Source organism: Drosophila novamexicana, unplaced genomic scaffold (genome assembly GCF_003285875.2).
Source record: "Drosophila novamexicana strain 15010-1031.04,08,12 unplaced genomic scaffold, DnovRS2.1 tig00000193-arrow-pilon, whole genome shotgun sequence".
In the NCBI taxonomy this organism is placed as follows: Eukaryota; Metazoa; Arthropoda; class Insecta; order Diptera; family Drosophilidae; genus Drosophila; species Drosophila novamexicana.
This window is the reverse complement of record NW_020824787.1, coordinates 9,511,104-9,643,574: the sequence shown is the minus strand read 5'-3', so window position 1 is coordinate 9,643,574 and position 132,471 is coordinate 9,511,104. Positions and strand designations below refer to the sequence as shown.

Here is a 132,471-nt window from a genome sequence, read left to right as displayed (position 1 = left end):
TCCCCCTGCAGAGCCCTTAACATGTTTCCCAGTGAAAATGGAAGGCACTCCGCCTAATCGTTGGCTGCCATGTGATGTCGGCTGCCACTGGGCCATGGAGATCATCATCAACATTAGCAGCGAGTTTTTTGGGGTTGGGGAATTTGGAGAGGCAATGGGATTCCCCCCACGCGCCATCCAATGTCGATGATAAATCGGTTTGAAAATGTTTGTTTCATAAACAATTTTTTAATAGGCCCTCGCGCATGTCTCAGCTTAACATGACTGCATTCAGTTCGGGTTTGGGGTCAAAACGATTGTGGGCGGGGTTAAAGAGTTAAATCGCTTCGAGTGTATCTATTCGGTTGCTGGGCTTAATGCGGATGACTTTGATGACACGTGAGTTGTAGCGCTTGTGCTGTGAAAGATGGTTCCATGTTTGGAATTTAAAAAGAGTTGATAAATCAAATGTTTTTGGGAAAACATTACGACGCCCCCGGGCCAATTGGTGTGCCAGACAAATACGCATAGTTTGTGGGCAACTGTTAGGTGATAATTGTCAACAATTTGAATGGGCTTTCTTTTTCAGGCTCTATCGGCACATTTATTCTAGATATTCATAATTCTCGCTGCGTGAGACTGGGATGAAAAGCAGTTCAGTGAACGCAAATAGAACTAAAAATAAAAAAATATAACAGATAGGCGAGAACAAATTTTTTAAATGTAAGGGGCGACTTTTCCGCCACTGACAGTGACACTGAAGTGGCACGTGGCACGACAACAAAATTTATGAAATTTTCTGCTCCTCGACATGATGTTTAACTATACATAAAAAATGCTCTGAACAGGTGAAAAAACAATTTTACAGCCGAACCACATTGAAAATGTTTTTTCCGTTTTTTTTAAGACATAGATATATGTTTATACATATACAAATACATTTCGGTATTTACGTACTCATTTTATGGTAAATAAATAGCTGCCTAAAAAGCGGCAAGCAAATTCCCATCATCATCGCTTCCATAAGTCATTAGCTAAGCAGATCTGTTCAAACATGGTCGACCATAAAAAACTGGAAAACTATCTATGGTACAGACCATAAAAAACTGGCAAACAATCTATGGAACAGGTAAATTGTCCACATAATATTCAAGGACAACACAGTATTGTCCTTTAAGCAGTGTGATTATCTTTATGAATATGAAGCAATTATATATTTATGATGATCATAACGAAACGATTTATGAGGTCATTTCTTTTCTTCGAGTATGCACTCATTCCTGGCGGGACATTGCTTTTGTGTTGTTGGAGTGGGACTTCACGATGGTTCGTATTCTTTCAATTGTTCTGAGCACTCAGAATGTGGCCATTGCCAAAAACCTGTTTTATCAGCAACAGGAACGAAAACAAATGTAAGACAGCTGTGTGCCACACGGAACCCACAGGTGGAAAATATGGAAAATTTCTTTAAGATTATAATGTTAGAACTTCGAATTTAATAGAAAACAGCATATGATTTAAGCTGAATAATTAATTACGTTGCTCGGCTGATTAATTGTTTTATATCAGATTGGAATACATCTCAAGAATATTTTATAAATATTTATAAAATTAAACATACAAAAAAATCAAGCAGCCAGTGCATACGATGTCAATTTGTCACAATTTTGTGAGTTGTTTTTTTGGCAAAATTAATAATCTCATTCGACTTCAAACTTTCTAGTAGGAAACATCTGGTTTAAGAAAATTACAAAATCATTTTTAAAAAATAAAAATTTTGTAAAATTTTTCTTTTGGGTTTGTAAAAATTGTGATGGATTACGGCAACAGTGGTGCAGAATTCAATTGGAACTACGTAGGAGGCGTTGGCCAAAGCGGCCAAGGCGGCCAAGGCATGTCTGGCTATAATCCACAGGTAGTTGTGTAGGGTTGTGGCTATTGCGAAATATATATAGTATGTTGTTGTTATTGATGTGTAATTGGATCAATAGGTGAGTCAGATGAGTCAGGGCGGCTATAGTAGCGGACTTGGTGGCGGACAGTGGCTACACTCAAATCAAGCCAATCCGCACTCAAACTACCAACAGGGTATGGCCTCTAATTCGACTCCACCGGCTGCCTATGAGGCATACAATCAGTCAATGATGCGTTATGCAAATCTGCCCAAATCTGAAGGTGGCGGCATGGGTCAAATGGGTATGAGTGCCATGGGCGGCAATTACGGCGCCTATGCCGCCGGAATGAACCGCAATGGTAAGCCAAAGCATATTCAAAAATATACATGTATTTAAATCATTTGCTGTCCTTTTTGCAGGACTCGGTCATGCTGGCGCTGGTATGGGTCAAGGCGCTAATAGCGGGTACACTAGCTGGTAACAGATTGCCCAAAGCCGCATTCACGTATTTTTCTTATCCTTATTCCGAAGCCGAAATTTCTCTGACCACTTATGTTAAATTTATATAAAAAAATTAACGAAAGCATGCTTTTACAGTTGTCTATTTCGCACAAGGCAGCCGATCGTAATCGATATTTAAATGCTGATCTGCATATGCTTGGGTCAGGCGGCTATTAACCTACGATTTGACGGGTGTTGTGACCTCATGTCAGCGCGGATTGCATGTTTCAAGGGTGGGCAGGGTTTGCAGGGGCATAAATTACGCAAGCAATGTATTTGTATACGCATGTATAAATTATGAAGCTACTATTAGTTGGCAGCGCTGCTATAAATTACAGAGAAGCAACAACTGTGAGTGCCACTTCCCGGGGCATATGCAACTAGAATGGAATTATGCAATGGGGTGTTGGATGTACAGACACGTATACCGTGCATCGCTCAACATCCACTTTTGTTTTTTCTATTTTTTTGGGTAAATTTTTATTAATAAATTTACATAGACTTTTTTTGGGACTGGTGCGCGCGCGTGTGTAATGATCTGTCGCTCTGGATCATGGTTGTGGATTAATGGTAAACCGAACGCATTTTTCATCGAACGTACATAGCATTTCCCGGCAGTTCGGTTTTTTATTTAGCGTTCCAGTAGTTTGGTGAAAATTTATGTCGACGCCATTTGCCATGCGCCGAGTTCAGTCAACTATCTGGCGACGGCTGCTCCAATTATGAGACCATTCCAGTTGTGCTCCAAATATTTGGACACCGTTGCCTACCAGTTGTTTCCGCAAAACGTGCCTCACACCACGAGTCCCCAGCGGACAAATGCCAGTCACGTTCACGGCAATTACATTGCTCAGATATGCAAAAGAATAGAGCGGCTTAACTCGTTACCCCAAACCGAAAAAGTATTTAGTATATCTATCAGTATTTTCTATATAACATATTTTTCCAGAATACAGTTTGATAAAGTCATACATAAGAGAATATAAAGATTCATTCGGATTGTTTCGATTTTTCGACAAGTTTTTCGGCGAGGAAACCGAATCGTGCGCGTGTTGCCCAGTTCACGTTGGGCACTTGAAATTGTTTGGTGTTATTTTAATTTGTGTTTTTATTTCCGTCTGTTATGTGTGTGTGTGTGTGTGTTTCTTTTTACGAATTTGTTTTCCATGCACTTATTTAATAGTGTTTTTATATTTATTATGTGCCTTTCTCAAGCTGCCTTTAAAGTGCCACATTTACCTTAAAAATGTATTTTTAATTTATTTTGTAGCTGCTTTATCGAGCTCATCAGGTTCAGAGGCGGCACCGGCGATAAGCACGCACCATTTTTGGTGGTTTTTGACTTTTGAATTTAAATAGAGTTTTTATATTCGGTTTTAGTTTTAGTTGTCTTCACTGCGTTCGTCTTAGTGCCGTGTAATGAAGTTTTTTATTGTTCGATACATTAACATTTCGTGTAAGTCAGCTATTACTCTACATTGTGCTCTTTATACCCATTCTGTGGGTATTGCCGCATTTAGGCATGCATATATATAACTCTTTGGATGTGTATATGGGCTTGAAAAACTTTTAGACGTGGATTGGGTATTTTGTAAAGTACTCCCCTATCAGGTATATTCATAGTGTCTTTTAAATACTATATGATCCCATTACACTTGACCGGTTGGCTGTGATTCCATGGCACAAAAAAACAGCGGTCGGCCATAAAATCAACACTTTGGTTAGCAAAACAAACCGTTTAATGCAAAACAAACAGTCAACAACTAGATACACCTGGTCAGCACCAGGAGCTACAACAACAACTACACTAACACCAAAAGCAACTACACAACCAGTGCATTCGTGTAGAGATAGCGTTGAAAAGGGCGTGGCACTTGTATTAGCATCAATGGTTGCAAAGTGAACGGCAAAAAATGTGCACAATTTGTACAACATTTTTGTTAAAAACCGCAAAAATCAATTGACAATTTAAGCACCACCTAAATATGCGTGTGTGTGTCTGAAATTAATATGCAACACTTTATAGTGACTTTTCTATTGAACTTAATTGAATCATAAAACACTCGATGCTGCCAATCGTGTGGCATTTTGTTGTTTTTTTTTTATGTGTATTTTTAGCTGTCATGAAATAAACCGACAATTGAACTTTTTTGACAACTCTTCACTGCAGCGAATTGACAACTCTATACGTTGGTCACCCGTCGCTTTTCCACTGCATTTATCACTCGCTTCAAGGGCGGGTTCAGTCTAATCCAGCTGATATCAGCGGGTGGTGCTCTGGTGGCCGGGCTAGCGATTAACCTACGACCGCTAGCGGGATGGTGTCATTTTAAAGTAGCCATTACCACGCCATTGTTTGGCTTTAATGGACAGTCCCACACTCCGCTCGACCCCCGGTCCGATCCAATTTCTAAGCGTCTGATTGATATGTCCGGTGGCGTTTCCCAAACTAGAGCCTACGTTGCGTATATCAGAGGGTTAGCGCTAGTCACAAATAATGGACACTGTTTGTCGTTCGTTGAAAATAAATGAGGTGAATTCGCAGCAACTGCTCCTTGTAGCCGGCATACAATAATTGTAAGTTATCAAATGCAGTTTTTTGATTATAAGTATAACCATTCAAAATGAATGAATGCAACGGTTAAAATAATTTTTACTTTAAATACCCATTTAAAGAATTTTATTGAAATATTCAATCCTTTTGATCCCGTTCCAGATTTTCTGCCAGATCACCAACAACTACTTAACGGGGTTCAAAAAGCACCCCGACAATGCACTAAAAACGAAGTCATTAAATCCAGTATATAATATATATTAATTAAAATCAACATTCTTTTAATATCTATGAAATGCATCGTGGACACGCGAATTCGGAGAAAATAATCAAGAAATATTTTCAATCATTTGTAACGGAGCATCCACAACCGAAAATAGACAGACAGACAGACAGACAGACAGGACAGACTGACGGCAAAGGGCATCAATTTTATTTGTATTTTATATTGTTTTCTTTTTGCTTTATTTCAGTTTTAACTCGAATGTATAAAAGAAAAAAGGGAGCAATGCCAACAATTGCGCTAATTTCGAAATAAATTTTTAATCTCAACCAATGGACAATTGCAATCAGCACACGCACATCCACCCACATGGGTTTGTCTTGACGTGGTGACACTCTGTCTGCGGGCCAGTGATCAGGGGTCAGCTGACCGTTGGTCAGCAACCAAGTGTCCACCCTCTGTAGCATCAGTCGCACAACAAAGAGAAACGTCAAAATTAACGAATGATTTTGGCGATTTAACGCTCAAAAATTCGAACGGAAGATGAAATTCGATGCTTTCCAGTTCAGAAATTGGAATCGTGTGTGTATGTGTGCATGTGTGTATGTGCATGTGTGTGAGTGGTGAGGAAAAGCAAGTCGAGGTCGAGTCGTAAGCGGATTTGTAACGCCCACAACAATTTGTAACGGGCCAGACAATGCACACGGACCCAGCGCGTGTGTCAGATTCCCCTCAGAGAGTTTTAGGCGTCAGGGCGAGGGACCAAACACCTACTACAACGGCAACAGTAGCAGCAGGCGGTCAGCGAAGGGTTCGGTCTGTCAATTCATGTTCCCAGTTCGAAGCGCGCCACTTTTGAGTCTTTTTCCCAGTTTTTCACTTTGTTACCCACTTTTATTGGTGGCTGCTTTGACACCCAAATCCCGTCAAAGTCATCAGCCGGTCAGCCAGTCCAGTCCTGCAAGGTGTTGTCTTTGTGCCAATTCATTAGTTGAGCCGGGCACCTATGCTACGTCCAGGGATCACGGACCAAAGATCAGCGTCGGGGACACGGGTTTGATGGTTCCATTTGAACAATTGGCCATTGTGTCGGTTTTACAGTCTGCATCAATTGTGAATTGTTTTAATTACTCTTGATTGAGTTTTATGTTGGTATAGACGGGTTTCGTAGTCCTCGGGCACACAGTGAAAAATGACGCTGAATCGAACAAGAATTAAATGGGCCAACACCAAGGGAACTATACAAATAAATTGGGTTTAGGGTAAAGCACTTTCTTAGGGATTCTTAAAAATGTCTAAGTGAGAATGTTTAATAGAAATATGATTATAACTGGTTCCTCTTTAGCTCAATTCAAACTCGAAAAATATATAAATATGTTTGCCTAACATCTGTGGGCTCTAACATGAGTCGTAAGGATGAAATTGACATCGAAAAGTGAATCCCTCAAATGGCAACATATTCGATTGAAAAGGCAAACTACCACAAATTGTTAATATTTGAGACCCGCTGATGGGCTCCCGTCCAAGCAACCGTTTGCCAACCCTTTTGGCCATAAACCAGAAAAGTGCATAAAAACGTCAGGCAATCTCATAAACAGAAAATAAAATCGAATTGAAAATATCTCGACTGGCGATATCTATGCATAAATTGTGCCAAGTGGCAAGGGAACTGGAAGTGAGACTGGGACACGGACTGGCTTGGAATATCTTATTTCATAAGCAAATAAGACATAAAGTAAACTCCAAACTGAACCCTCCAAGCACGCACACATATATTCCCCCAAAAAGCAAATATAAATAGTCATACATATAAGTGAACGTAAATATACGGTACGCTATACAGACGTGCAAGCAAAGTTTACGCAGATTTTGCCACAACATCCTTTGGCAGCGAAAAGCCGAACCCAGACTCCATCAAAATTCTGGCCACAGAGCAAGCCGCACAGAGCCCCTCCGCCTTAAACACACGTACAGAGCCCCGGGGGAGTTGCCGCAGCAAAAGGGTTGCGGCTGCACCTTTACAAGGGGGTAGCTGGGACAGGACATAGGCTGGGCTGGGCTGGGCTGGTTAGGGGCGCGAGTTGACAAAAGATTTTGACTTTCGCCTTGGCGCAAGTCGCGATAAACTTTGACCAAAAATATTTCAACGGCGAGCCGCCAAAAGGGAATAAGTGCGTGACGCCCTCAAGGATTTTGGTTTCGGTTTCGTTGTAATAAGTACACTGAGCAAAATATATGCCAAACAAAAGTACATGCCAATTAAATAATCAAATAAAATGTACTTTTAATAAAATAAGGAACCATACTTTAAAATTATGACAAAATTCTAAAAAGTGGAAAAAGTATTAATCTGATGGTTGGCTAACTTCGTATATGTTAATATTAGAATTTATAAATGTCAGTGTATGCAGTAGTGGGGTTTTGGGTGGGCTGCTCCTTAGGTCTGTCTGTACTATACAAGTTAATAAACTTGTCAAAATTCACGAGGTCATGAGGCAACGAAGCGTGAGGCGGTCGATTGGAACTGCTGTGCAAGTATTCTGGCTACTTATCTTTGTTGTCCTGGACAGGGGGGCTTTGTACTTTTTGACCTGGCACGACTGTTAATCGATTTCCATGACCAGCGGCTGTCACCTGCGCAGTCAACAAAGGATTATACAGACGCAGGCGATTGTCGACGTGCATCTGCGCAAAGGGGAACTGACCTTTGCTGGAGGCGTTGGCTGTGACGCCTGCGCAGAGGAGAGTCGCATAAAATTCAAATAAATAATCAACTCGTTCACCGGCATTGTGCGAGTTCCATTTTTCATTTGTTACTTGGACATGGGTTTAGGTTTTTGATAGAGTAGGGTGAGTGAGCATAGTCACATTTACAGTCGTATTCACTCTTTGTAGTTGCAGCCGTGGGCTGCTCGACGCTCATTTCTTCCTCATTCCCATTTCCATTCGCTGTGCAATTCACAATTTTATTTTCATTTTATTACACGAAACAAAGACAAATTACATAAAATTTATGCCCCGCTCTGTTGCAGCAACGGTTTAGCTGTATCTGTACATCGGCTTATACACAAGTATGTGTCTGGGATACTCACTCATTGGGCCCACACCTTGAGCACCTTGAGCTGCATCTGCATTTTTATGTAAATTGTGCCGCCAGCGAACCAGGCAAACACCCATCAACCAAAACACAGCAAAGTTGAGTTCATCGCGCTTGAAATTGCTAAGGGAAGTTGTTACTTTGTAATTAAAATTTGAGATTGATTAACTTATTGTTCGTGTGAGTTTTACAACCCGAAACTATTACTGACAATTTGATGGTTTGATTTGGCTTTACCATTCATGACTCCTCAGCGCCATTACTCCTACTTTTGACGACTCGTCCCTATTTCACGAATACTTAATGTCTTCTGTTTGGGTTATTGAACTCCTTTTAATGAGACCAGAAATCTCAATCGGTCCGTCCGTCATTCTCGTTGTTTAGGTGTTGCTTTAATTGTGCACAATTTTATTACTCGACATTTTAATTTGAATTTGAATTTGGTCTGCTCTCACGGAAAGGGCATTTTATCACCTGGCCAGAAGAAGAAGTACTAGCATTGCTTAACTATCGACAGCAAATGACTTTCCTTCCCATTTAGCTGTATGCATAAGGAGACGTATCGTATCCAATTGGGTTAGGATTATTACACATGAAGAAGCTAAGATGTGATTTTTTTATTTAGTGGATTTTAATCCCAAGATCATTATATATGAGATACATTGGTATAGACAATTTATAACGTTAGCTTAGCTAACAAAACTTTGGCCTTTAGAAGTTACGATATTCCTTCAATATTTTCGGAAAACTTTAAAGATTTTTGGGCATTTAAATTATTAGCCTCATTTGCTGATACGTGGTGTTTTCAAAAACATAAAATCACTTAACTTAAAAGCTGAAAGTGTGCCCAGGTAACAGCGCATAAATCTCACGATTTATTATTCATATGGAGTCATTTTCGGGATATGTATGTATTATGTATACATGCTCGTTTGATGCTGCCCGACCGCATCAGGAGAAGCATTCAAGCTAAAATTGAATTTCAAATCAATATTTCTTCACAACGACTAGGTTGAGCAGCCAGAGGGTCACGTACTAGCCATATTTTCTCAAATACATGTAGTCAAGAATAAACACGACTCGCTGCCATTGCGGGGATTATTGCAGAAAGTTTAAAAATTGATTTTCATCTGGCGAATGCTGCATTGGCAAGGCATAAAAGGATTTTTCATATGCTACTGCACAGGCCAACGATTTCAATTGGAATTGATTTTTCTACGTAAACATAAATAAAATATGAACACAGCACACTCGCACAGCACTAGGGTGCATATATACTATACACGATTGGCAATGGTCCGACCTGTTTGCACGGCAAATATTTTCAAAGTGTTCCTTGTGGCCCGGCCTGTCGCCCCGTATCTATGCCTGTCCTCATCAGCAGTCCAGTGGCGAGCTGGTCAAATAAAGCCGTTAGTAAGTATTTCATAAGTCGCTGACCAAAGGAGCGACCAGCAAGGAAGCAAGAGGTGGCGGCGGACGTTCATTCTGGCAGATAAGCAATAAGCCCTGAGCTGATGGACATCGCAACTTTCGTCTCGAGGCTGTGGCAGCCAGTGCCACATTCATTGGCACACGTACGCCTAATACAAACAAGGACATGAGCTCGGTTCGTGACTGAAAAGTTTTCTGCACTCGATCCGGATGAACTCCTCGTACTTTTCGTATTTTATTTCCATCATTTTTATTTTAACTCTGCGCTCGAGCGAACAGCATTCGAAACTTTGCCGCTTGCGAATGTTTCAGATAAAAATTTCTTATTTATGGCTTAAGGATTTTAAGTGAAGAACTCTTGCTAAATTTGTTACTTTTTAGCGTTAAAGTTAAATAAGAAAGTAAAAATGTAATAAAGATCTTTAAATCCTATTATTTTTAAGCAAAACTCAAAGCTTTCGTCATATATAGTTGAGTTCTTTCAGTTAGAATTATCATTTGGTATACTTGCATGTATGTACTGAATGTACTTGCGATTGTATTGTAACGTTGTTGTGTAATATTTTTGAAAACGACTATAAAATGGTTTCTTATAATTGCTTTTCGATTGCGCTATATTGAATAAATTCTTCAGCTCTTTTTTAAGTTTTATTATAATTGAAATTCCCGAGCATCGATTAATGCCAACAAAAATAATTCAGATAAATTAAAATGCAATTAAATAAATCGAACGAATTGAAACGCAACGAATTGAAACGAAAGGGTGAAATCACAAAATTGTAGACGTGCAATATTTTTTATGTGCTGATTAAAAAAAATTCCTTGGATATTGGCCAAAATATGCAACAGCAGCCGCCGCCAGTACGAGTCATTTCATTTGCATTTGCAATGCATTTTTTGGTTTTTTATAGCCGCATACAGCAGCTGCGTATCTGTATCTGTGACTGTATGCCCGTATTCGTATCTGTATCTGTATCTGTATCTGTATCATCGATGCGGATTGATGGCTCGGCAATTGTTCTTGTTTTTCTGTTTTTATTTAATGACAGCTCATTGGTCTCTTTGAAAATCAGCAGTGACACAGTCGAAGTCTGGGCTGTGGCGGTTGGAGGGGTCTGCTAGTGAGTCCGCAATTAAGAGTTAAAAATATAATTATTGCAACTGCAGAATCCAACAAAACTGAACACAAATACTTACAACAAAGCCTGCTGTAAGCAGTTGAAAGGAATTGAACAGTTTTGGATTTGCGACGCATTTCCCAAATGATTAAACGGCAAATTTTTGAGTTCGTAAATTACTGAAAAGTGGGAATGGAACAATTGTCAAGCGGCACACAGCTTTATCCTTACAAAAATGTTGACCCGCCTCTCTCTTGCCGTCCTCCGTTCTTTGACTCAGCCACGAATGGCATAAAGTACTTAGCATTTGATTTCTATTTATTGCTTTCCCTTAAATGCCAAGCAACAACAGCAAATACAAGTTCTATGTACAGCGATTATATCGATTTGTTTATTTTATATCTGTCTAGTTTTTTTTTAAACACGTCAATTCAAGTCACACATTCTTTTTGGCACCGAGTTGACAATTCGACATTTCGATTTTCGACAAGGTTTGTCTTTCATTGGAATATTTTGTAATCAATTAAAATATACAATTTTTTTCGTTTAAAACTAACAAACGAAATCGTTTTCCCTTAAGTCGCATGTCCTAATAAGATCATTTTTGTAGACTTGTACTACTTAAAATGCCATAAATTAATTACATAGTATATATAAATGAATTTTCATTCGGTTTTTGTTTTATTAACTTGTCGGTGTTGAAAGAAATTTTGCAAAACTGTGGGAAATTAACATAAGCATGCACGCAAGTTAATAGTCGTATGACGGATTGTAGTTGGCATCGGTACTGGGGCCACACGTGGCTTACCAATTGCATATGTATAGGTACATGTGTGTGTTACTCTTTAGAGAAGGGTAGCGGTGGTTCGTGCGTGAGTGTTTTGAAAGCCATTTGTTTCAGAGCTTAACTAAGTTGCGACGTATCGAGGCGGCTTTTAGGTTTTTATTATATGCATGCATATGTATATGGGCAGACACATACATATTTTAATTTTGTTTTTTATTTCATTTTAGTTGGCAATAATCAACGAAGGCGCGTTTTGCATAACAATTACGGCCAGCAATGAAGCCGTCGTACGCCCCGTCCCCTTTGCCATGCCCCGTTCCCTGCCATAATTCTAATTCTGACTTTGCCCCACACACACGCATACACAGACACACACACACACACACACACAAACATTAGTATACAAATGCCAGACGCACGTTCGAATTAGCCCAATTTCGTGCGGGCAGCGGTATCAAAATATGTAAAAATGTTCATAAACGAAATGTGCGACAAGTTCGCTGTGACCGGGTCTGGGTCTGTCCATGTGGGAATGGTGGCAACCGGCCCGATTAGCTACTCGAATTCGCGCACACGTATCGGCCATAAAAAGGCGTTTCTAATCTCCTATCAAATTTTGACGAAATTTTAATTAATCGCCATTTGCTTAGCTCACGCTGCCGTCAACCCAAGCTCATATCTTTAAGCAAATATCGTGTGAAAAAACTTAAGAGCACTCGAAGTGGCCTCGTGATTACGACTGATCCCATTGAGACAAACACTTTCAATTCGATAGTGCATGCAGTGTATCTTAAAAAGAAATTTAAACTCTGACGGCGAACCATTTCCGCTTACGATTCGACTCAAATGAGGGCTGCCTGGGTAACCTGCAATTTTTCAAGGTATATAAAGCTTCAGCTCTGACTCGTATATTAAACATATGCGTAATGTAAAAGAATTAAGGCGTTGACCACAGGGCTGTAAAATAGCTCGACACAGACACCATTTAGCCCCTTGCCGTAACTAATGCATTGCAACTTCTACAATATTCAATGTAACGATATATAAGAATAAAAGTTTGTCAAGTTTTTACTGCATATTACTGCTGGCTAAATCGCATAATTATCACACCTTGGAACAAAGATCCGCACCACTTAGAGGTAGCGGGTACCAAGTCGTAGGAATGGACAAGAGTGGACCTGGCCAAGCAGAAGGCGCAAATATTGTCGGTAGTCTCCAAAAAGTGGAGCTAATTGCTGGCAAGGTGGCTAACCCGATTCACATAAACAGCAAAAACATTGACGACCACTAAAACTGCCCAGCAGGCAGTTAACCGATTTTAAAATATGTTTGGTTCTTTTTACGGGCTTTGAACAGCTGCCCAGGACAAGGACAGTGAGCTATTAACTCCAGCCTAGGGCTTTTGCGAGCCCAGTGAATGCAATTCATTTCGATTATGGTCATTTGCTGATTTGGAACTAATTAGGTGCCACGTCCAGTAAGGGGTATATTTATGGTTTATGTTCTGACTAGCGAAACGCAAAAACTTTTAAAAGCTTTTACATGTTAATATTGTATTTGTTCCACTTACTGTTAATAATAGGAATAACTCACCTGTATATGAATATGCATTTCCTGCTGCACATATGTGTATCTATTTTATTTGCCCGTGTAAGCTTTTGAAGCATTTTGCAAAAAGCAATCATTCCATCTGTAAATAATAAATGTGAATTACTTAATATTTTAATAATTTAAAACACGGTTAAGATATTTGAATAAATCTTAATCGTATTATTATTTCAAAGGCAGTGCGCCCTTACATCTTATGAATAGCTGAGTATTGTATTTATTATTATTAGAACGCGCATGGCAAATGTGCATTTGAAATGTTAACGATAGACAACAGAATCGATGGAAATATACACATTTATACGGATTGTCATAACTCTCGTTGTCGGGGCCACACTCACTGCATGGTTATAGTGCCGGTGGGGGCTATGTGGATAGTTTCAAGGCGTTCTCACATGCACATGGTTTGCCAATTTATTGGCAAACTGCATCGATTGCCGCTCGATAAAAACGAAACTCGGAGCGGGTATTCGATGAATAGCGACAAGTTATGAATATAAAATATGCACAAATATGCAACGTGAACGCGAACAAAAACACGAATAAAGCATGTCAATGTAATAACAAAATATAATAAAGCAAATTATTAAACAAATGCAAAATGCAAATGCGTTTCTATACACAGACATGCATACGTGGCACATACATACATATGTACAAATAACGAACGATCGCTGACCGTGGACTTATCTACAATCAAAGACTAGAAGTAAACGCTCTAAAAGCTCCCGTCCCAGTCCCAGTCCCAGTGCCAGTCCCTCACTAAAAACAAAAACAACAACAAGAACAACAACAAATACTACTGAAGCAGCAGCCCACATAAGCATTTTGTCGTCGCATGCGATACGATTTCAATTTCCATTCCAGTCTGACGCCGATGCGGTGTATCGACGAAGTTTTTGCCTGGACCGCCGCTTAATTTGTTTTTTCTACAAATCGTTGATGCTTGAGTTCCGATAGACTCGCCTGCTTGAGCGCTGTGTTTGTGTGCGTTTGCTGGGGACTTGTTCAGTTTGGAGTTTTTATAGCCCTCAATATGCCACATATAAGAGTGGGTGGAGCCAACAGCCAATATTCGACGTTTTCTGGACTTAATAATTGTCAACCAGTCAAAAATATAGATTTTTGTTGTTGTTTCAACCACCATATAAGGTAGTTTTCTTTTGAGTACCTCAAACATTTTGGCATGTTGTCAAGCTGAAATTACCTTTTCCAATTTTAACTCATTTCTTTTCCATGCTCAACGAAAATCATATTTGAAATTTCGCATTTTTAATTCGGACACAGAATTCCATTGATGAACTTTTGTGGCTCTTGTCGACTTGTTGGGGCGCCTTTTTTGTTGGTCTTGAAAATGGTTTGGCTGGCGCCTCAACTTACGTCCGCCTGATGTGGAAAGCAACTGACTTTCAAGTCTGTTTTTTGTTGTTTGTGCGCATTCCGCAAAGTTTTGCTTCCAAATTGATGGCGCCAAAATTCAGAAGCCAGCTATGCGCTGCGTTCTTCATTGGGAACTCGATTTGTTGGTCATTCATACACATACTTAAGGAGTGGAGCATTTGTCCCATAAATGTCATTGGCGACGCATTCGCATACGCATTCTGTCTGAGTTTTTCACGTCGCCGTCGGACCTGGGGGCCTTGAGTGCCAGCCTTAATTTATTCTAAACACAGCCATGGCCATAATATGAATTTTGAATATTTTATTGAAAAAGTGTCGCAAAAAATAAAATTTTGCAATGCACAGAATTGCTCGTGTTCTGGGCCTACGCGCGCCCACTCTCGGTCACTGGGCTCGAGATCAAGACATTGCCAGCCGTTATTTGCGTGGCCCATCTATATCTGGTGTTCATTTATAAAAATGATGTCACAATAATCACGCCACCATAACTCTACTAATTCGTGATAAATGAACCGTCTCCAGGGTGTAGTCAAACCCTTCCCCAGGCAGCAGCGACCGGCAACGACTAGCGGATACTTAATTACTCGCACATGTGCAAATGCTTGGCTAGGTAACAGTCCTAGAAGTTGCTCAGTGCCAGGCTCAGACATTTGAATGTCATCATTAGACGCCTCCCCTCGGTTCCAGCGACACTGATCCAAATCCGATTGTAACTCCGTTGCCCGTGAAAGATCATTAATTATTTTATTACGGAAATCAAAATGTCAGTTGCCTTTCAACGCGTTGTATTCAAAATGTTTACTCTGTTACTTCCCAGATGTCTGCCCGTGTTTACATAATGTGAGAATTAATGATGAATTTGTCGCCTATGTGACGGCGATATAAAATTGTTTTCGCAACGGCCAAGCAAAAACTAAAAAAATGAAAAATGATTTCAATAGTTTTCGCGACACGTAGGACTTAATTAAGCTGCTTTTATAATACATTGAATAGTACCAATAAGCCAAAGGGTTGAGGGCTTCAAAGTCAATGTGGGAAATTCATCTGAAAGCAAATCAAAACTACCTTGAAAATGCATGCTCTTGCCTTTTGTACACTTTGCTTTCTGAACGAATCATCTTAATTTGCATAAGCGCCGCGCACAAGTCCGCGCTCCAAATTCAACACGCGACGTTGCCCAACTGGCAAGTGGCTGAAGAGGGGCCTGGAGACCTGAAACTCGACCTGTTCGATTCTGTGTTGAAGTGTCAGCTTGGAAGATATCGTGTCGGCGACATTCAATGTGCAGGCATAACAAATGAATTATTGACGTTTTTAAGCAATATTCACCAATATTCGGCGGGGCCAGAGATATGAAAATTGTCAATGTGGGCTTTTATTTGCTTAATTTAATTTCGCATCTCGTTCATCGCCTTTTTTTTTTATATTTCGAGTCTCTCTCATTTGTTTTAACGAGGATGAATCCAGGTGGGACCTCCACACAGCGGATCCAGCTGATCTTGGTCGTTGTTCATTTTCGTGACGCTGTCTTTGGGACATGGGTCCAGGGGTCCATTGGGTCTGGGTCTGAATGACGAGCGTAGCGCTCGTAAAGCGGCTCTCAGGTAAGCACTGAAGCATCTTCCATATGTAAATTTTAGCCCATTGTTGTTGTTGTCATTGCTGTTTGATGGGCCAAAAGAGTATGGCTCATTAATGAATTTAAATGGTCTCCTTAATAATATTTAACGGCTTCTTTGCAGCGCTTTATGATGACAATATTTTTTGGGTCCCGGTCACCGGTACCCCGTTCCTCGTATGGGTTTCTCCTTCTTAATGGCTCCGCATCAGCATTTGACAGTTGACAAGTTCTTTTTGTGTTAGGTCAGACAGGCTGCGGCTGGTATGCTCCAGGAGCTTTGCAGCGGGCGTCCCGGGACCATGCACTAAAGCATTAAACTTATGACGAACACATCCTGTTCTGTATACACGCACTATTAATAATTCTCTTTCAAACGGCTGCTCCGAAGCTTGGTCAATTGGCCGCCATAAGCAGGCAAATCTGTTTGGCAATTTATCTCATAAATTCCATTTGATGTTCAGTATTCCCCCCATTCCTGATGAGTACCATTGCGCCGTCTTTCTTGTTGTACAAATCGATTTTTGATTGAGTTCATTAGAGGCCTAGTCACAGAGCGGCAGGCAGTAGATATTATCACCATGTGCCATATCGACTATCGACTGCCAAATGGTATCTAACATACACATACGGTAATGCCTCCCAGGAGTATTTGCGGCAGGAGATGGCTGGGCACTTGGTAAAATCATTTTTGTTATTCGCGAAAATTGCGCTGAGTGATTTACTTTTACTTTTGTTTTACGTGCCGGACATTTTGCGAATGTGCTTTGATTTGTGCACATGTCTTGCAGCTCTATAGATTCGGGGAGGGACAGGATGGTAAGTTATCTTGTCTGGTCCAGGCATTGGCATCCAAGTGCCAAGCATTTGAGCAAATCCTAATTGGATTTATGTGTAGAAATGGATTACAGCTTATGTTTTCCGAGCTGCCCGGCATTTTCGCTATTAATTGGAACTGAAGCCGCTTTGAGGGGTGAAGCTTAATGTCGGAAGAGCACTAGACACTTTTGCCATATTTCTTAAATCAGATATCGCAACAAAGTACAATGATATGTTGCATTATAAATGAAGATAGACAGAAAAGAAATAAAGTAGTTATCGTTAAACTTCTTTGTTCTTTAACATTTTCTATATTAAACATGAAATTTTTTTTGGTTTAATTCCATTTTAGACCGTATGAAAAATAAAACTTGCTTAAGTTTATTCTACAAATAAAAAACGTAGAATACTTCCACATAAACAACATTCATGTTACATTTTCTATCGCTTTACAAAACTTCTGCGGGTTTCCAAAATGTGAAGATTATTAGTATGTATCGATGAAAATAACCGAAAACCATCTAATAGGACCGTTCAGATATTTATGACATGATATCATCTAAGACCATTCAAGTTAGAGTTTAGTGCGTTTCCCAGAGACTAAATGTCTGCCTCAGAAGAGACAAGCGATCGTGTATTGAAGGAAAAAAATGCGACCCTATTAAGAGAAGAGATTCTGGTACCAGAACCAAGAACAGCCAAGAGTTATGCCATGCAAGAAATGAGAATATAAATATTTTATCAGTGGGCAGAAATCAGATATCTCTTTGATTCATAGAGCTTATTTATGGCTTCCTTTTGTTTTTCTTACCCAACTAGTCAAACGCGCCCAGACCAACAGACACCAGCCCCAGCCACCGCCACCAGCAGTATCCCTTGTCGAAGCCCCTACAACGTGCCAGCGCTCATTATGAACACACAAAAATCAATAAAAATATGTGCTACAAAATTTGACTGGCCGAGACCAAAAGGCAAGTCCACAACGAAACACATTCCTTCTCAAACGCAACGTAAACAACACATCCCAGAATGATCAGATGATCTACAGATTGGCGTGTATGAGTGTATTTCTATTAATGAGTTAGTCAGAAGTGAATATTATGCATCGAGTCATGACATTCATTCAGCTATATTAAGTGGCAATCAATATCTATAGAATAGTAGTAACAAGATGCCCAGATGAAGTATATCCAGAACATCTGTGTTAATAAAGACCGGATGGTGCACATTATTGAATGAAATCAACAGCCAACTGAAGATGGCAAAACTAAACGCAAATATTCAAATTAGCCACAAAAGTATCCAACTTTCTGGTCATCTTTCTATGATGCAAAAGCAGCGCGCATATCATTGATTTGTTATTCTCATGCGCAGTATAAATTTAACATGTGAAATCCGATAGTCGGGCTAAGTTTCAAGGTTCATCTTGGCTGTGACTTTGGTGGTTACCGTTCAGCATTCAACGGGCAGCGGGTGGGACTCTGGATGATCATTTGCACCTCGCTTTCCTGCAACAAGTCTTAACTTTATTCAATGTGTCCATGCGTAGGTCGGCCGCACATTTGCATACGGCTGTTGCCAGTCGCGTTGCGGCTTTACCACATTTATGAATCAACGCCAGGTTCGCCATTTCATTCAATAAAACACATTGCCCCGCGCCCTGCGACTCCTTTTTGAGCAATGTTCAATGCACGACAGCGACAACTCGTCGTTGCCGTTGTTGTTGTTGTTGCTAATTCTCAGAGGAACATAAATATTTCGACACTTTTGCATGCGCGACAAACATGTGCAAAAATGGAATAAAAATATGGCAGCTCTGGAGTCGCGGACTTGGATCCGCGATTTGTGGCTGATGGCCATTTAGTGGCCATCCACTGCTGGCGGATCCAGCCTACAGCGAAGCCTGAGCAACGGGCGTTGGGAATTTGTCGCTGGAATAAGCTCATAATTCATGCAACAAACAAATGGACAACCTGGAGCGACCCTAACCCGGCCAACCATCGGCCCACGTAAATGCACCAACCGGATACGCAACCAATTCTATATATTTTTGTGTGGCATTTGCTGTCCTGTTTCGATTTGAATGTGTTGATTTTTAAGTGCGACAAAATTTGCATCCCTTTTAGCTTCAGGTGTGCTTATCGCATAATGATCGAATATTGTCGTCGAGCCAAACGAATCAGTACCAACTGTTTGAAAGCAATGTTGCCAAGAACTCTTAAAAAATGTATATACTTAAGTTAAGCCTAAATTTGTTGTAAGTTCAATTAGAACCTACCTACCATTTATCTTTGCATGCTAGCCTTGGCGCTACCCATCTCAGAGCTACTTAACTTTTCAACTGTCCAACCGGTAGCAACAGTCTGCCACCACAGGTTGTCTCAACAAACAAATGTAATAACTGATTAAAACATCTTTAAGCGAGTGATTATCACAGCAGGCGGTACTAAAACCGTGCCCTTACCGGAGCAACAGAACCGGATTCAGTGGCCGCAGCATCAGAACTCATCCGGTAGCGCTAGTCGGCGCTTCTGGGAGTTTACACCTCTAACTTAACCTCCAGCATCCAGCATCTACCTTTGCTGTGCGCCACATGCGGTCCCGCCGTTGTAGCTCCAGAGCCAGTCCCGGTCGTCAGGTTCGCTTTGGCGATTATTTCATAATTCACTCGAGCGGCACAGGTTTATAAATCTCTTTAATATTATTTTGATAGGCCACCTAATTGGTGTAAATATTTTTGCTAGAGCGTCTTAATGTGCTTTTAAAAATGGGCAAGCACCTTGAAATTATACGTATTTATAGGCAACGGATGGCGCCCGCAATTGATTGTTTATTGTTCAAGCTGTTGCCTTGTTTATTTGAAAAGCAATTAGAAATATTATGAACAGTATATTTATTGCACTTTGCCGCCGTTCGAGCGACTGCCCAACTACTCTGTTGTTTTTCTACCAAAATAAAACGACCGCAAGCAAAAGAGAAACTGACACATTAAAAATTAAACGATAAACAGGCACCACACTGTCAGGGATTCGACAAACCGTTCAGCCGGGCAGAAGTTACTTAAATTCTCTCCAACTGGCTGTCAAATATGAAGATCCAGATCTCGTCTCCCGGCTTCAAGCTCACTACTAACGAAGCCAAAGTCGCAAAATCTTAAATTGCAGGTGGCTCTACCCAATATAATTTCCCGGTTCGTCTTCTTTTGTGATCCCAGTCAAGACGTAGCAAACAGAGGAGTGTGATTTTCTGTTCCCATAATTTAAATGTCAAGTTTTGTCTATATTAAAAATTTTTGTTGCAGTCTTTAGTTATTGGTCATTTCGCCTTCGCTTTAGTCTTCCCAGTCACACGGCCTGTCTGGTCGCTAAAGCTGTTCGGCCTTTAGTTCGGATTGGCTTAATAGTATGAACAGAAAATTGGCCTCTTTCTTTTGACATGCATATTTTTCAGACTGACAGCTTCTTGAGCATTCAGTTGAATTCCACGATAGTGTTTTTGCTAATGCCATACCACAAACTTTATAAAAACTTGATTCGCATATAAAAGGGTTTTTCGTGAAGGCTAACAACTAAAATCAAAATAGACTTCATACAAAATAGTCGTATTTTAGAGACAAGCTATGCTATTGGTCACTTTTAAAATGGGAAAATTTGTAAGGCATCGGATCAAAACTTCGTGCCTCTAGTAATTTGCAAATCCAATTGGTTTCCGAACCGCCAAAGTCGGCCCCAACCCACGACATCAACTGCAACTGCAACTACGGCGACCCTGTACTGTGTACAAGTCGGTTATTACTGATATTCGCGCGCTCTGAACCATTGTAATTTTCATGTTGCTGTAACTGCTCCGTGCAGTAAAAATGGCTGGGCAGCAAAATTGAGTGAGGGGAAGGCTGACATGACCGGCACATGGACACGAATTGTTCGCCAGACCGCGATGATAATGGCAAATCAAACGATGACACATAAAACGATCGTGTTGGAAAATTGGCGACGGGCCGGCGAGCGGCCGGATGATTGGCCATTTGGATGAAACGGATGGCAAGAGCAAGACAACGACACGATCATCATCATCATGCTAGGGGCAACAAGCCTGGGCGCCGAGGGGGTGGGCATGTGCATTGCTCAAAAGGAAGTGCAACATTTGTTTGAATTACAGAAATGCCAAAAAATATTTCGACTCAAGTCGCTGTCTCGAGGGTGCCCTCAGTTGTTGGCCAAATAATTATTTGTTATTTGTAGTTATAAGTTGTTGAGGCTTACGAAGTTTAGCTTTCTGCTGCATCGTTTGCAGAAAAGATCGCCGAGCTTTGGCCGACTGGGGCAGTAACATTGCAGGAACTTCAACAACTGCTGGACAACTGTTGAACCGAGCAGAGCCTGGGAACTATGTTCATATCGCTCATCATCTACAACAGAACATTCCATTTTGCGACATTTTCCACTGCTGCCCTTAAGGATCGAGGATCGAGAGTTGCGGAGCAGTCTGGTGCCTCACGCTTAACGATATTCAAAATTCATTACAATTGATATTGTTTCGAATGCATAAATACAAACAAATGGGCAGACTGTTGCCCACAGCCAGAATCCATTGAATTCGCTCTGTTGGCTCCCAGCTCCAGCGGTATCAACGACGAAGCATCTGTGAGCTTTACAAGAAATAACAATCTTACTAATTGGGCGACTTTAGCATAAACAAATGTATTTTAGCTCTAACTAAAGCCCAGCACAACAAAAGAGCTGCAGACCAGCCAAACAGTGGGGCCCAATCGTTTTGTACTCCTTTAACGTTTTGCATACGAAGTTGAGTTTTGCAGTCAGTTTTGTGTCCCCAGCATTTGTTCCCAATAATGGTAAATGGGTATACATCTAACAGAACTGAATGATTCTTTGGTGGTAAGGCACCTTGCATGAGATCTTTTATTATGGAAATAATACAAGTTATAAAACATCTAGTAGAAAATCTAAAGAACTATTAGAGCACATGATTTTCATCTCTCCATATAAAAAGCCCTTAAAAGTGTGACCATTCATAATGCATTGGAGATCTATTGGATTCTTCTGTATGGCTAGAACTAGAATTAGTAATGAACTCTTCTATTTTCGCTCATAAATATTTATAGGGCATGTAAATGCAGCCATAGACGCGGTAGCGCCACAACTTGTGGGGCCAGATGAATTACGAATTCCAAAAGAGCCCAACTAAGATGTACAAAAAAGCCAATCTCCGCATTTGGTAAGCCACCAGCTAGGCGCGCACCAATGCTGCACCGCACAAATCACAAACACGATCATGTCAGTCACTTCGGGTGGGACAGAGGGCAGAGGGAAGGGAAATTGGGAGCGGCAGCGGCTAGCTGGCAGTTTATGACGGCTTCAAACGGCAGCCGAACGCAAAAGCGTCGCATAAATTGCAAAACGCTTTAATAATTCACCTCTGGTCGCCAATATGGGCAATACGGCGGCTCCATTGGTGGGACCAGGCCGTAACCACATCAACAAAGTCATACAAATCACAGTTATGATTATTGCCACGATTAAAAACTATCGCCCGCATCGTCGTCAACATTGTCCGGTTGTAAACGGCGGCAGCTGTAGCTGCAACAAAAGTTGAACCGCTGGTGGCCACTGCGCGTGCGGCACTCAATCGGAGACACGACTGTGGGGCACTGGCAATGAGTCTATCCGACATTGATGTCGCCGCTGTCAAAGTTGCCATAAATATCATCTTTTTCGCAAATCTCCAGCTGAGCACTTGCAGTTGCAATTGCTCAGTTTTTGTTGACCAAGCGTTCGCAATGCCCCAGCGGTGATTAATTAAACAGTTGCAGCTCATGATTTATAATGATGAATTTATTTAGGCCTTGTTTCAGACTCGAAACGGTCCGATTTCGCTTATTGCCAGCACCGTCGGTGCCTTTTACTGGACTTATTCAGTTTTAATTCAATCAGAGCTGCCAACCACAGCGTATGCCAGTCGGGAACAGCATCTGTTGCCTGTTATGTAATTGAAATTAAAAGTCCAAGATCTGTGTTAGCTAAACTGGACTAGGCATGATACCTCTAAACAAAAGAGTCAATTTAGAAGAGGATTTCAATAGTTTTTTTTTAAACAATTGCCTTCATAATGTAACTTGTTCTAATTGCTTCTAGTCAAACTGAGTTAGAACCAATGCCGAAATCTTACACACATGCGTTCAACAAAGTTGGAGGCATAATAGGGTAATGTGGGATATGTATGTCATATTGAGTGCACACGAACAAAGAGCGGCAAATAAATTTAGTTTAATGGCTCAACAACAAATTGCATAGCCACTCAGACATTTGAACTAAACTTTAACTGACATCTTACATAAGTAAAATTATACTACATAAGACTCGAAATGGGTACACACACATACATTAAACTCTATTTTCATGCGATCAAGTTGCCTGAAATGGGGGTAAAGGCAGTCTGGAGGGTAGGCATCCCGCTGAGCAGCCGTTCAAAGGCCCCGAAAAGAGTTAATTTGCATAATTACGTTGGAACAGGACGGGCGGACCGAAGTGGAGGCCAGGGGCTGAACCCATGGTGCATAGCCAGTCAGTGCTGAGGTGTCGGTGTCTCTGTCTCTCACTCTCTGAGTGTGCGTGAGTGTGTGGGAGTAGAAAAGCTAGTGTGCGAGCAGGGGACTCTGGAGGGGGTACAAAATGTGCAAGGCACGAAACGAGCCACGAAATAAAAAAATGAAGTCGCTTTATCATTTTTAGCTCGCGGCGCTGTTTGCCCAAAGTGTGGAAAATAAATGTATGGAAATTTGCATACGAATTTCGAATTTCAAATGGCGTTGTCCCCCCTTTCCCGCCCATCCCCTCTGCCACGCAACGTACCCTATCCAATAGCGGATGGTGCTCCGTTAGGTGGTGCTCGCGGTACCATGGCTGGCCGTAGCCACTTAAATGCCGGCCACGCCCCTTCATTCACATCACATTTGGGCCAGACTGCGAGCCATTGACGTCATTAAATTATTTATTATTGTTATTATTCGCAAAGGAATGAAGATGAATTGGAATTGGGAGTGGAATGGACATGCACTTGGGAAGGGAATTGGAATGGGAATATCCATTTATTGTTGCTGGTGTTGGATTATTGCGGTCTTTGTTGATTTAATTAATTAAATCGCAGTTGTATTTTTAATTGATTGACAGATTAAAAACAAAACCAATTAACAATTTTAATACAAAATGACAACCGCATAATATGCTGTAATAAAAACGGATGGCAACCATATAAGAAAGGGGCGAGTGGCACGTAAACACATGTGTATTTATGTACGAGATGTATGCAAACCCAATGGGATGTCATAATCCGTAATACGCATTAAAAACAATTTTAATTACTGAACTTACTTAAGGGAATGACTAACGGTGGTCAGCAACTGTCTAGCTTTAATTATTCAATATTTACACCCAACACAATTCAGCTTTTTACCGAGGACATAAATGTATATATATAAATCCAGCAGAATCTATAATAAATATATTTGTTGTAATTCACTAAACGAATCAAATGTAGATATTTATTGCTATTATATTTGGCACGGCCATCGGGGACTCTAAAACAGTAAAATGAATCGAATCTGATATTTTCAAATTGGCAGCGATTTAGAATTTGCAATTTGAAATTCTCACAACAGCTGCAAAAGCCATTTCAATAAATATGGGCTAACTGACTTTCGGTTAATTAAAGTCGATACATTATTTTTAAAATGACATGGGAAGCATTATTGCAGAAATAAGACAACTTAAGATTCAGCTTGGGTCAAATTCATATTGATTTTAACATATAAATAACTATTTTCAATTAATAGAAACAAAAGCGAATCGCCGCGAATCGAAACCGCGAACAAAAGAGTTATGCATAACAAATGTTTGAACAGATTTGAATAAACTAATTCCCACGAAGAGTGGAACACAACAGGTTGAAATCGTCGTTATTGGCTGAACACTTCATTTGGGATTCATAATTTCTAGTTAGATTGACGATTGGCGATTACGATGTGATTTAGAAACTGAAAGGTGAGATGTGAGAAGAGTGAGTCACGACGAGAACCAAGACTGAAGCAAGTTCCGTGTGATCTATCTTCTACACGCAGACACTCAGTCAGAAATGTCGTTCGATTTCGAGCGTTTCGATAACTCAGATGCGCTCTGATACATTCTCATGGATATTTAGTGGTATCTTTCAGCCATTCGGGCAGTTGTTCTTGGCATTTCATATGCAAAGCAGCGGCAGCAGTGGTATCATCCACTGCAGTAGCATCAGAAGCTAAAAAGACGAGTACGAGAGCAACCAACGAAGATGTCAATAAATCTGCCGCTTTGGCCTTGTTTTGCATTTCCGCTAACAGAAACCAAAACGCAGGCAGCTCCAGTGTCAGTGCCAGAATAGCACGCAAGCCAGTGAACTGGTAAACCTGACTAACAGCCGATACAGTAGCCCCACGTCAAAATGAGGTGATTTAGAATTGTCGAATTTTATTTAAATTGGATGCAAACATGCGAAATTTGTTGTAGAAAATCAATAAATAAGAAAATCACAAGCGAACGACTGCTGAAGAAACTGGATCGCCATTGGGATCTGCACCCAACAAACACAACACAACTGGGACACAACTGGTAACCGGCAACCGGCAACGCATGTGCGTACTATGCTCTTATGACCACCACTGTCTGTGCCTTTCGACTGTTTCCTTGGCATTCACAATTTGCATGCACGGCTCGAGGGACTGATCGTAGGGGGGTGCAGGCCGCGGCAGGGCGATACCTGAGCACGAACTTTGTTTTGATAATTTTGTGTGCCGGGCTGGTCTCGTCTCATTGCCTCTTCATTATTTTATTTCTTCTCCTTGCATTTTATTTTTATATCGATTTTATTTTATTGAATCTTTTTAGTTCATTAAAATTTCGTTTTCGGCTAATAAATATTTCGTGGGTATTCAAAAAGTTTTGTTTCCATGCTCTTTGCTTCTTTAGGTATATGGGCTAAGTGGCAACTCTTGTAGATAAAGGGCTTATAAGCAAAGCTAAAAAAAAGGCACATTACTTTCTGCTAGAGTATATGTTGTTCGGCGATTGGAATATAGTTTTTGTTTTAAAATTCGTTTTATTGGCAAAGAATACTCGACATACTCAAAATCGATGGAACCGATAGGATAAACCAGTACTAGTTGTTTCTTTAAAACTTGGCTTCGTGACTTGTATCTGATTATTATTTACTTTTAAAGTTCCCTGTTAATTAATTCCAATTCGAATTTGTATATGCATTTTTGCAAAACAAAAAAGTAGAACATATTTAGTTATTAATGCACATTTATAACTAATTTGAATAAAATAAAGTAGGACGAATGTTAGATGCCATTTAATAAGTAAAGTCGAGGGCAATGACAAGAGGTAATCAAAAATATTTTCAAAAAATACCAGCTTGATGACTTTTACCCTTTTTGCTTTGTGTCCCAAAAATACATATACACTATATACCTATATCTACATATATATTGGCATTAGCATTTGCTATTATCTTATTGGGGACATGGGCATGGGCATTAGCGTGAGCGTTACCTTCACAGCTGGAGTTTCATTTCTTAAGGGAGTCTAGTTGCTCGGGATTGTTGGGAGGGTTGCGTTTCTAATTAATGTGCGCAACTTAAAAGGTGTTAAATGACAAACAAACCATATAACTCTGATAACAGTTGACACTATAACAATACCTTAGAGATATGTGTATGCATTTAAAATATGCCGAAATAACACCGCTAAAACAGCAGGCCAAAACCAGGAGGCATAGCCCTGAAAATGATATACGAGGCAGTATGGTGCGGTGCGGCTTCGGTGTCGTCGAACTCACCCACGAGGAAATACGAAACAGGTGCATGATGACGAGGGATCGCACTGGCGATCAGTAGAAACGCGCAATGTGCGTTGATGTGTGCTTATCGAGTTGTCATTGTCCTGGCGAGACGATCCCTTGCGGACGCGCCAATTAATACAAAGGGATAAGGTCGAAAGCAAGCATGAGAAATGCGCAAACATGCACTTAATTAATATGAGCCTTCGGCGCGGCGCATTCAGCTCGAGCTGCCCTCGCGATGTCCTTTTAATGCATGGACGCAGGCGCAGCCGTTAATGCAACTACAACTTCCGCTTGAAGCTGCGGGCGTTAGTTTAGCCAAGGATCACAGCCAGGCCCATGCGCATGGCCAGTAGATGTTTATCGCAGGCTTTTACAATTCGCGCGCTTGTTTCGCTCGGCAGAAACACGTGGTGAAGGTGCTTGGCGCAGCTATTGCTACCGGCATTTAAGCCGTTTAAGCTCGCAGTATGCCAACCGTCTGATTTATGGCTCAATACTGCTAGGAACAAACAGGTGCTTCGATCTGCAAGTAACCTTTTCTGTGTTGCCAAGTTGAATCCAGCCAGTACTTGACCAGCCTACGCCACCAACTCCGAGCGACAAATGACTCCTTGGTGTTACACGCTGGTGGCATTAAACCTTATGGCAACTACATGGTGCAAGCTGGTCAGTTGAGTTCGGTCCAACTGCATATTTTAGCCAGACTATCGAAATCAGCGCATTCATAAATCAAGCGCCTAATTAATGGAAATGCGACGACTGATAAAGCGCCAGAATTAGAACTCATTCGTGTTTATCAATTATATTTTCTCTACTTCATTTGTGTGCCATTTTATTTGTCGGCCGCTTTGCTCTCAACTACCATCATTCAGCTAATCTACTTGAGTTATTCCCGCAAATATTTCCATATCTGCATCGCTCCATTGCTTCATTGCACTTACAAGTTTCTCTCGTGTTGGTTGCTCTATGGGCCGTCTGAAATTCCTTGCTTGTTGCAGTAAAGTTTTACAAGCAGGTCAAGAATGAACAATATGAATGTAAATGCAATGCTTGAGCTAAAATATTGAAGAGACTTGTATTTAAGCATTTCATAAATCAATGATAAGTTCATTAAGTAGCATTTACTTAAAATAGGAAATGGAAAGAAATTGCATTTGTTTTTTTAGTGGATTTCTATTATTGTGCGGCAGTCTCATCGCATTCATAAAACATCTATACTCGATAAAATAGAGCTTAGGATCGTGAACAAGTACGGAACGCGATCAGAGCCTGGTTTCCCAAGCAACTCGCTCGAGATAGTCGTCCAATAATCACTTGATTTGTAATGAGACCTTTTAGGTATTACATAAGATACGCAAGTAAAGTCGCACAATATTAAAAATGTTCACCAGTCCTTTATTATTCAGCAGAATGCCGGAACGGATCTTTTCTACGGGCTGATACTTCACAGTTTGAATACACGAATATTCCAATACCCGAAGTACACCATTATAACAGGCAGCAACTAATTAACGTGCAAGACGTGATTCGTTCAAAGGCGTTGCCATAATTTGTCAACACCCCAATACTTTACGAGCACTCATTGCGATATAATTGGGCCCCTACAAACGTACCCGAAGTCTTTTGTTAGCGTTTCATTTCACATTTCGCATTATTGCGCATCATAATGGCCGCCATATGTCTGTCGCGTCTTACGGCTTTGGGTCCAAGCCCCCTCGTCAATCCCACATTGGCCCAGCTTATGTTTAATGTATCGAAGCAGGCGACTGTCAAAGTGCTCTGAGCTAAGCCATGTGTAGGTAAAAGATACTGATATGTATGTAAAAGATATAAATGTATGTATATTTTAACACGCAGTCAGTCAACTCATTGTGTCAAATATAAATCAGATCATTTTTTCCGCATGAAAACCAAAAGCAAAAAACAATAAAACGAGGGCCGTGGTTTTGTATCACAGAATTGGCATAAATTTATAGGCGGAGGCAAAGCCGCTTTAAAATTTTTGACAACAAATTTGGTGTGCTATAATACTCGAACATTTATATCGGGATAGTGAGTTTTTTGAAAGTGTTTTGATTTCGTGGCTGTTGCTATTGCTGGCTGGCTGAGGGCTAAATTAAAATTCAATGCACATTAAAATGACAAAAGCGAATCAAAAACAGAGTCGAGTACATTAAAAAGTCATGCCGTATTCGAGTATCTGACAAAATGCCCGGCGCAGAAATTAAATCGACAAATAAACCGAAAAAAGGCAACACATCAAAATGTAGATCATACGTCATTGAAGGTATCAAAGCCCATAGTTTCGATGGCAATAAATAAATTTAACAAGCTGTCACCATATCAACACACGAGTTCTGAAAAGTAAGACCAAGCTTAGGGTTTACGTTTCGTGTTGCTGGGAATGTGAGAGAGTAAAATATCTAACTAGTAGCGGTTAGGTTTGTGCTAAAAACGATATATCAGACAATTTTTAAGAAATATTGTTATTTTTTAAATGATAATTTTTAATTATGGTAACATTTTATACTCATTACGATATAAGTTTGAGTTTAAATATTCTTTAGATGTTACAAAAATTTGATTCAACTACGCTACAACTTGGGACTGCATTAAGTTACATCAAATTTATTCACCTTAAATTTTCGACACATTGATTAATTTTGTACCAATGAAAAAGTGCAAATGCGAATCCTTTACCTCACAAAGGGCATACAAAATACGAGAAGCTTTTTCAGAAATGTATTTGCAACAGACAGAGTCAGAGATAGTGATAGAGACAGAGGCCAGCCCAGGGACAGCCGTGTTTTAAGTCATACCCGTAGTCTGAGCCCATTGACTATAGTTGGGCGGTGCGGCGGATCCTTTGACCAAATGACCGGCGCGGACTACGGCGAGTCGACTGTGGGGAAGTGGCATTTTCCACGTAGCCTTTTTGTATTGCGCAAAAGCAGAATCAATGCTTTGCCCGTGGGATACGTAATCCGGATTTTACCATTCAGAAAGTGTAAATGAAAAATCTGTTTTTGGAAGCATTTTAGCGTGAAAATGCAATATTGAATTCATTTAAATTCAACAGTGCCTGATGGGCAGCGGTGGTGGCTGGCAACGCAAAAAGCAATTACATGACAGGCGGATCCAGCTCCAGCCCCAGTCCCGACCCCACCATGCCCGGTACTGAAATATGTACTCGTTGCTTATTGGATCGGGTGATGTCATGGAAAGGATGCGATATAAAAATTGGCACAATTTTTGTATCTTCTTTTTTATGCAAAAGAGGCGAGAGAAGTTCAAACAAGCGACGTCACATCGAGGGGACATTAATAATAAACCGAAATGAAATGTAAATACGGGCAGGAAATCTCAGCAGCGACGACTCATAAATTTTGTCCACAAATCGCCGGCGAGTGCACAAAATCTGTCACCTATCAAAAATACCCTAAAAGGGCATAAGTCTGCAGCACCCCACGCTTCCCCATCCCATAGCTATCCACAGCTTCCAGTCGTTGGCTGGATTGTTGCGCGTGCGCAGCCGTTCCAGCAGCCACCGTCGCTGACAATCGATGACAATCAATGTTTGCATTGCATTATTATTATTGGAATAAATGAATAAAGTATCGTCGCTCAGTGGCATGCAGTGACAATGGCTCTGAGTCCGACCTGGTCCCCAAGTCCGACACATTCTGTTCCTGTTCCCCATGTTTTCGTTTTTGTCGTTGTCCCTGCGTCCATGTCGCGTTTATGGGATTTATGTATGCCTCTGTCTCGGTGTCCAAAGCAGCAGTTCAAGGGAATTGTCAACGCGTCGCGTAGCAGTCAAAATCGGCATCAAAAATCGAGATCGGTAACAAGATCAGCAAAAGCCGCATTCGAATACGGTACAAAAGATGCGTTTTAACCAGACAAAACCAAATCGTTCGAAATTCCGTTTCGTGTCCCATAGTCACAACAAGGAGATGATTCCCTCTTCTCTTTCCCAAGTAAAGCAACAATCATATTTTGTGGCTTTCCACTAGATGCATTGGTCAAAAACAGTGTAAGAGATTTAAATATTGCCTCTAGTTATTATTATTATTGATTATTATTTTTTTTATTATTGTTATTACTATTATTAGTATTATTATTATTATTATTATTATTATTTTTATTATTATGATTATTATTATTATTATTATTATTATTATTAGTATTAATATTATTATTATTATTAGTAGTAGTAGTATTATTATTATTATTATTATTATTATTATTATTATTATTATTATTATTATTATTATTATTATTATTATTATTATTATTATTATTATTATTATTATTATTATTATTATTATTATTATTATTTTTATTATTATTATTATTATTATCATTTCTATTATTAGTACTATTATTATAATTAGTATTATTATTATTATTATTATTAATAATATTATTATATTTTGTTATTAATTGGGTTTCTTTAGTAACCTGTGCTCCAATATCACATTGCGCTCGCCCACCACTGTGCTTTAAAAATTTATGTTAAAAAATTTAATCTGTAAGTCCCAGACAAACAAACTGCATATGATTGTGATTCTTCACGCTGAATCGCAATAAGAAGAAACGGCCATCGGTAGTAATGCCATTTTCAGTCGTCGTCCCAATCCCAGAGATTCCTATCATATTTTGCATAGAATGGTAAGATTAGACAGTATTCGAGCACTTCCCGGTTTGGAAAGATTCTGCCCTCTGTATGAGTATGCGTGTGTGAATGTGTCAATGTCATACATATGTAGACACACGAATAGATGCATAACACGCTTGGAGCTCAGATGGCATCTGAGCAGTATCGGGTGGCGAACTATTTTAATATTTCACTCCGCAGCAGTTGGAGCTGAAATTCAAATCGCGGCTGCTGTTTTAACAAACACGTAAGCTAATAATGTGCTCGAAGACAATGCGACGCCTTCCGATCTCTGCTGAGACTGTCTTCTCGGCAGATACCAGTAGCCCCCAGGCAACGCTCTACACAGGGCTCCCCAGACGATGCGGCCTTTGTCTTTGCCAGGGCGACAGTCCAGCCGCATTGCCAGACAGCGTGTCTGTGGCAGTGCCAGAAAGCCAGCACGTCGACGAGGACGTGAACGGAGCTAAAGCTGAGGCCAATGCCGCTTCATTTATGCAGCAGGCAGCTCTTTTTGCGCTCCGGCTGGCTTTGTTGTTGAACAATTTCTTCGACACCTTTTTGCCGTCATTTGAAGAGATTGAGAAAAGCAGAGTCGGCTACAGAGACAGAAGTGAACCCTGGCTACATCTGAGACCGCATTGCGCATATGCATCTGTGTGAAAAATGGAAATCCCTTTTTGGCAATTTTTGTCGCTTTTAGGAAGCGCTAAGACCAGTTCGCCGACAATCTCCAGGGTACTCTGATGAAGAGCCCGCCAAACCGCCAAACCGCCAGATCGCCTTGCATATTTTCACTTACAAGCTATGTCCACGTTCCTGGTGCTCTTCAAGCTTGTAGAACGGCTAGCAGACATCAAAACTGAGTAATATTTATGATCATTGCGATATTTTTGTTTTGTTGCTCCGTCCATCTGTCAGTTGAATTGAAGCTGTTCTTCTCGAGCTCCTTTGTAGCTTGTTGACTTCGGCTTTCGGTTCTTTTGCAGTTGGTTAATGTCCATTGGAATGTGGTTTCTGGCCTGTCGTACTGATTTACAGATATGTCATTGAGCGATTCAATGCAGTTCACACATGCGAATATGCAAGCGTTTTTAGTATGAATTCGGCTCGATAGTTTTCAAAGTCTGGAATTTGAATGATTTCGAGTTTTCAAGAAAACTATATACCTAAATTTATCAATATAAAATAACTCATACCATTCATGGAATATAACAACGTTTACATTAAAACAAAGATAAGTATATCTATTTAATACCCCTCAAAATAAATGAATTCCAGTAGGATATTTAATCGGATATTAAATCGCTCTAAAATGTTTTATATTTTTTGATATATTTATAGGCACATGCAGAGATGAGAAAAAAACAGTTTTATAGAAATACATCAACATTATCTTGTTTTTCAAATTACGCCCGCAGTTATTCAATTGACTTTTCTGAGACTAAAATGTCATTCACAGCAGCAAACTTCGCCTGAGGCTAAATGATGTAATTTTAAAAAGCACTCCCACTAAACACTCTCACTCTCATACGCAGCAGTGCATGCCACGCCCTCATTCTATTATTTTCAGTAAACGAATGGGGGTAAAAGGCATCGTCTGCTGTTTTTTGCCAGCACGGCGAGAACGACTGTCAAAAACAATAAAGTCGACAAACGCGAGGGAAAAATTTTTATTGAAAATTTATAATTGAATGGCACAACACACCTGAGGCCTCAGGCTCTGTACCTCACTGCGCCGACACACCCATAGCCCCCTTATGCCACAGCAGGTTTGGCATTGTAATTGAATTTGACGTTCGATTGTGCCATAAAATGGCGAAATGACAAAAACGGAGGCTGTGTGGTGCCCATAGTCGTCGCAGCAAAGACAAATGTATGTGTATATATCTTAATATATAGATTTTCAAGATATCAGACGACACGAAGACGAATATTTAACAGAAAAATGTCTGAACTAGAGTACAATAGAACAACAACAGCATAAAAAAAAAAACATCATTTGAGGCATTGAGAAGAAAATGTTGAGGAGGAGGAACTAGGCACAGTCTCAGGCCATAAGTAACAAAATAATTGAACAATTATGTCCAAATGTCCGCCTGCCACTCATTATGATAGACAAAAGACGGCGTCCGGCCGATGGGGCTTAGCTGAGCGTAGAAGGACATTTATAATTACCTCGGGGTATTTGGGGAATAATTTGCTCGTCCATCTGTCCATTCACTCCCCTATTCTGTCTGCTTCCCACAATTTTTGGCTAATGGCTGCACAGGCACAGAACAAAAGCAAAAAGAGAAAGACGATTTCTGGCAAAGTGTCGTCGCGGCCAGATTTTCCGCAGCTTCCTCCCAACCCGGACTCGGTTGGGCGACCACAGGCCCAATACCAAGAGTAACACCCATGCTGACCAATCCCTCTGGCAACCGTTGCTAGCTTAATGAGCCGGATTCTGCTGGCCCGTGCCCAGGTCCCAAAGTCTGCCCGAAGAAGCCATCATCAGCAGCTTTTGTCCATTTTTTCTGTTCTCTTCTTTTGCTTTGTGCGCGTTTTTCTTGCCCTTCCAACTGAAAAATGTTATTGGCCGCAATTTATATGAAAACTGCGAGCACGTACCACATTTCTCCAGAGCACAGAACCACCCCTCCCCAACCCCCCTTCAGCAAGGCAACAATAATTTGGTACCCGCCCCGCAACGAAAATGAGCAAATTTTCTAAATGAATAAGCTTTGCACACTACTGCCAGCAGCAGGAGCAGCAGCAGCAGGAAAACAAAGGGCGCATCTCGATGTCGCCTCGCATCTCATTGTCAGCATCTCTGATGAAACTGGAGGTGAAGATGGAGCTGAAGATAAAGAAATATTACCGGCGACGGTGGTGGACAGCGCCAAAGTGGCTACGTGGAACGTGAACAGACAGAGCAACGGCTAATTCTCATGAGCTCGCAAAAATTAAGAAATTAAAAAATTGCTTTGGCCATTGCTGACGGCGCGGAAAATTCACAGGGTGTTTTTGGCATTTGTGAATTAGATGGCAGGCAGTTAAATAATTGCATTCCATAGTTAATAGTGATAGTAGACAAAAATGGAGAACAGAAAAACATGCAAGTCTCTTTAGTCAGAACTTAAGCCCGAGTCTAATAAAATGTAGATATTAGGCGAACCATGAGCACAGGTCCGTTGAACGCTTCGATTTTCTGAAGCATACTTTTTGGTGCTTGCAAAATGCTCTACATTACAAATAAATATTGTAAGCTTCACCACTTTGCACCTAGTTCTTTTTATAAGCCGTCTACAACCAATTAAAAATAACATCGGAAACTAAAATATCAAAAGATTGTTGGGCTTAGGCATTGCGCGAAATTATTGAAGGCATCGACTCATTTTAAACTTTTTCCATTACCGACAACAAAGTGGGTGAATGAACCAATTTAGTTAGAATTTACAATAAACTTACCTCTAACTGTTATAGGTAGATAGAAAGGTATGCGGTATAATTATTTCAGTAGCCCGACTATGAGCACTGAACAGAACAATCTGCCAGAGTTCATCATTAAATAATAATCAGTGAGTCCCCCGCCTGGTGCAGTTTAATGGTAATTTGTTACGCCTAAACGTGGGCACGCGTCCCTAATCTGCTCTCTACCCCTGACTATCAATGTCTGTGTCCCGCTACCTTAGGACTCACTCCAATTGGAAAACTAACTTTGCAACTAACCGCAGGTTGCACGCAATGGCCAAGGACGGAGTATTTCGTGACTTTATGGCTGACGTGTCGCGGTTGTATCAAGGAATGGGAACTGCCTTGGTCCTGTCAAGTCCTTGATTGACGTCGGCTGTCGGCTCTCTTACCCAGGACGTGGTGGCAGCCACCCCTTGTTTGCATATTACTTAATGGCGTTTGCATTTGAAGTGTGCCAGAAATTACCTGTCCGCCGGCAATTAAGTTTTTAACTCATTTCTGAAACTGGTGTTGCTCGCTTACGATGCGGTGCTTCGACCCATCTTCCCGTTCTAATCGAAGTGGCAACTCAACTCTTTTTTGGCTCATAAACGCAAATGAACTTTTGGGCTAATTTTCGGCGAAAGTTGAGGGTTTCAATGGGGCTGAGACAACGGGACGATCAATCAGCAAAGAGAAGAGCGCCCCGCAACCGTTGGCTAGTCAACACTTTTAAGGGGGTCGTGATTTGATTGTGGCCACCCGCTACCCAGCCTACCTCCCCCGCGAGGCAATCAGAGCATATGTTAATTCAAGTGGAATTAATTGTTTCCGGTGTTTAAGTTTTTCCGCAAAGCAAATTTCCAGTCACTGCTAGCGCTGAGTGGCTCCTTGGTGCCTGTTGTGGTTAACCGCTCCCGCAGAAAAGGAGCCAACTCTAAACCCGTCACGAACACCATCCACATACACACACACACTCATACATTGTTGTTTGGAAATGTGGCCAGCTACTGGGCCACTTTTCCTCGTCGGGCTTCGATGAATTTTTGACTTTTATATTTGATTTGAATTGTTGTGGTCGACTTTGTTTGCCTTTAATGAGGTCAACCGTGTGGAAGCAATTTCCTTGGCCCAACTTTTATAAATGCAAGATGGTCGAAGGCCGGAAAAATTTTGATTACAAAAGCCAACTAGTATATGAAGAACGTGCTAAATTCTTTTAAGTACACACTTGCTGCCTATCCATCGATATTCGTACGAAGGTAAAAATCATTTGAGATGTTCTGACGTCGCGTTCAGTCTCAAAAATTCTTTTGCAGTTAACTTAATTGGAATTTTAATTAATGAAAATTTGTAAAATTTATTTAACTGAAATACAGCCGCTCATCTCTTTGCCGCCTTGTGACCGATTCTTTTATCCTTTTTGATTTTTCCATACCGCCAATTTTTTTAAAATACTTGCAGTATGTGAAAGCGAACCGGGATGTTGGTATTCAGGCCTGAACAGACGTTGCCTGGTAATTGTGATTGATTCCGGTGTCTGCAGTTTGATGTGCATTTAATTAAACTTTTAGTGATATGCATAAATACTACGAAGAGCGCTGAACCGGCCACGAGCTGCAATTGATTATATCCATATCCAACTTATTCGCCTGGCATTGTGGTATTGTGTTTCTTCTTGCTTTCGATTTTATTACATTTTTCATTCGCTTATTGTTGTGTTTGTTGTCATTACTGAACTGCTTCAGTTGCAAAAACTGATGTAAATCTCTAGTGAATTTAAGTTTTTCGTCAAATGGAAAATAAACAAGTTTGTGTTAAGCGCGCATCGCTGGCTTTTGTCAGTTAAATAGAAGTGGATCACAGTTTCACCCCTTTCCGTCCGTACACATCCACCCCGGAGCCTTTGCCAACCCATGTCCTGCCTACCCATTGTCAACAACGATCGTCATTGTCTCGTCCTTGTTTGCACACATGTCATACGGGGAATTTTGACAAATCACTACAATCGTGTTAATAACTGCAGAAACACGAACCGAACAACAAAAAGGAACACCCCAGCCCAAAAAGGGTGTCCACATGAACAGTCAGAAATGTATGTGCACATTATAGATGAATGATAATAGCATAGATGGTTCATCTGCAACGCTTAGCTAAATGCAGACATTGACAATTCAATTGATCATCGCAGATGTGCGTTCGAGACAAGAAAATGCAGTTTAAATGAGAAAAGTTTTGATATTTTCTATTTTTTAATATTGAGTACCAAGTTTATACTACAAAACGTATCAGACAAATATCTATAAAAATGATATTTAAATGAAATCAATCCACACACGGCGTCTTTTTTTTTATGTTTTTCTATAATCAAACAGTCAATTTTGGTCATAGTTTAATTTAATTACAATCGTAGAAATGGTTTGACAATGGAAAAACATTCATTTTAATGTTCGCAAAAAGTCACCAAACTCGAACCGACTTTAAATGGGGGATTGATGGTTGAGGCCGTGTGACAATTGCTATTTTTGCAATTTCGCAATTGAAATGCAACATTGATTTGAGCTGCAGACTAGAGAGTTATTGAGGTGCAGTTGGGCTGCTGTTTTAAACTGTGCATCGTGTTGCGATGTCGACTTTTTATAGCAGTTATTGACACGTACCAATTGCCGAGTTGTACCTCTTTCCATACCCAATTCGCTCAGATGTGGCCATAAAATAGAAACCAACCAATCGTCCAGCAAATGTCCTGTGCTAGTTTGTCTGTATGTATATACACTCTTATGCATATGTCTATTTTTTTAGTTTGCATCCTATTCCCGTTTGTCTATTTTTTTTTTGTGTTTTTTTTTTTTGGCGTTTCTGTTGCCGCCGATATTCAATTTTGTTTGACTGCTGTTGTTTTTCGTTGAACAATTTGTTCAGTTTTCGCGCGATGTTTACATTGAAAAGACCAAAGCGCGGCAATATTTCAAAATGATTTCTATGGGTAGCCCACAGTCGATTCCGTCTGTCAATCACATCTGCAACCGTGACTCTTCAAATTGGCAGCCTATTAGAATAATTGGAAACCGGCAAGTCGCGTGACTTGGCACTCTCGTGGCACCCTAGTTTCAGATCCTGACATTTAAGGCATTCGGCCTATTAGCAAAAATTATGAATGAAAAAGAGTTTAGTCTGCCTGTAAGCCGATTATCATTAGCACGTTTGTGCGAACGTCGGTCTCTACTGTTGCTGGTGTCGCATTCCGCTCGTAATCTGAGGAGAAAACGTGCCGCGGCTCAGCTCTAATTATGAAATTAAATACAAATTACAAAATGAAATTAAAATTGCTTTGAAAACCTTCACATGCCAACCAGCTTCAAGTACCAACTGCTCATATTCGCGTTGCCAGGATTCTCAACCAGCTCCCACTCTCTGACATTAGCCAAAAAGCTTTGTCATTGTCCTTATCATATCAGTTGATCGTTCCTATAATAGCAGTCACCCACAAAAGTCTTAAGACATTGACTCATCTCTCTCTCTCTAGCTCAAATTGTGGGAAAAAAAAAAAAAACATTATTCAATATTTAAAGTTGCTCACACTTCCTGCGGAACTGTCTCACGCTCGAATTGATCGATGACATTGGGCTCGGCTCTGGTAGCTGCTGGTTGCAATTCAACCCTCAGTTGGGTGGCTCTCAAGCGCTCAATGTGCCCACGCCACCACTTCGCATGATAAATTTAATTCCGCTTCTATTTTGATGGCACTTGTCAATTCAAATACTTTTGTCATTTTTGTTTTTGTTGTTGGCGAAGTGCTCTCGAGGCTGCCACGCCCCCGTCCTATCTTCATTGTATGCGCAAATGCTGCGAAAAGTTGAAGGATTTTGACGCTTTAGAATGCCGCCAAGGGAGGAAAAAGCTTCTGCCTTAATCATGACACCCATTAGAGTCGCGCACACCTGCAGGCAAATTAATGTATATGTTGCTGCTGTTCTTGTTGGAGTTGGCGTTTTGGCTTGAGATGGCGAACATTCAAATACGCCCTTGGGCGTGACAGCTTATCCGCATATGAAGTTGACGCAACTTATGCTAATGCTCATAAATATATAATTTATCCACATTTGCTTTTCAATATACTGATGTATGCTTTCAATATATGTGTATATATAATTTTTTTGTTTTCAAGCTTAAGTGAATTTTTTGTTGCGTTTCCTTTATCGATCAAAAATCGTATGTTTACTGTTGCATACTTCCAGGTAAAATTTAATTTAAAAAATTATCTTATAGTCGATTAAAACCAAACCAATTTGTAAGCCTCGCTCATTTGTACTATACCAATGCAAGCATCTACAAATGTCAAGCCTTGGCTTCAATTTAAACTGACCCCTAATATGGGACAGTTGGGCAAAGTGCGATTTTATTCCCAGGGGGCCAAGCTGCCCAAGGGTGGGCCAAAAAAATGATGACTTAATATACAAAATCACAAAAGTGATGGATTTCTCTAGGGTGCTTTTTATTTGTCACAGACGCCGAGCTCCGGATGCTCGGCGCGCGTTTATTTCACGGTATTCTATGCAGTGTGGGTCAAACTGACAGCTGCCACTTGAGTGGAGGCCAACTACCCGTGGTTCCATGGGACAAGCTGTCCTCAGCGTTTATTAGTTATTAAGCGTGATTTATGCCAGAACAAAAAACTGCAATCGGAGCCATGTTGCCGCTACAATTGGACTATAATTGCGCGTCTTAATGAGGTTTCCCTGCCGCGCGTCCAGTCCAGGCCAGGCCGGGGGTCTAGACAGCGTATGCGCCAGGACATCTGTGGTCACTTCATTAAAACGTGCGTGTAAAACAGTGAAAAAATTAAATGCAGCGACAACAAGACAGAAGACATGTTGTCCAAGAGGCACCGCTAATGGGCGGAAGTGGATCCTCGACAACGCAAACTGTCACGCGGCTGTCGAGCAGTCAATGTCATACAACACTTGCTCTGATTTTGTTTCAATTTACATATGGGGAAAGTGGCGGGCACGAATTCCTGTAAGCCCTACCACTTTCGGGCCAACCCCTTCCATCACAAATCTGACTGCAACAATATGCTCTGTCTTCAATCTGGCGTGTTGCCCTATCACAAATATTCTTTTTGTTGTCGTAAAAACTTTAAAAACTGAATGAGTTACCACCCCCAGATATGCGTTGCGCGACACCACTCGCCCCAGTCGAGTTCCTTTTAGTCCCGGTACTGCATGGCCATTTGACTTCGCACAAATTGAGCTGCCACTGTGCGCTTCTATTTGTTTATACTTATTTCATTTTCACACCACCCTCAATCATTTGAGTTTACTCAAATGCTCATCCCGTTCCTAGCGTTATCATCATCATCATCATCATCATCCACATTCTCATCATTGGCAACCATTTTTCGTTTGAACTTCGCCTGTCACTCGGGCTGCCTTCTCAGGTTACTTTGTTTTCCTTCGATCCATTGTTTGTTTTCATTTCCGTTTTACTTTTCGTTTCGTTTCGTTTTGTTTGTCGTTTTGAAAAATGTACTTTGCAGTTTTTTAATTCAATTGCGGACTGCCACAACCCCACAACTCCCTTGCGCAGTCACCCCTTTAAAGCGCCTTTCGTCTAACTCCCCCTGCGGCTAATAACAGTGCCGTCAGTTCCGCCACCGCTTGTCCTTTTTCGTGTCGGCAAATTATGGTTTAAAATTTAAACACAAATTTGTCAGCAATTGGCAATAACACTGCATAAGGTCCGAGGGGGTAAAAATGTGAAAATGTTCCCTGCATTTATAAGAAAATTATAGATTAACGATGTCCGAACAGGCAGGAATCAAAGTAAGGTATTGGTATAAGTTCTTTCAGCTCTACAAGTTCGAAGATGTAAGTAAGCGTTATTTGTTTTAAGCCCATTCAAAGAAAATTGTTCTTGAAAACTCCAGTCTAAGCATAATTCATACATTTTTACAACCTAATCACAATCTAGAGGACAAACCAACTACGAAAATACAATTTTGTTTTAATTTTGGATAAGATAGCCAGTTTTAAGTTAAATAAACCCATTTATAAAAAAATAAAACCATTTAGAAAGTACTTTACATGTTAAAATTGTTGCCTGTTTAACTAAGAAACATCAACATATACAACTAGAATTACGCATGGTATAAAAAACATAAACGATTACAAATTTAAATTTAAGATTTTTTCCCATATTTAAAATGCAAATTTTTTTGAAATTAAATTTAACAAGTAAGAGGTTCTAGTCGGGAGCTCCCGACTAGGGGATACCCTGAACCCTCTTCTTCCAACATCAAATGCATATTTATATTCTATTTTAGAAGCTATATGTCAAGTTTGGTGACTCTAGTTCTTATTATTTACCAAAATTGCCCAAAAAACAGGATATCGATATCGATTTTTATTGATTGCTTAGAAACGGAGAAAGTTACCGATTATCGAAAACAAACTCGATCTGCGCAGGCACTAGACGCACCTACATTTAAAATTTCAAGTCTCTAGGTCGGACGGACGGACAGACGGACGGACGGACGGACGGACGGACAGACAGACGGACATGGCTAGATCGACTCAGCTATTTATGCTGATCAAGAATATATATACTTTATGGGGTCGGAGTTGCCTTCTTCTGCCTGTTACATATATTTGGCTGTCGCACAAATACAATATGCCCTTATACCCATTTTTAATGGGTTCAGGGTATAAAAAGCCAAACTTCGTGAAAATCGGATGATATTTGGCCGAGATATGGTGGTGGTCATTTTTGACCCATGTCTATATACGAATCTTGGGGTAAGATTTGGACATGACTTTCGACCAAAAAATCGGTGTTCAGATTTGAATGCCAGATTCATCTAGAGGGAAACCCATGAAGAAAACGCCAAACTTCGTGAAAATCGGATGAGATTTGACTGAGTTATGGGGGTGGTAATTTTTGGCCCATGTCTATATACGAATCTTGGGGTAAGATTTGGACATGAATTTCGACCAAAAAATCGGTGTCGAGATTGAATGCCACATTAATCTAGAGGGAAAACCATGAAGAAAAAGCCAAACTTCGTGAAAATCGGATGAGATTTGACCGAGTTATGGGGGTGGTAATCTTTGACCCATGTCTATATACGAATCTTGGGGTAAGATTTGGACATGAATTTCGACCAAAAAATCGGTGTCGAGATTTGAATGCCACATTAATCTAGAGGGAAAACCATGAAGAAAAAGCCAAACTTCGTGAAAATCGGATGAGATTTGACCGAGTTATGGGGGTGGTAATTTTTGACCCATGTCTATGTACGAATCTTGGGGTAAGATTTGGACATGAATTTCGACCAAAAAATCGGTGTCGAGATTTGTATGCCACATTAATCTAGAGGGAAAGCCATGAAGAAAAAGCCAAACTTCGTGAAAATCGGATGAGATTTGACCGAGTTATGGGGGTGGTAATCTTTGACCCATGTCTATATACGAATCTTGGGGTAAGATTTGGACATGAATTTCGACCAAAAAATCGGTGTCGAGATTTGAATGCCACATTAATCTAGAGGGAAAACCATGAAGAAAAAGCCAAACTTCGTGAAAATCGGATGAGATTTGACCGAGTTATGGGGGTGGTAATTTTTGACCCATGTCTATGTACGAATCTTGGGGTAAGATTTGGACATGAATTTCGACCAAAAAATCGGTGTCGAGATTTGTATGCCACATTAATCTAGAGGGAAAACCATGAAGAAAAAGCCAAACTTCGTGAAAATCGGATGAGATTTGACCGAGTTATGGGGGTGGTAATCTTTGACCCATGTCTATATACGAATCTTGGGGTAAGATTTGGACATGAATTTCGACCAAAAAATCGGTGTCGAGATTTGAATGCCACATTAATCTAGAGGGAAAACCATGAAGAAAAAGCCAAACTTCGTGAAAATCGGATGAGATTTGACCGAGTTATGGGGGTGGTAATCTTTGACCCATGTCTATATACGAATCTTGGGGTAAGATTTGGACATGAATTTCGACCAAAAAATCGGTGTCGAGATTTGAATGCCACATTAATCTAGAGGGAAAACCATGAAGAAAAAGCCAAACTTCGTGAAAATCGGATGAGATTTGACCGAGTTATGGGGGTGGTAATTTTTGACCCATGTCTATGTACGAATCTTGGGGTAAGATTTGGACATGAATTTCGACCAAAAAATCGGTGTCGAGATTTGTATGCCACATTAATCTAGAGGGAAAGCCATGAAGAAAAAGCCAAACTTCGTGAAAATCGGATGAGATTTGACCGAGTTATGGGGGTGGTAATTTTTGACCCATGTCTATATACGAATCTTGGGGTAAGATTTGGACATGAATTTCGACCAAAAAATCGGTATCGAGATTTGAATGCCAGATTCATCTAGAGGGAAACCCATGAAGAAAAATCCAAACTTCGTGAAAATCGGATGAGATTTGGCCGAGATATGGGGGTGGTAATTTTTGACCCATGTCTATATACGAATCTTGGGGTGATTTGGACATGAATTTCGACCAAAAAATCGGTGTCGAGATTTGAATGCCAGATTCATCTAGAGGGAAAGCCATGAAGAAAAATCCAAACTTCGTGAAAATCGGATGAGATTTGGCCGAGATATGGGGGTGGTAATTTTTGACCCATGTCTATATACGAATCTTGGGGTAAGATTTGGACATGAATTTCGACCAAAAAATCGGTGTCGAGATTTGAATGCCACATTAATCTAGAGGGAAAACCATGAAGAAAAAGCCAAACTTCGTGAAAATCGGATGAGATTTGACCGAGTTATGGGGGTGGTTATTTTTGACCCATGTCTATATACGAATCTTGGGGTAAGATTTGGACATGAATTTCGACCAAAAAATCGGTGTCGAGATTTGAATGCCAGATTCATCTAGAGGGAAAACCATGAAGAAAAATCCAAACTTCGTGAAAATCGGATGAGATTTGGCCGAGATATGGGGGTGGTAATTTTTGACCCATGTCTATATACGAATCTTGGGGTAAGATTTGGACATGAATTTCGACCAAAAAATCGGTGTCGAGATTTGAATGCCACATTAATCTAGAGGAAAAACCATGAAGAAAAAGCCAAACTTCGTGAAAATCGGATGAGATATGGCCGAGATATGGGGGTGGTAATTTTTGACCCATGTCTATATACGAATCTTGGGGTAAGATTTGGACATGAATTTCGACCAAAAAATCGGTGTCGAGATTTGAATGCCACATTAATCTAGAGGGAAAACCATGAAGAAAAAGCCAAACTTCGTGAAAATCGGATGAGATATGTCCGAGATATGGGGGTGGTAATTTTTGACCCATGTCTATATACGAATCTTGGGGTAAGATTTGGACATGAATTTCGACCAAAAAATCGGTGTCAAGATTTGAATGCCACATTAATCTAGAGGAAAAACCAAGAAGAAAAAGCCAAACTTTGTGAAAATCGGATGAGATATGGCCGAGATATGGGGGTGGTAATTTTTGACCCATGTCTATATACGAATCTTGGGGTAAGATTTGGACATGAATTTCGACCAAAAAATCGGTGTCGAGATTTGAATGCCACATTAATCTAGAGGGAAAACCATGAAGAAAAGGCCAAACTTCGTGAAAATCGGATGAGATTTGACCGAGTTATGGGGGTGGTAATTTTTGACCCATGTCTATACACGAATCTTGGGGTAAGATTTGGTCATGAATTTCGACCAAAAAATCGGTGTCGAGATTTGAATGCCAGATTCATCTAGAGGGAAATCCATGAAGAAAAATCCAAACTTCGTGAAAATCCGATGAGATTTGGCCGAGATATAGGGGTGGTAATTTTTGACCCATGTCTATATACGAAATTTGGGGTAAGATTTGGACATGAATTTCGACCAAAAAATCGGTGTCGAGATTTGAATGCCACATTAATTTAGAGGAAAAACCATGAAGAAAAAGCCAAACTTCGTGAAAATCGGATGAGATATGGCCGAGATATGGGGGTGGTAATTTTTGACCCATGTCTATATACGAATCTTGGGGTAAGATTTGGACATGAATTTCGACCAAAAAATCGGTGTCGAGATTGAATGCCACATTAATCTAGAGGGAAAACCACGAAGAAAAATCCAAACTTCGTGAAAATCCGATGAGATTTGGCCGAGATATGGGGGTGGTAATTTTTGACCCATGTCTATATACGAATCTTGGGGTAAGATTTGGATATGAATTTCGACCAAAAAATCGGTGTCGAGATTTGAATGCCACATTAATCTAGAGGAAAAACCATGAAGAAAAATCCAAACTTCGTGAAAATCCGATGAGATTTGGCCGAGATATGGGGGTGGTAATTTTTGACCCATGTCTATATACGAATCTTGGGGTAAGATTTGGATATGAATTTCGACCAAAAAATCGGTGTCGAGATTTGAATGCCACATTAATCTAGAGGAAAAACCATGAAGAAAAAGCCAAACTTCGTGAAAATCGGATGAGATATGGCCGAGATATGGGGGTGGTAATTTTTGACCCATGTCTATATACGAATCTTGGGGTAAGATTTGGACATGAATTTCGACCAAAAAATCGGTGTCGAGATTTGAATGCCACATTAATCTAGAGGGAAAACCATGAAGAAAAAGCCAAACTTCGTGAAAATCGGATGAGATTTGACCGAGTTATGGGGGTGGTAATTTTTGACCCATGTCTATATACGAATCTTGGGGTAAGATTTGGACATGAATTTCGACCAAAAAATCGGTGTTCAGATTTGAATGTCCGATTCATCTAGAGGGAAAACCATGAAGAAAAATCCAAACTTCGTGAAAATCGGATGAGATTTGACCGAGTTATGGGGGTGGTAATTTTTGACCCATGTCCATATACGAATCTTGGGGTAAGCCAAACTTCGTGAAAATCGGATGAGATTTGACCGAGTTATGGGGGTGGTAATTTTTGACCCATGTCTATATACGAATCTTGGGGTAAGATTTGGACATGAATTTCGACCAAAAAATCGGTGTCGAGATTTGAATGCCACATTAATCTAGAGGGAAAACCATGAAGAAAAAGCCAAACTTCGTGAAAATCGGATGAGATTTGACCGAGTTATGGGGGTGGTAATTTTTGACCCATGTCTATATACGAATCTTGGGGTAAGATTTGGACATGAATTTCGACCAAAAAATCGGTGTCGAGATTTGAATGCCACATTAATCTAGAGGGAAAACCATGAAGAAAAAGCCAAACTTCGTGAAAATCGGATGAGATTTGACCGAGTTATGGGGGTGGTAATTTTGACCCATGTCTATATACGAATCTTGGGGTAAGATTTGGACATGAATTTCGACCAAAAAATCGGTGTCGAGATTTGAATGCCACATTAATCTAGAGGAAAAACCATGAAGAAAAAGCCAAACTTCGTGAAAATCGGATGAGATATGGCCGAGATATGGGGGTGGTAATTTTTGACCCATGTCTATATACGAATCTTGGGGTAAGATTTGGACATGAATTTCGACCAAAAAATCGGTGTCGAGATTTGAATGCCACATTAATCTAGAGGGAAAACCATGAAGAAAAAGCCAAACTTCGTGAAAATCGGATGAGATTTGACCGAGTTATGGGGGTGGTAATCTTTGACCCATGTCTATATACGAATCTTGGGGTAAGATTTGGACATGAATTTCGACCAAAAAATCGGTGTCGAGATTTGAATGCCACATAATCTAGAGGGAAAACCATGAAGAAAAAGCCAAACTTCGTGAAAATCGGATGAGATTTGACCGAGTTATGGGGGTGGTAATCTTTGACCCATGTCTATATACGAATCTTGGGGTAAGATTTGGACATGAATTTCGACCAAAAAATCGGTGTCGAGATTTGAATGCCACATAATCTAGAGGGAAAACCATGAAGAAAAAGCCAAACTTCGTGAAAATCGGATGAGATTTGACCGAGTTATGGGGGTGGTAATTTTTGACCCATGTCTATATACGAATCTTGGGGTAAGATTTGGACATGAATTTCGACCAAAAAATCGGTGTCGAGATTTGAATGCCAGATTCATCTAGAGGGAAAACCATGAAGAAAAATCCAAACTTCGTGAAAATCGGATGAGATTTGGCCGAGATATGGGGGTGGTAATTTTTGACCCATGTCTATATACGAATCTTGGGGTAAGATTTGGACATGAATTTCGACCAAAAAATCGGTGTCGAGATTTGAATGCCACATTAATCTAGAGGAAAAACCATGAAGAAAAAGCCAAACTTCGTGAAAATCGGATGAGATATGGCCGAGATATGGGGGTGGTAATTTTTGACCCATGTCTATATACGAATCTTGGGGTAAGATTTGGACATGAATTTCGACCAAAAAATCGGTGTCGAGATTTGAATGCCACATTAATCTAGAAGGAAAACCATGAAGAAAAAGCCAAACTTCGTGAAAATCGGATGAGATTTGACCGAGTTATGGGGGTGGTAATTTTTGACCCATGTCTATATACGAATCTTGGGGTAAGATTTGGACATGAATTTCGACCAAAAAATCGGTGTCGAGATTTGAATGCCAGATTCATCTAGAGGGAAAACCATGAAGAAAAATCCAAACTTCGTGAAAATCGGATGAGATTTGGCCGAGATATGGGGGTGGTAATTTTTGACCCATGTCTATATACGAATCTTGGGCTAAGATTTGGACATGAATTTCGACCAAAAAATCGGTGTCGAGATTTGAATGCCACATTAATCTAGAGGGAAAACCATGAAGAAAAAGCCAAACTTCGGGAAAATCGGATGAGATTTGACCGAGTTATGGGGGTGGTAATCTTTGACCCATGTCTATATACGAATCTTGGGATAAGATTTGGACATGAATTTCGACCAAAAAATCGGTGTTCAGATTTGAATGTCAGATTCATCTAGAGGGAAATCCATGAAGAAAAATCCAAACTTCGTGAAAATCCGATGAGATTTGGCCGAGATATAGGGGTGGTAATTTTTGACCCATGTCTATATACGAATCTTGGGGTAAGATTTGGACATGAATTTCGACCAAAAAATCGGTGTCGAGATTGAATGCCACATTAATCTAGAGGGAAAACCATGAAGAAAAAGCCAAACTTCGTGAAAATCGGATGAGATTTGACCGAGTTATGGGGGTGGTAATTTTGACCCATGTCTATATACGAATCTTGGGGTAAGATTTGGACATGAATTTCGACCAAAAAATCGGTGTCGAGATTTGAATGCCACATTAATCTAGAGGAAAAACCATGAAGAAAAAGCGAAACTTCGTGAAAATCGGATGAGATATGGCCGAGATATGGGGGTGGTAATTTTTGACCCATGTCTATATACGAATCTTGGGGTAAGATTTGGACATGAATTTCGACCAAAAAATCGGTGTCGAGATTTGAATGCCACATTAATCTAGAGGGAAAACCATGAAGAAAAAGCCAAACTTCGTGAAAATCGGATGAGATTTGACCGAGTTATGGGGGTGGTAATCTTTGACCCATGTCTATATACGAATCTTGGGGTAAGATTTGGACATGAATTTCGACCAAAAAATCGGTATTCAGATTTGAATGTCAGATTCATCTAGAGGGAAAACCATGAAGAAAAATCCAAACTTCGTGAAAATCGGATGAGATTTGACCGAGTTATGGGGGTGGTAATTTTTGACCCATGTCTATATACGAATCTTGGGGTAAGCCAAACTTCGTGAAAATCGGATGAGATTTGACCGAGTTATGGGGATGGTAATTTTTGACCCATGTCTATATACGAATCTTGGGGTAAGATTTGGACATGAATTTCGACCAAAAAATCGGTGTCGAGATTTGAATGCCACATTAATCTAGAGGGAAAACCATGAAGAAAAAGCCAAACTTCGTGAAAATCGGATGAGATTTGACCGAGTTATGGGGGTGGTAATCTTTGACCCATGTCTATATACGAATCTTGGGGTAAGATTTGGACATGAATTTCGACCAAAAAATCGGTGTCGAGATTTGAATGCCACATTAATCTAGAGGGAAAACCATGAAGAAAAAGCCAAACTTCGTGAAAATCGGATGAGATTTGACCGAGTTATGGGGGTGGTAATTTTGACCCATGTCTATATACGAATCTTGGGGTAAGATTTGGACATGAATTTCGACCAAAAAATCGGTGTCGAGATTTGAATGCCACATTAATCTAAGGGAAAAACCATGAACAAAAAGCCAAACTTCGTGAAAATCGGATGAGATATGGCCGAGATATGGGGGTGGTAATTTTTGACCCATGTCTATATACGAATCTTGGGGTAAGATTTGGACATGAATTTCGACCAAAAAATCGGTGTCGAGATTTGAATGCCACATTAATCTAGAGGGAAAACCATGAAGAAAAAGCCAAACTTCGTGAAAATCGGATGAGATTTGACCGAGTTATGGGGGTGGTAATCTTTGATCTATGCCTATATACGAATCTTGGGGTAAGATTTGGACATGAATTTCGACCAAAAAATCGGTGTTCAGATTTGAATGTCAGATTCATCTAGAGGGAAAACCATGAAGAAAAATCCATACTTCGTGAAAATCGGATGAGATTTGACCGAGTTATGGGGGTGGTAATTTTTGACCCATGTCTATATACGAATCTTGGGGTAAGATTTGGACATGAATTTCGACCAAAAAATCGGTGTCGAGATTTGAATGCCACATTAATCTAGAGGGAAAACCATGAAGAGAAAGCCAAACTTCGTGAAAATCTGATGAGATTTGGCCGAGATATGGGTGTGGTAATTTTTGACCCATGTCTATATACGAATCTTGGGGTAAGATTTGGACATGAATTTCGACCAAAAAATCGGTGTCGAGATTTGAATGCCACATTAATCTCGATGGAAAACCATGAAGAAAAAGCCAAACTTCGTTAAAATCGGATGAGATATGGCCGAGATATGGGGGTGGTAATTTTTGACCCATGTCTATATACGAATCTTGGGGTAAGATTTGGACATGAATTTCGACCAAAAAATCGGTGTCGAGATTTGAATGCCACATTAATCTAGATGGAAAACCATGAAGAAAAAGCCAAACTTCGTTAAAATCGGATGAGATATGGCCGAGATATGGGGGTGGTAATTTTTGACCCATGTCTATATACGAATCTTGGGATAAGATTTGGACATGAATTTCGACCAAAAAATCGGTGTCGAGATTTGAATGCCACATTAATCTAGATGGAAAACCATGAAGAAAAAGCCAAACTTCGTTAAAATCGGATGAGATATGGCCGAGATATGGGGGTGGTAATTTTTGACCCATGTCTATATACGAATCTTGGGGTAAGATTTGGACATGAATTTCGACTAAACATCGATGTTCATATTTGAATTCCAGATTAATCTAGAGGGAAACCCATAAAGAAAACGCCAAAATTCGTGAAAATCGGATGAGATTTGACCGAGTTATGGGGGTGGTAATTTTTGACCCATGTCTATATACGAATCTTGGGATAAGATTTGGACATGAATTTCGACCAAAAAATCGGTGTCGAGATTTGAATGCCACATTAATCTAGATGGAAAACCATGAAGAAAAAGCCAAACTTCGTGAAAATCGGATGAGATATGGCCGAGATATGGGGGTGGTAATTTTTGACCCATGTCTATATACGAATCTTGGGGTAAGATTTGGACATGAATTTCGACCAAAAAATCGGTGTCGAGATTTGAATGCCACATTAATTTAGAGGGAAAACCATGAAGAAAAGGCCAAACTTTGTGAAAATCGGATGAGATTTGACCGAGTTATGGGGGTGGTAATCTTTGACCCATGTCTATATACGAATCTTGGGGTAAGATTTGGACATGAATTTCGACCAAAAAATCGGTGTCGAGATTTGAATGTCAGATTCATCCATGAAGAAAAATCCAAACTTCGTGAAAATCGGATGAGATATGGCCGAGATATGGGGTTGGTAATTTTTGAACCATGTCTATATACGAATCTTGGGGTAAGATTTGGACATGAATTTCGACCAAAAAATCGGTGTCGATATTTGAATGCCACATTAATCTAGAGGGAAAACCATGAAGAAAAAGCCAAACTTCGTGAAAATCGGATGAGATTTGACCGAGTTATGGGGGTGGTAATCTTTGACCCATGTCTATATACGAATCTTGGGGTAAGATTTGGACATGAATTTCGACCAAAAAATCGGTGTTCAGATTTGAATGTCAGATTCATCTAGAGGGAAAACCATGAAGAAAAATCCGAACTTCGTGAAAATCAGATATGGGGGTGGTATAGGTTCTGAGATCCTTGTGTTCATACATACGGACGGACGGAAGGACGGACGGACGGACAGACAGACGGACATGGCTAGATCGACTCAGCTATTTATGCTGCTCAAGAATATATATACTTTATGCGGTCGAAGTTGCTTCCTTCTGCCTGTTACATACATTTGGCTTTTAATGGGTTCAGGGTATAAAAAAAAAACAAAGCTTGGGAAATTATGGATCATAAAAAACGTTTCAAGCGAAGTTCTGCCAATTTAAGGCGTAGAAAGGGTTAATATGGAAAAGAACTATAATCTTTAGGCTTTGCTTGTCAGTTGATTACACTAGCGCTAGTATGGTGAATAAATAACAAGTCGTAAATTGGCGTTTAACCATTTGATAGTTTTAGGAAGTAACCATACTTTGACGCTAAATATTCATCAATGATAAGATTTCTTTGTAATCCATAATACAAAGTTATGCACACGTTAAAAAATGGGTGTTGAAATTGAAGCATTCACGTGTTAGTATTACATTTAATCCTTTTCGATATAATCTCGCACGTGCGCACAGATTGTAGCCAGTGTTATGTCCCTTCCCTACAACTGCATCGTATTTTAGGGGAGACAGTTGCGCTCTATTTGTCATTTTCATAATGGTCACAAAGTCAGATTCAGCAACCGGAACGTGTCTGCGACATTATCTCTTACGGATTACCAGACGAAAGAAGCACAGTACACGTGCTCTGAGAGTGCGAGAGCGGGTGTTAGAGATCGCTATCACATAATACACGAATATTTATGTAAATTTAAGACGTCGCATTAACAAAAGACAAATATCACGCCCTTCCACCCCTCTAAATCAAGCCCGTGTACTGCAAATGACACGTAAACCAAATCGTAAGAGTCTCTAAGTCCGTTGTCAGTTCGTATTGTGATTATTAAAAATAATCAAAAAATTGTAAGATCTATTTGTAATTTGTGTGCGGCACCTATGGAGCCTTAAGCTGAGCCTCATGGCAATTTGGGGTCGCGATGGTGGGGAGTAAGCCGTCACTTCTAATTTGGGACCATCCAAGTTAAATTGATTGATTTATTTTGGCAATTATGTGCATTTGATTAAAAGTCCAACTGGAAGTCACGCAGTGTTCGCTAATAATATGCAGAGGATTCCCGTCCAGACACGGCCCTTCACACCCCCATCCGATCGTTCACGACTCCAAGTCCCCATCCAACATCTCTGCCAGCTCTAAGAATAAAGGAAAACAGCAACAAAAAAACAACATAAATCCCTGAAATATCCCACGGAGCTAGGGATTACATGGCCATGAATTGAAAACCAATTGCGCTTGGAATGAAAGCAGGGGGTGACGAGGGGACACTCGGTACGGTATGGCTTTGGGGCTGGGCTGCGCCTATGTCGCGATTTGGACAAGGGGATTTCTTTGTTTTGCCGGATTTTAATTTTGAGCAACGAATAAATTAAATCGACCGACAGTCGAAATAATTGCCGGAAATTGGAGACGTTGTTGATTTTTTTAGTAACAGTCACAAAAAAACCCCCAAGTTACACGCTTAATAAGATTAAGATAATCACAGAACTAACATTAGCAAAACAGCTCATGCTGTATTTACTCCTTACTTTGACTAGTTTAAAGAATGTCTAGAAATATATTTCTCTGTTTTTACTTATTGTATTATACCTTTCCCCATTTCTGAATAGCAATCATGAGTCAACTTTCAATGCTGGCCATTCAGCAGTCAATTTATAGCCTACTCCCTCGATTATCAAACTGGCTCAGCAATTCGCATAAATCAAATTTGTCTAGTAATAAATTAAACAACTGATAATTATTACTTCTGGTTCTGTTTGCTCGCTAGCAATCAAAATATTTCACCTCATCCCGCACTAGCCACCCCAAAAGTCAATAAACTCACGATGGCTCGCTCATATGCCTTCTCCTCGTTGCCTTGTCCACAAGAAAAATGTAAATGAGTCTCCAGCGACTAATAAATTCCCAATTACACGTCGACTTGACCAAGAATCGCCAGCACATGAGGTCCCGAGGTCGACTCATAAAATTGTACAACAAAACCCTCCCCATCAGCAGCCACTGCTATCCTTATGGCCAGGCAATAAACTAAAAAGCATACATTTTTGACGCACAGAAACGACAAATTCATGCACTATCCGTACCCAACGAGTGGGTAGAGACCCCATCCCTTACTCAATTTCATTTCAATATTTTAACGCATTTTTGTAGCGGCCATCCAAGAAGAAATCATCAACTCCACAAATGGAAAATCATTCGGAAAACACGGAAAATCCCAATTATTTGCGCGCTTACATACGACACCCGAAATATCCATAACATAAGGGTCGAAGGGCAGACCTGCCCACTTGAACCAATGACCAATTATTGGTAGCGCTGATGGCACGAATATAAACATCTGTGACCTCGGCAGAGAAGCGTGAAAGGTCTCTGGCAGTCGCATTTGTTCCGTCTGCCTCGTCAAGTGTAGAAGATTGATAAACAGTGATATCAAATGCTCCAGGCATTCTTTTAACGATTCGTGTAATTGTAATTGAAACCATTATACACATTAAAAATTGCGCCAACTGCGCCATAACATATTATACTGTAAGAGGTACTAGTATAATAATATAGGATTCAAAAATCGATCAAACAATTTTGTGAGTTATGGATATAGTATTTAATTTAAAATTAAACCTATCGTATTTCCTAAGTTGTAGGTGTAGGTAGCCAAGTTCCTAATCAAATATACATAAGATTTAATCTGCAGTTCCGTATGTACAAATACAAAAGGCCAAGCACAAAGCCACATACACACACAAACACACGCATATTTGTTGTGCCTCGTTAAAATTCCTACGAAATCACTGCGAAAAAAAACATAACAAGCAAAAAAACAAACGAAATGTGTAACGACTTTTCAGACTCTTCTTCGTGTTTTATGATTATTCGTAACAATTTTTGGTAAGTGTATGAGTGTGTGTGTACCACAGTTTCCCAGTCATTTTTGCGTGCAACACCCCTGGCTGTATCCCCATTGCCAACTTCTTTGTTCGTTTTTGCATACTTTATATACATAGTATATATTTGTGCAGAATTTATGTGCGCTATTGTTTTTATGGCATGCACCCATTTTTCCCATATGCCTCCAGATCCATTCCCATTTCCATGCCCATGCCAATCTCCATTCCCATTTCGAAACGTTGAACGCAATCCAAGGTTGAAAGGCAACCAAAAAAAATGGTATCCTTGTTATATGCCTGTCATGACGATGGCTCTTAGGTTGAGCAGTGGGGAGTGAAAGTTCTGAGTATGAGTGTGTTGCCTTCGCTGGCGCTTTTCTGCAAATTATGGCACATGAGGCAACAACAGCAACGGCATGCCTTGTAGTCAGCATTATGCATGATCCTTTCGTCCTTATGCATATATACAACACGTCTATATAAACATTAATACACCTATCCCTCTTTCTCTTCATATAGATTGGTTTATATATCTATGTATGTGTCTGAGTGTGTTGCCACTTAAGCTGCTTATGTGGCGAATACATAAAATAAAAAGAAAATCCTCGAATAACGAGCATTTCCTTCTGCCATATTTGTGTTATTTTATTATCATTTTCGTCGTCGTCATTCGCTTACACATACACCCACACACATACACACACACACTCACACACAAACAAAATGGCGGCAGTTTTTGGTTGTGTTGTTTGAGTGGGTGTGTGCTTTTATATCTGTCAGATATGAGTTGCCATAAACTGAAATACATATGTACACAAGCTATACATGCGTATCTCTCGCTTTGTGTGTGTGGGTGTGTGTGTGTGTGTTTGCTACAAATCCAATTTCTGTGCGCCACAATAAAACTCAGCCCTGCTTTGTGGGCGGGGCAGCTGCTGCTGATAAGCAGGAAAATGGCGAACTGCCTTATGAGGCGATTTAACGGGATTCCATGTGCTGATTATAGGCATAAATATAAACCCCAAAGAAATTTAAATAAACCGATAAACGAATCCAATACTAAGCCCCAAAAGCTTTGCTCATTGTTGCCCCTTCTACTTTGGTTGCGGTGCTTGCATGCCATCGAGATACAAAACTTAAGACAAGCAACTGCTTTAATTAAAGTCAAAAGAAAGAAAAAATAAAAGAAGTCGCCCAGGATCGCGCACCACATCCACGCATCGCTTGTTTATGACCCGCAGCGGGCACAGCGATCAGATACAATATCTTCACCTGACACGGTCGCAGCTTTGCCCGTTCTGAGCCAACATCTTGCGGTTGCGGTTGCGCTCGCAGTCGGGTCTGCCACTCGCCACGCGGTGACAATTTATGACGTACAACGTTGGCGCGGTACAAGAACAGCAAAACCAAAACAACGTCACGATGTGGTAGCCATCAGAGGCAGCAATGCAAATGCAACCAAGTCGATGGCAAATGGCCGCAGCGTTTATGAAAATCATAAACATTCGCCGACGGCCGCAAATGACATCTGAGCAACGAATATGCATTTTAATAAAATATCCTAAAAGCCTTATTAATCACAAAATGAGCAGTCGTGACTCGCCTGATCTTGTGTCGCTGCCGCTTTATCACAGCTCCATTCGAAGCGCTCCCTTTCCTTCCTGAGAATAGGCCTGATCGGACATATGTGTGAAGTGTCTTTGTAACCCGTATGCTAATTGACTTTTTATCGACCAATAACGGTTTGTTTTGGCAGCTTCCTGTCTTATGTGCAACAACAAAAAAACGGTTTGAATAAAAGTGATTCCACCCAACGATTAGAGCTACAAGTATATGTCTAACTTAGTATGTATTTTTCACAGTCTTCCAACTTTCTGTGCCAATCAAGTGCCAACTGTCAAATCATGCACTCAATTTTGAGTTTTTTAGTCTAGACTTTAGCAGCCGCAGGCGCAGTTGTTCATACTTGGGCAATTATGAAGGCGGAAGGTTTTGCTCCAGCTTTAATTATGACAGTTGAAGGGCAGCCGAGACCCTTGTCAAAAAAAAGGTAACATATATGCCATGTACATGCATATTTAAGTTTGAAACTACCCAAGACAATGTTTTAGTTTCGTGGAATATATATAATGGTCCAGACACATTTGAGTGCCAATTTAAAAGACACACACATGATTCGAACTGTTGCGATTAAGCAGAAGATTTAAGTTGGAGCAAAAAAAAATGAGAAAGTGTGAAGAGAGGCAGCGATAAAGATGAATACGGAATATGTCTTGTCAGCAGCTTGTACCGCCTGCTGGTTTTATGGTCCTGAAATAAAAAATGAAATGAAAAGTAAATACCAAAAATGTAACCATAATCAACATGGCACATTGTGAGCGTCTCGCCCTTCGAGCAAACATTTAACGATAACACCCAAAGATATCAAAATCGAAATATCGTTAGACATCCAAGTCAAACGGCCCTCCGCCTCACTCCCGGCTCTCCGCATGCGTAAACTGCTTGACAAGCATAACAAACACAAAGTACACGAAGCACCCCAGCTAGCCTGGGTGTCTGGGACCCTGCCACGTTTTTATGGCGCTGAAAACCAACCCCCAAGTAAACCCAAAGCCAAGACCTAAACCCATCGCACATTCAACATGGCGACGTTCTCTGTTCTGTTTCCTTTTGGTGGATATAAACGAAGTTTAGCAAATAAATTAAACCGTTGCGGCCCCCCTCCCCTCATACTTTCTCCCTACCCCCACCATCGATTGGGTTGCAATATATCGCGTACGTGCCGGCATGCCATAAATATGTGCGTCTGTGTGGGAGCTAACAAAAATTATATTTTTGTTTGTATTTGCAACAATTTATTTTGCGTACCCACCCACAACACAAACAAAATATTTTTCCAGCCTAACTCCACAGGAAGTTGGGCACATGTTAAGATTGCAAATAGGAACTCGCTATTTTCCATATGCTAGTTATAATTCGACTTTGTAGAGTGCCTGCTTTGTGGCACCTGTCGCCTGATCAAATGCAAAGCCAAAAACTTACATCAGCTTCCTCTCATAAATTGCATTGAAATAATGCGGGTAGGAGATGCATGAATTTCAAATGTGAGCTACAGTCGAAAATATATGGCATTGGCATAATTTTGAACATTTTACACATGTTCATAATACCGTTTTGTTAAACTAGATAACATCTTATAACATAAGCAATCTTTTCTGGCCTTCTTTCTTGCTTAAAACACTTTTAAGGAAAATACACAAGTGAACGCTGGAAAACCTCATTCAATTATTTAAAAACAAATTAAATTATTTATTTTTTCCGTACCTTAAGTGTCTTGGAGTATACGTAACTAATGTATTGTTTGGATGAAAAGTATGTAGTTTTATTTATTTTAGGGAGTTGGGAAATACTCCAACACCTAAGTAAATAGGAGGAAACAGTCTAGAATACGAAAAACATGAGAAGCCTTAAGCACGGAAAGCAAGAAAAGATAAAATAAGAGGACAAAAAAAAAACTTAGCACAAAAAGCAAACCAACCAAAATTTAAAATGTGAAAACTTTGCCGGTAGTTGTTGAAATTGGAAAATGGAAAACTGCGAGCGAACCGCAGTCAACAGAGCCAAAGAGCTAAGAGATAGAACAAAGTCGTCTGCGGCATTCTTGCCATACAGAAAGAAGGGCCCAAAAGGTGCAAACATGACGAAGATACGGGATACGGGCAAATGGAGGACTTGATGATTTTATGTATGTATGTATTTATGTATGTAAGTACAGCTGCCGCTGAGATTTTCTTTGTGGTTTCGCCTTCTTTTGATAAACCATTTTCATTTTCCAACATTGTGCACACTAAAGTGCGCTGCAGGTGAAGGCACACTCGGTCGCCATTCTGAGCAAACTTCAAAGGGCTCCAGTGGTGAACCGAACCCTAAGGATTTGAGCTTGGGCGCCATTTTAGATTTGCGGTAAGTTCGTTGACGCCCACATACTGTTGTGCCAAGCAATGTTATGAAATATGATGAAATATGAAATGATATTCCACCCTCAGCCCTCTACTCGGCACTGCTTTTGCGCAATCGCGAGGTATCATCGGAGCCAGAAACTTTTTGACTACTTGGACGGCATGCCAATCAAATTGCGGCATAGCAAATATTATCACAACAATGCCACAAAATGATGTCCGTTCAGTACGCAGCTCTGGCCATCGACTCATCAATCAAACGCACTCAGAAGCTCAACCAATCATCCAATCATCCGGCTATCCAATCACCCAATCGCTCAGGCGTAATGTTCACTACGCAGCCACAGAAACAACAATTTTCCAATTAAGCGACCAAAAATTTGAGCATATGATGATTATTGACGATAAGAGCTCGAAGGAGCTTGAACACACTCGCAAAATGTGCAAATAAATCGTACGATTATTTTCGCTCTCCCGTCTCCCCAGCACGCTTCGACTATCTACGAGTATTGAAACTAAAAGTTATCTGCGGCCAAGCCAAAACAAAGAAACTTTCATTTCCAATTTTCTTGATGTATTAAATTATTTACGCCCTCTTGAGCACAGGATTTCGTGTGCGTGGCTGCCTTACAACTATGAGATGATGTGTTTTTATGGTATACTAGGTACATACATTCAACAATATAAAAGCATGGATATTTATCTTATTTTAATGCCTTTTCGCAAAATACTTTGAGGGTTTTTTTGTGAAAATGTGTGAACACCCGACATGAGTTACATATAAGTATTCGGCATATTCCTAAGAATAGGTATGTATATGTACATATAAATACATATAAAACAAATGAAGGTGAGCTCGTTTCATTTTTCCAATTATGCACTCTAATTGACTAGTTTCCATAGAATAACTCAGACGGACATGGTTATGTCGACTCGACTGTTAATACTAATCAGAAAATAGGAAATGTCTTCTTCTACGCGTTTCAATTTACTTTCACGATAAAATATAATAACCTCTGCAAGGACATAAAAAACATATTTTTTTTAAATTCGACTCAGATAAATACGCTTGTGTACCATAACTTGTACATACTTTCGCATTTGAGACAAACGTATTTGTGGATTGTATCGAATAAAATGCAACTATCTTGGCAGTCGAAAGTGTCTCCAACACTTTTCACCACGTATACAGTAATAACTGTCACCAGCTGGCAATCATCTAGATTCTTTCCCCGGGGGCCGCTTTCCTCTGCGCATACCAGACTCATAAGATATTTTCGTGCATGATTTTTACAGTCGGTGCGCAAGCTGCCAGCGAAAAGAAAATTTTTTAACTGTACTCAACTCAATTTCACCCACTGGGCCACTGCACCAAATGTGCAGCCAGCTCACAGCATCGTCGCTTTTGCAGTGGGTATGATTGGGCTAACCTAACCGATTCACTGCGAGCTTCTATCCTCATTCATATGTATTGTTGTCTATGGAATTACAAGCAGCAACGATAGGAGGGACCATGGCTAGCTGCATGGAAGTTTAATTATGCTATGGCACGCATCATAAAAATGCATTGGATTTTCATGATGCACTTCGATGCAGTTTACCGTTTTGATTTGTTAGTTTCAAAAGTTGTTGGCATCATCTGGCTTTTTGTGCTATCGATCCGAATTCGTAGTGGAATTCTGAAAAACTGCCAAAATTTTGATTTACTATTTTTAAAATCAATCTTTAACTTAGACTGAGATCTATGTTTTAGACTTTCGCAAAAGACCCGAATATCCAAATAGATTTACGACAGCGAGAGGAGCAAGAGAAGTTTAAAAGCGTAACTATCTGGTGACCAGCGGAATCAGTGCACCAGCACGAATGCGATCTGAGCATGAATGAGCACCAGCATCCCATCCATGGCTGAGCAAATAACGAATACATGTCAGGCTATAACTCCAACGCCGATTATACCATTTAAAGAAAACGCAAATTCGAAAAACGCATAAAACAAAATATGGCTAATTTTAATTGGAAAACACCAGTGGCTGCTACAGTTTAAGCCATTTAAAATCTACAGCCCCTGCGGCAGACTCCTCCCGTTGACGCACGCCAATTCTTTCCATTTGAATGCCCAGCAAATGGCCAATTTATAAAAGCAACGGGCGAACAGCGTTTTCGCTGGAGTAGCATTCGAAGATCGCTAGCGTTTGGTAGCAAGTGGAGTGGATTTGCAGCGGGATATTAATTAGATACATCTGTAGACGCCAACGCCACTACAATGACGCGTCTCGAGTGGTTGCTGCTCCTGGCGTGTGCCGCCAACATTGGAGCTGGCGTCCAGGCTGCCACTACCAAAATCCAGCGACCGCGCCGGCATAGCATTGCCGATCCTTCTCCGACCTCGGCAGGCACCAGCGATTGGGGACTGGGACCAGAGCTGACTTTGGCTCGACGTGTTTACGAAGAATGCCAAGAGAAAAACGACTTTATTGGATGTCTAAAGAAGAAAGCGCTGCAAGCTTTATCGCGTGCTTTGGATCAGGACAGCATTAAAATCGTGGACGGTCTGATGCTTGAGAAGCAGAACCAAAGCGAGACCGACAGCGTCATCGGTTCGCTCACCGATGCCCGGCAATTTGGTAACCTGGCGCCCCTCGATCGCGCTCTGCTAGCCAAGGCCGACAAACTAATGCGCACGCATGCGCTGAAGATCGACATGGACTTGGATTTGGATGTGGGCGTCGGTCGCGAGCACAAGAAAAAGAAGCAAAAAGATGGTGGACACATCAAGTATGTGATTGCTGCGCTGCTAACAGCAATGGGCATTGCCGGACCACTGGGCCTGAAGGCGCTGGCCGCTATTGCCGGCAAGGCGCTGGTAATCAGTAAAGTGGCCCTCACCATAGCGGGCATAATAGCGCTTAAGAAGCTCTTTTCACATGATCACAGCGAAGAGACCAGCTTCCAAGTGCATGCTGGCGAACACAACAGGTAACTGATCCCCGAAAGCAGCAAGAATTGCAAATCAATCTTAATCAAAACTTTCAGACGCAACACCTATGTCATCCGGCCCGTCTCAAAAACAAATGCCGGCGTAGGCGTTACAGCTGCCGGCGGAAGCTCCCCAGTGGATCCATATCGGTATTACTACGAGTATCATCAGCAGTAGACAAAGAGCTCCAGTCGTTATTCAAGTTTCGTGTGCGTATGGTAGTGTGTGTACATGTATTAGTGCTTAAAAGTCGTTATCCGTCAAAGCCGATGCAGCTAAACTACCAAAGAACCCAGCCGAACCGAACGCAGCGAGGAACATCCTTGATATTCATGCGTATTGGACAGGCCCTAACATATATTGTAGCTTTATGTTTAAGTGTAATATATCTTAACATTAGGGACATGGTGCACGACACATAGCACCCAGTTATTGTCAAGTGGTTTGCATAAAATAATAAAAAGTATTAAGTTTTGTAAATAATTTGTTTTTCAACAAATAACACCTAAACGCAAATTGAAATACATCCCAGAGAAAATCAAAATTTTGTCGATATACACAATACGCAGTTTAAAAAATCACGGTCTTTAAAGAAGAAATTCGGTCTTCACATATATTTCCAAAGTACGTAATAAACTGATTGTTCTTTATATATAAAGTAGACGCAACAGAATAGCCAACACGTATTGCGAGTATTTCCAGTTTTTTTTTTTTTTTTTTTGGTAATTACGTCGAATGCATGTAGAATAATTGAAACTGATTATTAGTAGCGAGCCGTCTGGCAACATAATAAATGTGTATTAGGACATAAAAGGTAAAATGTAAAACATCGTTAAGTACCTGTTAGTCGGAATCATCAGATACAACGTAGACTACTTTGCCTTTATTTCTACGGCCCTTGTTATAGGCGTCCATAAGCCCTTGTGGTTCGTTCGATGAATTCTGTTCGAGGCAAAAAACAAAAAAATAGCGAGAATAAAATACAATATATCTAAGTGAGCTTACTCTTGTGTTAACGGACACATTCAATTTAGGCTTAGCGGGAGTTGTTGCTACACTAGTAGACGCAGCTGTTCCTCGACCACGCGCGGCACCTACTCGACTAGCACCGCGCCCAGAAGCCTTGGCAGTAGATGGCTTTGGCGCAAGAGACGAATTCGCATCTTTATTAATCGTCTTGCTGCCAGCAGTAGAAGCATATGCACCTGTCTTGAGATCAGAAGCATCTAGCATTTTAAGTAGATCATCCGCCTTATACCGCAGCCTAAAATTCTCAAGTTCATCATTTATATTCTCAATAGAGGGCAGCGTTTCCATTAAATGTTCAACGGCCTTTTCATTGTAAAACCTGCAATTAAAATGTTTACAGAAATTGCAGTTTTGCTTGTAGGGGAATTAACAAACTTGAAAATATGATCCGCTGCATTATTGTCGGAGCGCTCTACCATGCGATAGGTAACCTCCGCCAACGCCTTTGAGTGTAGCAGCTTGAGCGGATTTTTATCCTTGACTTCCTCAAAATAACGATCTACCAATTCCTCGACGCGCGCCGTGTTGTCTACCTCCTAAAATAACAGTTTATTTTTAAGGGCAACTTTAAGTTAAAGGGAAGTTCCCTACCATTACGCGCTGCATAGCATCCCTGTCTACATTAATCTTATCCTTATTCGCTCGTTTGGTTAGCTTCTCAAACTTTACAACGTCCGCCACATTAGCAACACGTGTGCTAAACATTTGGCCAAATCGAATAGTATTGAACATGTGCGTCTCGTCAGTGTAACGCAGACGTAGGCGTATCAGCGGCAGCGTCGGTTGTTTTGGGTGTCCCGTTAGCAAGCTTTTGGCCTCCTCGATCATGGCCTCGACACGGTTTTTGGCGAAATCACATACCTTTATAGAGGCATCGCCCTGCTTTAGATTCAATTTTGTAGCTATGCTATCAATATCAATAGAATCAAATATAAAGGGGCGCACAGTTTGCAGCGGCAGTGGCTTGAGATGAAACTTAGTTTTGTATATCTCCAGTAGACCCACGTGCTTTTTAATCGACTCTCCCTTAGCCAGGGAGGTGGCCACCGAAGAGCCCGGCTGGGAAACGTAGAAATCACGCAAAGCATTCACTTCAGGGTCAATGCGGCAATCGTGTTCGTGACCCCAAATAATCAAGTTTAGAAACGCAGGCAAAAGCTCCTCGGGCAGATAGTTCTTGGGCCCACGATCTGCACGGTTCTGGTGCACAACCATCAAATGGAACCAATCTTCCTCAGACTCTTTGGGACAATTGATGGTCACTTGAAAGTCCGTAAAGATACGCACCAAGCGAGCGTCATGAATGTGACTAAGTCCATACAGTGCCAACTTTGTTTCGCCCTTGCGCATGAGAATCGGACTAATCTCCAACTGAGTAAGATCAGTCCAGCGTCCAAAGTAGTTCACCAAGCCCGTTGAGCTAAGCAAATCTAAGGAGCTTAATCGACCGAAACCACTGGGATCGTCATGATTGCCATGTATAGAAAACACTGGTATAGAAATATTCAGATTTGGATCCTCATAGTTAACCGACTGGTTGACGGCGTTGTGGAAACAATGAGACTGATCACTTAATATCTCCAACGATACGGGCTTGTCCCCAAACGTATAGCGCCTCAGCAATTCAATGCATCTGAAAGTGAATGTAATGTTTATTTAGTTATTGAAATTCTATCAATAGTGTTCACTCACTTGTACATCGAATTTTGGCTAGGCACTGAATCGTGAAATAAGTCACCTCCTAGCAATATCATGTCCACATCCTCGGACACTGCCAGTTCAAGTATTTCCTCAAACGCCGTAAAACTATCTTCGCCGCGTACGGTGTCCTTCTCAGCGTAGCCTAAATGATTGTCAGTGGCTACCATTATGCGTATAATATTGTCCGCATCCTTTTCAGCTGTATCGACGTCTGCCATGTTTATAATGCTCAAAATATGTTTTAAAAGTTTACTTTCGGCCCTTCTACAAATGAGAATTTCACAACTAACGCGCCCGTACCGGTTGTTATCGATACACAAAAAATCAGCTGCCCGTGCAGCTTGTTATCGATACACAAAAAATCAGCTGCCCGTGCAGCTTGTTATCGATACACAAAAAACAGCTGCCCGTGCAGCTTGTTATCGATACACAAAAAATCAGTGTGGTGCCTTCTCGAACGCAAAGTAGGAAAGCGCTGTTTAAATTTTAATATAAACTTCAGTCACTTTTATGTTCTATTTTAAATGGGTATATAGCATCGTTGAGAGTCTGTCTGCCACATTTGTAATGCTTAAAATTCAATTTTAAAAGTTGCTTTAGGTTATTCGACAAAAAAAGACATTCATAATTATTGCGCGGGCTGGCGGTACATCGCTTTTACCGTTTTTCGCGAGCACAGCGCATGGCAGCTCAGCTTAAATTTTAATATAAATTTAGCTATATATGTTGCACTTTTAGATAATTACTCCTATATAAAGTGTTGATTATAGTGTTCTCACTTTATAATGCTTGAGAGTTATTTTAAAGTTTATTTTTTCGCGCGAATCCCGATGCAATGTGCTGCATCCCACCTCCCGCCCAACCGACCGAGGGGCGCAGTCGTGTAACGTACGACACGAGCCGCGAAGACACTTCACCAACACGAATATTACACTTTATAACGCATAAGATTTCTTACAAATTTTTTTTTGCGCGAATCCCGATGCAATGGGCTGCATCCCACCTCCCGCCCAACCGACCGAGGGGCGCAGTCGTATAACGTACGACACGAGCCGCGAAGACACTTCACCAACACGAATATTACACTTTATAACGCATAAGATTTCTTACAAATTTTTTTTTGCGCGAATCCCGATGCAATGGGCTGCATCCCACCTCCCGCCCAACCGACCGAGGGGCGCAGTCGTATAACGTACGACACGAGCCGCGTAGACACTTCACCAACACGAATATTACACTTTATAACGGATAAGATTTTTTTTAATTTTTTTTTTTTCGCGCGAATCCCGATGCAATGGGCTGCATCCCACCTCCCGCCCAACCGACCGAGGGGCGCAGTCGTGTAACGTACGACACGAGCCGCGTAAACACTTCACCAACACAAATATTACAGTAACTGCGCGCGCTGCCTGACATAATTTTACCGTTTTACCGCGAATCAACTTTTTCCCTTCAGAAATTGCGTTGATTAAGCAATGTATTTTACTTTAATGGACAATTGTTAATGTTTAAATATTGTCATTTATGGTGTGTCTGCCATATTTGTTATTTTTAAAATATAGTTATTAAAAGACACTCAAAAATAAAATTATTACAACTGTTGCGCGTGATGCAGCGTTCTGATCGACTACCAAATAACAGCGCTGATTTTTCACAAATTAAAGCATGGCAACGCTGCTCAATGCAGAGGTGCAACTAATCCAGGCTTAGTGAATTGTTTAAATGTGTAGATAATGTTCCTTCGATAAAAAGTTGTGCTTTTAATTCATTTCACTATTATTTATTAATTAAAACCACTTCCATTCGTATACAACCAATATGCCAATTTAATTGCTTAGAGGCAAAAAGGAAACCGCGCGCACTTAGCAGAGAACAAATGGCTTGTTCACAAACACAAAGTATGGCAACGCTGGTTACATTTTAATATGATCTGGTCAAACGTGAACTGCACTAATGCATTCTTCGTGAATTAAGTATGTAGCTTATATTAAGTGTTGTGTTTAAAGTTAACTTCACAATTCATAAATATAAACTTATTGCTGTGTCTGTTTCAATTTGTCTGAAGTGTATTACGGAAACATAAATTTAGTAGTTAATTTGTCGTAAAGTTCTAAGCGCGCGCAATTTGCAAAAAAAAAAAAAATAGTGCATACAACGTACGGCAGCGCTTCTTAAATTATGGAGGCTGCTCTACAGCGTATATATTTTTTTTTTTATTTTGTTCGTGTGTTTTTTGTGTAGTTTGTATTCAGTGTTGTGTCTGCACTGAATACCAATAAAATGTATTAGTGAAAAATAAGTTTAATCATTCAAAAGCAATATATGTACATATGTAGTAGTCGGTACGGCGTGGAATTCTTAAGCGCGCGCAGTTAGCAACGCATAAGATGGCTTCTTCATACAAAGTACGGCAGCGCTGCTTAAACTTGGAGGGAGCTCCATCCACAATTTGCCTTTTTTTACATTTTTTTTCGTGTGCTTAAATAGCTGATATTTGCATTCAGTTTCGCAAAATGTTTTTAATGCAAAATAAGTTAAATCATTCAAAAGCAATATATGCAGTAGCTGGTATGTCGTGAAATTCTTAAGCGCGCGCAATTTGCAAAAAAAAATGGTTCGTTCATACAAAGTACGGCAGCGCTGCTTAAATTTGGAGGGAGCTCCGTGAACAATTTGCCTTTTTTTTTAATTTTTTTTCGTGTGCTTATATAGCGGCTGTTTGCATTCAATTTCGCAAAATGTTTTTTATTCAAAATAAGTTTAATCATTCAAAAGCAATATATGTAGTAGTCGGTACGGCGTGGAATTCTTAAGCGCGCGCAATTTGCAAAAAAAAAATGGTTCGTTCATACAAAGTACGGCAGCGCTGCTTAAATTTGGAGGGAGCTCCGTGAACAATTTGCCTTTTTTTTTAAATTTTTTTTTCGTGTGATTGTTTAGTGTATTTAGTGTTGTGTTTGCATTCAATTGCACTACAAATTTATTAATGACAATTAAGTTAAATCATTCAAAAGTGATATGTATATGCAGTAGTTTGTTTGGCGTGAAGTTCTAAAGCGCGCAATTCGCAAGAAAAAAATGGCTTCTTCGGTACGGTAGCGCTTCTTAAATTAAAAAGAGAGCTCCACTCGCATTTTTCTTTTAATTTTTTTTGGTGTGTGCTTGTGTAGTGTAGTGTTTGCATTCAATAAAAAAAATGTTTATGACAAGTGCGTTTAATCATTCAAAAGCAATGTCTTTAAATGCTAAAGCGCGCGCAACTAACGGCATCTGCGTATGTATGTAAGTACCGTTTCTTTTTCGCCTATATACATATATTAATACAATCAAATGATTCCAATCAGTTAATGTCCCTTTAATATTAATGTAGCACTTTGAATACAAAAATATAAACTTTCTTTCGTCGAAACATTATTTATTCGATTGTAGTCTTAATCTCCAGTAAAATATTGCGTATACCATTCAAAATATTTGCTATTTGTTACAATAAGAACCCCATATTTAAGTAGTCAATTGTTCTAAGAAAGCGGACAGTATACAGCTTTTAGGTCATATACACCTGTACGGTGTATTGTGCACTCTTATTCGTATCAGTTCAAAATTGAATGTTTAACCATTCCAATCACAGCCTTCTGCTCGCTTTAGATAAATCTGTTCAATCCAGATATGGCATTATAACCTCATTGATAACTCTCTTGTTGGTGTGCCACGAGAGATGATGTACATTGGGCTTGACAATAATAATAAGTCGTTCGTCTTCCAACAAGGTTTTCAGGCCGATGGAGTTATTCATGTATATTGTTCGCTTATAAAACGGGACCACATCCAATGATTCATTAAAATAGCTAAAATGGCTGAAAATCAAATGATTCACTATGGTTCACTATGTTAATCATATCAAATATCTTACCTGGACTGCCAAGGCGTAATAACGTCATCATTGGGTCCTCCGATTAGAACTAGTTTATTAAGCCGTTCCATGCCCATTTTAAAAGTTGTTGAATTGGAGCTCATCTTCTCATTATTAATCAATGGCAAGAATTCACTATATTTCATGTATAATTCTTGCTTATGCGGGTCGTTCCAGTAGCCACCCACGGATGTGTGTTGACCCACCCTAGAGTAAAATAGTTCAAAGGCCGTCTTCGCCGCAAGATCCGGAAAGATTAGGTGCAAGAAACTAGCTGTAAAGATAAGACAACTCAGTATATCTAATAACTGATCCCATATATGTTTAAATTGGTTAATGTTTATATACTTCCGTATTGACCCGCTTGGGGTGATGATAACGATATAAAGGTTTTCACATTGTGATTGGGTAGACTTTGTATTGCCGCCCTTGCCAAGAGTCCTCCTTGAGAGTAGCCTGTGCAGTATTAAAAATGCACTTATACATATATTTATATATACATATCTAATGAAAACAAACCTAGGACGATGATCCCTTCTGGATGTAGCTTTCCGATTTGGCCTAAGGTAAAACAAATCAATAAATAGAACTGTTTTAATGGTACGTTCGCTTACCTATGTAGTCCCTGATCTGTTCCACTTGCCACCAGGCATTCTCCAGGCTGGACCAACCACTGAACTTATCACAATTGTACACAACTGTACCCGGATGCAGCTAAATAGAAAAAAGAAAATTCAGGAAATCTTTTATTGCGTTGTCGGGTTGACTTTGAACTCGCCATAGGGGGCATAAACAATAACAAAGAAAAGTCCCACTTACCTTCTCGATATGTCGCACCAGAAGTGTCATAGATTCGGCTCCCGACAGTATACCATGGATTATTACTACTGGTCTGTATGCCAGAGATCCAATAAAGTACATGCACACTATTAGCAAGTACTTTATCCTCATTTTTGCTCTGCAAATAATATGCGTCTAAACACACTGCAATTATTTTATTTACATACGCACGTAAACATGCTGTTAACTGTGGAGCAACATTAACATACTGTTAACGGAGGAGCATATATATTTTATGTTAGCCAACTGTATCAAACCAAAATTGGTATGCAGCTCAGATTGCAAGCAAAATTTCAATTGTTTCCAAGGGCAATATATAAACCGTGATAATATAACTTGCAATCTAGCTAGTGTTTCTTATTATATATCATCTGTAGTTTAAATATCACATATGTTGTGCATCTGAGAGATTAGAAATAACCACGCATTACGTTATTAATCAGGCTTTCTGCTAATAAAAAAGTAATTCAATAATTTTCATTCGATCATATGAAAAGTTGTAAGTTATTGTTATGCTCATTTATTCATTTCATTCAACTTACAAGAAATTTATGTACTTTGCACTATTGAATCTCTTCTTAAATTTAGATCTAGGTGCAGCAAACAATTTAATACATGTCTCTATTGTTACATTTTCATACAAGAAAACTCATCTAAACATTTCGTGGCAGTTTAGACATTATGCTTTCACTTTTACAATGCGTCATTAAATTACGATTTCAGAGTTAAATAGAAGGTATATCAAATTTGAAAACATTTAACAGTTGAGGCCAGTGTGGTCTGCCATATAAGGGATTTACTTTTATGTAATTCTGGAGCTGTTTTAACATTATTACTAGTAATAGAAGTCCTCGACCAGGCCGGGCGATGCTTCAGCATTGGCTGCGAGCAAACTTCACCCTGCCACCTCCTCGCTGACAAAGTCCAGCTTGACAACCTCCGCGGGAAGGCACTCCTCAACGTCGACCTCATTCTCCTGCACGTTGATCCGATTAAGGGTCATCGATACATCGGGCCCACACTTCAGGCCCGCATTTGTTGCTGTTGTTGGTGTGGATGTTGTGCTGACAACATCGTCGGCAACCACAACGGCGCCAACTGCTGCACTTGGCGACAATACTGTGGTGGCGGCAGGCACAATAATCTGTTGTGTCGCAGACGTTGCCACGACTGCGTGTGGTTGCTGCTGCTGTTGCTGCGGCTGTTGCACCGCCACGGCTGTCGTTGATGTGGGTTGCTGTATGATGATGTTTTCTGTGATGGTTGGCGCATTGGCAGCTGCAGCTGCCTGTGCAGCAGCCAGGGCAGCGGCCTTCTGCTGCTGCATTTGCTGAAACTGTTTGATAGTGACAGTTGTCGTTGTTGTCTGTGGCTGCAATATGATCTGCTTGGTTTGCTGCTGCGGCTGCGGCTGTTGTTGTATGATGTGTGACTTGAATACGTGATGTTGCTGGACAATGGGCAATTGCTGAACTGTTTGTATGACGTGTTGCACCTGCTGAACGGGCACCTGTTTTGCCGGTATACCAGCATCCTCGAACGCCTTCTTCTTTAGAGCTTGTCTAATTTGGGAGCTGCAAGGAGAAAGCAAAGATTCTGCTTGAACAACTGTGCTAGGCTAGGTCATGTTCTCTCGCTATGTTTTGACTTACACTGTGCGATTTTTAATGCTTAGACTGATTTTACTCAGATCGTCCGAGAAGCGCATTATGGACGAGTGTAACATGTCGATTTCCTCGTCTGTCCATTTACTGTGCGCGTGGCATAGCGAGGGAACATGAAATCAGTTTGGGGTTTATTAGCGCCGATTCTCCTACGTTATTGCAGCCGACTCTCACTTACCCGGACGGAGATTCCGCATTTGGATGTAATTGCATTGTCAAATCGCCGAGCCTGCTGAATGCTTGACCCGCTGCCGTGAAAATCTCCCCAACCTGCGCAGACAATTGGACAAAATTTTAGATGCATTTGTGGCAGCTGTTGTTCGTGCTTGCATGCGTTGCAAATTCAAAACAAACGCGCCTTCTCGCCCCATAAAGCAAACAAATTTCGCTATCATTCGTTGCCGAAGGAGTGAGACGAACTGACAGAGACGCACAGCCGCCAATTTTCCGAACAAATAAAATGCCGCTTTATGATTCCGAAAGCCGCTTGAGACGCAACCAATTAGCTGCGACTGCTTTAAACATACCTTTGTTGCCGAATTCATGGCCCACTTAAGCAGAATAACTTTTTTTAATACAAGATTTAATATACGTGTGGTGGGCGAACGATAGACGCTCGATATCTTATCACTGCAACCCTTGAACTCGAAATGAATCGCATTTGTTATCGCTACTATTTACACATCGCTTTTCAGTGTTTCCATCAGGCACATCCGCATCGCAGTCGAGATGTGTTTACTTGGAAATAATGCTAGACATGCGCGCCTAATAAATTTGTTTAAATTATGTCCCTATCATGTTGAAGGCAAATTAATGAATGCTAGAATATCGATGGGAGCCGGCTGTGGCTCTCCTGGCTTCCATCCAGCAGGCACATCTGCTTCTCAGTCGAGATGTGTTTACTTGGAAATAATGCTAGACATGCGCGCCTAATAAATTTGTTTAAATTATGTCACTATTATGTTGAAGGCAAATTAATGAATGCTAGAATATCGATGTGGCTCTCCCGCTCTTGCCTCTTTCTATTCTATATTCATTTTGAAATTTAAAAGCTTTAATAAACACAATTAAATATATATATATATACACATCACTTAGTCACTAAACGCTACAAAAAACAGGTTGACTTATTTAGAGGATGCTGGAACGTCGGTGCCAGCGATTTGCCGCAGCTCATTATTTTCATCTCGGCGCATTTTAAGTGCTCTTTTGGCGAATTCATATTTATTGGTGAGGGTACGAATTTCTTTCTTCTGCGACTCCAATTGAGACTGGAATCATAACAAATTTGTATTAAGGCTGATTTGAATTTGACACGTGAAGAAACATACCTTAAGTGCAATAATTTGACCAGCTGTCTGGGAAGAAATGTTGTTGTTGTTTTCATTCAACTCTCTCTCCAATTCTTTAATTTTATTATAACGATAGCGACACAGCTGCAAACAGTCATTGTATTTCTCATCGGTTTTTCTTATAATCGTCTCCAAGTTGGAATCCGTTTGCGTCTCAACAGTTGTTTGCTTGGTTGAAACTGTGCTTGCGGGATGGGCACTGGCTGAGATGGCTGCAGCTGCTGTATATGTTTGCACCTTGTTCATAAGATCTAGGTTCTTTTGCTTCAAGCGCTTGATTTCATCACGCGCCTTGGCCTGCTCCTCCTGGATACGTCTTTTTAATATTGCTGTCTCCTCCTTGAGCGGATGGTTCTTTAATTCAAAGTTCAATGCAGTCACCATGCTCTCCCGTATGAACAGCTCACGTTGGCAATCCTGCAGCTTCCGATCGAGCTCAGCACAGTTACAATTATCATCTAAGTGTGAAGTATTATTAATTGATTAACTTGGGTTAAAGTAATTGCTAGTTTTTGTACCCACCTACGGGATCTGTCATGCATGACACATGTCGCGTATCATTCCAATAAGACTGACGACGCCGCTCGTCGTGTGTGCTTATTCTTCGATTTCTTCGCACCTCAGACTCCAAGCTTAAGGATTTCTATTGGAAAAGTTAAGCAATTAGAAATGATTTGGGTAATTGGAAGCTTTACCAAAGAACCTACCCTAGGCTGGTTAGGATCACGATCCAGACTTTTTCTGGCAAGTGGCGAAGTATTCGAAGCATTTGATTCAAACGAATTATTGCTGTTCCTTAAATCGGTCTCCACCTTCTTGAGTATCTCATTGGTCGTGCATAGTTTTTCCTCCAAGTTCCGTTTATCTTCCAGGAGACTCGAAATTGTACCATGAAGCCGGTTTCGTTCAGCATCGAAGTTGGCCTTGTTGGTTTTCTGTAAGCACGATTATTAGATATGCGTATAAAAATATATTTATTTTATGGTTACCCACCACTACAGAGCATAGTCTATCAACTTCCTTTTGCAACTTTTCAATTTGATTTCGCAGTTCGTCGGCATTTCTATTGGCTTCCGTGGTAGCTGCTGCTAGGCGATTCTCTAATTGAGCAGAAGCCACTTTCTGTTGCTGCAAGGCTGCGCTCAGAGTCTCAGAAGTGGTTTCCTTGTCTTCTAGCTTGGATTGCAGTTCAGCATTGCTCTTTTGGAGTTGGGCATTGTGTTCACGTTCCTTTTCCAAAAGATTTTGCAAGTTCAACACATTCTTCAGTTTGACTGTGAGCTTGTGGTTTGTTTCTTCCAGCTCCACTTTTTGAGACAGCAATGAGTCCAGCTTTAACTGTAGCTCGTTCTTTGAGCCTTGTAACTCATTCAAATTCTGTTCAAATTGGTGAGCCTGTTCGAGTATTGTTGCCTCCAGTTCTTTTAGCTTGTCTGTCAAGCTGGACTGCTCGGAGCAGGCGCTGCTCTTGAGTAGCAAGGTTGCCTCCAATTCTGATTGTAGTTGTTGAATTGTAGCCCGCTGTGCTGTTAACTCAGTTTGAGCCTGCAACAATTCGCTTTCGAGATTTTCCACTTTCTGGGCCAAGTTCTTATTGAGATCGTTTGCTTCGGAAAGAAGCAATTTGACTTGTGTATGATCGACCACAAGCTTATCAAAATCTACAGCCTTGAGTGTTGCCTGCTTTAACTTTTCTGCCAGATCCTCAATCTTGTTATTCAAAGTTTGCACTTTTTCCAAATATTCAGCTTTCTCAGCAGCATTGGCTCCTAGTTCAACGCCAAACTGTTGCACCAAGCTCACTTGCTTTTGCCACTTCTGCTGCTCTGCTTGTAGGTCATTAGTTAAGTGTTTTATTGTCAGTTTGCTTTCATCAACGGCCAACTGTAATGAGCTCTTCTCTTGCTTAAGACAATCCAAGCTTAGCTCATGCTTGCTCTTGAGCTCTTTGTACTCCTGCACTTGCGTCTCGTATTTCTTATGCAGCTCTTGGAACTTGTGATTCGCAGACGTTACCATTTCGTGATCTTTCTCCTCGTCCTGTTGCTTGTTGTTCAATTTAGCTTGTATCTGCTGCACTAGCTTTTGGCTTTCGTCATATAATGATTCCAGTTCGTGTTTTTCTTTAACCAATTGTTCATTTGCTGCTTTGACAGATAACAGCTCCGACTCATTGTCTGCACACAGTTTGTTGCAACGCTCCTCGGACGAGGACAATTGCTTTTGCAGCTTTTCTAAAATGGTTTCGTAGCGATCCTTGCTTTCCTCCCATTCAATATTGTATTTGCGCATATTGCCTCGATACTCAGTCTCGCTTATCTCAATTTTCTGTAAGTACTCGAGCTTGACATTGTTAAGGTAATCTTTATTTTGCTTCTCCTTCAACTCGAACTCCTTCTTGGCATTGTCAAATGCGATTTGCAAATCGTTGAGACGTTTCTCGTATTGCTCCTTGGAGCACTCTACTTCTGCCGCCAACGAAAGACGCTGTTTATAGATTTCAACCATTTCCTCAGCCTTGATGCTACGTTCCAGCAACTGCGCATTGGATTCCTGGAGTTTATCGATTCGATTCGCATCATCCGTCAGCTTGGAAGCCTGTCTATCAAGAAGCTGTTGGTTTTGCCGGGCATTCGCTCGCAGCTCCACTTGCAGCACATCCATAGACATGCAGCGTTCATTTAACTCCTGTAGCTCGGACTGAATCTTTTCGATTAAGTCATCCTTTTGCTGAATTTGCGCCTGCAGCCCATTGAGTTCTGCATTCAAATCAGACAATCTGGTTTTAAGCGCATCTATTTCTTGTTGTGGCATGCTGTCGTCGCTCATCAGAGTTTGTGTACTATTGGACATGAGCAGACTCTCATTGATGGTGTTCTCTTTGACCTTCTCCTGCAACTCCTCGCAGACCATAGTCATTTCGGCGTGCTGCTTCTCGAGCGATTCGATTTGCCGCTGATAGTCCTCCACTTTGTTGACTATCACTGACTTTTCCAGTAGCGCCGACTCCAAATTAGTCATTTGTTCACGCATCTCGTTAATTGTGCCTTCGGTGGCATCTATAAGCGCATTTTTCTCGGTAACTTCACTTTCTAGCCTAGCAATATGTGCAAGCAGCTGTTGTGTTCTCTGCTCGTTTTCTTCTGCGCTTTTTGTTGCCACCTGTTGCTGCTGCAGTTCCTCTTGCAGCGCGCTGCACTGATCCCGCAAGCTATCACCGTCTTGCATGCTCTCAATCAACTGAATGGACAAAACCTCGTATTCGCGTTGCATCTCACCATATTTGGCCTCCAATTGAGCCAGCTTCTCCACGAGCTCCTCATTGTGCGCCTTCAATTGCTCGACAATCGTTGCCTTCTCGTTGCTATCTGAATTTGTCGTCTGCATGAGCGTTTGTTGTATCTGCTCGAAAGATTCCTTTAATGTGGTGATTTCTTGCTGCAAGCTAACATTTTGGCTTTGCAGCTTCTTATGTTGATCCTCCGTGGCTGCTGATGTGCGCTCAAGAGTCTCATAATCTTGCTGCAGTTTCTTGTACTTTTCTTGTATGGCATCATACTCCGCCTGCATGCTTTGTATGATTTGATCGTGGCGCTGTTGCGCGTTCTCCAGATCGTCGCATTTCTCCTGCAGCAAACCCTTGGTTTCCTCAGCAGCAATAACATCGCGGCTCAGACGGTCGTACAGCTCCGACTTTTCAGCCATATCACTAGTCATCTGCTTGTAGGCGTTCTGCACGCTCTCCAGCTGTGCACGCGTGTTGGCGATTTCTGAACGCAGTTGCTCGCATTTACAGTCAATGGACTGCGCAGCGTCACCATTGGGTGACGCCTTCTTGTACTCCTGCAACAGGCATTCCAGGTCTATACACTTATCACAGATACGCTCGCAGCTGGTTTCAAGATCGGGACACATGGAACGCATTTGATCCTCCTTACTGTTGCGCAGCACATCCTTGGACAATTCCTTGAGCGTCTTTTCCAAGTTGACAATGGCGTCATCCTTTTCGGAGAGCACCGATAGTAGCTCATTCTCTCGGAGCTTTGATTTAGTTTTATGGGTTTCAAACTGAAATTCCAAATCGACAGCAGAACGATTTTCCATCTCCAGCCTTTCAATCGTTTGCTTCAGCAACTTCAGCTCCTCTTCGTATGCCTCTATTTTTGTATCAGCTGTTTGCTTTGACTTGCCAAGAGCATCTACTTCGGCCTGAAGGGTTTCACAACTGTAAAAGGCAAAAATAATCAAAATATTACTGGATTGTATATGCTGTGGTATTTATGCACGCATGTACGAATTTTGTATTTAGTTCTCAAACCCAACATTCCACATACATAGTTTGCTTCAAGCAGCAGCAATTATTTATGTCTTCTGGCTTGTTTTCAATAAAATTGGGGTAAATAAAAAATGTGTAGTTATTTATTATGTTAAAATGAAAACTTTTTATAAACCAATAGCGACAGTCAATACTTGCTTACATTGATTATATTATCTATAAATAGTTTTAGGCTTATGAGAAATGCACAGCATAAGGAATAGTTGCAATCGGGTCCAACTTTTACGGAACCAGCATTTAGACAATTAATTATAGCGAGCTCCCTAAAAATAGAGACTGCAGCTGCAGACACTGACAGACAGTGTTCCAGCTGAGGTCGCAGCTATAACAAATAGACACACGCAACACTCACACACATTTGCGTACACGAGTATTTACAAACTTAAAGATATTCGCTGCGCTATTGCAATCGCTTTTATTCGTGTAGTTTCTACTCACACACTCGTTCGATTGTAGCCCAATTTAATTGAGAGTTACATCAGAGTCACGTTTCGAGAACTGGGAATAGAGTAGGTAAATCAACTGAAGACGTCATCGACCGACGCAGGCGAACAGAAGGTGCGGCGGCGCGGAACTGTGTGGGCTCTTGGACAGCGAAGTTCAAAATAAACTCAACTTATGGGTACATATTATAGAGCAGCATTTTATCGACGACGTCGTCAAATGGATTTAAGATCGTTTGCTTATCACACTCGCCGTTGCCATCGCAGAGCGTCAGACGTCAGGGCCGAAATTATTCGCGAAACTGGCTGCCATTACCTATGTATTCCAGCGCTATCAAAACAAAGCGCACAACAATATTGTGTGAGTGGGTTATAAGCATTTGTTTATCTTCCAGCTTTGAGCTCGCGCATGCTACTTGCTCACGTCGTTCACGGCGACTGATGCAGAAAGACGACGCTACGAAATAGAAGAGATCTTACAAAAGCCCACCACGAGTTGAGTTTGAGTTTGTGCTTTTTCACGCGCACCTGAAGTGGTGAACTTACTTTCAAATTGCAAACGAACCGCAAATTGCGGGATTGACAAGATGTTGATAAAAAAAAAAAACAATTTGAATGGAAGTAACCCATTTGTTACTGCAACTGAAGGCTATGACATAAATTTACTTAGTTATGAACAATAATTATAATTGATCAGATAACTTGGTTAAAAAGTTACCAAAGCCCATTCGAAGACAAGTAATTTCTTATGTTAAGTACACTCACCGCTGCATCAGAATTAGCCGCTCGGACTGAAGCTCGTCAACTTGAGCTGTAGCCGCAACATAGTTTTGGTTTAGACTTTCCCACTCTAAATTAATGTTCTGTTCTAGCTTCTCGAACGTTGTCAGCTCTACCAGATCACGTTCAATCATTTGCTTACTATACATGGAATTTGTGCGTGGTGAAAGCAAATGAGAGCATGCATTTGGTTGTGATTGTCATGAAAGCATGAATGAAAATGATTTGCTGATCTTTTTGATATACAGGAATTACCTGTTGACGTTGCTACACTTACCCTTGATCGCCAGTTTGAGCCACGCGTGGCGTTAAGGTTAGTGGTGGCAGGATACGGCTCGTAAGCATCGCGTCTGGCACATCTCCAAAGTTGTAGTCAACGGCCGGTTTGAATTCATCCTCTGTTATCTCAAGTGATTTCATAATGTTCACAGTCTTAGGCGCGTTAAAGGGCTGGTGTTTCATATAAGAAGTCGACGGGTAGAAGCTTGGTTTAGGGAGACCCGAGTGCTTGTGCTGACCATTTGAGCCGCCCGATCCATTTGAATTGAAAGCATGCGCCTCATCAATGTGCGCTGGCTCCGGATTTGATGTGGCTGGACACCAAGTGCGTCGCCGATTCTTATTACGCTTATCCGCAATTGTGTTACTGGTAATTATTTTCAACGAGTCCATTTTGATTCTTTGCTCCAACAAGTGAACTTTTATCTGGCTCTCGTTTCTGCGCTGTTCTTCAGCCAAACGATCTTTGAGCTCCTTTATTTCGCGCTCCAGACGCTTCATCATGGTCGCATCCGATACAATTTCATTCAATTGTGGTTTTAAACGTATTTTCTTCGCACGCATGGCGAAATTCAATGTCGATTGAGATTCTTCCATTATTGATGGCTTAATGCTACATATAATAGAGGTAAAGGCATTTCCTCCCAGAGACGCCTGCAATATACGGGTCAGCTTTGAATCGCGGAAGTTGACGTATTTGTTTTCCTCGTTCTCAGCCAAGCTCTTGATCACGTTGCTTAGAAAATGCAGACTCTTATTTATGTGCCCGCCTTCCTTAAGACGTGCCCCACGCGCACCCGTCTGATCGGCTCGCTCCGAGCCTGCCAAATCCACCAGATTTAGCAGGCTTTGAATAACAGCATCGTCGTCGTTACGATCCGTTTTGCGCGATTCGATTATCTGCGGATCAGGAACATGAATCTAAATGTAGGGATTGTATATTCAAATAAGCTTACAATGCGAAATATGGCATGCGAACGACTTGAGCGCTCGTTCATTTGGGTTTCCGCCACAGTGCGCTCTTTGTTGCCCATGCAGAGGAACTGCAGCAGATCCTCCTCGCTGGTAATGATGCACTCCTCGCAATTGACATGAACCATGCCGTTGCTTTCATGTATCTTTAGGTCTTGATTCTTCTTGTTCAGTAAGTCATAGATTTTCTCGTTGTAAATTTCTATGTAACCAACCCGTAGCAAAAAGTCCCGATCGTTGTGCCGGGCAATCTGCTTGAATATTTCCTTTGCTGCCAGTACCATGACGCCCGGATTGGCTTCGTCGCCCATCATGGTGTATGTTTTGCCCGACGATGTTTGGCCGTAAGCGAAAATGGTTCCATTAAAGCCCTTCATGCAGGCTTCCACGATGTGCTTGGCCATGCAATCGAATACAGTTTGATTATTTGATTCCTGATCGAAAACATAATCTGCAAAATATTAAAATGAAAAACGAGTTCAACGGCCATCATCGACAGTAGTCAGTCCTTGGTTCCTCCTGCTCGTACTTACCAAACACAAAGGGATCAGCCTGGCTGTCGATGAGTTGAATGGCTCGCCGGTCCTTCACTTGCCACAATGTGGTTTGGCCTTGTTCGCAGGGTCGCACCTTGATGCAGACTTGTAAGGCGCTCTTTGCAGACATTTCAACAAAGTACAGGTAACAATTATTAAAATGGAGAACGACACTTAACGACAGGAATAATAGTTTGCACAAAACATTTACAGTTTATTTCGAAAACAATGGCGCTTCGCGGTGCTTCTTCTTCTAACTACGCCAATCAGCGATCTATCAGGCGTCATTGGTTCAATCGATATCTCTTTTGAAGAATCTTATGTTATCGAACAGCTGCATATATAATGAATCGATAATTCAGGGCTGGCGAACCGATTGGCTCGATCGGTCCGTTACGTTAAATGAATATTTTTTGAATGCATTCTGAAAAATGAAACACCATTTGTTGTTCTTTATAACGCAGATTTATTGTAATTTTAATAAATATTAATAACCTTCTAAGCACATGGATCTCTACTTAAATTGCTTATGTAACTTGTATTTATCTAACTCATTTTATTCTAGCGACTTAACTGCATTGTGTGTGTGTGTGTGTGTGTGTATGTGTGCGTTGCCATAAATTCTTATCCGAATTATACAAATGCAAAATTTGCACTCGGCCTGTTTAAATGAAGCCAAATAAAAGCAACTGACGCTATTAAACGTGTTCAAATGAAACATAGGCATCACATTGCGAAACAGGAAGATAATAAACAAATTTAACATATACTTGTCATTACTTACAATATTTCTTTATTTATAAGTAACATTTATTTCTACGCATTTTCATATTCATGAATGTTAGATGACTCGCGATTAATTGTTTCCGAAGTTTTGTTCAATAAACACAATTAAATTAGGACAATATATACCCGAAATTTCGCGCTTAAATAATATGCAAGTAAATTACATTTAAATTAACTGAGGTAGAAAATTACTAAATTAACACATATCTATGTTGTAATAAGGCATCGTTTCAACTCTTGTAGAGATTTTGAAACTAACAATAAACCTAAGATAAACGCGGATTACTCAAACTGAATGTACATGCAGAAAATCGGACATATTGACATGACGAAGATTAAAGTACGCCATTTTTAAGCAGGTGAAAAGAAACCTTTTAATTTAGGCGTGAAGTGGGATTGTTATGTTTGTCTGAAGTTTTTGATTCTATTACATTTTGCCCAAAACAAACAAATTTACTTGTAATTATAGCTAAGCATTTATGCATATGTAGATGCATATCAATTTGGTGTATTTTTTTACTCTTGCTTGTACATTATCGCATAGTTGTGGTTAAATAATAATCAATTTACTTTGCTTGGCGAATTTATGAAATCTTTCGACTCACTTACGGCTATGCATATTCGAATTGGCTGAGTTTTCGCACCCATCCCAATGGAGACCCTTAAACTAGGCAGATCTATCTGCTATGAAAGTTATATATGTATAAGCAAGTACGGCCATACAGAAAATAGTTATATATTTAACTGGAAGATATTACGAGTAGTGAGTACATGGGTTACACAATTCTTTTGCTGAGGTAGTTTGGTTTTTCCGGCTGTTTTGTTGCGGCAGCGCGTAATGTCATCCACGTGTATTCCTGAGATATGGTTAGCATTATCAATATATGTAGGCGACTTGAATGGTCAGTAAGCTCTAACTGTGACATGGCACATCTGAATTGTTTCTTTGTTGTTCACAATAGCACACATATAGAGATTTCAAACTGAGATGGATATTTGTTTTTGTGTCAAGAAAGCCCTTAAAAGAGTATTCAATTGGAGTATTTGTGTAGTCCGTTTAAATGCTTAGTTGCTTGCTTTTGTTTTTTATCCACATTGCGGGTGCGTATCTCTTACTACATTTAATAAACTATTTACAGAATTGGTTACTCATTTCAAATTGCTAACACTAATTTATATGCCTAGGTCTAGGTTTAAGTTTAGCTTTAGGTATTTTGGAGTTTAAGTTCTTCAATGATTTGAAACTATCTTGGTTCTTGCATTCCTAAACTTCATGTATACACATAACAGGTACATGTGTATATAGATGTATATAGTATATAGGATAAGTATGTATTTATATGTATGTAAGTATTCATGCTTTTTGCCCTATTCCAACTCGCATACGAGTATTGGTTTAGGTAGTTATGTAGGTTGTATTTGCCTTTCTTTTTTGTTTTTTGTTTTTTTTTTTTTGCGATTTTTAAAAACAACATAAATTCTACTAAAATTTTTAAACGCTGCACATGATATTATTTCATGATTGGTTTCTAGTCCTAGATAACTATAGTATGCATGTATTGTACACGTAAACTGGTATACATGAGGATAAGGCTACTCGTTACAAATGTTCCATTTTCTGGGTATACAACTGTTGACGACGACTTTTCAAAACGACATGCGAATATCGTATCATCGTATATTATATCGTTATATCTTTTGCTCTCTTATAAACGAACCCCTATTTAAGTGTGAATTGCCTCTAGCTTATGTGTGGTGCACGCCCTCATCCTCTGAGTAATTCTCCTCGGCATCCGAGTTAGCTGCCTCGTTGTTGCTGCCCGACTGATTGTTTTCTAGGCCCAGGCCCAAATCCATTGGCTCTGAGCCATCGCGTCTAATCTCAGCCTCAGCATCCACATCCACATCATTCGGCTCGCCACCACCACCGCCACCGCCAGCACCGACCAAGTTCGAGTGCATGTGACCCACCGAGCCGAGTGCTAGCGCTCCGTTCGCATCAGGTGAGCGGCTGCTCGCCGGATGCTGCTGGTCGCGTCTCAGAATCGGTTCAATGGACAGTCCACCACCGCTCTGAGCAAAGCCGCCTGCTGCCCCAGCACCCGCCAGCTTGCTCAGATCAAACTGAGCAGGCAGCAAGCCCGCCGGCAATTTGTCCAGGCTGTGACCCATTGCATTTAACTGTGCCATTTTAGCGGCATGCAGGGCGGCTGCAGCTGCGTGCTCCTGCGACATGCCCATGCCTGCAGCAGACAAGTAGAAAGAGATTAGTACAAAATATATGTGGGGCTCAATGTTGGTGTGGCTTACCGAACGTATTCTCAGTGATGAACTGCAGATAGGTGTCTAGCAACGACTGGCCTGCATTGCTGTTGTTGGGCAGTTGAACCCCACCGGCTCCAGCGCTCAGGTCTTTTTGTTGGCCCAAGGCGGCCGCTGCAGCTGCTGCCGCGGCAGCTTCATTTCGCATGCGTGAAATGGTTGTATTGGCATGTCCAAAATTGCTAAGTAAACTTTCATGGTAGCGGCTTAGATCATTGGCGTTGTTGCCATAGAGTACACTGCCGGTGGTCAGATCTTCGGGGTCATCGTCGGAGTCGTCAGCATCGTCCAGCGGTCCGCCGCTGGCATTGCTCAGGTCTAGCTTTTGTGAGCCATTGCCGCCGTTACCAGCACCGCCGCTGCTGCCGCTACCACCAGTGGGTGAGGCGCGGGCGCGCAGCTCAGCGGGTGAAATCTTAACGCCGGCCTTGGCCAGCAGACGCGAGGCGAGATCTGGGTCGAAGGCGCTGGGCATAGGCAGCACGGGAAGATCCTTTGTGGAAATGCCGCGATGCTGGCGAGACATATGCGAGTGTAGCGAGTTTCGCGACTTGGCCACCGTTCCACAAAGCACGCAACGATAGCCGGGACAGACGGTGTGCTTGTCCTCCAGGTGGGTACGCAGCGTGTGTGCCGAGCGGTAGATTTTGCCACATTTCGGGCATGGCCTCGGATCTGTAGCACGGACACGCATTTCCAAGGAACGACGCGAAACTGTAGGATAAATTGAAAAATTAATTAATAATCATTAGCAAAACAGTTCACAATCTGTGCAGCTCTTTAAGAATTATATATCGATTCGCTTAACTTTTCATCGATTGCTCTTTATTATTAACCAAAACATAATTGTCTCATCCAGTCGTACATAAATTGAAGATACATTATTAGGAGCTACGTATTTCAAACAATTAGCCAACTAAAATATTTATAAATAATATATTAAGGTTAATACGAGTTAATATAAATAAATATATATATATTTATAAATAAATGTATATATATTCATTATGGGCTATACAACTGTAAAATTGTCCGTGTCGAAATGGATAATAATATTAATTATACCGCAACGATCGATTTTGATCGCTTAATTTTTGTATTTAAATAAAACTCGCAGTGTAGTCAAGTTTTAATTTTTTTGAAATTTTTTTTTTGGTTTTGCTTTTTGATTAACATTATAGGAACCTTTTTACGTATGTTTTCGCTCTCTCGTTTTCGCCAGCTCTCTCTATCTATGCTTCATGCTCTTCACATACTATGCGAAATTATAATTCAAACGACAATTTTGAGCTTTTCTTTTTGAATTTTCTCTAATAAAACTGCAACTCCTTTCTTGTCTCTGTGTGTGTGTGTGTGTATAAATTTTCAACTTAAAATTTTCTTTTCATTCATTTTTGTTTATTATTATTATTATTATTAATTGTTTTGGCTAAAAATATATTACGCAGGCACATTCTATTTTGTAGTATCATTATAATTAATTATAATAACTATTTATAATTGTTTCTGCTTGGTATTCAGCTCATTATCTACAAATATCTCCATTTCAATTCGGTTTATGCTAAAACGCTTATATTATATACTATAAATTGTGTGTAGTTGCTTTTCCTATGTACGTATAATACTGGAGTTACGAGTTACTAGTACCGTAAAGCGCCTTCTAGGGTGTAGGTTCTCAATCATTGGATTGTTGAATTGTTCTACACCTCACTAAATTACAGTTAACTTGCAGCTCTGCTACGCCTCATAGGTGACAAAACGTTAATAGTAGTGTGTATACCCTACATATGGAATTATTATTATTATTATAATCATAATCATTTGGGCTCTTTACAGTGTATCTCTAGCTTTGTATGTTAAACATATAAAGTTGCACATACCCAGTAGTGGAAGTACGAATATGTACTATTAAATATAGTATACTATATTGAATATAGGAACGTAATAATTGTTGTATGCCAGCTTCGCATCGTTAACGTCATCACAAGGAAGACCTTAGCCTCCCCAATCCCTAGTCCCAGTCGAAGCCCTTACAATGCCAAGAAATTCAAATGATTCTTATTCAGGAGGCGGCTTCTTGCTGTGCTCTTAAACTCTTGAAATTTTGATTATTTTTTGTTCTAAGCTCAAGTTGCCATTTGCCAAATTGAAAAAAATGTTAATGGAAAACTATTTGTAAATTAAACATTTAAAACCAGACTATATTTAAATGGCGCTTAGTTGCAATTTTTCTTTTAACTAGCAATACAAAATGAAACCGTTTTTAGAGAAACAATAGGATAATATTCAAATTTCTTGCTATAGTTTTGGAACAGTTCAGTGGCTCAGGCTTAAGTAACGATCCTGGCACAGGCTTTTTGGCTATCTAAGATAGGCGCGAGTGTCCCGAGTTTAGGCTTTGCATTATTGTCGCCATTGACTGAAAGCAGCAATCTAGAAAGCTTTGTTTCGTACTAATGCGAGTATCTGCGGACATATTGAATTGGATGTGGGTACCGTTCCGTACCGTAGGGCGACACTAACTAGTTGGCCGCTTCGCTTTTGAATTTAAAATCGGGACCGCCTGCGAATGGGCCGCCCGAAGAGCGCATGGCCTTCATTTTGGCCCACTGCAGCGTGTGCTTGATACGCATGTGATTGCGCACCGAATTGGGATGGGCGAAACGCCGTCCGCACTCGATCACCGGACAGACGGGACTGTCGCGCGGATAGTGCCTGTCCAGATGCTGGCGGAAGACACGCTGCTCCAGCGGCGTCTCGCACAGCGGACAGGGCAGCATATAGTTGCTGCCGGCATTGCTGCTACTGCTGCTGCCGGCAGCTACACTGGCGCCATTGCCGGCACCGGCTCCACTACTGCTGGCTATGGCCGAGGCTGTGGCGGAGGCGGTTGCAGTAGCTGCTGCCGCTGCTGCTGCGGCGACTGCTGCTGCCGAGGTGTTTTGGAATATATCAGGAAAATCACGAGAGCGGCTCAGCGCGATGGTGCGCGCCATGAACAGATTGGCGGTCAGCTGTTGCTGATGGGATACGGAAACGGACTGCTGCAGTTCATCCAGATATTGTTGTTGCTGTTTTTGTTGATGCTGTTGTTGTTGTTGCTGCTGATTAATCTGTGCCTGTGCTTCGTGGCGTGGGCGATGAAGCGACGATTGTTCGCTTTGCTGTTGCTGTTGCTGTTGCAGTTGATGTTGCTGTTGTTGCTGCTGCTGCTGTTGATGCTGTTGCAGTGTCTGGTAGAGCGTCGATTCACTGGCCGGACAGGAGCGCTTCATAGTCAATGAAATAGCCGACGACGCTGAGCTGGACCGTTCATCCTGGTTGTACTCGTGCTCATCCTCGCTGTCGTTCCACGAACGCGCCGAGGGTGTTGGCGATGAGTTTGTCGAGCGATTCTTCTTGAACATGCTACGATTATTGTTACTGTTATTGTTGTGACTAATTGTATTGTTATTATTATTGTTATTATTGTTGTTGTTGCTGCGACGCTCAAAAAGCTGCGCCAGCTGCGGTCGCTGCATCAACTTGGCCAACTTGCAGGCGGCCGGTTGGCGATCCGCTGCGTGTGCCTCGTGCGGCTGCTCCTCAACAGCAACATCCATGGCCTCCTGTTTGATGGTCGCCTGCTGTGTGCTGAGGAATGTACCTGCAGTTGAATACAGTTGTGTTGCGGTGCGGGGAGAGGAAGTCAATTGGAAATCAGAAATGAGTTGGCAAAGTAAAACATTTCGTTATGATGCAGATGCAACATTTCTATACGTCCTGTCCAATTTAGCTTGCATGAGTTGAGTGTATGTGTGTATGTGTTCGTGTGTGCATTTGGGTGTGTTTGGATGTAGCTATGACCAAGTGTGACCACATTTTCATCCACTGACAGCGTTCAGGCATTGCAGCAGCAACAACAACCACAACAGCAGAACTGAATAATCCTCCTAACTGCATTACCAATTCGAATCCAATTTTTTTCTTTTTTTTTTTTTGCAATACCATATTTGTTATATAATTTTATCAGATATCTCGATTTTAATGCGCTACTATTTATCAGAGAGTGCCAATTTGGTTGTTCTCGGTTTTTGTGCTTAAATTTGGTGGGAAAACATTCAGTTCTAACAGTTAAAATTGCTTTTACTACCCGTACACACACATTGATCGTCCAGTTATTGCCAATTCGGGTGTCTTAACTTAATCATTTTTTTAAGTATACATTGATATGGGAGTCTATTATTTGTATATTTATATATATTTTTTACACATAAGTACATATAGATTTGTATTACAGGCAGGCAAGCAATATATATGTATTTGGCAAACGGTTCAGTTACACGAATTAAAAAACAATAAGTAAAAATAATTTAAAATAAAGTTATAAATGAGGTCTTAAAATATTACAAGCAAATAAATAAATTATACTACACATTCAATAAGGCAGAGAAACTCACAAACATTTTATGTTTTAATACGTACACTCGCAATATCTGAGCTACCGGATAGTAAAATAATGTTTTTGTGTTCTTGTATAATCGAAATAGTATACTTTTTCTGAGCCAGAATTTGACGTTTCTTGATTTGAGTACAGAATTCTTGAATTTTCTCTGAGAGATAGATTGCAATAATATTCTTAACACTTTTTAATGTTCCTTAGGTATGTTATTAATCAAAAAACTACGAAGGATTAGAAGCGTATATTTTGAATACGTGATGAAAGCCATTGGTAGAATAAGGATAAAGACAAGTGGGGTGGTGTAGAAAGTCAAAAGGCACGTCACATCGCGTGCCATGGAATCATTGTTTGATCTCCATATAGGTATAAGTCTTTACATGACGTGCAAGCATACCATATAACCTTTGGTGTGGGGCTGGTCTTCTGCATACGTATTTGGATATCGTTTCAATATTCGATAATAATAAATATTTGAAAAATAAAACGCAATTAAATGTGTAGAAAATTGGCAGGGCGGTGGCAGCCCCAGGCGCATATTGAGTCATTTGATGGCCAGAGATTTGCATTGCACACAAACCCACTCATGGGCGTGTCTCTGGGTGGTCAGATATATGTAGATACACACATGGAAACCCATTTAGCTGGCCTGGCCATGACGCAAGAGCTCCAAAATGAAATCAAATTAAACAATTTACTTGTGCCTTTGTGCGTGACAACTCAAGGGAGAATGCAAACAAATTTGTTGCATACATAAATATATCAAGTGAAAAATATAATAAAATGGAATAGAATAAAATTGAAAATACAATATGCAATACCAGCCATTTACCTGCCACCCCACTTCGCTTCCAATTTCTATATATATATATATAATATGCACATAATGCCCACTCGGGCTGCCACATCCTAGTTTTCTTATGAGCCACTCGATTGGCTGCAGCCAAAGATGACTCTAGCACTAGAGGTGTAGCTGGGGTGGGGCAAAGGTGGCTTGTGTTGCCCAACACCTTTGACCAGCCATGCAGATTTAGAATGTGTCGCATTTTAGGACATCCCAAGTGCATCTAAGTGTGCATGTGTGTGAGTGTGTGACTGTATGCGTCTGGGCTGCAAATGACAACGAAAGAAGAGACCGTTTCGTTGGCGGAACGGTGGGGCTTGGTTGGGTTCAGGTCAAATCAGGCGTAAGATTTTGAACCTGCTCTCCATCCATTAGCCGCTGCTTCTGCTGCAATTTTTGTGAGGTTGTCTCTTAAAAGATTTGTCTACTAATGCTTGGCTCATACAGGTGCTTAGATTCTCTTAGAATATATTTATCTGGTTAGATTTATGGACAGGTTGCAGTGTGCGTTGGCCTGTGCGTAATGCTTCGCCAGGTGCGTCTTTCGCTGTGCATATTTAATGAAATATAAAATGCAAACTTAATTTTCCTAATAGTTGTGCACATGCATGCTATTTTTGGTTTTTCACTTCATGCGGTTAGGCAATAGATAAGACTCATATTGGTAAGAGATGCGGCAAGCTCTCTGTCTTACATTGCCCGTGCAAATTGACCAAGTTAATCACGTCAGACTAAAACAATATATGCATATGTATTAAGTGTCTGTATAGCTGTGTTCGTATCCTGTATCTGGGCCTAAATGACCTGGGCTTGGTAGCCCGCACTCATCAATTATATCCGCATGCGAGGGTGCCGCTAGTCGCTAGTCGCTCGCCGCTTTGCTTAAGGTGTCTCGCAATGGCGCTGGGCACATTTATGTAAGACATTCCACACACAAATCTAGAACAATTGCATGTGGCACCCCCTAGTGCGAGGCTTAATGGCTATTTAAAGTCGCTTCGATTCAGGTTCAGATTCAGATTCAGACTTTGACTCGCATGTCGCGCCGCTGTTAGCGGCAATAGAAATTAGTTTTATTAAAGACAGAGCCCGAGTCGGGTAACATTTCCTTTTGCGCTGGCCATTATTTTTAGCCCCGCAACCCGTTGCACGCTGCCCTCCCGCAATAGCCCGCGGCACTATTGCTCCATTTTGCATTTGGAAAATGGACGTGGCCGCGCAAATAATGAATTTTTCTATATAAATCACCCGCGTCAATGGGCCTGGCCCATTGATATTATAGAGCGAGCGGGATGGGTAAGCACCTCAATATGTAAACATTTCAGCCGCATTTCGTCTCTGTCCAGGGCCAGCTGAAAGGGTTGCCAAAGGGGGTGTGTCCGTGTGCCGTAGGTGTGTTTAATAGTCATTTTTCGATGTCTTGCGATCGTTATCACCTCAGCTTATTATTAATATTATTATAATGAATTTTTTTTTTGCTTGCAGCAGAATGGGAGTTCTGGCTGTAGTAATTTGTTTGCCTTTGTTCTTATTGGAATTTATTACTTAATAAGTTGAAATGTTTCTGACCATTTTATGATGGTCCCACAGCCCCCAGGCCGGGGGCTTACTTTTCGAGCAATTTTTACGAGCGCTCGCTCAGCAATTTTGTTGATTTTTAGTTTTGAACTGGACGCTGTACCGCAGCTTAATTTCAGAAAGTCTCAAAGATAATAAAACTATAAAAAGAGGTCAACATCTAGAAAGCGATCCTTCGGCTAGAACGGGCTGGTAACGCTTTTATTAATTTTTATGGGCCCTCTCGTGCTTGTATAAGTTTATCAGAGAATTTGCAATAAAACACGTAATACATGCGCCTCAAGTATTGCGAAGGTTCCTGACAAATTGGCGACGCAGTTTTACGAGCGTCTACTCGGCACAGTTGTGATTGAATTATTGATAAAGTGATTACACTCCGCTGACTCTCTCAGGGCGTTTTCATAAGCGCTTAAACTGGACAGGCCGTAAAAATCGTTGACCGTATTCATTAGATGGCGAGCATTGAGTTAATTAACAGCACTGCAGCATGTATCGAGGGGTGGGAGAGGAGGGCTGGTGTGGAATGGGATGGAGCAGCGACTGAAGATTTATCGAATACCCATTTGAGATTGGGCCCACTGTCCAGATGTCAGGCGACACACGCCGGCACAATCCATCTCTGTATTTGTTTATCTTATGGCACATACGCCACAAAAAGAATGCGGTAAGTTTTGTTGCCGAGGGTTGGAAATGGAAATTCAAGTATATGTATGTATGTCTGTAGGGTAGGGGGCGGAACTCGCTTCTTCACATAGCTGGGCACGTACGGTGACGGTACAACCAAAGCCAAAAAAAAAAAAACCAAATGTTGTTTAAACTTTGCAAACAAGTTTCCTTGTTTTTCTTTTGTGTTGCGTTGTTTTCTTCGTTGTGTATGTGTGTGTGGTGGCCCGTGGACTCGCATTTTCATAGATAGCATTCGAAATTGAAAGCGAAATTGTCGTTCAGCATGTGTGACAACAGCCCAGGAGCGGACAGAAGCATCACGAGCTGTGATATATTAACTGACATCGGGTCTAACTTCAAGACCGAGCGCAGCATCTTATGCGTATGTCGGGTGGTGTCCAAAATTGGAAGTGACATTAAATGCATATCCGAAACACAAACACCACACGCACACAGGAATATTAACACACAGATGCACACATACACGCATGTGCCACATGCCTTGCTTGATTAGTTTTGGTTAAGCATGGATGTTATGCTCGTGCAGTCAGTGTAATTAGGTTTATAGTTAATATATAGCATACTTTTTGGGCACAAATAAAGTAACATTTGACCAAATTATAGGGAAGTTGAATTGAAAAAAAAATGTATTCCAAACGTTCAATATGAACTGAAGTATGCTCTTAATTTGACATAGTTGAGTGAGAGTATTTCTGCTTCGGCTTGCCAAGCATTCTTGATTTCTGTGTTTGCTTTGGCCGCTTGGCGATTTGGCGCAACATTTTTTTTTGCGGGTGACGAATGGCGATAATGCTGTTTGTTGTTTCAACTTTGAAATGAGAAAAGTTTGAGACGGGTCGACGAGCAGTCATAAGCCATGGCAAACGATTGAAAAATTGCATATGAATGTGAGGGGCCCACAGAAACAGTGCATAGTTTACGGGGCCAAAGGGTCGTGAAATATTTCGGCATACTTTCGAAAACCGCAAGTAAACGAAATTAGCCTGCTGCACACATATATATTCGCACACATAGTTGCTTAGTTTAAACCCTGCTTAGATGATGCCCTCTTGCGGTAATAAATTAGTCACGGCAGAGATGTGGGCCGAGAGAACAAAAGAGACAAGAAACACACACAAACACACACATAAGCAAACAAAACGCACACTCGCATATACAGATGGACAAACAAACGGGAGCCACAACATAGAATGGGTGGACAGCTGTAGCCAGGACCAAAGGAAAAAGTTAAAAAGGATAAATCGCTTGTGTTCATCGCTCTTCGCACATAATAAATGTATCTTTTACTTGCGCAGCTCGAGAAGTTGCCCAGCGTCTCCTTTGCGTTGGCGTAAGTAACTTGGCCCCAAGTAAACCGCCTAACCACCCAAAATACACAGCCAGAACGAAAGAGATGGGCAGAGAGAGAGAGAGCGAGATAGAGAGAGCGAAAGGCATAGAGGCGCCCATGTGTATGTGTAGTATATAAACTTAACAGCATTTGGCTATCTTTTTGCAATTGATGTATTACACATAAAAGTTTTCAGACCCCACACATCCTCGCCATGTACTCGAATTGCTATTCCTATTTCTATTGCGCTCTAAGAATGTATGTGCATATGTGTGTGTTTGTGTGTGTGTGCGTGCGAGTGAGTGTATGTATGTACAAAACGTCGACGTCCAAGACATTCACAACGGCCACGTCCGCAAACAAAACGCACGCATACAATTACAAAACTGTTACACGTATGTGAGGAAAAAGGCAAGAACTACAAGGATATGGAGAGGAAAGAGCAGCAGTGGTCGGGTTGGGACAGGACAACGGGTTGGGAGTGCAAAGGAATATTGTAAACCGACTGCAAAATAAATACAAAAACTTTTAATGCCCTCGGCTGGCGTCGCAACCGTTGAAAAATGCCCTGCTTTCCCCTTACACACACACTCGCACACATACATACATGCGGCGGGGGGCGGGCGAGGTAAAGACAGACGGACAGACATTGAACGTCTTTGGACTCATTGCCACTTGTAAAAAGGAACTACATACAATGACAACAAACACATACAAACACACACACACACACACACACACACACACACACACATGCATGCATGCCCACAAGCACGCACACATACATATACACGCATACACAAAACAGGCAAGAAAATCGCACATTCACATATGCATGCGAGTCCTCGCCCTCGTCTGCGTCCTCGCCCATAACTCATCTATCAATTTTCACGTACTTGGGCCGCAGTTGCTCTGCCTCGGTACGGGTTTGAGGTGGGGTTTGTGTTCGGGTCTGGGTCTTAAGCCTGGACCTTAGAACTTGAAATGGGGCGTCTTATTGCCAAAATGTAGCCTTTTACTTTTTCTCATATGATGCACACTGGTTTGAAATTATGAAATTCAAAATATATGGGAATCATTACCTAATAGGTACAAATATTGGCAAAAATATTATCTTCTGGAATTAACTAAATGTTGGGTCACAAAACTCATACAAAAGGACTTCAACTATGGTTGTGTGAATTAATGTCAAAAATTACTTAATGTTCTGGCTAGATCTTTTTATAATCGTGTGCCTACTTTACAATGATATGTAGTGGGAAATCTGATTTATATAGGGCTTTATATTTATAATGGTGTCATTTAAGGAATAACAGTTAGACAATGCTCCTTACGCCAAGGTGCCACTGTGCTGTGCTAGCGTAGCTGTAAGCCCGACTCCTTGGGCACTGTGTACTTAAAGTTCTCTCCTTTACGCACACTCGTGCACTCGCATGAGTTTGAGTTTGAGTCCTGTGTAGTCTGCACACAAGCAAATCCAATACAACACAACAGAAACGGGCAACAATGAGAGCTGACAGCCCCGAAATGTCATTCTATCTTGGTGGTCATTAGAACGGAGTCCCGTCTGGGCAGACCTTGGTTTGTTGGCAGTTTGTCGGCAACTCCCAGCCATCAGCTACTCCCCCGCATCCACACAAGCACACACGCGCACGCCGGCATTCACATGCAGACACACGCAGACTGCGACTAAAGATGTTGGTAACTGGCAAGCATTTGGTTCTTCGTCTTTGGCCAAGATTATCTCCTTTACTTTTGGTGGCAACAACTTTTTGTTGTCCTTGCCGGGTCTGCTACTCTTCAGCTCTTTGGCTCTTCCACACTGTTCAGTTCAGTTTGTGCTGTGTTGTGTGCGATAGTCGGTTTTTGGCTTGGTTCTGCATGAAGTATTTTACTCTTTGCCCATAGACTCACTCACACAGACATATACACAAGCACGCACACACAAACGCCGAGGGACCTATGGATATATTAACTTGGCTATTGTTTTTGTAGTCGTTGTTGGTTTTATTTTAACACGCCGCATGCAGCCCAGCTAGGCACATACAGATACTCACGCACACACACATACATACCGGGAGGCGAGTCCTTATATGTCTGTGTGTGTATGTGTGTGTGTGCTATTGATGCGGCTAGTTTGATGTATTACCCCAAAAAACGAAATGTCTGTATCGCTTATGCGGGGCCAACACAGAATAGAAATGGGCATTTTGGCATTTCGATTTAGTTGCTCACACACATACACACACACATACACACACACACATATATTTATATATATACGAATGTGTAGAGAGACAAACGATGATTACGCCATCGGATGCTCTCATTCTCGCACACACACATACACACATATCCCGGGCTTTGAGTGCTTTCCTCTGGTCCCTGCTTTTTCGCCGTCTCGCTCATGCGGGCCTTTTTATGGGCATTTTGTATAATACATCATCGACAAACATGTTTGCAAAGTGTGTACGAATATTATATGGGAATATAACTGTTATTGTTGTTGTTGTTACTGCTTTTTGCGCACGCTTTCGCTCTCGTGTTTGCCCCTACCCCCTTACGGCTGGCCAGAGGGTCGCCGGGGTGGGGATGGGACGCAGCAAGAACAATTGCAAGGACATGTGCGATGGATGCTGACGTTGACGCCAATGGTGTCGCTAATGGAATGGCAATGGAGCGAAGGGCGTTGGACGTTCAAAGTTGGGCGATGCTTAGGCCGGTACGGCAACTATACGGTACGGCCATCTGCTGATGGGGTTGGATGGATGGACCATGTACGCCCGAAATGTATTCGCTTTGAATTATTTCCAAAAATATACGGCATCAGCGTCAAAGCCGAAGCCGAAGCCGACGTTGACGTTGACGTTGACGCTGGCAGCAAAAAAGTTTGCCCAAAAACTTGTTGTTGTGTTGGGTCGCCCATGTTGTGTGTGTGTGTGTGTTTGTGTGCGTTTCGGTTAGTTTGGCGTACAGTTTTGTGAATTTGAATTAAATGTACATAGTTTTAGATTGCGTAATTCATTAGTACAGTCAGAGCATTGCTAGACCTTACCAACACCCAACAAATAGCGCCACACTGGGGCTCAAACCGCCCACTCCCACCCTCATACAGGGACTACCGACCATCCACAGCCTCCCGTCGACGCACACACGGGCAATGATGAACGATGTGGTCGTATGTGGTTAGCATAGGGTTGGGGTAATTTAGATGGGGAAAGGGTGCTTAGGATTTGTTACAGGCGGTGCGTACGCGCGTGTGTGTGTGTGGGTGTAAGGGGGGGGGGGGGGGGCACACAAGTTTTGTTGGCCGGGACGTTTGCGGGCGTGACAAAAGCAAATAAGCATAGTTCTACTGAGTTTGCCATCATAGCTGATCCCTTGCGCATGGTGGTGAGAAATCGAACGCCAAGCTGCTCTTAGGTGAGATACAGGCGTCCCAGATGGATCTATGCGGCTGAGTCCAGCTGCGCGTACTTCACTCAAAATCCAGCGAAAGAGCAACGAAAGCAGCAATACCAAAAGATGAATTACTCTACGGCTGCTGAAGGCAGCTAGCGTTAAAAGGAGTAAAGCTTTTAGGGGGGCCTATCCCACCTTCTTCTGACCGACCTTCTGTCGACTGTCCCGTCAGTCGAACACTTGCGCCGCACTATTTATGCTACAATTTATTACTTTATGAGCAGAGAGAGAGAGAGAGACAGAGGAGAACTTCTCGTACAAGTCGCTCATCTGTTCGCTCGTCCTTCCTGAGCGGGTGGGCCGGCAGACGCTTTGTTTACGGGCCAGCGATTGTATTTAACTTTTAGAGGAGCGGCCTGGGGCGAAGGGGGACAACAGTGAGACCAATATTGGAATGGGGTGTGAATGAAATGCGATGGTAATGAATGTATGAATTTAGAACGCAACTGAAAACCGGCGAGACATTTGGGCGAGATAGTTTTTGCCCACTATCAGCCAGCGATGCCGATGCCAAGCATGCTAACAGTGCCAGGGCTGGGGCAGGAAATGAGTAGAGGAAGTTTTAGTTTCATATTCATTTGGAGGGTTTGCTGGGGTCGGTTCGGCATCGCACGGTTTGGGGTTTCGGTTCGGTTTGAGCCAGAGCAGAGTCATTGCGATAGCGATGTTGCCACTGCGGTTGGCACCCGGCACGGGAGAGGGTAAAATGTTGTAGTGCTGTCTCGCTTTGCCACTTGTGAAGCTGCCCGAAAGTGTGTGTGCATGTGCGTCTGTGTGTGTGTGTGTCTGTATTCGTTAGAAAGTTTGAATTGTATTGAAATTGTATTTTGTTAAAATTCATGTTTGTTATTGCTGCTGTACGTGTTGTTGTTGTAGTTTAGACGTCGTTGGCCAACCATTTTGTCGGCCTGTCGCTCTGTGTGTGTACGCCTGACTGTGTGTCTGTGCGCCTGACTGTATGTGTCTGTGCGTTTTTGTATGTGTGTTTGTGGAAGTGGGCGACCGAGCGTATGAGTAATTTTATTTAACTGCTGGGCTTTGTATGTGTATGTCTTTATGCCTGCAGTTGTGCGCGCGTGTGTGTGTGCGTATAATTTTCTGGTAGCGTAACTAAAAACTCTTTTTCGACATATTTTCGTACACTGAAGAGCCATCGCTTAGGTGTGTATGTGTGTATAAACACTGCTGCTTGAATTGTGTGTGCGTATCTCTGTGCTTGTGAGTGTCGAGTGTCCAGCTAAATAAATCGCACAGCAAAATAAATACGGAAACAATAAATCAATAAGAAGACTGTGCGACTTATTTAAAAGAGCGACTAATAATCTAAAGTAGGAGCTTCTACAACTTCTTTGTTAGTTGTGAGCATCATAAGCTAAAGGGATCACACAGAGACAACTATTTAACAATTCAACTAGCTCAATTCAAAGTAGAGCTCTCTACGAAACAGAAATATATTTGTAAAAACTGTGGCACACTGTTTCGCTTCCATTGCCGGTCAACTGGGTTCGGGTTCAGAGAGTTCATGAATCGTTGCCGCAAATATATCATCGACACGTTAGATTCACATATACAAGCACACACAAACGCGCGCACATAAATGTATGTATTTGAATTGAGGTCCACAGGATTCGATCGCACAAATTGCTCATTGCTGAGGAAATATTTGCAATAAATTTAGTTTATGGCTACGGCTGTTGGCACTCGCCTGACTGACACCCACACATACTGAATCTCACACTCGCACCACCCGCCTCCCCACAGTTCGCATTGTGTTTAGGCGCGCTGTCAATGCCTGAATTATATGCGAGTGTGCGTGGATACTTAGAAATATTAAAATGCAGCACTCATCCCGTTTGATACCCTCTCACCCCAGGTTGCCCTCAGTTCCGCCGCCCACCGATGTGGTCAGTACGCACACATGGCATATATATATTCGCAGTGTTCTGTCCGATGAGGGAGGTGGACCGTTCGGTTTATTGATGTAATATCCTTCAATTATTATGGATATTTGGCGAATTCCTGCGTATCCGTATATGCTGTGCTAATGGGAATGGGTTGAGGGTACAGCGGTGGTAAGCTTTCACGGTGAAGAGCCCGAAGCGTATGACGCGGCTTAATTAACTGACCCTAAACTGAAACCCCCGCAAAATGCGCTGTCAACAATGGCTAAGGAGTGGGGAGGGGGTGGGGAAGATCTGAAGGAAATGAAATGCAAACAAACCATGTGTGCATGTGTGGGCTTGTGTGTGTGCGCGTGTGTGTGTGTGTGTGTAAAAGGATAAACCAAACGCAAAAGGCAGCAACGAGCTCCCAAGACCTTCTCAAGTCGCTCGTCCAGAAACGGAAGGTTTCAGCTAAAGCTAGGAGGCATAGGGAGGACAGCAACTACTTTCGCATGTGCGGCAATAATTCATCCATTAAAAGGGATATCAATGTTAGGCACTAAGAGAAGGCGAGGGCGGATGGTGCACAGAAAGAACTGGAGATGAAGACGAAGTAGCAACGGGGTCAAATGGAAAAGGCCGAGCGAAGCAGCCGTCGCTTGTTCTACCGTACAACTTCCGTTTGAAAACCGCACGCACACACACACACGCACAGGAGCACATGCTCACAAACTGGTAATACAATCGCCGGAATTTGAAGGTTGAACGTTTTGGGCGGCTGTACGGTTGCTCATCGCTTGCTTACGGCTATCAATGGGTTCGAAAGCGAGGCAAGTAGCACTCACAGCGACACATGTATCCATAGATACATACATATATTCACACACTCGCGCACACACACACAGCATCAGCTTTGTGTGATAAGCAAAAATGCCGAAAGGTTGCATGCAAGAGCTCGTTTCAATGCTCGCAGCTCGGCTCTGTCACCGGCACGTGGCCAAAGAAGCTGGCAAAGATGGAGGAGGGCATCAAATGGACTCAGTCGCACACACTTACACTTGGACATGCGGCATCCATATGGATTTATGTAAATTCTATGCCCCAAAAATGACCTTTTTCCATGCGGCTGGCGCTGCCTAGTTCTGCTCGCCAGAGTACGGCGTATGTGGAATGGTTTGTGTCTTTGACTTTTGTAATATTTTGTAGAAATAAATTCGCATTTGAAACGGATTCGGATTCGTAAGCGAAATCCTTAAGCATAACACCGACGACACCAACATGTATATATCTATTTACATGTGTTGTGCATGCACGTGTATATGTGTGTGTGTGTGTGTGTGAAAGACCACTTGAATTTAAAATACGACGACTGAAAGGGCTGTATAGCCCACATAGTCAACCCAAAACCCTGGACGAGCCCACCCCGAACCGAAACCGAATAGTTTTGAAAAGTTTTGCATTTGCCTGGGCTTTGTGTCTATATACCTAAAAGAGTCTGCGGTGTGTGTGTGTGTGTGTGTGTGTGCATGTTAAGCTCAAGTATCACAACAAAAATACAAAGCAAGCAGCAACAACAAATTTTGTATAAATTTAATGTATTTTCTATAACAAACGCACAGCCTTTGCCTCAGCCTCACAGCCTCTGTCCGTACCCCATATATAACTTGGACTTCGACTTTACATATAAAAATTATAATAATAATCATGTTTTGCCTTTTCCTTTTCCATTTTTTTACATATATTTCGGCAACTGTGTGCTAAACTATTTCAAATGAAGTTTAAGTAGAAATTAGAATTTTCAAGTGCTGCAATGGGCTTTCAGTTTTGGACTAGCTCCTCCCTCTCTTACCCCCTTCTAAATCCCTGCCTGTGAGCTTTCCGCTTTCGGTTAGCTTGCTGTTGTTGCCCCACACAATGACATAATCCCTCATCTACATAAACATTAGAGCGAGAATTTAACTCAAAAGTTTTTAGTTTCGGTTTCGTTTTCGGTCGAGCTTCCACTCGCCCACTCCCTAGCCCACCCCTTATGTACATTTCTGTGTGTGTGCCCGAAAGTGTCCCTGGCATTTTGTTACTCTCTATATACATACATATATCAAAGTACATATATATATATAATATATCTATATAAGTATCAGATATGTGTATATAGGCACACATTGTGTGCAGGCTGTGCGTTTATGTGTGACGTGCACCAGATGCGAGTTTTAGAAATTAATTTGATAACAATTTTTTTCTCTATTGTTGCTGCTAGCTAGTGGTCAAGTGGGCGTGGCAATATCCATTGCGTACAACTGTATTAAACTATTTTGCAATAAATCCTGTTCATACTCTTAGGCTTGCACGCCTTAGAAAATAATGTGTATACTACGATTCACATTTAGAAATGTTAGATTTAACTTTTGTAAATGGGATATTTTGAAACTGCTTCGTAAGGAGATGCCATTGTAATTCGCAACCAGTTCTAAACCTTTCGATAACACTTTAAGATCTGTTGCCCAGCTACTTAACTGTTACTCAGAAGATCTGATATTGAATACCAAAAGTATGCTAGGTATAGTTGCAAAATACGTGAAAATAATAGATGCAGATACAGATGCCCAAGCATGCGAGCGACGCACGCACTGAAAACGTATTTCCAATAATTTTACTCATTATCCCTGGAGAAGTTTCTTGCGCCTGCCTGTCTTCGGCTCCTTCAGCATATTCATGTCCTGGCTGGGATGCAGGCGTGTGGGGCAAGTCAAGCTGGCCAAGTGGGTGCTACAAGGCGCGGTGAGTGTGTGTATGTATATGTATATGTAGTGGAGGGGCAGGGGCAAATGTGATAGGGAGGCGGCTTGCAAGCGTGTTGGCGTTAATGGTTCTTGATGAAATGAAATAATGGGTGCGTTTATTCACGTAATGTATTTGTATTTGTTACAGCAGCAACAACAACATATTTACAATAATAACACAGCTCGTAAAGCGAATGAATAACTGAAAGGAATGATTGAATGCCGGATAGAATGAAAGCGGCGCCCAAGCGACGACAACTACATGGCAAACGCCAACGTCGACGTCTAACAAAACGCTTTTCGTTAGTTTTCATTATTTTCCGCATTTAAGCGTATTTATTCCGTTGTTAATCGAATTTATTAAATGCAAACACGCCAACATATAGAAATGACTGCCATCATCCAACCCCAATTCGCACAATCACACACACACACACACGAGCAGTTGGCCAACACGCACACTCACACTACCGTGAACTGGGCGCGTTTGGTTTGGCTTAAGAAATGTTCTTCGGTTTACCTGCTGCTAATTTTTTTGTTTCCCTTACTTTGTATCCATTGAATGTCTCTATTGTTGTCTATATATCATCTGAAGTTCCAGTCTTAGATAGAACTGTAACTAAAAACAGTTTTTTTTTTTTTATTTCTATTTATTTTAGTCTGGTATTTAGGCATTTCGTGATAAGATCGTTCTCAGGCTAAGCAGTCTAAACCTTGGCTAGATTTTTCAAATATCAGTACTTGGTTTAAGTCCAAAACTCTCAACATCTGCAATTACCTATGGTATTAACTCATCTACAATTTGTCGAACTCTCTCAGCCAGATCAGTTCTGTCTGTTGAAATGGAAGTGTCAACGCATCTGCGACAGTGCTGAATGAGATTTTTATACGAATGTGGCACAACATAATGCATTTGGCCGTATGGAAGGAAGCAGCTGGCAAACAAAATTGAAAAAAACTTTGCGCATTAGCTGGCCAGCGCCAGTCGGTCCGGCCAAGTCCGAGCTGCTCTGTTTTCTCCGTGCCGTTCTGCTCGTGAAACTTTTGCATTTGGTTTGCACAAGAAATGAGCAAATGGTCTTATATGTCGATGATTTTTCTTCGCCCACGTATGTCGGCGCCAACTGCATTGGCGAAGAGATAACATGTGCCTGGGCAACTTTCTTGACGTCTTGCATCCAACAACGGACGCCGAAAGATGGCGCTGAGCTGCCATAGGGCTTGTTGTGCTGCCAAAAAGTCTTTCGTTTGCCTTTCTGAATATTACCGTTTGTCTTGGTGTTTTTCCTTTTTTTTTGGGGGGGTTTTTTAATTTTTACACACATTCAATCTACACACATATACACACACGAGCTACACCTCCCCTTTGCTGTTATTATTTTGGCTGCCATTTATTTGCTGTCAATGTTTCGACTGCCTGCCGCCTGTCCACCTCCAGTCAGCCGGGGGCTGCTCGCTCGATCCCTGCTCGATTTTTTCCAGCTTTGCTATCATTTTCATTTTAAAATGTCGCTCAGACCAATGTCGTGGACGGCAACGCCTTCTAGAGGTCAGCGCCAGCTCCTACGCCTTGTTATTCAAGTCCTTTTTGCGCTCCCAGGAGCGACACCGTCCCTCTATCGCCCTGTTTGCCCCGTCACCTTGGCGTTGGCTGCTACTTCTAGTCGTTTTGGGGCTGGCCACTTTATAAATGTTTCTGCAACGGATTTTGCAAAGTAAACTTTTTCGCCTTTGTAGTTTTTTGCTCAAACACTTGGTCCGCATCCGATTGTGACTGTGTGCGAAGAAGAAGGGCGCAAATATATTAAAATGCAAACCTAACTCATATTACTAAACTGAGCTGGCGTGGGCTGTACTGGACGGGATTGTAGAAATAGCGAGTGGAGACACGGGGGCTGAGCTTTCAAGTCCTTGCCACACATGTACGCAATTTCTAAGACCGTTTCGACCATTGCCAATGTGTTCAAATAAATCGAATGCACAAAAAAGCAATAAAATGAAATAAAATCTAAATATATGTATGTGTGCGAGGAGTGTCGTCCTTTTTTGTCCTTTTGCCTTGGCACTGTCCGAAGTCTAACGAGAAGCTGGAGGGAAGGACAGCTCATGACATAGAAAAAACAACAAAACACAACAACAGCAGAGAACAAGCCCAAGAAAAAGGAACTTATCATTTTTATCATTGTACAAAACTTTATCCTTTTCAGCTTGGGCCGTTAATATTTTCGATTCCGACTGCGAAATAGCCAAGTCAAAGCCCAAGTACAAGCCCAGTTCCACCGTTACCGCCGTCCGGAATTTCAAATGACTTTTCCCTCAGCCCGAACTGGGGGCGTGCAAGTCGAAGCTTATTGAATGTTTATGCTTTATTAAATTTGATTTCTTTGCAACTCGCTTTGAGGCACGGCATCTGCGACGTCCGTCCGACACACCGACCGACCGACAGGCCTACCGACCCATTCGCCGCGCCGACTGGTTTACCAAGGCATCTTCTAGTCGCTCGGCTCAGCAACTAACCGACCAGCCACCAGCCGGTCAACATTTGCTGCAATGATCTATGTGCGCTGAATATTAAATGGCATCGCCGGCTTAGCGGCGGCGTAGGCCAAGTCCCATTGCAGGACTGCTGGAGGTGCTCCAATGTGGGCTAAGGCACCATTATCATTTTAATGCGCGATAAATGCGACATTTGCGACGCTATACAAAGTGCGTGTAATGTGTTCGGCAACGCAAACAAGAAAAGCGATTGGGATGGGGCAAGTGGGCGGTTAGCAGCCTTAACGAATTCTTGACTTTTACGTTATGTGGAATCGAAACGGAACGCAACGATTCATATTTGTAACGGGTTTTTTCACAAGCATCCGGCTAGGCATCCCCCTACGCATAATATCGAATGGTAATCATAATCATAATAATAGTAATAGTAATAGTAATAATAATAATATTTTGTGCGTTATTCGAAACATTTGCACATACGTAAATGAACATTACGGCCGTTTCCCCTTCTATCCCGAATATGTATATAATCGCACTCCAAATGTCCTGGCCAGCAGTTGTCCGGCCAAACTTTGACCGTTGTCGGCTCTAATGCGACACGTGGCCCGCGCATATTTCTTCACACTCTGAGCCGATTGGCTGGGATTGGAATTGAAATAGGGTCCTCTTTATTGTTAGTGCTAGTTCTAGTGGGTTGTGGGTCTAATGATTGCCTCGATTTGGGCATCATACGACTAACTGTGTATGTGGCAAACTAAATGAGTGTTCTTAATTTGGCGCGCATAAGTGTTGTATTATCGATAGGCAAACATATCGTTTGTCAAACAATTTGTGAGTTTCGCTCCGTAACTTAAATCATAAACTAAAACTGCTACTTAAGAGTAATTTTTTAGACAGTATGCAATTGATAAGATTATGATTACAATAAACCGATAACAATCAATATACAGCGCAGTTAACTAAACTTATATGTACATGTTTTATTTTAATTTTTGGGTTTACATTTTTTGATTATTAAGGCCAATTGCTTGTCGAATTTGAATGCCCTGCCGTTTATCGGTTTATCGATAGCTGTCGATAGTTAGTAACGAGCTTCTAGTAAATGCAAATCATACGCAAATCGTTCGCGAACCGAAACAGACCGTTAAATCATACACAAGAGGCAAATACTCTATTATATTCACAAAATAGCTAAAGTGGTCTGGGTACTTACCAAAATCATTGCCGCCCAGGCCGGATGGTCCTGGCAGCAGGCCGGGAATGCCCTGCAAGCCCAGGAATGCGTTTGGGAAGGAGTGAGAGCGCTGATTGTCCATGCCGTCGAGTGTACCGTCGTGTTGGCCATCCCCACGATCCGAGGGTTCCGTATCGCTGCTGTTGGAATCTTCGCCGGCGCTCTGGCCGAGATCATGTTTCTGTATGAAATTCAAAAAGATAGAAAGTTGGGGTATTTTAGAAGTTACTAGCACCGCATCCAGAGGACTTTTTAGTTGTGTTTATGTTGCCCTATTTAAAGTTCACTTACCTGATTAGCCTGCTGTCCGTTGCTGCTCTCCAGAGCCTGGCCAAGCAGCGACTCTCGCAGCTCCAGGCTGCGATCGCGATCCTTGGACGTATCACGGCTGCGATTGCGAGTTAGCGGATGCTGTCCTGCCACGGGAAAGTCACGATCTATTAGCAGGCGCTCTGGACTGATGCCATGTTGCGCACGGAAAAGGTCAGCGCTCTTGATGCGTTTCTGTGGTGGCGGTGTCAGATGACTCTTCCGGCTGCCTTCCATATCGCTTAGATCCCAATGATTACTGCTGGCCTAAAGTGTCATAGAGATGCGTAAAGGGTAGTTAGTAAGGGCTAATGCATGTCACAATCAAATCGAGTGCAAGCTAACGGAACTGCACACATTACTTTGCTTGGATTTGGATTGGAGTTTCTTACGGGCGACGCTGCGGATGCCTTTAGCTCCTGAATGGCGGGCGTACCGCTGCTGTTGCTGCTGCTCTGTGCTGCTCCCTGGCTCTGGCCTTGGCCCTGGTTGATGCTGCTGCTGCTCCCACTACTCAATGGCAGATTGGATGCTGTGGCGACGGCTGCTGCGGCAACGGCCGCTGTCAACGAGGCTGCTGCAGCGGCGGCGGCTGCACTGGACGCTGGCACTGCGGCTGGCGTTTGCGGGGTGCTAAAGGTCGAGCTCTGGCTGTGGTTGTTGTTACTGGCGCTGTTGCTGCTGTTGGCATTGGGGTTGGAGCTGCCCAGCGCTGTGGGCAAATAGTTGCTGATTTTGTTGTGATTGCTGCTTTCTGCGTTGTTGTTGTTGTTGTGGCTGAGGGCCGCGGATAGAGCCTTGGCGTAGGGATAGCCACCATTGACATCCGCTAGGCCACGTATCTGCAGCAGATGCGCGGTTTTCAGAAAGTCGGGCAACTGCTCATGACTCACATTTACCTCGCCGTTGTACATGAAGCTGAAGCGAATAGGGGGTGACAATAGAAGAGCTGTAAATGGGAAACACTTTAAAATGGATTGTAATGCTCACCTTAGCAGGTTCTCAACATCATCGCTCCGTACATCGCGCAAGATTACAATGGGATGCTCACAAGGATTCGCCTTGAGCAGCTTGCGAAAGTATGGGCTGCAGGCGCTGAGCACCACCTTGTGAGCGGTAAAGGAGCGCTCATCGCAGGCGAGCGTCACATCCACAAAGTCCTCCTCGTCGCGCAGATGCCGGAAGGAGCTGAGTATGGACGTCTGGAAGTCATTCCATTTAAGCGCATAATGCTGCTGTGAATGGCCCAGCGGCGGCAGTGGCGGCGTTGCTGGCGATAGCGCCGTACCGGCGCCGGCGGCCGCTGTTGCCGCCAGGGAGTGCGTGTGCGAGTGAGTGGAGGTCGCCAATGGCGGTGGCTCCATTTTGACCACGCCCGCGTTGTTGTTCTCCGCCGTTTGCAGCTGAGTGGACTCGGTCATTTATAGGAACTTGTGCCGTGTCCTTGACTCTTTCGGCCTCAACGTTTTTGGTTCTTTCTCAGTTCGCTCGCGTGCCCGTCTATTTGTGTACTGTGTCTTAATGGGCTTGATCCTCGGTGCCCTTTGTTGCCGAATCCTATTTTTTAGGCCTAAATGCTTTTGGATTCTATTGTATTGCAAACAAATGTTTGCTTTGTGCAGCTCTGTGTGGAGATTCGCAAATATTTACAGTGCCGTTCCGCCAATCTTGGTGCTTGCTCCTGCTCCCTGTGCTGCTAATTGGGCGAAAGTTGTGGCAACCTCTTACGGCCTTTGTCCATTTTCACCGGACTTTTGGGGCCTCAACCATGGACGGAACGTTTCCTAAGTCGGATCGGGGTGGGGTAGCTCCTCTGTCTGTAATCCAAAATCGAACAAAAAAAAGAAAGAAACTCATGAGTCGTTGGCTCATTTTAGGTTCAATTGCCACCGTCCACAGCATACAGTGCGGCAGGTGGCCCCTCAGCAGCATTGGAAGCCCCATCATTAAATACTATTACCAATTATTCATACTTAAGCACCGAGACGACGCTGGCGGCTGGTGGCTGGTGGTTGCCCCGCACTATTCGCCCAGTTATTCAGTTGCTTGGTTGCCCAGTTTACAGCGGCCCTCCGTGGTGTCTACTGGAATCATTAATTACGCGAGCGCACCGAGCGGGCCACTTGTCGGGGGCATTAGACGCAAATCAATTTAATTTAACCATTTACAAGCAGCCAACAATGAAGCAACCGCCGCACTTTTGGGCCTGGCCTAGTCGATCTTTGAGTTTGAGTTACAAGCCAAAATAATTGTATAAGATCATTAGTTGTTTGCACCACGTCGTGTTGATCCATCAAGCTACAGGTTGAGGCACTGAGATGTACTCACACTTGCCCCTCTCCCGTCAACGTGAACCTCTACACCTGAATAGAACCCAAACCTGATCGATGTGCTGCCTTCAAAATATTTATAAACCCATTCATTTACTTCTGACACTGCTTGCTGATCCTCGCTTATGATTCTGATCGTGGTTGGGGGAATTGTAAGCGGAACACCCCTCTATCAAAATAATCACAGAAGCCTAATGCACCAGCTTTTCGATTGCAATTGGCGCCTGCATTTGTGCCACGCTAATATTTCATGCCACATTCAATATGAACTTGGAATTTTGAGTTTTGAAAGTCAGCTGTAGGTTCCTGATTTTTATTTGGGTTTTGGGTTTTGACTTGTGCATTTTCTTTATACATCTTCCTTGGATGTTTGTTTGCTCGGCAGATGATTAATGATAATCCGCTTTAAATTCGATTATGAGCATGATACAGTACTAGATTAATGTACAGCATTATGTACCTTCACTTGTGTTTGGCGTCAACGTATTGAAGCTACGAATACGATTCAAATAGGAACGGAAAAATCAATCTAAGCTTTCAGTTCCACCTATCTATTTGATAGTCTTATTTCTGGACTAATGTTGCAACTAAAAATATCCAATTTCCGTCCCATTTGGGGGTGAAAGAACAGCTCAAGCTTCCCCCTTCGAGGCCAACAAATGTGCGGGAATATATGTATCTGACTGTCTCACTATTTGTGCGCTAATTTATGAAGTAACCCAAAACAATTTCATCATAACACACTTGCCGACAATTATTTCGTTTATTGAACAAACATTCGTATCGCATAAATTCGAAAGGGCAATAAGAACAACAACAGCTATAACTAAACAAAACCAACCTCATATATACGAACAAAAAAAAAAAAAACAACAAAAACGCGCACCCGGTTGGTTACCAAAAATATGTAAATGTAAACGAAAAAATATATATTATGTGTATATATATAGATAGGATGATTCCGGTGAGTGTGTGCGTGTGTATCTGGGTGTGTGGGTGCAACGCAATTGCATTTCTCACGTTAGCGCAGAATTTACAAAAAAAAAAAGTGTACAGCTAAAAATGGGAGTCAAAGCGCAATCTCAATTCGCCTGTCTAAAACAAAACATATCAAAATTTGCGTGGAAAAACAAAAACCCGTCCAAATAAAAAGGCCAAGCGAACACACACACCCACACACACTCAATGACACATTCTGTGAAGTCTGTGTGAGAAAGGAAAGGGCATATCATAATAACAAATAAATGTAAATGATAATAGTAAATAAAAAACGAATTACTAAACAACACAGAAACCGCTTCATATCCAATCATATGATTCTCCATACATATATACATATATATCACAAGAATACGTAGTACACGATATGCGTGCAAAGGAGTTTGGGGTTGAGACAAGTAACAACAGTTGTTGTTAGACAAGCGGAAGCACACATAAGGATAACAACGTTTATGCCAACTAACTATTTGGGTAAATTGATACGGCGCCTTGGTAAATGAAGCAACGAGCCCAAATAAAGGCAGAGAATACAACACAACACCTCCTCCCCTTCCTTCAATACACTTAGAGAAAAAGGACGTTTCACATACTTGCAAGATTAGGCTATTTTGTGCTCATTTTCCTTAAGGCATGAAACATAATTGACTTTAGGGATATGAAAGAATGAATTTGGATTTTAAAAAAATGTATAGCAATAGTTTCCAAACTTAATATAAGGCTTTCAAAAAGAGTATCAACTTTCTTGTGATAATTACAGTTTTTAAGCATTTCATTATGAGCCTAAAACTTTTTTTCTGAGTGTATGAACTACCCGAACTTGCACGGCATAAAATATCGGGCTAAGCAAAAACGTTCCGTATAACGACCATAACGATTATTGCGATTCGGCGTCAACGCAATCAAATAATAATTTTTAAACCAATTTCATTGTTTTGTTGGGGTTTATGTACTCTTAATCATGTGAGACTTTATAAAGGGACCAGCAGAATATTGTTCTACTATAATTATTAGAATAGTCATGTAACACATATAAAATTATAGTTTAATGCATGAAATTGATTAAAATATGTCAAAATAAATCATTTGCAATATGTAAATTATAAGAAAGTCTGCACACACGCACACACACATTGGACAATTGGGTTGAAAGGGGATGCAAGCAAATTAGTTAAAAACCAATTAAAATTGCGCATAGGCCGCACACGCAGGCACAATTTGTAAACCAGTTTAATCGTAAATATTATACACATATATATTTATATATATATATATATATATATATATATATATATATGCATATATGTGTGTGTATAGATATAGATAGACACACACAACCAATACACACACTTGTGATGGGAAAAATGTTCTAAAAATCCAAATTAGAATGTCAATAAAATACACTTTTAATGAAATAATTAATTAGATTTTGCACATCAATAAACCGACGCGCATTTTCCAACCTCACAAATAAATATATATATATATATTTGTATATGTGTATATAAGCATATAGTATGGCTTTATATATTTCTATGTATTCGATGTGTATTTACTTGCATTGAGCGGTCATCGCATTTGGTTTTAGTTGTAGGCCCACTTGGTTTAGAGGCGCCCCTCCCCCCCTCACCTGTCCCATATTGGGGCCAATTTTGTTGGATTTCAGTTCAATTTTTCTTATTATTTCTGGTTTCGATTTGCTTTTCGCGCTGCGCGCGATTTATTCGATTTTCAATTATTTAAATGGTTTTCACTTTAGTCCCACACATTTCTAATTTGCATTTGTAGAGCAACATGCCCGGCACCGCCCCCAAACCCCGGCCTCCTCACACCCGGGGCGCGCATCAAAGTGCCACTCAGCGGACAAAAACTAAAATGACTGGACAGATAGATAACAGAAACAATAAGAGCCACAGCAATGGGAACAGCAAGCAGAATCGACTTGCCTAATTGCCTCTGAGACTTTAAATTGAGACATGAAATTGAATAATTCAAAATAATTAGCCAGCAAGAAGGCAGGCAGTCTTACGGGGTCGCGTAATTGCATTAATGATTTTGATAAATGGCAATCGCCCAAGTCTTTGACTTTGACGCATCCGAATGCCAGCGATATGCGTAAATCATACACCTGGACTTGACAAATAAATCAAGCTTAAATATTGGTTAGAAAAAAATTATAAAATAAATCGTTTCAGTAGAACTACGGGAAAGGTGTAGCTGTAAGGGAAAAGTGAAAATTCATAACTAATTATTTTTACAAAAGATAAAAGTGTTACCAATAAAAAGCTGGGTTCACAAATAAGGGTTAGTTTTCACCTATTATTATTAAAAATCTCTGAACTATGTTAAGAAAGTTAGTCTTGACTATATTTGGCACCAGCGCATATAGATAATACTTAGACTGATTAGAATGTGTATAGAAAACTAGTCCGTCAACTTTGAGCTTCAATTTCGCGCAAAACAATAGTTGGATCAACTTGGTGTATCAGCTGCGTGTGGGCAAAACTGACTGGCTGTCTTCGCGATCCATTTCGCTATTCGTGGTCGTAGTCGTTGTCATAGCCAAATGACCGCAAATCAAGTCGAATCGCCCAAGCTGCTAATTAAACTAATTGAGTAATTTCAAATTTCAAAGCCGAGCATCAAAGTACGAAATTAAATGAGCAAATAGACGAGATACGACTAAAGATATTACGAGCACGGGTAGGCCAATAGCGTTCACATATTTGACAGGGCCAGCGATAAAAGTAAGCAATAAAATTAAAAGAATAAAAGTGAATAAATAAAAAACACGCTGGCATTCCAAAGCGCAATGGAAACCTGAACTGAGTGCCACACTTGGGCGGCTCGCAGGTGGATATGGATATGGGTTCTTACCCCACCCAAAACTCATCATTCACATGTCTCTGTGTGTGTGTGTGTGTAGATTTGTATCTTTAGCTGTTAAACGCTGCACGCTGATTGAGTAACTATGACAAGCGGTCAAATTGTGCAATAGTTTAATTTGGTACAGTTTTTTTTTTTTAGGTCTTATGAGTACCCTCACCCACACAGAGCTGTGGAGTATTTGGTTAACCTGTGCTAATTAATTTCCAACTTAATCCAAATGACGCTCCTAATGGGGTGGGCCAGCTGATAGGCATCTAATGGGCCGCAATTAGCTGCGCAGCCGAAACGTTTCGCATGCTATAAAGATGTGGCCAAATGTATGCAAATGCGGCAGCACTAAAAGGAGTTTCCAACTTTCTTTGACCATAATACAAACAGATATAAATACAGATACAGATACAGATACAGATACATTTACAAATACAAATATAGATACGGATAAATTTTACGCTGCCCGCTCAGTGCTTTTTGATAAGTGTCAATGAACTGCGCGACGCACAACAATAAAATAAAAAAGTAGAAAATAAATTGTTAATATTGAGAAATGGGAAAAATGTAAAAACAGACAAAAAACAAGTCACTATACTAAAATCCCCCCAAAAAGTAATAATAATAATAATATAGAAACATATGAGTATATCAGCTACAATAGCAACAACAACTGAATAGTATTCAAAATTTACATAAACTGGCCATAAATTCAAATAGCCTGAGCCAAAGCGTTGGTTGAAAAAGTATCTGATAGATACGTAGCTGCATCATTATTCGAATACAATTAACGCCAAGAGAGAAAGCGTCCATCTATGTACAACTAGCATCAATGTATGTGTGGTGTGTATCGCATATCTACCAAACCCACTACAAGCTAATTTGTTGTTCAACTCGAATATTTCCCTTCAGCATTGGAAAAGCAATAAAAGCAAATCAAAGTGAAATGCTCAGCAAAAAAAAAAATACTACACGATCTCCAGTAATAGAGCAAAATGTTTAGGGCTTGTACTTAAATATATATATATACATATAATTTATTTAGTTTTTTGAAAGAAAAAATCAAATAAAAATGGTAGATATGTTAGTGTCATTGCCTTCGAGCTGAGCGTGCCGTCTCACTCTTCCACTAGCTGCGACTCTTTCTCGCTTTAACTGAATGTCTACAACTTATAACATTTAATACATTGTTCGGTTCGGTTTTTATGTGTATCTCATTTTGTAGTTCCCCTGTCCACTCTTCCTCCAATGGTTCGGTTGGTGTACCCATCTGCCCTTTGTTGTCGCTCCTCGGCTGCTCTGCTGATCTCTCGCTCCATCTCCAGCACGCTGGCCTGTAATGCGTTCAGGCAGTGGCCACGCGTATTGGCCAAGTTGTTGGCGCTCGCGTTTTTGTCATTAAATTTGCTTTTATTTCATTGGTTAACTTGTTTTCTATTTCTATTTGTTTGTCATTATATATACACTGGCGTGTGTGCTTGTATGGTGATTGTGTTTGTGCTTGTTGCTTTTTTTGTTTCTTGTTGCTGTATTGTTTCGTTTTTCAATGCTTCATTTAACGATCGTGTTTACATACCTGATCTATCTACATATCTCGCCCACGGTATTTCATCTAATTATTTTGATTGTATCAACCATTTTGTCCCAATTGCGGGTCAGCAACTCGAATCTGTACTACTTTCTGTGTTGGACATTTTTGTCTACTTTTTCAAAAATGTTGCTTTCAAATCAAAACTGTCTTTCATTTTCATTTTCTCGCTATCTCTCTCTCTCTCCCACTCTCTTAAGTTGACATAAGAAATTTAGTTGATGAAGGAAATGTTAAAGTATTTTGTTGTTTATTATTTTTAACATTAACAAAACCATTTTAAGTGCCTTGACAATAATATGTACTATATATTTTCGGTGCTAGTTAAACCTTTTGCATTCGCTTTAATCTTCTAGTATCTAAGCTGATCTCTGTCAGTATTTTCTCACACTGGGCCACTGTGTCATTAAATGAATTTTATATAGTCAATCGATACTCGAGCACTTGGCTTGAATGTTTTGATGTTTTTTTTATGTGCCGATTTTGTTGCTCGTAGTAGGTTAATTATAAAATTAACATTAACCGACTGACAACTGGTCGGCCAAGGTTCCATTTGCACGCCCCTGCCCCTGCCCCAGCTCCTTTCTCTGAGCTGACAGTGTCAACACATGCGCTGATTTGTGAAGCGGAAGGTGTTCGTCGCATCCAAATATATATTTCCCCATACAGAGAGTAGCGTCTATGTTTCCAGTTCGCCTGTCCCTCTTGTTGGCCCCCTGCCGCCCCTCATTCCACAGTTCTGCAGCCACGCCCCTGGTACTCGTTTGGGGTACGATAAATTTCACATGACATTATTAGGTGACTCTTTTATTGTTGTTGTTGCTGTTGTTGCTTCTGCCGTTGTGATTATGTCATAATTTTAGGAAAATGAAGCGCTCAACCAAAATAAATTAAAAATTGCTTTCATGCATGAATTGGTTGCGGGGGCCAACGGAACGCGGTCGGCGCCCAACAACAACAAGAACAACAAGAGCAGAAGCCACCACGCAAGTACGCTGCGAATCTTGGGGTATGTGAGCCAACTTCGCTATCCACTGTATCCAAATATAACGTCAGTACCTCACATACGGATCGATCGGCTGACTGATGTCTAATGTAGCTCACCAACAACCCACACACACACACACACACATGTGTGTGTATGAGGCTTAAGTGTTTATGGTCGATTTGAAGTTTATAATGGATAATTCGTTGCTGCTCTCATTGCCCATCTTCAAATTCATATTCAAATCGAGTTCAAATTTTGAATGAGAACTGAATAAAGTGCGTAATATTCAATTAAAGTCATTGTTATTAGTAATTTCCTTTAAATGTGCAGTCAGATAGCTTTTGCCGTCGATCGCTATAACGGCCTGCATATCATCGCATCGAATCGATCTTCATTGATTGATATTCGAGTGCCATCAGATCTCGATGTGCCGTCCCCATACCGGATAAGTTCATCAATTTTCAATTTGTGTGTATTAAGGCGACCTCCCACACACCCACTGGTTACCCCTTCCGCTCCGGCTGCTCGCCGCTATCACTTGCCCGAGCTGATCAGCCCCATCTGCTGGCATAATGAGCCATTATGCAAAACCATATTTTGCTAATGAAGTAGAAAATTTCCACGCACGGACGTCTTTATTAAAAGTAATTAAGCCTCTGTAATTTTCATTTGTCGAACAAATTGCAAAACGGGGTGCAACCTATGAGCTACCGTTTTATGCCAGTCTCATATGCTACTGGGTTTTGATGCCCATATTTTTAGGGGAATACAATTCAAAACTAAACACAACAACTAAGTCGCAAACTATTGTATTTATCTTACCATATTTTGGTAGATTTCAAATATGGCTAGACTTAAAATTTAGCATTCAACGGCTGTACAAAAATATCTACGCGTTACAATATTTTCAGTAGAACGAGATATTGTAAATAAAAAGTTAAATATTTGCATTAAAATTTGTAAAATTATCACATATAACCAAGCTTTAAATTATACATGGGCGTGTATCAGGTTCCAGAAAATGAGTTTCTCTATCACGCAGAAAAGCACTACCTTTGACCGTCTCTAGTTTGATGTTGGGTTCTAGGATGTGTAAAATCGGGACTACGAATCGAAAGGAATTGCAATTCGAACCGTAAACCGAACCAAATTCCGCCTATATCATACGCAAATGAATAATGCCGGATTTTTCTGAATAAACCTAGCTTATATGTATAAACATATATGTGTCAAACTTCAAACGTCAAACGTTAAAGGTCAGTATACTTTGCATGCGGATAATCCGATTAATTGGATTTTTTACTATGGTCATAATCGACATCAAATCACATTTACCTTTGGATGTCTCTTGGCGTCAGCAAAGCACGTAATAACTGCATATCTCAATTTGTACAAAGTTCATTTCAAACTCGATCAATTGTAAAGTTATGTGATTTACACGTTCAACATTGTGTTCCTAAAAATTGGATGTTGTTGTATGGAAGAGCTTTAAAAGCATTTACCCCAAAATAATGATTGCCTCCACTTTGTTGTAGTTGCTATTTGTGAATCTGATTCTGTTTCTGTTTCTGACCGAATATACACAAGAGTAACAAAAATTGAACTCAAGTGCAGACAATTGAAGCTGTTCAGAAAATCGGCGCGCCAGTCTTTAAAGAGGAAATCAAGGGGCGTTCTATGCATGGACGCACCCCTTTGAAGCAAAAAAAAAAAAAAATAAAATAAAAACAGAAGAACAAATCTTTGCTATTGCCATTTGAGAATACCCTTACTTTTTACTCAGATTTTACTTTTGATTTTGACGATTTGTTTACTTGTTGCAAGCAGTTATTAATCGAGTCGCTGGACAGTCGAGTACTCGCTGCGACATTTTGTTAATTGATTTCAGCGTTCGGCTTGGGAGGAAGCCGCAGGGCGTGGTGGGCGGAGGCACGTTCATTGTTTTGCAAATAGATATATGTTTGGACCGCAGATGTACTCGATGTAGCGCTCTGCTCGACAGAGATAGAGAACTTTCAGTTCTTCACAATTACGCCGAATTAAAACTCATATTGCGTCGGTCTTTGATTCTATTAAGATTGTTAACCGCGGGCAGGCGTCCGGTGTGGGCGCTCCAAGGGGTGCACTCTTATTCGAATTTAACAACATCAAATGAGCATTTCAATTGCGTGGCATTCAATTAGCGAATTGATTTGCCGTTTCACTTGCTTATAAACCAGACCAGACCAGTAGTTAACTCTACATTGGCCGGCAGTCAAATATATACTCACATTAAGTGCTGGCAGTACTTGTGCTCCGATCCGACGTGATCTGTAAATAGACAACACAGGGCGAAAACATTAGAGCAAGATCTTCTATAGTTTGTAGAACGAAACCGTATGATAAAAGTGTCGAATAATATAAAATTTATTGCCGCCCCTCGATTGTCTTGAATTTCGATTCGACACGAATCCGTTGCGAGCGTGCCCAAGTCTATAGAGAATTATACACAACGGATCCCTTTGGGTTTTTGTCTACCTGACGTTACGTTTTCTAATTGCAGTCACTTAGCACTTGGCTGAAACGTCTGTGTAGCTGCATTTGACCAAGCATCAAAGTGCACAACAATTGCTGTTGATTTTTCCAAGATTTTGTTACTTGTTAAACCCAAAAATAATTTTCCTGCATGACAGTGGCCGTTTTTTGTTTGCTTCGCATCCAATTCCAAGCGCAAGCAGGATAAAAGATTCAGGACCACAAAGCAAACAGATGGAACCGATGTAATTGTTTTGACTACTATTCTGTTATTGTTATGTTTTTATGGAAGCGAACAAAAGTCCCGATGCCAAAAGGCATGAGGATAACAATCATATTCGATTTTGCCTTAGCCTTTGACATTTTAACTTCTTTCCGAAGACAAGTAAAACTCTTAACTATCCGGGCACGATATGTGCAATCACTCAGATGACTCATTAGACATCAGCTAGCTCTTTAAATTACACTTAAGGGTCAGCTCTTTACAGTAAAGCTCCCGTGTTCCAAACTCCCAAGAAGTTCAAGAAGAACTTCCACAAAAATCGAGAAAACAATAAGCAAACTAATTACAAATACGCGTGAAAATTTTGACCCCCACGAAAAAGGGTTCACTTTGCGTATGTCCCATATTTATGCCGCGGTGGGCGGGGGGAAAAGTTGCGGGGGCAATGTAAAGCCAAATGGAGGCAGCAGAAAATTATGCGCTGCAATTTTTATTGCTTCATTGTTCTTTTTTTCCCCTGTTGTTGTTGTGACGATGACTCCTGGTCAGCGGGGTGGGAGGGCCGGTGAATTGGGTTCTTTGCATTGTTTGCGCTTTGTTTGGACGCTTTCGGGTTAATGTTAATTACCAAAACTGCTTCGGCACTTGGCTGACCGACAAAACCCAAAGCAATTAAAATTTTTATGACGCACTGAGTTATTACTTCAAATCCACAAACTTGAGTAATGCCAACGCCTCTCCAAAAGGACGTGAGAAATTTTCAACTGAAAAGGAAAATGTACGCCTCCGACGAAGAAAATGTGAAAAAGATGCGCACAACAACGGCAGAGATATTAAAAAGATTTATTGTTTTATGATATCAAAAACAAAAAAAAAAAACTAAAATAAAAGGTAGCAGCATGCCCTTCAGTACGGCTCCCTTGTCACGGCTGTGCAATTGGGTATCTACCTGTGCGGCTAGAGGTCAAAGGTTGAGCCGGCGCTGCCACCGTGCAGACCGCATCGGATCGCAGTTATGGTACTTTGATGATGCGTGTTGCCAATCGATATACGCTTTCTTTCCCTACACTGAAACACCGAATATCGAAGAGACTTTATAAAATAGAAATGCTGTAATTAAAGTCTAACTGTCAAAATCCAATAAATTATTCAAGTCTATCTTAGATGGCCAAATTCGTTGGCTCTTGGCCATTTAATTGATCAAGCCAAACAAACAGCCAAAGAGCCAGCTGCGACTGTTTTTGTCTTCTCGTATGTGTTCACCAATAATTTACATAAACCAATTCGACTTTTTACTACTCCGACTACCTCTTAAAGTTAAGCTTCAAGTGAAAATGTTACCAAAACTGAAGTTGTGAAAGTTTATTAATTAGACAAAGCAAGCAGACAAGTCACCGCAGAGCCAAAACCAAGGCGACTGCGTTGATCTTTAGTCGAATCTCTAAAAAGGTACATACATGTAGGGCCATAAAAGCTATTGATAATTTGTGTACAATGGTCGTAGTTAGAGCTTACAATCAACGATAACGGCGGACCTCTTCGGTAACAAAGGATTGCATGATAAGGACGCATATCAATTACAGTTACACGAGTTTTGCAGCCAAAAACAGTGCGATTAACATAAAAGGGCAGCAAAGCCAACAAAAACATCGACCCGCAGTAGTTAAAAAAGTAATAGGCGTAATAAGAATAATTGGCGCTAGATCCAAACTCGTGTGGGTGCTTAAAAGGGGACGGGCGTGGTGGCGGCTGCGAGCCAGTGCGTGTCCTCAGACTGTCTAAGGGTTGACGGTCGGGTTGGAGGAGCAGCAACAGTGGCGAAAGCGTTGACTTGTGACCATTTCATAAATACCGTTATAAACAAATTACGACAACAATAATGACCCAACAACAACAATGATGGCTACTAACACGGTAACTAACTAACAACAACAACAACAACAACAATAACATATCCACATGGAAAAAAGGGCTAACAGGATAAAATTCACAGCAGTAGGCAGCAAAAACAACATGAAATTCGTTTTTTATTGCTCACATTTACACATGTAAAAGTGACATCCACCAAACCTAATCCCCACCCCCACCGAACACCCGCTGACCGCTGCCCCCTCTTGACCTTAAGCAAGACACAACGCACACTGTGAACGAATTTATGAATTTCTAATGAAATTAACCGTAATGGCCAACTGTAACACATGCATGGCATATTTATCTATACACTCAGAGAAAAACTGAGAATAAATCCAGCCAAGTTACAAATATTTTAACTTTATTTCAAAAACATTTTTTAATCCAAAAGTTTCTCAAAAATACTGAAATACTTCCATGAGATTGCTTTGCTCTTGTTTTAAGTACAAAAAAAATTTACCTCAAGCGTAATTTTTCTAATAAAATATATAGATATATATAGATTTAAGAACAAGAATTTAGATTTTCGCTAAATGTAAGGTTTATGAATTTCCCTCCTAAAGTCTCTGAATAGGGACACCACCGTTTGCCACCTGGGCAGCGAGTACCGTTGTTGGGGAGGGTGTTTATTTGTCGACGGGTCGCGACTATTTAACACACACCCATGCAGATAGCCGGCGGCCGAGAACAAAGCTGCTGTTGACCCCAAGACCCGAACGCGAGCCCAAACGAAAATCCGACTAGCTTGACGTACAATTAACGGTTACCCTTCCTTCGCCTTGCACCTTTCGACTTGCCCAGTTGCAACGCACATTGTAATTTTTGGTAATAAAAAATTTGTACTTCATAATTTGGCGGGCGGCTCTAGTCCTTGCGGGCGTGTCGCGTGCCCTGCGTACCACAGGATAATTGCCGCCATTTGAATATTCAGCAGTTTCGGTTCGTGTTACCCCAAAGCACTCCAAGCCAATCCCAGCCAGCCCAGCCAAACGATACAAGTGCCCAAGCCCAGAACACAGCTCGGAACAATTTATTTCTGCGTGTCGTCTGAATCACCTTCCAGTTAAAGCCAACGACTTCACGGAGTCAACTGTCCAGTTAGGCTTAAGTAGGTATTAATTTCTCCCCAGTGACGCGTTCGTCCATCCGTCCGCCAGCGGTTCCTTCTGCCACATAGGAAGTTTGAGCGCTGGCCGCGATTGCATTGCCACACAACTTTGTGCAGGCTCATCGATACACCACATTTTGGGGACAAGTGGGGGCGACTGGGGAGCTAGGGTGGTGATCCGGCCAATGACCAGACCAAAAGAAACACCCAAAGTTGGCTACAGACCCGGGGGCAACGGCGGCAGTTACTCACAAATACAATCGCGTAATTAATTAAGCACGTCAGCTGGACAGTGGACAAGACTGCCTCGACCATTATGAAGGTGACGCACAGTGGGATTTCTCAATGAGACTTACGAAATTAAATCGAAGAAAAAGTTGACAGAGCTTCAATAACTAAAATTATAGACTTAACATTTATTAAAGCTATTTAATTATGCTACCTTTGAAACATATATTATTATTAATATGATAATATATTAGGAAAATCTTCAATCCCGCTTAAACCAAAGCGGTTTGAATTCAAAATTCCAAATTTAAGACGGATTGACTGATTCAAGATCAGCGCAACCTTAGCCTGAACCATACTTTTCTTGTATATAGATAGTTAAGAATATTATTTTTAGATTCGAGGCAAGTTCTTTTTAGAAACTTCTTATTACCCTCCTTGTTATTCTTAGTCTAGTTCCACTGTGCAGCACTTCTGGCTGTCAGTAAAGCCTCATGCTGGGCACGGGTTTATAACCTGTCCAAGCCACACGTGGGAGCAGAGACAGGGCGACAGGGACACGCATTGTATTGGGCTGCCGCAAACACACCTCAAATCGCGTTTTGTCCTTTATCAGGTAATTCACTTTTTAACTTACTCTTCACATTTCATTTTGTAATTCCACCTTTGGATGCGCTGCTCATTGGGGTCTTTTTAATTTTTATTGTTTTCTTTTTTTTTTTTTGTAATTGCTTGCCATTAATTACAGCAACAAGACAATCAATGAGGTAGATGGAGATGCGTAACGCAACAACAATAACAACAATAACAATAACAACACTTGAAGCGCAAATATTTCCGCTTGTGCTTGCGGTTAATTTTATTTATAAGTCGCAATGACACACCTTCCACTTGGATTTACGATCTGCCGCATTAACGGTTAATGAACAGCTTACCAAGTTCTGCCCAAGAAAGAACAGTTGAAATGGGGAGGGGGGGGGGGGGGGGGGGTGGCTGAGCAGCAAAAGGCTAAAAGTAGTTGAAGCAATTGCCCAAGCTAAATTCTCTTTTTCGGTTGCATCGCCTCTAATAGAACTCCCCCAATCTGATTTCCTTTTCCGTTATAGCCGCAGCTCTTGCCTCTCGCTCGCTCGCACCCCCTCTCACTGGCGTACTCTGTCGGCGAATTCGAACACGTTCGAAGCGACACGAAGTGCAAGAAAGACAACAACGAAGCCAACACGAAACCAGGCAATGCTTGTATGTGTGTGGGTGAGCGAACATTCATTCATGTTGCTTACTCCAACGATTCGCAAGCCGGCAAAACGCCAAAGGAAAACAATAACAAACCTCAGCTGAGGAATTTAGACGAAAACTTAAGAGTCGGCGTTCACAAAGAGAGAGAATGAGAGAAACAGTAAGAGTGCAAGTGCGAGTGCGAGTGCAAGACTGCATTCAACTATTGCACAATTGGCCAAAAAGCGATGGCAGACTTGACTTCAATCTGGCCATGGCAAAGGTGTTTGGATGCTATAACATCATCTACGACTCTAAGAGCATGAGTAATGTACATATATATGCATATGTACATATGTTTTTTTTGCAAATATCTTGAGATATTTTTCAGTAAAATTGCAAGCTTTGCGCTTGGCGAGCGGCCAAAAAGCGAGTCAGCAAATCAATAATTTTCATGTGGCAAAAGAAACGGTGCAAAAGTAAGCAAGAAATTGCATTTGGGCTTCGACTTGGCCAACGCATTTCCTATTGCAGCTCGTTGGGCTCGTAATGGCCAATCCCACGAAGTCTAAAAAACGAACAGCATTATCATCAATTGAGATTGCATGTTGCCAAAATCATTATGGGGTTTCCCGGTTTTGTCCCGTCTGACAAATGCGAAACAACACCAAGCGCAAGCATCGAAATCAACAGAAAATTCACATAGCATAAAAATCATATAAAGCAAAGCCAGAGCCGTGAAAAAAGCGAACAAGCGAGCTAAAGCGAACGAACGTATTGGCGACCATGAAAAAGGGAAGCAAGTAGATGTTGGCGGTGGCTGGGGTTGGGGAGAGCAGCAGCAGCAGCAGCAGCAGCAGCAGCGGCGGCGAAACGCGTGGAAAACAAAACGTCACAAAACGCAGACAGTCTTTGACGTCGACGTCGACGCCAAACTTCGCAGTGACGATGACACGTGCTTTTTTCAGCTGTTTTGTGGAAAACTGGCAAATTGTGCGAAAAAAAGGACAAAAACAAAAATCACAAATGAGAATATGAGCTGGGGCAGCAGCAAGAGCGCAAAGAGCGAGACAGAGAGCGAGCGAGAGAGAGAGAAAGGCACACGCAGCCCAAAACGAAATCAAACAGCAAATAAAATGGAGAAGGAGAAGCCAAGCCTGCAGGTGGCAGCAGAGTTGCATGGTGGTATGCGTGTGTGTGCGAGTGTGTGTGTGAGTGTCTGCTTATTCAAGATGTGTGTGTGTGTGTTTGGATGTGTTGGCTCGGGCTGCCGACAGACGGCGTAGCTGGTCGTGCAGTCTTTTTGGCGCGTGACGTCGACAACTGTGTGTGTGTGTGTGTGTGAGTGTGGAATGGGGAATATGGTCACGAGGGGGCAGCTGGCAAATTGCATTATTATGCGAGTGTCTGCAGTCTGCAGTGCAGCAGCGACGGCAAACGAATGGCTGGGGCAGTAGCACAACAAAAACAAATTGCAACAAAATACGCAAACAAAAACAAAATCGTACGTCTGCCCCATCTTCCGCCTTCTTCTTCTCCATGGCGATTCTATGGCGATTAGGCGAACCACACGCAGCAGTAAATAGTTACAGTGGGGTGTGTACGGTGGGCGGATTATTGGGGACAGACATTACATGCAGTTTTGTTCAAAAATTAATAGAATTTCATAAGCATTCGGCTCTTTCTGTCTCATTCTCATGTGTGCATCGCTCTCTTTTCGCTGTTGTGTTATTGTGCCCACGCTTGCTCTTTCTCTCTCTTGCCTTAGCGGCACCCATTGGCTTACTCTCTTGCACGCTTGCGCCTACTCGCTCTTTCAAATGTTAATTTGAATTTTTATTAGGTTTTAGGCTTTTATTCTTGTTGGCCGAAACTGTTGTTGTTATGTGTTTTATTTTCACTTCAAATTGCAATTGTTGCTGCCGCTGCTGCCGTTGACGCTGGCGTCGACGTCGACGTCGACGTCGCCGTTGTCAACGTTGAAACTGCGGCTGCGTTAGAAAATTGCATTTGACAAAGCTGCACACACACACACACACACGCACACACACACACACACACGCACACACACACACACACACACACACACCCGCACAAATACGCTTTGGTTTTTAGGTCGTGGGTTTAGTTTAGCGGGCGGTTCGGGCATGCAGGACGCAGACAAAAAAAAACCTCTTGAGCGGATGCAAAGTTTATTTTTCAGTTTTAAAAATGGACTGTTTTGTTTTTATTTGGATTTCATTCTATGTCAGTTCCTCTTGGATACGCAGAATATATTTTAACTGTCAACTGATGCTAGCAATTTTTATATTTAAGCTTTCCAATGAGGCTTACGCTTAGAAGAGTTTCTAACATTTGTATGAAATTCTAGATTCTTATATTAGCCCAAGATATATGTCAAGGAAATCAAAACAATTAAATATTTTAAATAAGTTTTCTACAACTAAAATAAATGAGCCCACATCCGGGCAAAGTAGAGTCCGTTTTGTACAAAAATTTGTAAAAAAAATTGATCGTCTAAACGAGACTTTTCTCCAAGGGCTTCCTTGTGCGTTAGTAGAGCTTTTACCACTAATTAAACACATTTTCCCTTGCTATTATTATTACGTATTAAGCCTGTCACATAGGCATTTTTCAAATATTTTCGATTTTTTGCAGAAAATAAATTCAAATGTAACCGACGATATGATCTTCCACTTATAAATTCGTGTGCATAGGATAAAGAACTCACAAATCATGCTCTTAGAATAATAGCAACACGTTCAACATTCATATTATTTGCCGTAAAGGTAAAAACCCAAATACTAAGTGCATTTCAATTTTCAACTCAGATTCGGCCTTTGTTTGCTGACAAATTTGCCAACTCATGGCCGCAACGGAGGCGCCACTAAGAAAACAATTGTCCTTCAAGAATTACCTTTCAGAGCCCAACTGCAATTACACATTCGCACGGCTGTATTTACCGTACGGAAAAGCAATGGAAAAGGGAAAAGTCATTGTGCTGTCAGGAGAGTTGGCGGTGATTTTGAGATCTCGTTTACCGTCGGCAGTCGGCACTGGCATTTTGGCCAACGGGCTCTTCTTTCAGACTCACTTGTGGCCAATTTTTGGGCCGGCACTTTGAATTTTTCATAAGTATTTGCCCCGCTTTATGAGTTATTGGAGGGGGTTGGCCAGCGGGGTCGGTTCGGGGCTAATGGCTAACGACAAAAACGACAAAGAAGTCTTCAGACCGTTTTGTACCCTTTTTTGCGGGCAATAAAAACATTTTCCTTTTTGGCTCGGCAAAAAAAGTAATATAATGAATAATATGAAGAAAAATACTTGGCTTTTTCGCTTGTTGTTCTTGTTGTTGTTGTTGTTGTTGCTGAAAAAGAAAACGCATTAAGTGCGCGCTTTTTCCATTGTTTATAATATTATTGTTTCTTTTTTTTCTGTTTTGGTGTTTTGGTATGTCCTGGCGAAAGGGGATAATTAAGAATGCTTATTTATCTAGAACGGCGACGAATGTGCCCCATTCCCCAGTGCTTGACCACAGCAGGGTGGTTAGCTAAAATGCTAAAAACCCGAAAAACTTTTATTTTTAATGATAAATTGTTCGAGGCCGCGGCTAGAGAAACAGACACAGAAGGCGCCAGTCAGAGGTCATATCAGGAACCACTCTCTGCTCTCACCCTCGGATGCTTTATTGCAAAATCAATAAAGAACTGAACCATCGCCTAGTCTTCTGACTGAATTCTCTGCTAATTAGCTACGCAACTTGGTGAGTTGCAAATTACAAGCGGTACACCGACTGAAGCATTGAAAAATTGTTGTTGTTGGAGCCAAAGTCGTTGCCTGTGAGGCACGCAAATCACTTGTTTTTATGTAATTAGTTGGCTCACTTCAGGGCCCCGGCTAGCGGCAGCTAGACTCTACGATTTTTGTTTTTTTTTTTCGATATTTTGAACTGAACTTTGACTTTGAAGCGTAATTAGCCAAAAACTGATCGTGGCTTACAAGACACCAACACCAACAACAACAACAACAACAGCAACAACAACAAACTGTGGGCCGCCCCTTAGACCAGCCCTCAGACTGTGAAATCTGGCTCTGCTTCGATTGGTACAAAATTCGCTTGGAAATCTTCTCGTTCAATGACCGATAAAATTACCTCAGACTCCCCAATTCTTTGCCTCATCCCTGCTAAGCTCCTCTGGCGATTTGGCTGCTGCCTTTTAGCGGGTTATTGATTATTAATTTTTTTCTCAAACATTTTTTCCTGTTTTTTTTTTTTTGGTTTCTTTTCATTTTTGTTTTAGCAGTCGCTGTAATTACAGCAACGCGTTAATTGTTCACCTCCTCTGCATTCTTTGGCGTTTTGTTGCTTTAACTATATATTTCTCGGTTAGCCGCACGATGTTTTCTCTGTTTGTATTTGTTTTCGTTGGCCCAAAAAACAACATTAGCCGGGCGAGAAAACTACACTTACGCAGCAGCAGCAGCAGCAGCACAGCATCCGTATCTCGACATCCATTATCTACCATTACCATCATTGTCTCTACATTCCCTTCAACAAATATCTACTGACAGTCGTTGGAAATGACTTCAGAGTTCGCGGTACGATTATTAAACATGAGATTTACATCGATTTGATTAATGAATGCAATGTCTTGCAAATACTTATTAACTATTGAAATATCCTATTTCAACTACAAAACGGGAATATTGTCAATTCGATACCGACCGGCTGTAAACTTACTTTTAATATCAAATATATCTACGATATTCAAAAATGTTGCCTACGTTTTGAAAAACCTTTTTATGACACATTTAATAGCGTAAATTTAAAAGAAATCCGTAAGATACTTACCAATGGGTATATAAAAGAATTGCTTATGTCAGCTCTTCGGATCGTGAATCCTTCTTCTCCGTTGGTCTTTTTTTTGTTTCTTTTTTTTTTTGGTCACTTACAGGTCAATTTTCTGCCACACAGAGCATTCAGTTGGAAAAATCACAAATTAGAAAACTTTCTCTGCTGCTTTTGTAAACGCGTGCGATGCGTATTTTTGTATGTTTATTTGTTTGTATGTGGGTGGCTGGGTGTATGAATTTTAGTCGATTTAGAATTTTGGTTTCTGCGAGGCGCCTTTTTGTTTAGGGATGATGCACAAAACACTGCAAACTGCTAAAATTTGAAACAAAGCCAATCAGAATCAATGAGGGGGGCCCACAGTGCAGCACAGACAACAACAACGACAACGACAACCACAACAACAACAACAACAACAACAACAACAACAACGACGACGATAACAACGAACTGCGGCTAAAGCAGAGTAGCTGAAAAAGATGACGTACAGAATGCATTTTGTGTGCTGTGATTTTGTTGTGATTTTAATGTATTTTTTTTCTCTTTTCGGTTTTGCGCTCTGTGTGTGATTTTTCGCTTTTATTAATAAAATGCACAACTTCCGTTATTAATTTTGCAACAGCGGCAATTGTAGTCACAGTAGCTGTGTATGTGTGTGTGTGTGTGTGTGCGTGTCTGAAAGACGACAGCCACTGAAAGCAACAACAACTATTACAAGTGTTGAGCGCGATGTGTCACCAAGGCGTTCGCATGGGGAATCGCAATCGAAATCGAAATTCGCAATCGAACTGCACACATATAAACAATTAACAGGGCTGTAACAAGCGGGCGCCGACTGCGAATTGTCTGGGCTCTACTTAACAGGCAAATCGCGGGTGGCGCTGCTGCTGCGCTCCTGTGCACGCGACGCCGCCGTCGCCTTTGCTGCTGCTGCTGCTGCTGCTATTGCATTCATTCATAAAAATCAGGTTGTAAAAAAGCAAAAACAACGCTGATTTTTATTTATTTATGCCAATTTGCCGCTGCTGTTGTGTGTGTGTGTGCGAGTGTATGTGCATTTTTTTTTGCTGCTGCAGCTATTGTCGTTGTTGTTGTTGTTGTTGTTGCTGGCTGGCTAGCCGCAGGAGGCGAATTGTCACTGATTTTAGTTGTTGTTTATTTTGATTATTGTTTTCGCTTGCATTCGGGCATAAATTGCAAATAAATTATCACTTGAACTGCGGACATGTGGAATGTGTTTGATTATTATAAGAAGCTGAATCCATTTAATTGTAATTTTCGCACTGTTATTCAATATTCAGTTATCGTTCGCGACAATTGAATGCAATTGTATTTGTAATTGAAATGATTATCCAATTGCAAGCCATTCTCGGACTTGGCCAAAAAACCAAAACAAATCACAAAGAAGGCAAAATTAGCCGCACTTCAACCACGACACCTGCTGCCCGTCTGATTGCTGGAAATGTACTGAGAACACCCGCGTAATTTTTTTACTTGCTCTTGCCTCGTCTTGTTGGACTTGCTTCGGCTTGTTGGAGCGAACGAAACGTTCGTTTGAGCCGAACGCCGGCACATAAAACAAAACGGCAAGCCAAAATGTTGCACGTCCAACCGAAACTAGTTGCAACCGAGCGAGCGGACCGGGAAGGTTGCCATTGATGTGTTTGATAGACAAATATCAAAAATAATTTCTGTTAACAGAAAATGTAAAATTTTTGGTCAGAGTTACCTTATGTTACGGCCGGCACAAATGAACGAACCTCTGCTTAAGTCCAGGTTTAAGGGTTCGTTTTTTAGTTCGCCCAAAACATTTGTTATAGAAACTTTATTTGAAATTCTAAGATACATTTTAAATGTACAATAAGGAAAAAGTAACATCCCAGAAGCAATATTCATTGTTTAAAACTTCTGAAAAATTGTAAACATTCTGTTAACATGGTTTTGCGTTTGAGCATAGTTGCAACATCGAACATGTTCGATGCTGGACACTTGATGAAATTCGGGGCAACAAAAAGGTCAGAAGAGGATGCACCCAAACAACTTTATGTACCATCTCACTAAGTTGTTGATTTGTTGTTGCAAATACCCTTTAGCAGCTTATTGGGCAGTATTTGTGAGACTTGGTCAAGTTCGTCTATAATTTGAACCTTCTAATCTGTTCTTACTGGACCTCAAAGTTACTTTAAGAGTGATCCTGTCTGAATTGTAATATTTATTGCTTTTAGGGAACTGGGTTATTCAAAATAAAAACGACAATTCAGGTCACCAAAATAAGCACAAGAATTTAAATAAAAATATATAATCACGGAGATGGGTACTTATAAACGATATAAATGTTTATAAATAAAACAAGCAAAATGCAGAAACATATATATACATAAGTATGTTGTGCGTGTTTTAATACGGCATTCAGATCACACTTAGTTATCTGAAGATAAACAAAAGTTAAGGCCCCAAGACTTGTCGATTACATTTTTTGTTTGCGGAAAATACTTTTAAATCAACAATTTTCCAATCAAGAAATGAAAAACAAAGCCTTTCCTTTTCGTAAAGATTCCCCATAAAAAGGAATCTCAAATGAGTAACTTATTATTTTCCCCACAGCTTCTTACAAAATTTATTTAAAAAACCATTAGATATGAAAATTATTGAAACAAGTTGGGAAAACATCAAGTAAAAATGACATAAACAAGTTTAGAAAGAAGCAAGTACATACTATGAAAAATAAACTTGAACCTCCCACGATCTTCTCTTTCTATTTTTTTTTTTTTGATTTGTGTCGAGAATTAAAACAAAATCGAAATAAATGTGTGTGTACAAAAAACATTTCATTTTTTCGTATGCTATAAAAATATAAAAAGCAAGACAGACATATAAAAGCAAACACACGAATATTTTAATTAGAGTATAGATAAAAAATAACAACAACCATAAGAAAGGCAAACGCGTGAAATGAGTAGAAGCAACAAAAAAAAAAATATGAACAATAATTATACACGAAATAACAAAGACAAAAACAGACACTACAGCAAGATCATATGAGATGGCTATATCATATAAATTTCGAGCTTTCCACAATATTTATAAAAATAAAATTCCATACACACCCACATGCACACACACATACATATTGAAAATGCCAGCACTATAGTGAGAAAAGTGAATTTAACAAAAGTACTAGAGACAAGACCCAATCGAGAGGGGCGCTGATAAAAATAAATACAAATGTCGCCGGCATCAATAAGATATAAATTAAACGTGTACTACAATCCCGAATGTTAATTAGAAACTCACGTTGTGGATGATGCTGTGGATCTACCCACTCCAGGCCCGCTTCATTCCGCTCGGTTTATGCTCGGATGGCAGAGTTCGACATGCTGTCGTGTATCTATTAGATACATTAGCCGCTCTATGTGATCGGACTCTCATTGGGTGGGGGGGCTTTAGACCGAACCTGGAACGCCCCGCGTCAATTCGATGTTTTTAGAGTGTTTGGGTGTTTCTACACATAGATTTTATTTTATTTTGTCGCCTTGCCTGTGCGCTTTTTTTTTGTTTTAGGGGGAGGTAAACTTTGTGTGTGCTGCCTCACGAGCTTAATGACTTCCTGCACAGGCACAAATAGCTAAAATTATATTCTAAAGTAGAACAATTATTGTCAGCAACAAATGTTTCGGAGCAGAGATAAACCAATGTCTAGAAATATCATGATCTTCAAGAATATGTAAAGTTTCTACACAAAAACGTAGTTCGGTTTGTGTGCATGGCTGTAAGAATGTGTTCATGGATCAATATAATTGTAGCCGGTTTTAGCGGACCTTTCATTATGTTTAGCTTAGAAACCACATACAGAAGTTATTCAAAGGTATAATTATCAGTATGGATAACTTATCTGCCGAGGGCTGCTAAAAATACATAAAATAAAAAAATACAAATCAAAATAAATAGTGTTTTTTCTATATTAGTCCCAAATTGGGGAATGTTATGAATCGCAGAATATGAAGATTTTCTATATGATGAACAGACACTATAATGATGCAGAACGTCCGATCTGTTAGTCTGCGTACGTGTACCAAAAACACGCTCAGCAAATGACATTTCATTTATCTTTCGATGAAAGTGGAGGCGTCGTTGACACCGCTTTGGGGCTGCGCATGAGTTATTAATGTCCCGACATTGTACAAAATATGTACACGAATGCTGAGATTTACATGAGGCTCCAGGTTTTAGAGCTTTTCAGTTCCGGTGACTGTGCTGCAGTTATCAATGTGAAAAATAGAAACATGATTATGAAATTATCGAAGCGCACGAATAATGAACAAGTTGTTAGGCACGAGAGGGGAGTGTATTAGTAATGGCAAGAGCAAAAGTAAAAACACGCTGTACAGTGTAGAGGCGAAGATGCTATAGGAAATGGGTGGTGCTTTCGTCAAAGTGAAATTACGCCTCGGCATTAGATTGGATGGAATTATGCTCGTGTAAACGAACAATCAGCCAACGGAGGCGCAATTAAGACCAACGCACACAAACACATGCATACGTGCGTGCTATGTACCTACCTCTACCTACACCTATACCAATACAACGGCCACAACCTGACGCGGCCTACACAAGCAGCGGCTCTCAATATACATGTGTGTGTGCGTGTGTGTGCAGACAATAGAAGCGATCGAGCCATTCAAAATATATACACACACAGATACACGTACAAGACAGAAGACGAACGTCGACGCTCACCTTGCGGCCGCTTATATCGAGAGAGAGAGAGAGAGAGAGAAAGAGTGAGAAAGAGGGAGAGTAGAGCACCGAACTAGTTAAGTAAAGTATTGAAAGAGCGAGGAGGCAGACAGTTTTTGATTTGCGCTCATTTTGATACACGAACCATGAATTTAATTATGATTTTAAAATAATGTTATTTTCCACAAGCGCTCGGAAAGACATGTATACATATGTACTTAGCGTGTGTGTGTGTGTGTGTGTGTGTGTGTAGGTTTATTTATATATGTGTATTGTACATGCATACATGTAAAGTAAGTTGGGCAGAGAGTGAAAAGATATTCGCCAGATAACCAAAATGAGTACGCGCCGTACTTCACGGACTGTGTGTGTGCGTGCTTGAGTTGGTGTACGGCTTTTCTATTATGTATTCGAAACTAACAACAAATTAAGTGCCGCCAGCTCAGTTTAGGCTCTCAAAATGGTGTCGATCATATTGGACAAGTTCCATACTTGGGGTACAGTTGTGCCGGCCACATTTATTTTACAGCGCAAATTTCGATTGTATGAGCTAAAATTGTATTTATATTAGCATAAAGACAAAAAGCGTAAATATTTTGAGCTGGGCGACAACCAAATTAAGAAATTTTCACGGTAGGCTTTAATTGGTTAGTTTTCTTGTTTTGAACAAAACGTTTGGAAACATTCTAGGTGTTCAAAAAGGTAGACCCACATCTGACTTAGATAGGGATTGTAGGGATTATAGCAAATGAAATAGCATTTTGATGGAAAATTGGCCTTTGACCTGCATTGTCGTTTAGTAACCTCTGGGTCCATCCAACGGGATGTATTTTGAGTCAGCAGCGTAAGAGTTGAATGAACTGCTGGGGCGGTATGTCCAGGTCTGTTTCTTTGGCTGTGTATGTTAATTGCTTCGACATAAACGGAGATCACCTGTGCCAAACAATAATAATGATTGCCAAAGACAATCAATCATTTTGCATTTGGCCACAAACTACAGAAACGTGGTAACAAAGCGTACCCCAAAACTGTAACTGACTATATTTAGTCACTGACTATTCGGAGTGCCCCCTTCCAGTAATCGTTGATGATGTTCTCATTTTGCTGAATTTACAATGCTTTGCAGATGCGGCAATCCAAAGGCGCCATTCGTCAAAGCGTCAAAAAAGCCCTCCAGGGCGCCATTTGCTGCTGACGCTGCTGCAGCGCCAAACGCTAAAAGATACAAAGATACATTTTATAAGCAGCTTGAGAACAATGCATTGCTTAGCGGCGCATTAAAATATCTGCAATCATTAAAATTGCGCACGCTGACATTGTTTTCCAAATCGTTCGGCATTGTTTAGAGGCCTATTCTAGGACCTCCCCCCCTCTCTCACTCTCTCTCTCTCTCTCTCTCTCTCTCTCTCTCTCTCTCACTTCTGCCCCATGCCGCATTTGCCTTGATGTCAACGTTTGCTTTTGTGAACCGAATCTAACAAAATTTTGGTTGATGGCGCCTAAATGCAGCCTCGGGCGGTCGATTCTATGGCCGAAACTGTGAACAATAAACAACCCCTTTTGCGTAGATACAATGCACCAAAGTTTAGTCAGTGTTGGAATAAATATTACAGATTAAGTTAATCTGTACACTCCGAGAAAATTCGAGCAGAGCGGACCTTAATTATATTAGTCTTTTTCTTTTAAGTAAGCTACGTTGTTTTATATTATTTAATAGTTGCTTTTGCTAATATTATAAATATTATATTTAGTTGCAAGCTAGTCGTGCGATCTTTTAATAATAAATTACAAGAATAGTGGAAAAGCTTAAAGCTTTACTGGTAAAATAAAATTGTATTTAGAAATTACGTCATTTAAAACAATTTTTTATTATTTATAAGAAATCCTCTTTAATGGGGATAAATTTTCGACCTTGGCTCGATTTTGATAATGGTTGTGCTTTTTATTATTTGTTTCGAGTGTAAGACTTTTCTTATTTGTCATACTAAAAAAGCATTAATACACTGTAAAAAGTGTGCTAGTTAATCATAGAAATAATACTTTATTGATACTTTTTAATTGGTCACATACAACTTGGTCATTTTGCTCCTACAAGGTTTGATTATTTAAAAGTATATCCGAGGATATAACAGAGAGTTAATATTTATATGTTGGTAAACCGATGTGCCTACTTCCCAGAGATGGGTGGGGTAAGAGGGAGTGCAGCTGAAGATTATTTGCATTTTGAGCTATTCAATGCGCAAACAAATCTGAGTCAGTACATGTCAGAACGAGTGTGTGTGTGTGTGCGGTCGGTCTGACCCAGAAACCTATTTGCAGGACTAAAGTCAATAAAAGCGTTTTTTGACTTCGGCTATGTCTGAAACACGCACAGGCTTTGCCTGCCTGCACGAGAAGAAGTGAAGTTGTTTTACTTCTTCGTCACTTTGCACATCGAACCAAGTGCATCAGCACCAGGCGACGATTGTCTGCCATAGAAGTTGACCACGATGCTATCCTGGCACAGGGCTCCAATGTATATATATATATATATATATACACACACACACACACATATATCGACGGTCAACAGTCAACGCCAGGCCACTGCGCGCACTGATTTGAATAGTTAAAAGCATCGGTTTGTTGGGGAAGGGACGCACGAGGGTCGTTCGGGGCTGGAACAGCTGAACTGCGGTGTGGCACGTGCTGGCCGTAGCCTTGCGCAGAATCAACACTGCGCAGTGGAAGACCGAAAGTGTGGAATCCAAGCGAAAGTTGAGCCTTTTAAAAGCTTTGGGATAGGTCGTGCTCTAAGCTTGCCCGATGCCGTCAGTGGCCAGTGGCCGGATGCAGAAGTGACGGCAAGCTTTCGGGTTGTAAACACGGCTGGTTGGAACTGGTGACTGGAAGCGAATCTGGTGGAACGCAAGACACCCAGCAGCAGTACAAGCGAAAGCGTCACCCAAATTAGTTGCCAGCGTTTCGCCATCGCGATTGTGTCTCTTGTTGTGTCCACTGAAGCGTTTAGCCCAGGGTCGAGTGGCCTGTCCGTCGATACTGACCCGTAGCTCTGGTCCAGACTAGCTGTGTAACGCGTCCTAAACGGTTCCGGTTAAACGGTGCCCAGAGTTTGAGCCTTAACGGCAGCCCTCAAGCGGAGACAACGTCGCGGCCCGCGTCGGTCTCTGCCTCCGCGTTTCGCGTTGTGCTGCGGGTCGTCAGTGCAAGCTGCACCATACGCAAGTGTAAGTGAGTGTTAGTGAGTGTGTATGTGTGTCTGTGTGTGGCTCGGCTTGGTCAGGCCCCAAAATAATGTGGTGATAAGTGAATGTTACCGAACCCCGGGGAAATCATTAGCGAGTGGCCAGCGTTCTGCACATCCCGACCAAATGCGTTCTTAAAGCTTTGCTTGCCATTTAAAGCAGAGTGTGTCGACGTTTAATTATGTAAAAGCCACAGGAGCAACGCACACCACAACAACAACAAAAACAACAGCAACAACACAAACAAACACACACAAGCACACACAGACACAGTCAGTCAGACGCGTCACAAATACAAAAGTATCTGCAATTTTGTCGCTCTCGCAACTCTCAGTTAACAGCTCTCAGGTCACACAGCTCGCAAATGCTTAGCACAAATCGAAATTTCATTCTTAATACAAATTGATTTTCTTTCGGGCTTACATTTTTGT

General features: G+C 41.1%; 7 protein-coding genes across 11 annotated transcripts; 2 read left to right on the top strand and 5 right to left on the bottom strand.

Moving 5' to 3' along the window:
* The first annotated feature begins 1,700 nt into the window (after positions 1-1,700).
* On the top strand, positions 1,701-2,462 carry LOC115758621 (PE-PGRS family protein PE_PGRS26). Of its 2 annotated transcripts, none has more exons than XM_030699353.1 (3): positions 1,701-1,897; positions 1,971-2,232; positions 2,294-2,462. In XM_030699353.1, exons 1-3 carry the CDS (start codon positions 1,793-1,795, stop codon positions 2,353-2,355), a joined length of 429 nt encoding a protein of 142 aa, XP_030555213.1. In that variant the 5' UTR covers positions 1,701-1,792; the 3' UTR covers positions 2,356-2,462. The 2 variants fall into 2 exon arrangements, with proteins under 2 accessions (XP_030555213.1, XP_030555214.1); XM_030699354.1 differs by having other exon boundaries at positions 1,703-1,894.
* A 57,559-nt stretch (positions 2,463-60,021) lies between these two features.
* LOC115758856 lies at positions 60,022-61,662 on the top strand. The gene is made up of 2 exons (XM_030699643.1): positions 60,022-61,236; positions 61,294-61,662. Exons 1-2 carry the CDS (start codon positions 60,524-60,526, stop codon positions 61,412-61,414), a joined length of 834 nt encoding a protein of 277 aa, XP_030555503.1. The 5' UTR covers positions 60,022-60,523; the 3' UTR covers positions 61,415-61,662.
* Positions 61,663-61,835: 173 nt separating this feature from the next.
* LOC115758601 (double-strand break repair protein MRE11) lies at positions 61,836-64,245 on the bottom strand. Of its 2 annotated transcripts, none has more exons than XM_030699324.1 (6): positions 63,959-64,245; positions 62,858-63,899; positions 62,642-62,802; positions 62,243-62,585; positions 62,078-62,179; positions 61,836-62,015 (listed from the first exon to the last, which is right to left on the bottom strand). In XM_030699324.1, the coding sequence occupies exons 1-5, from the start codon at positions 64,183-64,185 to the stop codon at positions 62,081-62,083; spliced, it is 1,872 nt and encodes a 623-aa protein (XP_030555184.1). In that variant the 5' UTR covers positions 64,186-64,245; the 3' UTR covers positions 61,836-62,015; positions 62,078-62,080. The 2 variants fall into 2 exon arrangements, with proteins under 2 accessions (XP_030555184.1, XP_030555185.1); XM_030699325.1 differs by having other exon boundaries at positions 61,845-61,882.
* A 3,117-nt stretch (positions 64,246-67,362) lies between these two features.
* On the bottom strand, positions 67,363-68,870 carry LOC115758570 (lysosomal thioesterase PPT2 homolog). Its single transcript, XM_030699282.1, has 6 exons — positions 68,697-68,870; positions 68,492-68,591; positions 68,397-68,438; positions 68,226-68,333; positions 67,878-68,151; positions 67,363-67,821 (listed from the first exon to the last, which is right to left on the bottom strand). Exons 1-6 carry the CDS (start codon positions 68,826-68,828, stop codon positions 67,623-67,625), a joined length of 855 nt encoding a protein of 284 aa, XP_030555142.1. The 5' UTR covers positions 68,829-68,870; the 3' UTR covers positions 67,363-67,622.
* Positions 68,871-69,243: 373 nt separating this feature from the next.
* On the bottom strand, positions 69,244-70,996 carry LOC115759060 (inner centromere protein A). Of its 2 annotated transcripts, XM_030699887.1 has the most exons (4): positions 70,909-70,926; positions 70,560-70,651; positions 70,370-70,468; positions 69,244-70,291 (listed from the first exon to the last, which is right to left on the bottom strand). In XM_030699887.1, the coding sequence occupies exons 1-4, from the start codon at positions 70,924-70,926 to the stop codon at positions 69,613-69,615; spliced, it is 888 nt and encodes a 295-aa protein (XP_030555747.1). In that variant the 3' UTR covers positions 69,244-69,612. The 2 variants fall into 2 exon arrangements, with proteins under 2 accessions (XP_030555747.1, XP_030555748.1); XM_030699888.1 differs by lacking the exon at positions 70,370-70,468 and having other exon boundaries at positions 70,909-70,996.
* A 438-nt stretch (positions 70,997-71,434) lies between these two features.
* On the bottom strand, positions 71,435-79,209 carry LOC115758845 (paramyosin-like). 2 transcript variants are annotated; one of them, XM_030699626.1, is made up of 9 exons: positions 79,077-79,209; positions 78,528-78,994; positions 77,570-78,471; positions 77,278-77,433; positions 72,727-75,958; positions 72,441-72,668; positions 72,256-72,376; positions 71,713-72,191; positions 71,435-71,652 (listed from the first exon to the last, which is right to left on the bottom strand). In XM_030699626.1, exons 1-9 carry the CDS (start codon positions 79,207-79,209, stop codon positions 71,509-71,511), a joined length of 5,862 nt encoding a protein of 1,953 aa, XP_030555486.1. In that variant the 3' UTR covers positions 71,435-71,508. The 2 variants fall into 2 exon arrangements, with proteins under 2 accessions (XP_030555486.1, XP_030555487.1); XM_030699627.1 differs by lacking the exons at positions 77,278-77,433; positions 77,570-78,471; positions 78,528-78,994; positions 79,077-79,209 and adding an exon at positions 76,508-76,892.
* Positions 79,210-80,976: 1,767 nt separating this feature from the next.
* Positions 80,977-124,288, bottom strand: LOC115758862 (protein abrupt). Its single transcript, XM_030699651.1, has 9 exons — positions 124,059-124,288; positions 114,278-114,317; positions 104,879-105,045; positions 104,219-104,815; positions 103,621-104,146; positions 103,211-103,495; positions 102,899-103,100; positions 82,176-82,901; positions 80,977-82,108 (listed from the first exon to the last, which is right to left on the bottom strand). Exons 4-9 carry the CDS (start codon positions 104,647-104,649, stop codon positions 81,612-81,614), a joined length of 2,667 nt encoding a protein of 888 aa, XP_030555511.1. The 5' UTR covers positions 104,650-104,815; positions 104,879-105,045; positions 114,278-114,317; positions 124,059-124,288; the 3' UTR covers positions 80,977-81,611.
* Positions 124,289-132,471: the final 8,183 nt, after the last annotated feature.

Excerpts from the sequence above, each read along its gene's own strand:
- LOC115758862 (XM_030699651.1), bottom strand. The coding sequence starts at position 104,649 with ATGACCGAGTCCACTCAGCTGCAAACGGCGGAGAACAACAACGCGGGC. Across the intron at positions 104,147-104,218 it reads GATGTTGAGAACCTGCTAAG|CTTCATGTACAACGGCGAGG; the intron begins GTGAGCATTACA and ends TATTCGCTTCAG. Across the intron at positions 82,109-82,175 it reads CATCACTGAGAATACGTTCG|GCATGGGCATGTCGCAGGAG; the intron begins GTAAGCCACACC and ends TGTCTGCTGCAG.
- LOC115758601 (XM_030699324.1), bottom strand. The coding sequence starts at position 64,185 with ATGGCAGACGTCGATACAGCTGAAAAGGATGCGGACAATATTATACGC. Across the intron at positions 62,803-62,857 it reads ATGCTATGCAGCGCGTAATG|GAGGTAGACAACACGGCGCG; the intron begins GTAGGGAACTTC and ends CTGTTATTTTAG. Across the intron at positions 62,586-62,641 it reads GCAGCGGATCATATTTTCAA|GTTTTACAATGAAAAGGCCG; the intron begins GTTTGTTAATTC and ends TTTTAATTGCAG.
- LOC115759060 (XM_030699887.1), bottom strand. Across the intron at positions 70,469-70,559 it reads AATGCGGAATCTCCGTCCGG|TAAATGGACAGACGAGGAAA; the intron begins GTAAGTGAGAGT and ends CCACGCGCACAG. Across the intron at positions 70,292-70,369 it reads AGCATTAAAAATCGCACAGT|CTCCCAAATTAGACAAGCTC; the intron begins GTAAGTCAAAAC and ends TTCTCCTTGCAG.
- LOC115758570 (XM_030699282.1), bottom strand. The coding sequence starts at position 68,828 with ATGAGGATAAAGTACTTGCTAATAGTGTGCATGTACTTTATTGGATCT. Across the intron at positions 68,592-68,696 it reads TGGTGCGACATATCGAGAAG|CTGCATCCGGGTACAGTTGT; the intron begins GTAAGTGGGACT and ends TTTTCTATTTAG. Across the intron at positions 68,152-68,225 it reads CCAAGCGGGTCAATACGGAA|CTAGTTTCTTGCACCTAATC; the intron begins GTATATAAACAT and ends TTATCTTTACAG.
- LOC115758856 (XM_030699643.1), top strand. The coding sequence starts at position 60,524 with ATGACGCGTCTCGAGTGGTTGCTGCTCCTGGCGTGTGCCGCCAACATT. Across the intron at positions 61,237-61,293 it reads CATGCTGGCGAACACAACAG|ACGCAACACCTATGTCATCC; the intron begins GTAACTGATCCC and ends CAAAACTTTCAG.
- LOC115758845 (XM_030699626.1), bottom strand. The coding sequence starts at position 79,209 with ATGTCTGCAAAGAGCGCCTTACAAGTCTGCATCAAGGTGCGACCCTGC. Across the intron at positions 77,434-77,569 it reads GCTCAAACTGGCGATCAAGG|TAAGCAAATGATTGAACGTG; the intron begins GTAAGTGTAGCA and ends TTCCATGTATAG. Across the intron at positions 71,653-71,712 it reads GTCAAATTATTGCACTTAAG|TCTCAATTGGAGTCGCAGAA; the intron begins GTATGTTTCTTC and ends TTATGATTCCAG.
- LOC115758621 (XM_030699353.1), top strand. The coding sequence starts at position 1,793 with ATGGATTACGGCAACAGTGGTGCAGAATTCAATTGGAACTACGTAGGA. Across the intron at positions 1,898-1,970 it reads CTGGCTATAATCCACAGGTA|GTGAGTCAGATGAGTCAGGG; the intron begins GTTGTGTAGGGT and ends TTGGATCAATAG. Across the intron at positions 2,233-2,293 it reads CGCCGGAATGAACCGCAATG|GACTCGGTCATGCTGGCGCT; the intron begins GTAAGCCAAAGC and ends TCCTTTTTGCAG.